This window comes from Lampetra fluviatilis, chromosome 78 (assembly GCF_964198595.1).
Source record: "Lampetra fluviatilis chromosome 78, kcLamFluv1.1, whole genome shotgun sequence".
NCBI lineage: Eukaryota > Metazoa > Chordata > Hyperoartia > Petromyzontiformes > Petromyzontidae > Lampetra > Lampetra fluviatilis.
Window position 1 is genome coordinate 2,234,239 of NC_136352.1, and position 134,127 is coordinate 2,368,365.

At 46.3% G+C, this 134,127-nt stretch overlaps 3 protein-coding genes and 1 pseudogene across 5 annotated transcripts; 2 read left to right on the forward strand and 2 right to left on the reverse strand.

Moving 5' to 3' along the window:
• Positions 1-4,274: 4,274 nt before the first annotated feature.
• LOC144953584 (uncharacterized) lies at positions 4,275-10,336 on the reverse strand. The gene is given in 4 exon segments (XM_078884159.1): positions 4,275-6,832; positions 6,835-7,193; positions 9,930-10,022; positions 10,179-10,336. Coding segments are annotated over 4 exon segments (2,739 nt in total). The 3' UTR covers positions 4,275-4,703.
• Positions 10,337-19,079: 8,743 nt separating this feature from the next.
• Positions 19,080-30,888, forward strand: LOC144953559 (uncharacterized). Its single transcript, XM_078884128.1, has 3 exons — positions 19,080-19,126; positions 20,807-20,976; positions 27,545-30,888. The coding sequence occupies exon 3, from the start codon at positions 27,573-27,575 to the stop codon at positions 28,818-28,820; it is 1,248 nt and encodes a 415-aa protein (XP_078740254.1). The 5' UTR covers positions 19,080-19,126; positions 20,807-20,976; positions 27,545-27,572; the 3' UTR covers positions 28,821-30,888.
• Positions 30,889-59,276: 28,388 nt separating this feature from the next.
• Positions 59,277-98,314, forward strand: LOC144953585 (uncharacterized; annotated as a pseudogene). Its single transcript, XR_013640842.1, has 4 exons — positions 59,277-59,348; positions 74,408-75,511; positions 77,449-77,538; positions 95,220-98,314. The product of XR_013640842.1 is annotated as an uncharacterized LOC144953585 (transcript).
• On the reverse strand, positions 70,716-121,434 carry LOC144953561 (uncharacterized). 2 transcript variants are annotated; one of them, XR_013640830.1, is made up of 2 exons: positions 121,385-121,434; positions 70,716-70,984 (listed from the first exon to the last, which is right to left on the reverse strand). XR_013640830.1 is itself a non-coding variant. In XM_078884141.1 (2 exons), the coding sequence occupies exon 2, from the start codon at positions 110,476-110,478 to the stop codon at positions 109,237-109,239; it is 1,242 nt and encodes a 413-aa protein (XP_078740267.1). In that variant the 5' UTR covers positions 110,479-110,518; positions 121,385-121,433; the 3' UTR covers positions 105,860-109,236. The 2 variants fall into 2 exon arrangements, 1 of the variants encoding a protein (XP_078740267.1); XM_078884141.1 differs by lacking the exon at positions 70,716-70,984 and adding an exon at positions 105,860-110,518 and having other exon boundaries at positions 121,385-121,433.
• Between the last annotated feature and the right edge of the window lie 12,693 nt (positions 121,435-134,127).

The following is a 134,127-nucleotide window of genomic DNA, read 5'->3' on the forward strand; positions in this document are numbered from 1 at the left end:
TTGCCGCGTGGGCAATGGCGGCGGCAGGACAGGCAACGTGGCGGCCCGCGGAGCACCAACTGCGTCCTCCATCGTCCCTGGCGCGACGAGATGGCATAGATGCGCCAGGACGTCCTTAAGTGCCTCCAGTTGTACCGCCATCGCTTGCCATCGTTGATCCGCGTCTGATGATGTCGACGGACCCGCCACCGCGCCAACATCCTCCACTCCCGTTCCCGTGGTCGCCTCAGCCGGGCTCTCCTCCACCACCCCAACAGGATCCGTGGTTGGAGGGAGTTCGTCGTCGTCGGACGAAGAAGCCGATGCAGGCGCCGGATTAACTTTCTTCCTCACTTGTTTCGACATGCCGTTGCACTTCCGACACCAGTGTAATAAACGACTGGACCACGATGTCTGGCTCAGTGTCCTTTATTCGGTTCGTGCTGTACTCCCACACGGCTGTCTCTACTCTGTAGCTTCTCCACGGTGCTGACTCCGATGTCGGCCCGATCCACAACAGCAGCCCCGCTGCTGTTTCTCTCACACAGCCCCCCTTGGCTGTACTCGCTGCAACTCCTCTCTCTCTCCGCAGCTCTGACAGCCTCGTGCTGTCTCCCTCTCTCCCTCCGCAGCTCTGACAGCCTCGTGCTGTCTCTCTCTCTCTCTCCGCAGCTCCACCTGGCAGCCACACCGCTGCCTCTAACACGCAGCCCTTCTGGCTGTCTCCTCTGCAGCTGCACACCACTCCGCAGCTTCCTCTTGTCTTCGGGGTTGGCTCCCGATGGCCGTCGGTGCCCCCCCTCTTCTCACTCGCCCGCGTGGCCTCACTCTTTTCCGCTCACACCCCGACTGACTTCCCCTTCCGGTTTACCCGCTTAAGGACCCGAACCTTCCACCCACGTCACATGACTCCACCCCCCGTGACGTCACATCCGGAAGGTCGCTTACGCCCGCATTACAACAGCACTCGCGTCGTGGTTTTGAATTCTTGGGTGGTATTTCATATATTAGGGGGAGGCACCCCCCTGCATACATAATTTACTGCTACCATGTGCTATTAGCTACTGGAAGACGAAGGTTGTTGGTGAGGCTCTGATTCCGTGGAATACATATTATCTTGGTCGTGTGTGATTGACATATTTCGCATTGTATATCTTATGAATGACCCTCGGTCTAATACTTCAATAATTATTATTTGGTTCATGCTTAACCGAGATTTGTGGTATACCATAGTTGTTACCAAAGATATTCCGAGGGTTTTATTAAACTTTGTTCCCCGTCTGTATTACCAGAGATCCGTGCTTCTTATTCACAAGTTATATTTTGATATCCTGAGGTTGAAGATACAGCTAAGGTTCAAACTTTACTGCTGTATCTTAAAAACCCATCAGTTCATAATGATTAACTGCCCTTGGGTGGATTTTGCTGTCCAAGGGAGGTTCGTGACCCCTGCTGTTTCCGTCTTATGTTTGTTTTATTGTTGGTTGTTTCCTTTATGGTAGCCTTCTCTTGAAGTCAACTGGGGATTTCCTGCAGAATCTCATTAGCCCCCCCTTGGGTTTGCAGTTTTTTTTATATTATATTGTATGACTTCCCAAACAGACTTGTGAGTACTTATCTTCTAGCTTTCTTTTGTGTGGCAAGGCAGGAGGCAGCGGGGGGGGGGGGGGGGGACTCACCCTTACCATGCTCCAGCGCTAAATCCCGATCAAAATTATTACAAAATAAATAGGCAGAATCACTTTTAATATAATTTTTAGGAAAAGGCATATATGCAACATGCTCTTAGAGTGAGAATAGGTTTTCTCCTTTTTAAATCCTTTATATTAAGTTCGCTTGCTTGCTTGCGTGCTTGCTTGCTTGCGTGCTTGCTTGCTTGCGTGCTTGCTTGCTTACGACCGTGCAAATCTTTCGGTCGTTTTTTAACCCACTTCCCGTGATCCAATGGAGCTGACATTTTCCACACAGACTCGTTGTGCGAGACAATTAATGTTCGAGAAAAATAATTCCCAAAATTTTACACTTTTTAGGCAAAAAAAATATATTTTACATATATTAAAATAGAACTCATTCATGGCTTTGGCTGAACGTCACAGTATAAGAGCCCAGAGCGTAACCCCTCCACAGGCCGTGGCGGAGTAGCGCAGTTGGTAGCGCCCTCGCTTCCCATGCCAAAGGTCGCGGGATCGATCCCCGCGTCCTCCACAGGCGAATATATTTTTAAATCCTTTATATTAAGTTCGCTGCCACGCATATAAAGGATTTATAGTGAAAAACTTTGTTTTTACGGGTTATACTTATTTAAAATCATTTATATTAAGTTCACTTGCTTGCTTACGACCGTGCAAATCTTTCGGTCGTTTTTTAACCCACTTCCCGTGATCCAATCGAGCTGACATTTTCCACACAGACTCGTTGTGCGTGACAATTAATGTTCGTGAAATGTTTTTTCAAAAATTTTACACTTTTTAGGACAAAAATATTATATTTAATTACCAATGGCTTAATGGTGCCATGCAATCATCTGACCCATAGGTGGCAGCCATCTCAAGCCAGAGGACGAGAGGACTCGAGCCGCCACGCATATAAAGGATTTATAGTGAAAAACTTTGTTTTTACGGGTTATACTTGTTTCTTGACTTGGACCTGGTTGAGGCTCACCAAGATTGAGTTTTACTAAAAACCTGTCAATTGAAGTTTGTTTTTGCCTTCTTCTAAGAATGTTCCTGAAGTCATTCCAGACAATACTGTTACGAGCGGCGCTTTGTTTCAGTCGTGAACGGGGAAAACGCGGGTACGCGGTGACTCATGCCGACCCATACAAGTTCTAGCAAGACGTCGTATTCCAAGCAAGACGTCGTATCCCAAGACATTTTTTTCTCGTCAAAACACGTATACCAAATTCGACGTATTCAAAAGCGGTCGTATACCGAGGAATGACTGTCCATGCAAATACCATCTCTAGCCCTGCCCACTTACCCTTAGGGGCCGTCCATAAATAACGTTACGCGAATTTGGACGATTTTTTATCCCCCCCCCCCCCCCTTGTCACATGGCGTAACAAAAAGTCAAACCCCCCTCAAATATGACGTGACAAAGCTCTGCCCCCCCCCAAAACCATATTTCCATTTTGAAAATAAATCATGCTTCAAATCGCTTTAAGCTATTGTCATTGTAGTGCGTATTTAATGTGGGGCTGCACTCTGATTTTGTAGGAGTGTTGTTTTCACAAGTAGTGTTGTAATAACAATTCTATATTTATTTAAAATTGCGCATTTTGATGTGACGTCACATTTCTCACCCCCCCCCCCCTCGTCACACATTGTCACAAATGTCTGACCCCCCCCCCTAGGTGCGTGACGTCATTTATGGACGGCCCCTTGGGCTGCACCCATCTCAGGCCTATATAACGTCCTGCTTCAGAAGCTCTCTCGCTGTATTTTAAATCCTTTATATTAAGTTCGCTTGCTTGCTTGCTTAAGACCGTGTAAATCTTGCGGTCGTTTTTTTAACACACTTCCCGTGATCCAATCGCGCTGACATTTTCCACACAGACTCGTTGTGCGTGACAATTAATGTTCGTGAAATTTTTTTTCCAAAATTGTACACTTTTTAGGACAAAAATATTATATTTAATTACCAATTGCTTAATGGTGCAATGCAATCATCTGACCCATAGGTGGCAGCCATCTCAAGCCAGAGGACGAGAGGACTCTAGCTGCCACGCATATAAAGGATTTATAGTGAAAAACTTTGTTTTTACGGGTTATACTTGTTAAATCCTTTATATTAAGTTCACTTGCTTGCTTGCACGCTTACGACCGTGCAAATCTTTCAGTCGTTTTTAACCCACTTCCCGTGATACAATCGAGCTGACATTTTGCACACAGACTCGTTGTGCGTGACAATTTTTTTCCAAAATTTTACACTTTTTAGGTAATTTTTATTTTATTTTAATTACCAATTGCTTAATGGTGGCAGGCAATCATCTGACCCATAGGTGGCAGCCATCTCAAGCCAGTGGACGAGAGGACTCTAGCCGCCCGTTTCAAAGACCAATGTGGGCTGGGTTGTGGCACATTGAACACGAATATAAAGGATTTATAGTGAAAAACTTTGTTTTTATGGGTTAATTTTTTATGGAAACATGTGTCGAGATGTTAAAACACCAAACTGAAACCTTTTACAAAGAATTAAGTCTGCATTAACCACAATACTTGTGGTCAGAATGCAAACCAAAAACATACTCTGATAAGAAATGCGTTGTCTTTGGAACTGATTGGTTCACACCAGAGACAGCTTTCTTTCGAGCCTAGTCTCAAACAGTGTTAGACCAGAGGACGCCAAAAGGCGTGCTCTTCGAGTGTTTGTGATGAGATATGATACAAAACTCCGAGTTGCTGAGGTGATTAATCAAGCACCATAAAAATGCTAATATTATTATAACATAGTGAATGCTTGGGGGCTTATTGGCTCTCACTCCTAGTTAGAGATCTACCCAACCCACAGGTCCACAAATACTGACCGCTCTTACTCTGCAGGTTGAACCTAGGAATTGAGTGTTTAACTTAGCGTTATTTTCGTTAAAGGCCTGTAACAAAGGTGCATCTATTGGAGCTTCATTGTCTCAAGCTTAAACATCTACAGGGTCTCCATTTGATTTCGTATTCTCTAAGAAGTCGACCCACACCTCCACTTCCACAAACTGCTGGGAGTTGCCTCGCTCAGTCAGAATTCTCCTCCTGCTTCACGTTGCATCCATTGATGTTAAGGTCCGATTTTGGAGTTAAATCTTCATCTTCACATTTTACCTTCACTTCTTCGCTCTTCACTGTCACCTCTTCACATTTCACCTTGATACATTTCATAGTGTCAGGGCTGGAATGTACTTCTGGTTCTTTTTTCAGGAAGGATGGGCTCATTGCAGCACTTTGACTTTCACAAGTCGATTTCAGATTACACTTCTTGGGGATCTTCTGATGCCTGTGTGTTCTCTGGTGTCTATGAAGATCTGATGACCGTGCAAATGCCTTCCCACACAGAGTGCACTTGAAGGGTTTCTCTCCTGCGTGCCTTCTCTGGTGTATTTTCAGATGTGATGACCGTGTAAACGCCTTCCCGCACAAAGTGCACTTGAAGGGTTTCTCTCCTGTGTGTGTTCTCTGGTGGATCTGAAGACCTGATGACCATGCAAATGCCTTCTCACAGACAGTGCACTTGAAGGGTTTCTCTCCTGTGTGTGTTCTCTGGTGGATCTGAAGATCTGATGACCATGCAAATGCCTTCTCACAGACAGTGCACTTGAAGGGTTTCTCTCCTGTGTGCGTTTTCTGGTGTTTTTTAAGATTTGATGACCGTGAAAATGCCTTCTCACACACCCTGCACTTGAAGGGTTTCTCTCCTGTGTGTGTTCTTTGGTGGATCTGAAGAACTGATGACTCTGCAAATGCCTTCTCACACACAGTGCACTTTAAATGTTTCTCTCCCATGTGTGCTCTCTGGTGGATCTTAAGATCAGATGAACTTGAAAATTCCTTCCCACACACACTGTTCTTGAAAGGTTTCTCTCCTGTGTGTATTTTCTGATGTCTTTTAAGAGTATATGAATCTGAAAATGCCTTCTCACACACAGTGCACTTGAAATGTTTCTCTCCCGTGTGTGTTCTCTGGTGGATCTTAAGATCAGATGAACTTGAAAATTCCTTCCCACACACACTGCTCTGGAAAGGTTTCTCTCCTGTGTGTATTTTCTGAAGTCTTTTAAGAGTATATAAATCTGAAAATGCCTTCTCACACACAGTGCACTTGACATGTTTCTCTCCTGTGTGTCTTCTCTGGTGTATTTTAAGTTGTGATGACACTGCAAAGGGCTTCCCGCACAGAGCGCACCTGAAGGGTTTCTCTCCCGTGTGTGTTCTCTGGTGTATTTTAGGATGTGATGAATATGCAAACGCCTTCCTGCAAAGGGTGCACCTGAAGGCTTTCTCTCCTGTGTGTATTCTCTGAAGTCTTTTAAGAGTATATAAATCTGAAAATGCCTTCTCACACACAGTGCACTTGAAATGTTTCTCTCCTGTGTGTCTTCTCTGGTGTTGTTTAAGATGTGATGACACTGCAAAGGGCTTCCCGCACAGAGCGCACCTGAAGGGTTTCTCTCCCGTGTGTGTTCTCTGGTGTATTTTAAGATGTGATGAATATGCAAACGCCTTCCTGCAAAGGGTGCACCTGAAGGCTTTCTCTCCTGTGTGTATTCTCTGGTGTCTTTTAAGGGAATATGAATCTGAAAATGCCTTCCCGCACAGAGTGCACTTGAAGGGTTTCTCTCCTATGTGCCTTCTCTGGTGTTGTTTAAGATGTGATGACCATGTAAACGCCTTCCCGCACACAGTGCACTTGAAGGGTTTCTCTCCTGTGTGCGTTCTCTGGTGTTTTTTCAGATTTGATGACTGTGAAAATGCCTTCTCACACACACTGCACTTGAAGGGTTTCTCTCCTGTGTGTGTTCTCTGGTGGATCTGAAGAACTGATGACTCTGCAAATGCCTTCTCACACACAGTGCACTTTAAATGTTTCTCTCCCGTGTGTGTTCTCTGGTGGATCTTACGATCAGATGAACTTGAAAATTCCTTCCCACACACACTGCTCTTGAAAGGTTTCTCTCCTGTGTGTGTTCTCTGGTTTACTTTAAGTTGTGATGACACTGCAAAGGGCTTCCCGCACAGAGCGCACCTGAAGGGGTTCTCTCCCGTGTGTGTTCTCTGGTGTATTTTAAGATGTGATGAATATTCAAACGCCTTCCTGCAAAGGGTGCACATGAGGGCTTTCTCTCCTGTGTGTATTCTCTGGTGTCTTTTAAGGCATATGAATCTGAAAATGCCTTCTCACACACAGTGCACTTGAAGGGTTTCTCTCCTATGTGTGTTCTCTGGTGTATTGCAAGATATGATGACTGTGGAAATGCCTTCTCGCACACAGTGCACTTGAAGCGTTTCTCTCCTCTGTGCGTTCTCTGGTGTATTTTCAGATGTGATGACTGTGTAAACGCCTTCCCGCACAAAGTGCACTTGAAGGGTTTCTCTCCTGTGTGTGTTCTCTGGTGGATCTGAAGACCTGATGACCATGCAAATGCATTCTCACAGACAGTGCACTTGAAGGGTTTCTCTCCTGTGTGCGTTCTCTGGTGTTTTTTTAAGATTTGATGACCGTGAAAATGCCTTCTCACACACAGTGCACTTTAAATGTTTCTCTCCCGTGTGTGTTCTCTGGTGGATCTTAAGATCAGATGAACTTGAAAATTCCTTCCCACACACACTGCTCTGGAAAGGTTTCTCTCCTGTGTGTGTTTTCTGATGTCTTTTAAGAGTATATGAATCTGAAAATGCCTTCTCACACACAGTGCACTTGAAATGTTTCTCTCACGTGTGTGTTTTCTGGTGGATCTTAAGATCAGATGAACTTGAAAATTCCTTCCCACACACACTGCTCTGGAAAGGTTTCTCTCCTGTGTGTATTTTCTGATGTCTTTTAAGAGTATATGAATCTAAAAATGCCTTCTCACACACAGTGCACTTGAAGGGTTTCTCTCCTGTGTAAGTTTTCGGGTGCTGTGTCAAATTTCCAGGACAATCCATGATGTATGCACACTGGTCCTATTCTTTTTGTACCGAGCTGCGCTGAGTGACTTGCTCCATCAGACCAATTCTGCAGAGGAAGCATCAGAACAAGCGTCAGCTGCAGACAGAAAAACATATGCACACCATCTATGTCAGTATAGAGACAGAGGAATGAATATCTTAAACAACTACGCTGGTTTGGTCGTCTGCGTGCGTATCTGGACGTTAATTTATTTACGGACCCGCCCAAACAGCTAGCTGTGATTCGTCGATAACAATTAATAAAACAGCCGGCAAAAAGCCACAGCTCACTTTCATTCGACAAATATAAATAAATAAACCTGCCGCACAACAGCGTCTCTTCGGTCAACAATTGCACCTACTTTCACGCAACACCATATTCACAGTGATGGTCGCAACGCAAAATCTACTGTAGGTACAGTGTTGCTGTTGCACCCGCCGAACACTGCGTCCTGGTGGCAATATCTCCCCAACGAAGAACGTCCGCGGCTGCAACCAAGAACCCTCCACTAATCAGATAGCCACATACATTTTCAATTCCAGAACTTTCAATAAAATCTGTTCATTATTGGTGGGGTTCGGTTCGACGGCCCAGTGGACAAAACTGACCACTCTTTCGTACGCAGCTCCATCAATATTGCGCCCATTCCCTTGAAACCACTGTGCTTAATCTTTCATTGAGCCGAAACAAGTGTGTGCAAAGTGGCCCTGCACAGTTCCCCGCCCTACATATCAAACCAGCGCTCGAGAAATTCTGTAGGTGTTGCCTACAATCTCATTGGACTAATTAATTATCCTTTACATTTCATTGCCTCAAAGTGGCCTGCGTGCTTTGTGGCGGCAGCACGCGTCAGTCAGTCAGTCGTCCATTTCCAAACAAGCAGAAGCACACAGAAGGTAAGCGCTGTGTGATAGCATAGGTCTGCTAAGGTCTGCGCCGCAGTGGTGCAGTGCACTGTGGGCGCACATCCTGCGCTGTGTGAGTGTGGTGTGTATGCAAGTGTGCGAATGGTAGTTACGGTAATATTACGTATATTTACGTAACAAAATGGGTGCTGCGTGCTGCCATTAATGGAGTCCCCAAACAACTTTACCTTACGAGTAGGCAGGGGTCGCTATACAGTGAGTCTTAGCGGACTGAGCTGGCAGCTTCACCTGCCGGGACCACGGCCAGTTGCGTAGCGCCCCCTACAGTTTCGGGAGTTCCGCCCATGGGTCAATACCCCCATGGGGCAACCGAGCTGACTGTTTGATGGGTACAATGGTTACTTTTCGCTTCATCCGGCTTATTACCATTTGGATGTATTGACGTTGATCACGTCTCCATGGACGGCATAACACCGACAAATAACATTTTCGAAATAAAAAAAACAGCTGGCCCCATAGCGGATCTGTGTGTGTACATACAGACGGAGGATGCAGGGGCCAACCTGTGTGCGACCGGAACGGTGCCATTGCTGACCAATGTCACTGTGGCTGGCGCACACCCTCACGCACACCGGAGCTGTGTCTTTGCAATGCAAGGGCATGGTGGATGGTGGAGCGCATATCGATGCTGCGTTACAAATTACATCAAAAATAACAAACCGCTGCATCTGTAAGTGTGCCAGTGTGCGCTTATGGTGGATAGTGGTGCGTGCGGAAGTGAGGCTCATGTTTGGGTAAAAAAAACACTCTGAACGCGCAAGAACATAGCTGGCGGTCGCCTAAAGACTTGGTAGCGAACAGGGTAGAGGCACTGCGTGTATTATATCTGTCGTCACAACGTTTGTGCGTCAGTCGGGGAGACTTTATCTGCCAGTACCCGTGCGCAACAGTACAGCGAGATATATATTCTACAGTGCTTCAGATGTCACAGACTGAGAGGCAACGCGGTTTACATAGGCTTTCTGTATAACGCGTCACGTTTGTGTACGCAGACTTCCAGATATCTGACGACAGCCAACACAATGACTACAAGCCCTGGTCGTGGAACACGGAAAGGGTGCGTAAGCTGCTCAACTATTTCATAGTCAACGTCACCTATTATAATTACTCATCCCTATCCCTATAGCAAGCGAAAGAGAGAGACACGAGAGGAGCTCGAGGACGCTTTGCACAAAAACGAAATCGTAAAAGCAACTCCTGCCACGGCCGAGCCGAAGGAGGTCAAAGATCGTCGCCGCAATCGCCGCCGAGTGGAGCGATTTCGGTTGAATAAGGCCATGCGAGAGCTTCACTTGGGGAATGTTATCGATGAAGGGCGCATAGAAACCAACGCTGGCAACGACGCAATGGATCAACCAAGTGATATGCAGGATGTCCTCATGGACGTACACGATCATGTCATTTCTCCCGGCGACTTCCACGTGGATCTTGAGGAAGGTAAGCAAGAACAAGACGACCCTGCCTTTGTCATTGCTCGAGCCGCTGCGCGGGAGGATCCACAACTCACACTAGGCCTTCAGGAGTTGCGTCGCCTAAAGCGACGTGCTGAGCAATCTCCGTTTCAACAAGATGCTGAGCGAGCGCATCGCGCTGTGCTGGAGGCCCAGCGTCGTTCGAGAATGACTGCCGAGCGACTACTGGATGAACGATATCGTCGCATTAACTCGGAAGCTGAGCGGCGCCGAAGGTTGACGGAAGAGCAGCAAGACAAAGAACGACGTCGCCACAGTGTGCTGGAAGCAGAGCGCCGCGGGAGGTTGACGGAAGAACAGCAGGAGGAAGCGCGTCGACGCCATGCTGAGCTGGAAGCTGAACGTCTCGCCAGGATGACGGAAGAACTAGAGGAGATGCGACAGCGCCAGTCCCAACGGAAAATGGAGAGGACAGAAAACGAAGTCGAGGAGACGCTGGAACAGCGACGCGTTCAACGGCGAACCAAGCGCTACAAGGACGCCCTCGCCAACCAAGACGAGTTTGAAGTCTCGAGAGTTTCGGGGAAGAATGTCATCGCAGGAAGACACAAACTACCAGAGCCAACTTCGGTTTGCTCGAAGTGTCGAGCATGGAAGTGGCCAGGCGAGTCTTCCATCACATGCTGCATTGGCGGCAAGGTCGCTCTTCCGCCACTCCAGCCTGCACCGGCCATTCTACGCAAGTGGTACCAAGATGAAGAGTTTCGGAAGCAGATACGCATGTACAATCAAGTGTTTGCATTTACGTCGCTTGGTGCATCTTTCAGCAATCGCCGCTTCGACCCAGTAGCAGAAGATCAAAGTGTTCGAGGGCAGAGAGGCGTGTATACATACCGTATCCAAGGAGCGATGGGCCATTTCTTGGGATCTTTGTTACCATATATGGATCAGGCCGGTTAGACAACGAAGCCCAAGTTTGCGCAGATTTACGTGTACGATCCAGATATCGAAGCACGAGTGGCTCGCCGACAGGGTATTTTTTGTGGCCTGAACAGAGTCGCACTGTTGGACTTGGAGCACATGATGGAGACGAGCAACCCGTTTGCGCGCGAGTTCCTTACGATGGGTCAGCGGATGAGAAGCATGATCGAAGCCGGCGAGAACCCCGTCAACGTTGTGTTTCGCCTGCGTGCCAACAACTATGCGGGACCTCGCACGCACAATCTCCCCACGGCCACGGAGGTTGCTGCTGTGTTGGTTGATGACGGCAACGCGGCGAACAACTGAGACTTGCTTCTCTTCCCACGGTCAGGTGGGCTTTTGCGACTGTTCAAAACCCATTCCATATACGATTCACTTCAATGTCCTCTCTTGCTCCCTCTCGGGGAACTGGGTTGGATGTACACGGATGAGTACACGAACGGCGCTACGTATCGGAACAAGACGCGAATGGCGCTTCGCGAACATGTTGCGTACCGACTCTACCAGAAGGAAAACGAACAGTCGGTTCTCCACCAAGGCAGGCGACTGTTCCAGCAGTGGGTGGTCGACCAACGTGCCAAGTGTGAACATGAGAATCTGCGCTGGGTCGCGGCAAACCAGAAGACACTTCGAGCGGATATTTACAAGGGAGTTCTGGATGCGTACCTGCATGAGGGCGTGGTTGCATTAGGCGAAAACCAAGGCTTAGTGTCGGAATACGATCGTCACACAGGCATGTTAGTGCATCCAGAGCCAAGCCGCCGCCGTCACTTCCTTGATCGAGTCGGACAAAGCGTCGTACTTCCAGCGTCGTTCACGGGTGGTGAGAGATACATGTACTCGCAGTATCAGGACTCCATGGCGATGGTGCGCGAGTTTGGCAAGCCGGATTTGTTCATGACTGTGACGTGCAACCCTCAATGGGATGAAATCACAAAGACAATAGACAGAAACGGACCACACCGAACTGCTCAAGATATGCCAGATATTGTCACATGTGTGTGGCAACAAAAGCTCAACGCAGCGTTGAAGGATCTCGATGATGGGGTGTTTGGGCAGCAAATCGCGCTAATCTATGTGGTCGAGTTTCAGAAGCGTGGACTGCCGCACGCTCACATACTCATTCTTCTCGCCCATGAAGACAAACCCAGGACTCGCCAGGACTTTGACAAGTTTGTGTCCGCGGAACTTCCAGATGCCATGAAGAACAGTGATCTGTACAACACGGTTTTGACCAGCATGATGCACGGCCCGTGTGGAGCCCTAAACCCCAGCTCTCCGTGTATAAAGGACGGTGAGTGCACCAAGGGTTTCCCGAAGGCACTGTCCGAGGTGACACAAACCAACCAGAATGGCTTTCCTGTCTACAGAAGATGCCTGCGAACGGACGGCGTGCTCAAGTTCAAGGCCAATAAATATGACAATGCGACATTCAATCAATGGGTTGTTGTGTACAATGCATTCTTCTCTCACAAATACGATTGCCACATCAACGTTGAGGTGTGCTCGAGCATCACGGCGATCAAGTACCTGTACAAGTACGTCTACAAAGGCGCTGATATGACGGAAATCAGTGCGCGGGCATTTGGAGATGACGTGAGGGAGTCTGAACACCCTCGATTGAGCGTCTCATAAAAATACATATAACCTCACAAAAATAAACATAAAACAATCACCAAAACATGTATATTGTGTCCAGCCCCTTTCAACTCCCCACCAACCAAGTATATACACACCGCCCGCGAAGCGGGCGGCGACTGCTAGTATATACAGTCACACATGACTTACACGTCTATATTTATTTATATATTCAAGATATTCCCCAATTCATCACACGGACTGTGAAGGCACACAATGAGAGGGCAAATGTTTATAAATGCCTGGAGGCACTAGTAGCTTCAAAATAAAAATGGCTGCAAAAGGAATATTTATAAAAGCAAAATTGAGCTAACATAGCAAAGGCTGTTGAAAATAACATGATTTGTCTTATGTAGAAATGAATAAATAAATTTTCAATCGCAACTTATAGGTGTGAAGCCTGTCTTAGATTTTCTTGAATGCTTGGATGAACAGATCTAACTTGAGCTGCATATATGCTGTGTTAAATTCCTGTTTCCATTCTTACAAAAAGTTCCAGAGGAAAACTAAAATAAACTTCTTCTTCTTCTTCCTAGCGTTGTTCCCGCTGTGGCGCAGGGTCCGCTTTTCGGCATTGTCTTCTCCATTTGGCTCGGTCCAGGGCATCTTCAGGGGATGCGTTGACCGTCTTCATGTCTTCCTTTATTCGGTCCATCCATCGCTTCTTCGGACGCCCGCGTGGACGGCGGCCCTCTGGCTCAATACGCAAGGCAGTCTTGGCCACTGATGACTCTTCACTTCGCATCACGTGGCCGTACCACCGAAGCCTTGCCTCAAGCATCTTGTCCGCAATGGGGGCCACACCAAGTCGCTTCCGAACGTCTTCGTTCCTGACACGATCCCATCGAGTGAGCCCGAGGCTCCATCTGAGCATCCTCATCTCCATGGTGTGGAGAGCTTGTTCGTGTACAGTTGTGGCTGGCCAGCACTCGGATCCATAGAGTGCCACCGGTCGGACGATGGTCTTGTATATTTTTCCCTTCAGCCTATCCGGAATTTTACGATCACAGAGGACTCCGGTGACTTGCCTCCATTTCATCCACGCCGCATTGACTCGTGACCTCACATCAGTCGTGATGCTACCATCTGAGCTGATGGTGGAGCCCAGGTACTTAAAGTCCGTCACTTTCTTCAGATCTTCTCCGTCAACACTGATGGTGCCGTCGGTTTGGGGGCCACACTCCATATACTCCGTCTTTTTGATGTTGAACCTCATCCCGTTTTCGTCCAAACGTTCCTTCCACAGGCGCGTTTGTCTTTCCACTTATCCTCTCTCTTCATCTGAGAGGAGGACGTCATCCGCGTAGAGAATTGACCATGGAAGGGGCGTGTGCAGGTCGGCAGTGATCGTGTCCATGCACAGGATAAACAGGAGTGGTGACAGGGCCGATCCTTGGTGCACTCCAACGCTGATGGGAAATGGCGGTGAAATGCCCACTGCACACCTGACTGCACTGGTGACGTTCTTGTATAGGAGTTGCACCCAATGCACGTAGGTTTCAGGGACTCCATGGGATCGAAGCGAGTGCCAGATGAGGTCGTGGGGGACCCTGTCAAATGCCTTTTCAAGGTCGAGGAACGACACGTGCACAGCTTGGTTCTTCTCTCTGTGCCTCTCCAGCAGGAGCCTCGCCGCGAATATGGCGTCCGTAGTGCCACATCCTTTGACGAAGCCGCATTGGTTGGGTGATAGGGTGATGATGTTTCTAATCCTCGTGTCCAAAACTCGCTCAAAGATCTTCATCGCATGACACAGGAGCCGGATTGGCCTGTAATTCGAGCATTCTGCCACGTCCCCTTTACCCTTCCAAATTGGAACCGTCGTGCTGGTCGACCAGGCTTCTGGGACCTCACTGGTGCTCGTGATGGTGTTGAAGAGCTGGGTAAGGAGGGCAGCACCCTGCCTGCCAAGGATCTTCCAGGCCTCAGCAGGGATATCGTCCGGGCCAGTCGCTTTCCCATTCTTCATTCTCCTGATAGCTTGTTCCACTTCGGTGATGGTGATAGGTGAAACCGGACCGAGGACGTGTTCAGCGCTAATAATCGGTGGGTGGGGAAATTCCTGGTTGCAGATTCCAGAGAAGTAGTCGCTCCAGCGTTGAAGGATGGCGGGCGGGTCTCTGAGAGCGCTGTGATTCTCATCCTTTATGCATTTGACCTGACCAATATCCTGAGTCGAACGATGGCGTGCCTCTGCCAGTCGATAGATCTTATTGGCACCTTCTGGGATGTCCAGTTCGACATACAGTTGGTCGTATTGAGCTAATTTCACCGCTGCAACTACTCGCTTCGCTGCCGATTTGCAGTTTCTGTATTGTTGGTAATCCAGATCTGCGAGCGTTTGGCGCCACTTCTTGAAAGCTAGCTTCTTCTCTTTCACTGCTAGCTGAACTTCTTCGTTCCACCACCATATTTGCTTGTCAATGAAGTGTTTTCCCGGCTTAGTTAGCCCCAGTGCTTCCATTGCTGCTGTGCACAGTTGGCCGGCGAGATCTTCCCAAATTGCATTCGCTGGTCGGTTGGTGTTCACGTCAATCTGATTAAAGGCGACTCTCAGCTGATCCTTGCATTCCTTCATCCACCACCACTTAATTCGCTGCTGTCCAGTTGTTGGTGGGCGATGTCGCTGGCCAATGTCCATTTTTATGTCCATGACCAGGATGCGATGTTGTGGGGCGATGTTGTCCGATGGTATGACTTTAGTGTTTGTCACCGTTTTCAGCTTATCCCGCTTGACAAGCCAGTAATCAATTTGAGTTGATCTCCCACCACTGGCGTACGTAATGAGATGGGACGGTCTCTTCTTGAAGAAGGTGTTGGCGAGGACAAGATCATGGGCTTCCGCAAAGTCCAGGGCTCGGTTTCCCTCATCGTTCCGGGTACCATATCCTTGGCCACCATGGTTTCGAGGGTATCCATCCCGGGCGCTTCCAACGTGTCCATTTAGGTCTCCACCAATTACTAACTGCTCTTCTCCATTTATCGATTGCATGTGTCCATCAAATTGTTCCCAAAATTCCTCCTTGGTATCTGCTGGGCAGCCGGGCTGCGGCGCATAACAAGATACCACCCGGAGGCGTAGGTCGTTTGAGTCGATTTCGATGGACATGAGGCGGTCGGAAACACGGTGGACGGCCACGACGCTGTCTCGTAGATTTTGGCTGACTGCGATTCCAACGCCGTTCTTGGTGTTTCTTTCACCGTTGTAGAACAGTTTGTATCCTTCTCCAATCTCCCTGGCCTTTGCTCCACTCCACTTCGTTTCTTGGATGCATACGATGTCGATACGATGGGCCTTTAGGGCAGCTGACAATTCTCGACTTCTCCCTGTCAATGTTCCGATGTTGAGTGTTCCCAGCCGTAGTCGGACTAACTTCTTTAGCCTGCCCCATCCATGAGTAGGTAGCCCTCGTCCACTTCTCGCGTCGTTTGGGCGAGGACGGCGCGCGTTTCCCCCGAGGGGTGCCCTAGCTTGTTCCAAGTTGATTTGACGTTGCCATAGATGCGACACAGAAATACTTTGGCCGGTGGGTCGCTCCATCTGACGCCAAAGACCCTCACCGTTGGTTGGAATCCAGCCGGCACCGCGTGGAGGTGGTGATGGGATTTTGCCGGCCGAAAACTAAAATAAACTATTGTTTTGATTTAACCTCCATGTTCAATAGTTAATATACTTTACTACAAATACAAACTTGACACTGTTACACACTGGTATGGTAAAAAGGTGGTGGCGTGTCCAGAACCATGCCTGGCCACCTTCATCTGCTCAGTATTAATGCTTCCTCACTTCACCATGTAATTAATTTAAGATCAATCAACATAGCAGAGGCCCACAATACGTTCAGCTTTCACTTATCAATTATGTTTGCTGTCAGCGATAATCAAACTAATTGTTGAGTTCATAATGCAGTGAAATAACTGCACCACAGCTCCCCATAAAGACAAACTCTTAAATACACATGCATTTAACATAGATCATTAACATATTATATAAATAAAACATCCACCATTCATGACAAAATGCAAGTAACCTTATCCCAGTGCTAATGCCATGATAGGTGCAATTTTAGGCCATGTAAGTGTGGATTCCTTGTCAGCAGATAATGGGAATGATCCAGGTGTCAAAAGATGACTGATAGATGAACCAGCTGTGCTCCCCACTGTCTTGCTGGGTTTTAGGAACCCAGCGTTCCACCCATTAATGTGGGCATCGCTCTTCCAACCTCATCGTTGTCACAGAGCAAATATCTCTTAACTGCCCTGCAGCATACCTCACAGGCCTCCTCCACAGAGGCCGATCTTCACTCCTGGCACAAGTCATCGGCAGGTCCGATCACCTCCACATCCTCCAATCTCTTCTCTAGCCAATGCCATGCCTGTTCAGCCCCTAATATCTGGACAAACAAAAGCTGCTTGAGCATGCAGTGTCTGGTAATGCAGGATTCATGACCGAACCAATGCAGCCTCGCCTGCCAAAGATATTGGCAGGCGAGGCTGCATTGTAAGCTTCGAATAGAATATAGTCTGGTTGAATAGAGGATGAATCAAAATTCCTTGCAAAAGGTTTCAGTTTGATGTTTTAACATCTTAAGACCTGTTTTGTTGCCAAGAAAAGGGGAAAACCTCTTCTTATATTTTGATACTGGCAAAGGAGGTTCCATGAAGTAGTGAGCCAGATGAAGACAAATTAAACTTAAGCAGAGAATTAAAGCAAATGCATTAAGGCGAGGGCAGGAGGAAAGGCCCCGCATGGCTAGGCCCAGCGTTGTAATGTTCCAACCGGGTCATCGATTCCATACTCGGTGCTACTAATTTGATATTCCTATGAGAGAGAGACGGAACGAGGCTCTACCTGGGTAAACAACAACAACCACCACGACAACAACCACGATGTGAACTTAATTCTAGATTTGAAGCTTTCGTGACTGCAAGGATTCATATTCTTAGGTTTTTTCGCTAAAGTCACGTAGGTAAAACATCAAAATTAATAAAAATAAAATAAAATAAAAAATCACGACGTTTCGGAGGCAACACAAGTCTCCGTCATCAGGTGGGACCGTCACAGCCGGATTAGCTGCACAAGTGAGGCAATGATTCAAGATGTAATCCCTTAAAAGCAAGTTGAGGGGGGGAGGAGCAGCAGAAACCGCGTCCAAGCCGCCGTCCATCCTTTTGGCCCCGCCCCCCTCCCCCTCCGGAGGCGTTGTACGTGGCACTCAGTGCCGTCTTTGAGCCCCGCCCCCCTCCCTCCCGATACGTTCCATTCACTGGCTACCACATTCTGATGAGCTCCCCCCCCCCCTCAACTTGCTTTTAAGGGATTACATCTTGAATCATTGCCGCACTTGATGCAGCTAATCCGGCTGTGACGGTCCCACCTGATGACGGAGACTTGTGTTGCCTCCGAAACGTCGCGATTTATTTATTTATTTTTATTAAGTTTGATGTTTTACCTACGTGACTTTACCGAAAAAACCTAATAATACGATGTGAACTTCTCACCTCGGATCTCAGTGAGAGCGCGCGCGGTGCAGCAGCTTCCTGGTATATCGTGACGTCACGCGGCAGCAGGAGGTGACATGACGTCACTTGCGGGGTTCAACACAATCTCCTTCCCGAACGAGCGGCGGTGTAACTGAATAAAATATGTTAATGAGACGGGCTCATGTCCAGTGATGAGGCGTGGATGCTAAACCCGTCGCAATGAACTCGCGACGGTATTTGTGAATAAATTATGTTAATGACCCGCAAGTGACTGGGCGTAGCTGTGCCCAAATAAAGATTTTTACTGGAACGGAAATCGACAGTGACCAACCAGACGTGACGTCACGCTCAAAAGCGAGGTGGAGGGGGGGTTTGGGGGAGGGGGTGAATATCTTGGCGACATGACGTCACTAGCGAGGTACACCGCCCCCAGGCGTCTCACATCGATGAGGTAATGCGGAGCTGTGACGTCAGAGAGCGGGGGGTTTGAATTTATTTAGATTCCTTTTCCATTGCTCTTGAACAGAGACCCATTGGGTGCGTGAACTCAACAACCACATGAACACTATTGTGTGTGTGTCTACACATGGCATTCTATGGGTCTTTCGGTAAAGCCAAGCAGATACAAAAATAATTTTAAAAATAAATTATAAAAATATCACGACGTTTCGATGGCAACACAAGCGATCGTCTTCAGATGTAAAAAATACAGCGAGTGAACTTCTGAAGTAGGACGTGAAATAGGCCTGAGATGGGTGTAGCCCAAGGGTAAGTGGGCGGGGCTAGAGACGGTATTTGCATGTAAATGTAAGATCGGAGGGCGCCCTGAGGCCGTGGCTTTACCGAAAGACCCATAGAATGTATTCCTGCAGTCACGACAGCTTTAAGTCAAGATTTATATAAACTCTAACCTCGCTCTCTGACGTCACCACTGCATTGCGTCATCGGCGTGAAACGCGAGGGGGAGGTGTGGCCCGCCAGTGACGTCATGTCACCTCCGGCTGCCGCGTGACGTCACGAGACACCAGGAAGCTGCCGATCCGCGCACGCGCGCGCTCACTGAGATCTGAGGTGAGAAGTTCACATCGTGGTGGTTGGTGTTGTTGTTGTGGTGGTTGTTGTTGTTTACCCAGGAAGAGCCCCGCTCCTTCTCTCTCGTAGAGATATCAATTGAGTAGCAGCGAGTATGGAATCGATGTCCAGGTTGGAACATTACAACGCGGGGCCTAGCCACGCGGGACCTTGCCTCCTGCCCTCGCCTGATTGCATTTGGTTTAATTCTCTGCTTAAGTTTAATTTGTCTTCATCTGGCTCACTACTTTGAAACTTTGCTTCTTTTAAATATTACTACAGTTTTTAATCTTACCAAGGGCAAGCCCACTTCAGCTGCTATACCGCTCTTTTTCAGAAGCGACCTGCCCACAACAAAGTGGCTTATCAACGTGTGGAAATGTCTGTCGGTCAAATACTCTAAACGCGTGGTGATGTTGACTCTAAATGTGGAGGGGAAAACCCTGAGGATCCGGAGGAAAATCCACGCGACCACGGGGAGAGAGAGAGACACGCAAACTCCAAATATACAGGAGGGGTCGGGATCGAACCCACCACCTCCTGTAATTCAGGAGAGATAGTTAACATCTCCCAGCCACCATGGTGCACACTCGAGTACATTACCACAATGAGTCTCAGCACTCTAATTCAGGAGCGTTCTGCCGAGTTGGTTTTGCTGATGCACCCTTTAGACCGATGAGCAACTATTTTTATATTACCAACCAAGGCTCACAGAGCTGTTAGATATTTTTCAGAAGCCACCTGGCCATAGATGATAGCTCAACGAAATGGCTTTAAACGTGGAAGATTATAGCAGCCAAATAATCTAAATGCATGTTTCTAAATGTGGAGGGAAAAATCGAAGGACCCGGAGAAAAAATACTCTGAGTGAGTCAGTGTACTCCTTTGTGTGAGTGCACTCTGCGTGTGTGAGTATACTGCGTGTGTGAGTATACTGCGTCTGTGAGTATACTCCGTGAGTGTGATTATACTCCGTGAGTGTACTCCGTGACGGTACTCTGCGTGTGTGTGTGTCATCTACGTGTGCGAGTGTCATCTGCGTGTGTGAGTATACTCCATGTGTGTGCGAGTATTCCGTATGTGTAATGTGGGGAGCGATCGTGTCGCGTGGTGACGTCACCCTCAGAGTCGGCGCCTCCCCCTGTCTGGCGGGTGACGTCACCAAGAGCAGACCGGAGAGAGGAGTTGGGGACAGCAGCGAGAGGTGCGCTTTTGGCGAGTGCTTGCGAGTGAGTCACGCGTGCAGAGTGTACAGAGAGAGGGAGTGAATGTGTTCATTGTAATGTGTGTGTGTGATATATTGTGCTGTCACATGGTATGCAGAATGTCGTGGGTTCGATTCCAACCCTGACGCATTTATAATTGGAGTTTACATTTTTTTTTCTTCTCTCTCTCCCCGTAGTGGCATTGATTTTTCTCCACATTTAGAAACATGCATTTTGAGAATTTGGCTGCAATACATTTCCATATTATAAGCCACTCAGTTGAGCTATCATTTGTGTCCAGGTCGATTCTGAAAAAAGAACTATGCAGCTCAGTGGGCCTCACCTGGTAAAATAAAAATAGTGTACTGTGTTTGAGGGTTTTCCAATTTAATTTGTTATTTAACAATAAAGATTATTTTTCAGGAGGGTCCTGCATTGGACTGTTTGACCACCACCAAATATATTTTGAGTTTAGGTTTGGGAGAAAAACGGAAACCCATTGGAACACCAATACCGACGGTGACGGCCGACGCCAGGATAGCGGCCACGGGCTCTTCTCTCAAGAAAGGAATCCGCTCCCCGCTGCCCATCCACGGTGGCGCATCGCTGGCGGGGCTGCACGCCGAGCCCCAAATTTTCCAGGAGGTCGGTACCTGCAATACATTTGTGACATAACACGCTCGACACGTATAACTCCTGGTTACACACCTGGTGTCCGAGGCGACCCTTAAGGGTGACCCTCCCCAGCAGTCCCATCTCACTTCCACTTGCAGTGTGCAGCACACGATCCGGGGCCTGTAGGCAGCCCACGTCAACCCCGACCACGCTGCAGTGTGTTGCACTCACGAGTGACGTTACCGCCCCCGTGTCCAGCAGAATCCGGGTACGCCGCCTGTTCACCTGCCTTTCCATGAGCGACATGGACCCCATTATTCCTGCCACCAGCTCCCGCAGCCAGTCACCCGCAGTCGCCGCATTCTGGGGTGTTGTTGTCGGCATCTGCGTGGGGGTCACTCGCTCACCATTATCATGACAGTTTATTTGTGTTGGGGCCACGTCAATTGCACCCCTCCGTGGTCCCCTCTTTAGGGAGGTCTTGGTGTTTAACCCTGATGCTTCTCTCGCGTGGGCGATCTGGCGACTGTCTCTCACGAGATGCCCCCATTGGTCGCATAGATAGCATGCACGGGGAAGGGCGGTGGCTCCATAAGAGGCCCCTTGCCCACTCCCCCTTCCCCTCCCAGTGCGCATTTGTTCCAGTTCTGCCTCTTATTGAGACACTCGCCCGGTTAGCCCCCCGACCATGGAGTATAGCCCTCTCAACTCGGACTGGACCATCTCCGCTGTGGACTGCAGCTTGGTCACATTCCCGTTTACTTGGGTCACCTTCCCGCATACTTGGGTTACCTCCTCACGTACTTGGGTCACATGGTCTGTGATATCTCCTATGCCGGTCTGTATCCCTGCCACCCATCCTTGGGTTGTCTCACGGGGTCCCGGAGGCTCCTTTGTCCCCCATCCCTCACCGTCCTGGCGAGCTTTTCCTCCTCTGGAAGAAGACTTGCGATGGTGTGCTCCTGTCCCAGCCGTTGGAACTGCGCACTCTCGCGAGCAAATCTCTCACACGCACGCGCGCGCGCTCGACAAGGGTTTTAAATGGGGGATATGGGCAGTTCGCATCTGGCTGCCACCACGTTGTGCTTGTCAGATACTGTTGAACTTTCTCGGCGGCGAGGTCATCGATGATCTCGGCAGTGTATCTCAGGCATGCGCTCTGCATTAGCCAGAATGATTTATTTTAGTGCGCACTCACTGAGATCCGAAGTGAGAAGTTCACATCGTGGTGGTTGTTGTTGTGGTGGTAGTTGTTTACCCAGGTAAAGCCTCGCTCCTTCTCTCTCTCGTAGGGATATCAATTGAGTAGCAGCGAGTATGGAATCGATGTCCAGGTTGGAACATTACAATGCGGGGCCTAGCCATGCGGGGCCTTGCCTCCTGCCCTCGCCTCATTGCATTTGGTTTAATTCTCTGCTTAACTTTAATTTGTCTTCACCTGGCTCACTACTTTGAAACTTTTTTTCTTTTAAATATTTTTACAGTTTTTTTATTTTACCAGGCCAAGCACACATGATGCCTTGTAAAAGGTTTCAGTTTGGTGTTTGAACATCTTAACACCTGTTTTGTTGCCAGGAAAAAAGGGGAAAACCTATTCTCAATTTTGTACTGGCAAAGGAGGTCCTATGATGTCGCTGCTCACCCCGAGCTCTCATTACTCTGATGGTGCTTGTCTTTGTGCTGTACGCCTTTTGGCGTCCTCTGGTCGAACACCGTTTGAGACTATGCTTGAACGAAAAATATCTCTGGTGTGAACCAATCAGTTAAGAAGACAATGCATATTTATTTGTATTCTTTTATATAAAAGTCTCCACGCGCTCGCGCTTGTGGGGGATTTGGCTTTCGGACGGTGGGTTTAAGATGGAAATAATTTGCCAGCCGGCACACCCTGGTGGGAAAAGGCTATTGCGTTTTCACGTCCGTAAATTTTTAAGTCGTTTAATTAACAAATTAGTGGCATTCTTATTTTAATTATTTACTTATTGCGCCAGATCGACCGTACCAACTCACGCCAATTGTTCTTCTTGGTTTTTTCGGTAAAGTCACGTAGAAGGGAAGTAATAAAATAATAAAAATAAAACATAATAAAATGAAACAATTCTCACGACGTTTCGGCCACAACGCAAGCAGCCGTCCTCAGGTGAAGAATGAGACAATCCAAGCTAGGAGCTTACATATAAGCTGGGTTGGGGGTGGGAGAAGAGCGCCTTAACAAAAAGAATGTGCATATCAAGAGTAATTTAGCATATACATGGGAAATGCGCGGGGGCGGGGGGGCTTCAAAGTCATACCATGCCCACGCACTATGCAGGATCAAGAGCACCAAGGGGGGTGCAGGGATTAGCATTAACAAAGGAAAGGAATGCCAATGATATGTAGCTGCAGTTACTAAACAACACCGTAGAAAACGAAAGTATAAACTACATACAAAAAACTAAAATATAAACTGCATAGCACCATCAGTATACTTACTATACTCTACAATAAGCTGAGTTACTAACAGCAAGTAATACATTACAATTCTACGTCGTAAAAGTTATATAATATGCTTCCATCTAAACTTTATTCTCTTACATCAACCGAGCATATACCGTACTATATACTGCCATAGATAAACCCAACATTAAATTATATACTGTATTGCAATAAACCACATTTCAACATAACACTATGTATTATTCTACCTACCCTAATGTGTATCAAAATGGTTTATTACGTCCTTCCAATGATTGCTAAGCCAGAATCCATCTTCTCGATTAAAATTGTCTCTGTGTTTGTATATGTGGATCGCCTCATGAACGAATGTCTCATGATAGCCAGGTGGCTTGCAGAGAACCTCTGTCTTGGAGAAGTCAATGTCATGTGAGCCCACTGAGTTGTAACAGTGATCTGCCACGGCTGAGGTGTTTGTCCTACCGTGTTTCAGGTCAGCTTTATGTTCACGGATGCGGTCCGAGACATGTCGTTTGGTTTGTCCAATGTAACTGCTACCACAGAGGCAACTTAGTTTGTAGACACCAGGGTGCTGTATGTCTGGAACCACATCTTTTACAGACGGTACCAGATCACGGATTTTATGTACTGTGTTGAATCGGACCTGGATCTTGTGTTTAATCAGGATTTTGGAGATCTTTTTTGTGACCCCAGCAATGTAGGGTAAGGTGATGGTCTTGAAAGGCTCCTCAACAGGATCCTTCTTGATGGTTGGAGAGATGGCTTTGCGGATTGTGTAGTCGGAGTAACCATTAGCCTTAAGAGCTTGGCGTACGTGTTTGAGTTCACTGGAAATGTGTTCATGGTCGGATATGCATTGGGCTCTATGATATAAAGTTTAGATGGAAGCATATTATATAACTTTTACGACGTAGAATTGTAATGTATTACTTGCTGTTAGTAACTCAGCTTATTGTAGAGTATAGTAAGTATGCAGTTTATATTTTAGTTTTTTGTATGTAGTTTATACTTTAGTTTTCTACGGTGTTGTTTAGTAACTGCAGCTACATATCATTGGCATTCCTTTCCTTTGTTAATGCTAATCCCTGCACCCCCCCTTGGTGCTCTTGATCCTGCATAGTGCGTGGGCATGGTATGACTTTGAAGCCCCCCCGCCCCCTGCGCATTTCCCATGTATATGCTAAATTCCTCTTGATATGCACATTCTTTTTGTTAAGGCGCTCTTCTCCCACCCCCAACCCAGCTTATATGCAAGCTCCTAGCTTGGATTGTCTCATTCTTCACCTGAGGACGGCTGCTTGCGTTGTGGCCGAAACGTCCTGAGAATTGTTTCATTTTATTATGTTTTATTTTTATTATTTTATTACTTCCCTTCTACGTGACTTTACCGAAAAAACCAAGAAGATGAATCCCTGCAGTCACGAAAGCTTTAAATCGAAAAATCACGCCAATTGCCTGAGGGGGGCAGACCCTGCCGAGTGATGCGCGTTCGCTCCAGCTCACGGGGGACATTTTATTTTACGCATTTCACATGGAATAAATATACACATCACGTTGGCGATTTCTCTTTACAGTGTGATGTCCTCTACCCCCCACCCCAATGCGTGCAGTTACTGCTATAAAGTCCTTAGATATTAATTAAATATTATTCAAGCGCTTACATAGTATTATTCTGCCTCGGGCGGGGGGATGGTGGGGGGGGGGGGGTAGCGGCCCAACCCGCAGCCTGGCAACGTCTCACCTCCTCCGGCTTGCCAATCTAGGCAAGGCCACAGGCTCTGCACGGGACGAGGCGTTACCACGCCAATGTAAAGTACAATTTTATTGCATCTTTCGCTAACAACTGAGGTTTATTGTTTACTATTATTAAACAAATAAGTTTACAAATATTGCAATGATAATGTTTGTGTGCACATAACAACTCTGCTTCATTGTTTACTATTATGAAACTAATAAGTTGCCTAATATTACAATTATAATGTTCGTGTGCAGAAACTATATGTGTGTCCCTAATGTCGATGTCTGTGTGTGTGAGTCCATATGTGTTTGTATGCGTGTAAGTCGATGGGTTTCTATGTGTGTGGGTCCATGTCTCTGTGTAAGTCCATGTGTGTGTGTCTTTTTTAAACGAACACATAACTTTACCGAAAAACCCAAAGAACACCTCCCTGGGAATTTAATACCATACAACACTGCACCTGCTCCGCTCCCCATGAATAATCAGGTAGTTCTACACATGGTTGAGGAGCTCCTATACCTGGTTAATGTGTTCACGACCAGCTCTGGTTTCACTTCAAATTAGTCTAGCAGCATTCTTTAATTATGCTCTGTAACACTATGTGGAAGCTGCCTGGACTTTTTCTCCATACAAAGCTGTGAGTGTCCATTGCCAAGGTCTCGTCCATTACCAAGGTCTAGTAAAAAAAAACAGGCATTCAAGCTAATCTGAGCCTGGCTTCACACCTCTAAGCTGCAAATGAACATTAATTTATATATTTCTGCATAATACAAATAGTATTATTTGCAACAGCCTTTGCTATGTTAGCTAATTTTTCTTAAATAAATATTCTTGTCGTAGCTAGACAACCGAAATTGTGTGCTTGGAGTTTTTGGTAAACATTCATTTTGAAGACACTAGGGCAGGGGTCTGCAACCTTTAAGACATAAAGAGCCACTTGGACCCGTTTCCGAAGGAAAAAATAAACTGGGAGCCGCAAAACCATTGCAACATTTAAAACAAATATAACACTGCATATATTGTTTCTTACCTTATTGCTATATACAGGATCGTGCAGTCAGCTGTCAATCTGAATAAAAAAAGGACTTTTTCACTTAACAATGTAAAATATATTTTTGCAAATTAATAGCTAAATTACCTGGTTAATGGGATTTTTGCTCCTGAACCTCAGTGCACAGTGTCTGCACATCAGGGCTGTAAGACGTCACCTTCATTTTCACACAGGCTTGCAAGCTGTCATCTGTGAGGCGTGATCGATGTTTGTTTTTAATATAGTTCATGTTGGAGAAGACCTGCTCACATACATATGTGGAGCCGAAGATCGACAGGACTCCAAATGCATACTTTTTCATGTTTATATAAGTGTTGGGGATGGCATTCCATGTTTCGAATACAAGTTTGTCCTGTTTGGGAAGGTTTTCAATATCACTCCATTTATGATTCTGAGCCAGAATGGCCTTCTGACGGGCAACATCCTCAAGAGTAGCGGTCAAGCATTTGAACTTGGACACCCATATATCTTTGTCGGCTATATCGGCCAGTTCCATCTCAAGATCAGGTTGACTTACACCTGCAAATGCAGTCATATTCAATAGGGATGGATCGATCGCCAGGGGAGTGACAGGGAAGGATAATGTCGTTTTTTCCTCTCTGAACTCACAGAATCGTTTCCCAAACGAACTTTGCATTGTGGTGATTGCAGACTTGAAATATTCCAAATTTATCGTATCATGACTTTGTTTGAACTCTCTCAAAGAGGGAAAGTGAGACAGTGTACCTCTCTGTAAATCTTTGACAAACACTGTCAACTTGCGCTCGAATGCCAAAACCTCCTCCAGCATGTGCAGGGCTGTGCCTCCTTTCCCCTGAAGGGTTGTATTTAGCGTGTTTAGATGTGCTGTCATGTCTACCATAAAATGTAATTTTTCCAGCCACTCTGGCTGTTCCAGCTCAGCAAAGGTGAGCTCTTTGCTGCCCAGGAAGGTTTTTACTTCTTCCAAACATGTGACAAAGCAACGGCAACGTTATTGCCTGTCACCGGGCGGGCAGTGTGGAGCGGAGCGGCGACCTGTCAGCAGCGGCAACGCCAGAGCAGGTGTCACAGTGCGCCTCCTCCCCTCGCTAGCATCCGCCCCGGAGCCGCGGTCAAGGTTCAAAAGAGCCGCATGCGGCTCCGGAGCCGCAGGTTGCCGACCCCTGCACTAGGGTGTCCAGGCATGTTTATGACCATTTGGCCTTTCATTGTGTGCCTTAACAGCCCATGTGATGAATTGGGGAATCTCTTTCACTATATCATGAAAATATGAATATGTATAGACGTGTAAGTCATGTGTGACTGTGTATATATGCATTCCTCTTTGCCTCAATACTCACATAGATGGTGTGGATATGTTTTTCTGTCTGCAGCTGACGCTTGTTCTGTAGAATTGGCCTGATGGAGCAAAGGCACTCAGTGCAGCTCGGTACAAGAAGGAAACAATGCGTCCAGAATGCAAACAGCACGGATCGTACTGGAAACTTGACACTGCACCAGAGAACACACACAGGAGAGAAACCTTTCAAGTGCACTGTGTGTGGGAAGGCGTTTGCACAGTCATCAACTCTTCAGACCCACCAGAGAACACACACAGGATATAAACCCTTCATTTGCAGTGTGTGTGGGAAGGCATTTTCAGATTCATCTACTCTTAAAAATCACCAGAGAATACACACAGGAGAGAAACCTTTTAAGTGCACTCTGTGTGGGAAGGCGTTTGCACAGTCATCAAATCTTCAGACCCACCAGAGAACACACACAGGAGAGAAACCTTTCAAGTGCACTGTGTGTGGAAAGGCATTTGCACAGTCACCACATCTTCAAAGACACCAGAGAACACACACGGGAGAGAAACCCTTCAAGTGCAGTTTGTGTGGTAAGGCATTTCCAGGTTCATCTACTCTTAAACATCACCATAGAACACACACAGGAGAGAAACCCTTCAAGTGTAGTGTGTGTGGGAAGGCATTTTCAGGTTCATCTACTCTTACACAACACCAGAGAACACACACAGGAGAGAAACCCTTCAAGTGCATTCAGTGCGGGAAGGCGTTTGCACAGTCATCAATTCTTCACACCCACCAGAGAACACACACAGGAAAGAAACCCTTCAAGTGCACTCTGTGTAGGAGGGTGTTTTTAGATTCATCTACTCTTAAAACACACCAGAGAATACACACAGGAGAGAAACCCTTCAAGTGCAGTGTTTGTGGGAAAGCGTTTGCACAGTCATCAAATCTTAATACACACCAGAGAACACACAAGCATCAGAAAATCCACAAGAAGTGTAATCTGAAATCAGCTTGTGAAAGTCAAAGTGCTGCAATGACCCCATTGTTCATGAAACAAGAACCAGAAGAAAATTCCAGCTTGGACACTTTGAAAGGTATCAAGATGAAATATGAAGAGGCGAAGGTGAAATGTGAAGAAGTAACAGTGAAGAGCGTGGACGTGAAGGTAAAATTTGAGGATGAGTCAACTACAAAATCGGACCTTAACATAGATGGGTGCAACGTGAAGCAGGAAGAGAATTCTGACTGTGAGGCAGAGCGAGGCAACTCCCAGCAGTTTGTGGAAGTGGAGGTGTGGGTCGACTTCTTAGACAATACGAAATCAAATGGAGACCAGGTAGATGTGCAAGCTTGATACAATTACGCTCCTATGGATGCACCTTTGTCACAGGCCTTTCTAATGAAAGAATGTGAAGTTGAACACTCAATTTCTAGGTTCAAACTGCAGTGTTTTCCTACTTTAAGTTTTACCACACATATTTGGCAAATCTAGAATTAATCCCAGCAACGTAGCAAAAGTGATGTTTCATCTACATAACAAAGGCTCAGTCCCATTGACAGCAGGACGAACCTTTATATCAGCTGCACCTTAACTCTTAGAACCTCCCAGTTCAACCAGTCTACACAACAAAGATTAATTCCTGGCAGCGGTTTCAGCCTCACCACCTCTACATAACAAAAGGCTCAGTCCCATTTACACGCACCTTTACATCAGCCTCACCTTAACAACTCTTTTCAACCAGTCTACTCATTCCTAACAGCGTGCTTCAGCCTCACAATAATAATATCCAGGGCCTACCTTGGCTCCTCCCACCCTCAACCAGTATATATGTAATATCTTCAATAATGGCGGGAGACGAGTTAACGGGGCAGCACTCTTTATTCACAACGGTTGCACACGTAACAGTCCCAACCGAGATAACACCTATGTCACACGTGCCTGACTCGGCCACGCACTCCGTCTTCCCCCGTGGGGTACGCGCACCTAACTCTGCCTCGACTCAGGCTCTCCGGCTACGCTCTCCCCACGGGGAGCTATCAGACCCCTACGCGCACTCGGCTCGGGCCGCACTCAGTCTCTCCCGTAGGGTACGCGTGCCTATCTCTGCCTCGACTCAGGCTCTCCGGCTACGGTCTCCCCACGGGGAGCTATCAGACCCCTCTTGTCAGACCACGGGTCTCGACCACTGGGCTACACAGCCCGAGCCCTTACAAGGGCGTCGGATCGTGAATCCCAAGGCCTCGCCTCTGAGCCTCTCAGAACCCCGGCCCTTACAAGGGCAGCGGGGCTAGGGGTCCCAGGGCCTATCTATTCCTCCGGCTTCTGTCTTTACCGGTTACCAACTCCCCGAGTGCCCGCGCACATCGCCTTACATAGCCCTCCGCTCCCGAGGGGGCGGAGCCTATGCGGACCGCGATGTGAGCACCCACTCGATGTAACCAATCACCACGCGCTGCCTCACGATCCCTCCTGCCAGCGCGTATCACCACTACATATATACAAGGACTGTTTTCTTGGAATTTCTCTTACTTGATACAGCTATCGTGCTGTGACGGTTCCACCTGAAGACAGGCTTGTGTTGCCTCCGAAACGTGATTTTTATTTTTTATTTTTATTTTTTACCTACGTGACTTTACCGAAAAACCTAAGAATATGAATCTTTGCAGTCACAAAAGCTTCAAATCTAGAATTAAAAGTGTAAGAGTGGCCAGTATTTGTGGGCCTGTGGGTTGGGTCGATCTCTAACCAGGAGCGACTCAAGTGTTTTGTATCATATCATCTTAAACACTCGAAGGGTGCCCATAATGGGCATCTGCCCCTGTGTGCCACGAGGTGAGCGTTCACTGGCCTGCATGTGTATATGAGTTTGTAAGTCGGGGGCAATGATTGATATGCCAGTCGAATTTGAACCTTGAACCTCTGCAACAAATAGAGAATGTACTCCTACTTGGCTTCCATTTAATGAGAGTGCTGTACGTATATGCCTCATCGAGTCAGAGATCAATTTGTAAATACGTAACGTGATGCAGTACATTTCAGTATAGTAATAAAATGTTGTCAATGTGCCTTTCGATTATTTTGAATCATCATTGAAAGAATACTTGTCTGATTCTGACCGTACATGCAACATTTTGTGTATTAATGTCAAACATGGAATATGTGATGTCAGGACAAAGTATCTGTTTTGGTGGTAACCTGTACGTATAACTCACATGAGAGCGGTTGTTTTTGTGATACGGGTCCAAGGGTATTTTTGTGAATCAGGATGCATCTGACTCCGAGGCAACTCATTGTCTTTGAAATTGGGAGCATATTCGGATCATTCATCAGTTATAAGGCATGCCACTTAAAAGTTATGTATAGGAGATACATTCTCCACAAGAACACAAATTATAATTTTGTATTACATATGTACATTTTGTCGAACTGCGACTTGAAATGGACCTTGCTGATGAACAGCAGTTGAAGCAAGCCCGACTGTTGAGACATTGTACACCTGTAACGGGTTCCGGAGACACTTGTAGAGGTAACTTCTTTATTACAATACAACACTCAAACAGTCCTGATACTCTGTTACAGCCTAGGTACACAGCCTAGATACTCTACTCTGGCTACGCTCTGGAACTCGCCCTCACAAGGTCGTAGAGTCGGGAGTTCCAGAGTCCCACCACTCGCTCTCACAACATCCCAGGGTCTTCAGATGGCTGGTCGTGGGTCTTGGGTCTTGAGTTACAACTGGCCCCGATCGTCTAGGGAGGCTCCCCTTTTTATGCCTAGTCCAACGAGGGGTGGGGCCGTGTGCGCCACCAGACATCCGACAGAGCACACAGCCCCCCCCCCCCCCCGTTGGCGGTGCCAAAAGGCTTAAGCGCCTGGGAACCCAACGCCTGGCGCCCAGAGGCTTAAGCGTCTGGACCCCCTGGGAACCCAGAGCCCCCAGCAGCCCCTCCCTTCTTATGTCACTACACACCTGTCGTGAGTTCTTGGAGACACTCGTAGAGGCCACGTGTTTTTATTTTTATATATATCGGAAAGACAGCGTCTGACAGCCCTGTTCTTCACCTGAGGACGGCTGCTTGCGTTGTGGCCGAAACGCCGTGAGAATTGTATTTTATTATGTTTTATTATTTTATTATTTCCCTTCTACGTGACTTTACCAAAAGAACCAAGAAGATGAATCCCTGCAGTCACGAAAGCTTTAAATCGAAATGTTGCGTAATACAATTATAATATTCGTGTGCAGAAACTATATGTGTGTCCCTAAAGTCGATGTCTGTGTGTGTGAGTCCATATGTGTTTGTGTGCGTGTAAGTCGATGGGTTTCTATGTGTGTGGGTCCATGTCTGTGTGTAAGTCCATGCGTGTGTCTTTTTCAAACAGACAACGCCCCATGTGTGTGTACGTACAAGTGTTTGTGTGTGTGTCAGTCCATTTGTGTGCGTATCAGTCGCTGTGTGTGTGTGTTAGTCCACGTGTGTGTAAGTCCATACGTGTGTGTTTCACTCGATGTGTGTGTGTGTCTAAGTGAATGCGTGTGTGTGAGTCGATGTGTGTGCATGGCTCCATCTGAGTATAGGTCAATGTGCGTTTGTGTGTCTGTGTGTCAGTCGATGTGTGTGTGAGTCGCTGTATGTGTGTACGTCGATATATGTGTGTGTAACTCCATGTGTGTGTATCTAAAGTGCATGTCTATGCGTGTGTGAGTCCATATGTGTGTGTGTGTAAGTTCATGTGTTTGTGTGAGTCGATATGTCTGTGTTTGTCGGTCCATGGGCGTCTGTGTTAGTCACTTTGTGTGCATGGCTCCATGTCAGTCAGTGTAAGTCCATTTCTTTGCGTGTCTGTAGGTCCATGTGTGCGTGTGAGTGAATGTATGTGCTTTATTGACCTGCTCAAGGCCTATGATACCATCAGTAGGCCTGGCCTCTGGGTTGTGTTGTATTTAAGCCCCTTTTTCCAAAAATGTATATTAAGAATAATTAGGCAAATATATATTTTTTGTTAAATTAAATAATGAAAACAACCGCTACTCACAGGCCACGCCAGGCATTTGGAAAAACGTGGAATGCCATTAAAAACTGCAAACGTCAGGACCTTTTTAGCCACCTTTGTCTTCCAATGGTTCGGCACAAACACATGCCAGCCATAAAATCCGGAGAGGGGTCTGGCCTCGGGATGACCCACGCAGGGGGAGCAAGGGAGTTAGAGGGTCGCGAGAAGGGTTCTGAGGCCTGGCATTCCAAGGGCGTCTGTGTTTTTTCTGTTGGTTTTCTCTCACAAGAGACACGCAGAGGGGGAGGGGGTTTTCACGTTTTGGGTTTTTAAAACACAAACCCACGTCACGCAGTCTAGTCTGGTTCGAGTCGCGCTCAGTCCTGTGACTCGGCTTGCGACGTAGCGTTGCGAGGGAGTCTCGCAAGGGAGTTGGCGCGGTTCGTGCCTCGAGGAGAGATGGGACGAGGAGGGGTCGTTAGAGTCGCAGAAGTCTGAGTTCAGTCTGGGTCGAGGCTGGGTTTCAGCCGTACTCCGGCTGGCGGTGCCATCGCGAAGGAGCAAACATCTATGGCCAGTGTTGCTTCTCGCAGAACAAAGTGACGAGGTGTGGTTAAGTGCGAGTGAAGCTTGCGAAATTCCAGCTATCACTTTCGTGAAAGAGCCCGAGCCAACGCAAGGGCGGGTGTTCGTGTGAAGCTGGCAGCTGCACGAGCAAGGAGAGAGCATGGAGAAAATGAGAGAGAGAGTGACAAGCAACAAGCAATCAACCTGGAGAAAAGGGCGGAAATCGCCAAGCATCGACCAAGCGAGCATCAAAGAGGACCAGCAGCAGCGGATGAGCGATGAGAGCCATCGTGCATCGCCAGAGAGAACCAAGCAGTGGAAAGAGCCTGATCGGCCGCCCATGAGAAAGAGGAGCGCGCTAACGAATGCGCCGTGTGTTTAATACACACACACATCGACCAGCACCCGCTGAGAACAGACTCGTCATCCAGCAGTGGAGGAGCTACGCGCTATCCGACGACGGAATCATCGCGCACCACGACGGCGAGCGTCGTGCCGACTCGTCATCCAGCAGCGGAGGAGCTGCGTGCTATCCGACGACGGAATCATCGCGCACCACGACGGCGAGCGTCGTGCCGATGCCACTCATCTAGCAGTGGAGAGAGAAAGTGCACGAGCAGCACCACCCGGGCACCACCGAGCATCAAGCGACCGAGCCTCTTCAAGGACCGCATCATGCCGACGCCACTCATCTAGCAGTAGAGAGAGAGAGTGCACGAGCAGCACCAAGCCCCGGGCGCCATCAAGTGCCAAGCGACCGAGCCTCTTCAAGGACCGCATCGTGCCAACGCCGCTCAATCTAGCTGCAGAGAGAGAAAGCCGGCTACGGGATCGCGGCTGCCACGCCCGAGCGAGAGGGAACCTCTCTGAAGCGCTGGTTGTATACCCCTCCCCGACCCCACAAGCTCCGACACAGCACCCTGCCTCTGCTTAAAACAATAATTATCAAGGGAACAATACAACGCACACACAACACGCACACGAATAAGACTATTTCAAAAAGTTATCTTTGTGTTTTGAAAAGGGTTGCCATTTCAAGGTGGCACGTTCAATATCAACTGATCGTGCAAAGCACTTGCTGCCGTCGAGTTACATGAATAAGAAGTGTTTTAGTCATTTGTTTTCGTTAATTGCATAATCTTGCTGATGAATCTATTGACGTTTACTTTTGCCTTTGCATATTAGAGTGTCATTTTTGTTTAGAATAAAAATTGCCTAACATAGAAGTGTTTGAGTGTTTCTTTCCAAGTCCATGCAAAACTCTTATTTATAAGAACTGTATCCTGCGTTCAGAGATGAATTTGGAGACCTAACATAACATAAACACACTAAGATAATCAATAAATGTTTACTCAAAGATAATCGTTTTATCCCGATTGATAAATACGACACTAGGCAGCGAAGCTAAGCCTAACTATCATAACTGCCCACATTAACATAATCGCAAGCATTCGCATAAAATAATACGATTATATCCATGATTATCATAATTTATGCATACAATTACATACATTAGCATAATTTCCACGATTTGCGCATTTTCCAATTTTTTGTAATTTTATTATTTTTATAAAAAATTCATAACCCGACATATACAACAGTTCTGTTTTGCACACGATCCTTAAGGACCTTCATGTTGGTGAGCGGCCCCGCGTCAAACTACGTGGCCGTCAGTCAGAGCCATTCCCTCTACACCTTGGGGTGTGACAGGAATGTCCTCTGGCTCCACATTATTTAACATATCTTTTGACCACGTAGTTCGTGAAGACTTCAATGGCTGTACCCGAGGAATGTACTATATGTTACAGATACAATGGGAGGTTGATCGATGCCCGGGTGCGGTCAAGGAATGCCTCCCTATTGTTCAACCATGTTATGTATGCCGATGCTCTGGTGATTACTGCTCACTGCTGCTGAACCTGGAGTTTGCCACTAAGAGGTGGGGCCTTACCATCAGCCCCACCAAAACTAAGCACCTGCCTGGGTATTTTGTACCATCGAACAATCCACCCCCACAACTTACAATTGGTGACGCGGCAGTTGTAGAGAGATTGTCGAGATTCCCATACCTGGCCAGTGTGCTCATGACCGGCTCCGGTTTAACAGCAGAGGTCTCACTCCAAATCAGTCGAGCGCCATTATCTTTTCATCGGCTGCGTTATGCTGTGGAAAGCTACCTCGTCTCTCGCTCCGCATGAAGCTCCAGGTCTTCTCGGCCACGGTAATTCCCTCCCTTCTCTACGCTTGCGATACGTGCACCCCCCTAATGGAACATCTTCGCCGGTTAGAAACATTTAGGCTGGACTGCTAACGTTCTATCCTGGGTTTAACCATATATGTGTGTGTGCGTCTAAGTCGATGTGTTTCTATGTGTGTGGGTCAATGTCTGTGTGTAAGTTCATGTGTGTGTCTGCCTTTTTCGCCCGAGCAACGCCGGGTACTTACCGCTGGTAGAGTATAAATGTTAACTGTTGAACATTGCTATTAGTGGCCGTCAGGTGTGGCCGTTCCTTTCTGTATGCTCCCCAGGTGTTTTGATCCGTTTTTTAACACACATTATTTTTAAAAAGTAATTTAATACTTATATTAGGTTTTATAAACTTTGACATTTTCATAATTAAAAAACATGTAAAATGTCGGGCGTGACTGTAGCACTTGTTTGTTTTTAGTTCCTTTGCGTGATATAATTTGTCTTACCCTGACATTACTTGATTAACTTTACATGATGATGATAATGGCAGGTTTCTCTGCAAGCCCACTGTCCATCCCAGCTGCTGGCTGTAGAGTAGTGTTTTTGATTGATCGTGCAGTGTATTTCGCCTGCATAGATTAGGCCCCACATTTGATGTGAAGTAATCAGACAAAGACAAACTACACGATAATCAAATACTATAACAGCAGTAAGTGTTGCAAGCCAGTCCTGCATGGCTGGACGCCACTTTGTAATATTTTAATGTTACAACCTGGACATGGATTCCACTGCTTAGCTGGATTATCAGGAGCAAGTGAAGGTTTATTGAGATTCCAAGTGAGCGGCCATCTTTAGTTTATTTGGGATATGTTGAAAATAAATGTATTATGATTAGGTCCATAGAACCAGTGTAGTTGAGCAAGGTACAATACATGAGGATGACAGAGGATCTGTTCGGGAAGTATTTTTTCAGGTAATTGTCAGTGCTCTCCCTTTGAAGGGGTTCAAGATTCAAATGGGGCCGGCAGCTTTGGTTATTACTGCGACTGCAGTAACATGAAAAAATGAGCACCATCTGCTTCACATTGGATGTTAAAATGCCTCGGATGTCATTCAAAATAAATAAGCCATTCCTTGCGAATGTAATTAACATTTACCAAATTTTAACAGGTATCCAAAAGCTACCCACCTGAGATCAATCATCGCCCCCTACTGGCAAACGAACGCCCACTTAGACCGTTGCCGAGTCAACTCATGTGGCACAGGGACAGTTACACCACGGGAGTGGCCGTCGACTCCTTAAGATGAGATTTGATACAAGATACTTTGAGTTGCTGAGGCAATTAAGCGCCATATAAATACAAATATTGTATTAGTATCCCAAGGTGCATGCTATTGAGCTTCCATGTCTCAGCCTCCTGATTACAGGATCTACCCAACACGTATGGTCAAATATACTGGCTGCTCCTACTCTACATTATTAAAAAAAATTCCACCCAAACCTACACATCGACAATCGGCTGGGATTTGTCCCGAGTTCCCTCAGTCCAACCTCTCCTTCTGCTTTCAGCTGCCTTCATTGACGACATAGAGCTCAAACCCTTGAGTATTCATGTCACCTTTCTTCCTGGCCATATATCCAAGCTAGAATTTTCTAATGGTCCTTGTGCTACAAGCTATGGGCTTCTTGTGACACTTGGAATTTCACACTTCGAATGCCGACTCTGCTCCTTATTGATCTCCTTACGCGTGTTTCAGTTTCAAAACACTTCAAAAGCCTTCAAACATTGTACTTGACGGGGTTTTTAATGTGTCCCCTGGCGGTTGTGAAGATTTGATGACCGTGCAAACGTCTTACCACACAAAGTGCACCTGATGGGCTCCTCTTCTGTGCGTGTTCTCTGTTGTCGGTCAAGATTTGATGACCGTGCAAATTAATTCCAAGACTCAATGCACAGTCGTCACGTCCCGTGGACAAGGAGAGTTCTGTTCTTGGTGAGGTTACAAACCAGATAGGGAGGCGCTGACATCACTCACTCGTGACTTTGAGGTGATGTCTCCAGAGGAAGCTTTTACATACTTAAGTAAAGATGTGGTAAGCAGCAGGATATCGATGGACACGGTTATTTAATTTATATTTAAACAGATTATAATCCAATAAAACCTAGGCTAGAATACAAATCTGTAACAAAAATCCATGATGCATTTCAAATGTGCTCTTAAAATTACCTCCTTGCAATGAAACAGATCAGTAGACACGACATCTCTTTCATTTATCGGTCTCTCCACGAAGCAAATAAATGTTTTACACAAACTATACATAGCACAGCCTTCTGGGAGTGCAACATTGATTCAGTGCAATCCCCCTGTGGGCCGGTATTGGTGTACAATGTCTGAACAACAATCAGGCTGGCTTCAACCGATGGTTACGCACATCCAGATGTTAATCAGCAAGGAGCATTTTTAGTCCTAGTTCGACAAAATAAAAAAACACGTAATACAAAATTTTAATTCGTGTGGTGGAGAATGTATCCGCTATACGTAACTTTTAAGTGGTACGCCTTGTAACTGATGAATTATGTGAATGTTCCTTATTTCAAAGACAATGACTTGTTCCAGAGGCAGATGTTTCCTGAATCACGAAAAATACCAGTTGACCCGTATCACAAGAACAACAGCTCTCACGTTAGTTATCTGTACAGGTTACTTCCAAAACACACACTTTTTCTCGTAACAACCACGTATTCCATGTTTGACCTTTATCGACAAAATGTTACATGTGTAGTGCCATAAGAGGGGAGGGGCTGCTGGGGGCTCTGAGACCCTAGACAGATAAGCCCTCGGTGCCAGGCGCTAGGATCCCAGGCACCCCAGACAGTTAAGCCCCTTGGCGCCACCAACGGGGGGGGGGCTGTGTGTGCTCTGTGGGATATCTGGGGGCGCACACAACCCCACCCCTCGTTGGGGACGAGGCATAAAAGGGCAGCTCCCTGGCCGATCGGGGCCAGTCGCAGCTCAAGACCCAAGACCCGCCAGCCAGCCAGCTTAGGACCCTGGACCCCCTCGTCCCGCTTGTCCTTGTAAGGGCCGGGACGCTGTGAGGGCCAGTGGTGGGACTCTGGGACTCCCGGCTCTACGTCCTTGTAAGGGCGAGTTCCGAGGAAGCCAGAGTCCAGACCCGCACCTTGGCTGGGTCGGGTCAGGTAGCCTCCCCTAGGGTAATTGTAGCTGGAGGACCCCAGAGCGTAGCCAGAGTAGTGTATCTAGGCTGTGTACCTAGGCTGTAACAGAGTATCAGGACTGTTGGAGTGTTGTATTGTAATAAAGAAGTTACCTCTACAAGTGTCTCCGGAACCCATTACACATGTATGCACAAAATCAGACAAGTATTCATAAAATTATCATTCTAAATTATCGATATTGACAAAATGTAATTACTGCACTGAAATGTACTTCATCATGTTATATCGTATTGACAAGAAGTTGATCTCTGTCGGATGAGGCCTACACCTGCAGCACTCAGATTGAGGGAAGCCAAGTGGTGGTGCACTCTTTTTGTGGCAGTTTCAAGGTTAAAATCCGACAGGCATCCCTGGTTAGTCCAGGAACATGAATTACAAATATGCAGTCTTCTTAACAGCTGATTCTAAAACAAACAATTGTCATTCAAAACGTGTATGCGAATGCATGCTGGCGTTGTGGTTAAAATTTGGCAAATTCGAAACATTATCCACAAATTACGCAACTGAGATTACACATCAATCATCGCCCCCTACTAACAGACTCATACCCACATGCAGGCTGGTGCAGGTCCACCTTATGCCACACAGGGGCAGCAGTGCTTGTTGCATATAGTCTTTAAAAAAAAGACATTTAATTTCTTTATGCTTATTTAAATTAGGCTCGGCTTAGTTATCTAGGGGTGTATTACCAATCGTGATAATACAATGCAAAATGTCATTTTATGAAATTCTGAAAATGTATGCAATTATACCAATTAGACACTATGAGATCTCTTTTACCAGTGGCAAAATATAATGGTAGGTTTTTACCCTTTTAACTGGTACAAAACTGACACCTTTATTTAAGGCATCATGTTTGCAATGACCACAACACAAGTAGTCAATAAAGCAAACAAAAAGAAGGTGTACGCCTTCTGGTGTCATCTGGCCCTACACCAATGGGGACTAGGCTCTAAAGAAAGCCGTCTCGGGTGTGGGCCAATCAACTTCAAGGACAGTGCACATTATTATCCTTATCAGAGTTGCTTCTTTTTGTTTGCTTTATTGACTACTTGTGTTGTGGTCATTGCAAACATGATGCCTTAAATAAAGGTGTCAGTTTTGTACCAGTTAAAAGGGTAAAAACCTACCATTATACCAATTAGGCTCAGCTTCGTTGTCATGGGTGTATTACCAATCGTGATAATACAATGATTCTCGCTTTAACTTTTACTGATTATGTTTTTAGTGTAATTCTATCAGGTCTCAGAATTCAGATATCTTATAATTAAGATGATCATGTATGAACGTAATAAAGAAACCACTCAGACTCTTCTATGTTATCTATGTTAAGAAACTTTAATATCTAAAAACACTCGAATATGTGAACACACGTGTGATCGGAATTGTCAACACCGTACTCCTGAAGATGTCCTACTCATTGATCCGTACAATTAACCGTCAATGGTTATGTTTGTTAAACTGAGTAACAGAACAATCGGCTAACTCCTAACTCCCCCAAGGAGCGCGACCATACACGGCGATAAAAAAAAGTCCGTTAAAAAATTACAATATTCATACAAAACATGCTAAAGAAACATGTGCTCCATGGCAAAAGTAGACATCAATAAATTCATTGGTAAGATTATGCAATTAACGAAATGTCCTGAAAAAATTGTGTGAGTGCTAGTGTGCCTGTTTGGCTAACAGATGCTTATAAATTGGCTAATGGGACATCTATGCATTCGCAGGAAAGATTGTGATTAAAAATAATCTCAACACAATAGTATTCCTGTGTGTAGATTTGTAACATAGATGCTGACAGATGTTTGATGTGTCAATGAATTCATTGGTAAGGTTATGCAATTAATGAAAAATGACAAATACTTCTAAATGACCGTATTCATGTAACTCAAGGGACAGAAGAATGCTTTTCATGATCAACTAATAGTTAACGCACCACCTTGGGATGGCAACCCTTTTCGAAACACAAAGATAACTTTTTGGAACAATCTTATTAGTACAAATATGCGCGTTGTGTGTGTGGGTGTGTGTTGTCTTCTTGCCTTGGCTGGCAACATCTCAATGACGCAAAAAAAACACTATCCGTGATGCGTGGCATGCAGAACTCCCTATCGATTTTCCAGTCGCGAGGACAATCCCTGGAGCCTGCCACTCGCAGTACTTCTTTTTCTTTCATATGGCATTCTGAAAAGCAACAGTGAAACTTTTAATGATCGTCATAAATGAATGCAAAAGTTCGAGTCCAAAAATGTGGTTGACACAGTGTGGATTTCAGCGATACCACCAGGATATGCATGGATGGAGCATTCATCGGTGATGTGCTTGATGGTTCGGACTTCTTACAGTTACAGTTTGGCAATTCTTTGAGCAGTACTGATTTATGTTCTTGCAATCTTGTTTATATCTGCATTTTTCCACCTCAGGCACTTTCTTCACACAAAGGGGCAGCTGTTTTCCTTTTGAAGTCACTTGGGCTGTTTGTTGTCCAGATGTCTTTATTACCGCCATGTTTTTGTTCACGTTTTGGGCAGCGTTCCCCATCATGGGTTGGAAGTGTTACTTTTTTCGCATCAGACTTGCAATCTCTCTCAAAAAGGGGCGCTGTGGCCTTTGAAGTCGTGACCTATTGTGCAAGGGTGTGCTTGCTGTCACCATGTATTCCATCCTCTCATCACAGGTTGGAAGTAAAAAAAATATATTTTTACACCTCTTCTTGCTTGGTACCGTACCACTTTCCACAGTTTTGACTCTGCAAGTGACTCGAAGTACGTTTTGAGCAGCGTTCGCAGATGTCACGTCACGGTTTGGAATTCTTGCGTGGTATTTTATATATTAGGGGGAGACGCCCCCCTGCATACATAATTTACTACTCTTATGTGCCGTTAGCTACTGGAAGACAGAGGTGGTTGGTGAGGCTCTGATCCCGTGGAATACATATTATCTTGAGCTTGTGATTGACATAATTCGCATTGTATATCTTCTGAATGACTCTAGGTCTAATACTTTCATAATTATTATTTGGTTCGTGCTTGTTACCAAGGATATTCCGAGGGTTTTATCAAACTTTGTTCCCCGTCTGTATCGCTAGGGATCCGTGCTTCTTATTCTCAAGTAATATTTTGATATCCTGAGGTTGAAGATATAGCTAAGCATAGAACTTTAATGTTTTAATTTAAAAACCCCAGTCAACTCATAATGATTAACTGCCCTTGGGTGGATTTTGCTGTCCAAGGGAGGTTCGTGACCCCTGCTGTTTCTGGCTTATGTCTGTTTTATTGTAGGTTGTTTCCTTTATGGCGGCCTTCTCTTGCAGTCAACTGGGGATTTACCGTAGAATCTCATTAGACCCCCCATGGGTTGGCAGTTTTTTTTACATTTCATAACTTCTCAAACAGGCTTGTGAGTAATTATCCTCCAGCTGTCTTTTGCGTGGCAAGGCAGGAGGCAGGGGTGGACTCACACCCTTTCCATGCCCCAGCGCTACATCCCGATCACAATTATTACCAAAAAAATAGGCAAAATCACTCCTAATATACATTTTTGGCAAAGGCATATATACAACATGCTCTTCGAGTGAGAAGAGGTTCTCCTTTTTTCTGGAAACAGGTGTTGAGATGTTAAAACACCAAACTGAAACCTTTTACAAAGTATAACGTCTGCATTAACCACAATACTTGTGGTCAGAATGCAAAAAAAAACATTCTGAGAATATATCAAAAGTCAAAAGTCACTTTATTGTCAAGTGTGTTACATGCATAACATACAACACAGATGAAATTACAGTCCTCTCTCATGGTCCCACGGTGCAACCAAGCAATTAAAAAATGAATCACAATTAACAGACATAAATAAACAATAAACAATCGGCGATCAACACAAGATAAATAATCAAAAATGTAATAGACTTAAAATAAACAACAGTCAAGAATTATAAAATGTAAAATATTATTTAAATAAAGTATTTAAAGAAATAAGATATTTAAACCGGTGTGGTAGTGCGATGTAGTGCAATGTGCAGTCCAGAGATCAGGATGTACGAGTGAATGTGTGTGTGGGGGTTGGGGTCAGGGGGCAAAGGGGGGAGGGTGGGCAGAGGGGGGGAGTGATGGTAGAGCAGGGAGGGAGTTGAGTCTCCTGACAGCCTGGTGAAAGAAACTGTCTTTGAGCCTGCTGGTCTTGGCCCGAAGACTCCGCAATCTCCTCCCTGACGGCAGCAGGCTGAAGAGGCTGTGAGATGGGTGGATGGGATCACCTGCAATCTTGATTGCTTTGCTGGTGATGCGGGTGTTATAAATGTCCAGAAGAGGGGGGAGAGAGACACCAATGATCCTCTCAGCTGCTCTCACTATGCGCTGTAGAGTCTTGCGGCAGGACACGGTGCAGGTGCCGTACCACACGGTGATGCAGCTCGTCAAGATGCTCTCAACGGTGCCTCTGTAGAAGGTGTGCATGATGGGGGGCGGGGCTCCTGCTCTTCTCAGTTTGCGGAGAAAGTACAGGCGCTGTTGGGCTTTTTTGGCCAGTGATGCAGTGTTGTGACTCCACGACAGGTCTTCAGAGATGTGCACACCCAGAAACTTGGTGCATCTCACCCTCTCCACTGCAGCACCGTTGATGGTTAGCGGAGTATGCTGGGTGTGCACTCTCCTGAAGTCCACAACAATCTCCTTCGTCTTCTCAACATTCAGGTGGAGATTGTTGTCCTTGCACCACGTGGCCAGCCTGCTCACCTCACTCCTGTAGTTTGTCTCATCCCCGTTTTTGATGGCACCCACCACAGTTGTGTCATCCGCAAACTTAATGAAGAGGCTGGAGGTGAATGATGGTGTGCAGTCGTGTGTCAGCAAAGTGAAGAGGAGGGGGCTCAGCACACATCCTTGGGGGACCCCTGTGTTCAGTGTGATGGTGCTGGAGGTGTTGCTGCCAACTCGAACTGCCTGTGGTCTCCCTGTCAGGAAGTCCAACAGCCAGTTGCACAGGGAGGTGTTGAGCCCCAGGTGGTCTAGTTTGTGGATGAGCTGCTGGGGGATGATTGTGTTGAATGCTGAGCTAAAGTCGATGAACAGCATTCTGACGTAGGAGTCTTTAGTCTCCAGATGGGTGAGAGCTGAGTGGAGGGTAGCGGAGATGGCGTCATCGGTCGAGCGGTTAGACCGATACGCAAACTGGAAAGGGTCCAGGGCGGGGGGAAGGACATACTTGATGTGTTGTAGGACTAGCCGCTCGAAGCACTTCATAAGGATTGGAGTGAGTGCGACCGGGCGGTAGTCATTGTTGCAGGAGGGTGATGACTTCTTCGGGACCGGGATGATGGTGGTAGCTTTGAGGCACGTAGGTACAACAGCCTGTCTCAACGAGGTGTTAAAGATGTCGGTGAAGACATCTGTGAGCTCCTCCGCACAGTCTCTCAGGACACGACCCGGAATGTTGTCAGGGCCCTGGGCTTTCCTTGAGTTCGTCCTTCTGAGGGATCTCCTCACGATATCTGGGGATAGCGTCAGCACCTGGTCGCCGGGAGGTGGTGGAGTCTTCTGTGCTGGGGTGCTGTTGTCTGCCTCAAAGCGAGCCAAGAAATCCTTCAGCTGGTTCAGCAGAGAGGTGGAGCTGTCACAGGTCTGCGGAGAGGGTTTATAGTCCGTGATGGTCTGCATCCCTCGCCACAGGTTCCGGGTGTCTCTGCTGTCATTGAAGCGGTCGGCGATCCTCCTGGAGTACTGCCTCTTGGCCAATCTGATGCCTCGCGACAGGTTGGCCCTGGCTGTGCATTGTCTTTGAAACCGATTGGTCTACACAAGAGACAGCTTTCTTTCGAGCCTAGTCTCAGTGTTAGACCAGAGGACGCCAAAAGGCATGCTCTTCGAGTGTTTGCGATGAGATATGATACACAACTCCGAGTTGCTGAGGCGATTAAGCAAGTGTAGGACTCGTACTGACGCGACAGCTTCTTTGTCTTTCTCGTCTCTTTTATTAACGCATATAATTTACATCTCCTCCGTCGTCATCACTCCATGTCTCTCCGTTCTCTCCAATGCACAACTCCCCATCAACATCACTCCATGTCTCTCCATTCACTCGCTCCGCTGGCTCCGCTCGCTCTCTCTCCAGCTCGATCGCTCTTTATCTCCCTGCCGTCTCACTCCGCCGTAGCTTCTCTATCCAGGTCCCTTACTCTGCTGCTATCCGATACTGTTCTCTTTATCTGCTGCTACCATACTCTATCTTCTCTTGTCTACTCCTATCATATCTATCTGCTACCGTATCTATACTCCCTGTTGCTCCGTCTCTGTCCCAGGCACCAACTCCAACTCCGACTCCAACACCAACTCACGTATCTCCGCCATGCTCTCTGCCTTTATCCCCGAACCAATTTGCCCCAATTAATTATGTCATCCCCCGCCAGCCTCACGTGATGTTGTTGTGGTAGACACCCCGGCGCCTGTCTCAACCACTCACCCTCTCGACCAATCACCGGTATGCGTCCTCAGTTACCCTTAACACCTGTGGCGTCTCTTAATTACCTTACCCCTTAATTGGCACAACAACAACTTTATGGCGCGCCCCACTGTTCGTGTCCCCGGTTGCCCCTACTGTCCGCTGCATGTTCGTATCACAACCAAACGCGTGGAGCGTGTTATCTCAAGTCCTACACAAGCACCATATAAGTGCTAATATTCTTATTATTATAACATAGTGAATGCTTGGGAGTTTATTGGCTCTCGATCCTAGTTAGAGATCTACCCAACCCACGGGTCCGCAAAAACTGACTGCTCTTACTCTGCAGGTTGAACCTAGGAAATGAGTGTTCAACTTTAAGTTATTTTCTTTAAAGGCCTGTGACAAAGGTGAATCTATTGGAGCTTCATTGTCTCAAGCTTATACATCTACAGGGTCTCCATTTTACTTTGTATTGTCTAAGAAGTCCACCCACACCTCCACTTCCACAAACTGCTGGGAATTGCCTTGCTCTGCCTCACAGTCAGAATGTTCCTCCTTCACGTTGCCTCCATGGAAGTGAAGGTCCGATTTTGGAGTTGAATCTTCATCTTCACATTTCACCTTCACTTCTTTGCTCTTCACTGTCGCCTCTTCAAATTTCATCTTGATACATTTCATAGTGTCCAAACTGGAATTCACTTCTGGTTCTTTTTTTAGGAGGGATGGGCTCATTGCAGCACTTTGACTTTCACAAGTCGATTTCAGACTACACTCCTTGGGAATCTTATGATGCCTGTATGTTATCTGGTGTCGATGAAGCTGTGGTGACTGTGCAAACGCCTTTCCGCACAGAGTGCACTTGAAGAGTTTATCTCCTGTGTGTATTCTCTGGTGTATTTTAAAATTTGATGACTGTGAAAATTCCTTTTCACACACACTGCACTTGAAGGGGTTATCTCCTGTGTGTATTCTCTGGTGTATTTTTAAATAAAATGAACTTGAAAATGCCTTCCCACACATACTGCACTTGAAGGGTTTCTCTCCTGTGTGCGTTCTCTGGTGCATTTTAAGATTTGATGACTGTGAAAATAACATCTCACACACACTGCACTTGAAGGGTTTATCTCCTGTGTGTGTTCTCTGGTGGATCTGAAGACCTGATGACCATACAAATGCCTTCTCACAGACAGTGCATTTGAAAGGTTTATCTCCTGTGTGTGTTCTCTGGTGTTCTTTAAGATGAGATGACAGTGCAAAGGGCTTCCCGCACAGAGTGCACCTGAAGGGTTTCTCTCCCGTGTGTGTTCTCTGGTGTCTTTTAAGGGCAGATGGATCGGAAAATGCCTTCCCACACACACTACACCTGAAGGGTTTCTCTCCCGTGTGTGTTCTCTGGTGTATTTTAAGATGTGATGAATCTGCAAACGCCTTCCCGCAAAAGGGGCACCTGAAGGGTTTCTCTCCTGTTTGAGTTCTCTGGTGCTGTGTCAAATTTCCAGTAGAATCCATTCCGTTTGCATACTGGTCTCATTGTTGTCTTTTTGTACCGTGCTGCGCTGAGAGCCTTTGCTCCATCAAACCAATTCTGCAGAGGAAGCGTCAGAAGAAGTGTCAGCTGCAGACAGAAAAACATATCCACACCATCTACGTCAGTATCGAGGCACGGAGGAATGAATATATGCACAGTCACACATGACTTACACGTCTAGATTTATTCATATATTCAAGATATTCCAAAATTCATCACATGGGCTGTGAAGGCACACAATGAGAGGGCAAATGGTTATAAATATGCCTGCAAGCCCTAGTATCTTCAAAATAAAGGTTAACTCAAAACACCAAGAACACAATTTCGGCTGTCTGGCAACAAAAGGAATATTTATGAAAGCAAAATTCGGCTAACATACCAAAGGCTGTTGAAAATAATATTATTTGTATTATGCAGAAATGCATACATTAATGTTCAATCAGAACTTAGTAGTAGTAACTACTGAGCCTAGTAGTATCTACTGGCCCTACAGTAGTATCTACCGACTCAATGGTAGTAACCAACTCGATAGTAGTATCCGCTGACTCTACAGTAGTATCCATTGACTATAGTAGTAACTACTAACTCTATAGTAGTATCTTCTGACTCTATACCAGTAGCTACTGACCGTAGTAGTCGTATTTACTGACTGTATAGTAGTATGTACTGACTGTAGCCCATATTTAATGACTATAGTGGTATATACTGACTGTTTTAGTATCTACTAACTGTATATAGCAGTATCTACCAACTCCATAGCAGTATCTACTAAAACTACAGCAGAGTATACCGACTGTGGTGGTACCAGCTATCACGACAGCAGTGCATAGTAACTGTGGTCATACCTGCTATGATTACAGCAGTGCATACAGACTGTGGTGCTACCTGCTATGATTACAGCCGTGCAAACGGTGGTGGTACCTGTTATTATTACAGCAGTGCATACTGACTGTGGTGGTATCTGCTATGATTATAGGAGTGCATGCTGACTGTGGTACGTGCTATGATTACAGCAGTGGATACTGTGGTGATACCTGCTTTCACTACAGCAGTGGATACTGACTGTGGTGGAACCTATGATTACAGCAGTGCATACTGTGGTGGTAACTGCTATGATAACAGCAGTGCATACTGACTGTGGTTGGTACCTGCGATGATTACAGCAGTGCATACTGACTGTGGTAATACCTGCTATGATTACAACAGTGCATACCGACTGTGGTGGTAACTGCTATGATTACAGCAGTGCATACTGTGGTGGTGGGACCTGCTATGATTACAGCAGTGCATACTGTGGTGGTGGGACCTGCTATGATTACAGCAGTGCATACATACTGTGGTGGCACCTGCTATGATAGCAGCAGTGCATACTGACTGTGGTGGTACCTGCTATGATTATAGCAGTGCATACTGACTGTGGTGGTACATGCTATGATTACAGCAGTGCATACTGACTGTGCTGGTAACTGCCATGATAACAGCAGTGCATACAGACTGTGGTGGTACCTGGTATGATAATAGCACTGCATACTGTGGTGGTACCTGCTTTGACTACAGCAGTGCATACTGGCTGTGGTGGTGCCTGCTATCACTACAGCAATGCATACCAACTTTGGTGGTAACCTGCTTTCACTACAGCGGTGCATACTGACTGTCGTGCTTTCACTACAGCAGTGGATACTGACTGTGGTGGTACCTGCTATAATTACAGCAGTGCATACTGACTGTGGTGGCACCTGCAATGATTACAGCAGTGCATACTGACTGTGGTAGTACCTGCTATGATTACAACAGTGCATACCGACTGTGGTGGTAACTACTATGATTACAGCAGTGCATACTGACTGTGGTGGTACCTACTATCACTACAGTAGTACATGCTGATCGCTATAGCAATATACAGATAGTCCCCGAGTTACGATGGTCCGACTTACGATATTTCGATCTTACGATAGCGATACAACATTGTTAAATATTTTACATTTTCGCGCGGCAGGCAAACGCAGCAGCGTACGAATCTTGGTGAGTACAGTACAATATCACACGTTACGATACGTTCAATGCATGTATGATACCTAGCTTTCGCGATTTCATTTTAGGGTTACCACGATACGATACGTTCAATGCATGTTAAAAGTTTATAGCAGACTAGCTTTACTACCCGGCTTCGCCCGGGACTTGGATTCACCACGCCCGGCCGCCTTTGTCTCCCCAGTGGCGATGTTCACACACCACACCAGTTAATTGTTTAAGGCTGAGTCGACCTAGGTGTTGTATATGTTGGATTATGAAATTTTGATAAAAATAATAAAAATTAATAATTTTCCAAAAAATGCACAAATTGCATTAATTATGTTAATGTGTATAATTATATGCATAAATTATGATAATCACGGAGATAATCGTAGTAATTTATGCAGAAGCTTGCGATTATGTTAATGTGTGCAGTTATGATAAGGGACGAGGTGGAGCGGCTGACAGCATACTGCAGGGGCAACAACCTGCTCCTTAACACCGCAAAGACCAAGGAGCTCATAATAGACTACAGGAGAAAGAAAACGGACCCTCCACCACTAATCATCAGCGGGGACTGTGTGGAGAGGGTGGCAGACTTCTGCTTCCTGGGAGTCCACATTGGGGAGGGCCTGACCTGGAGCGCCAACAGCACTGAGCTTCTGAAAAAGGCCCAGCAGAGACTTTACTTCCTGAGAATCCTCAGGAATAATAACATCACACAGAAACTGCTGGTGTCCTTCTACCGAGCCTCCATCGAGAGCATTCTCACATACTGCATCTGTGTATGGTACACCAGCTGCACAGTGGCTCAGAGGAAAGCGCTCCAGAGGGTCATCAACACAGCCCAAAAGATCGCCGGCTGCCATCTCCCCACACTGGAAGAACTACACAGTTCACGTTGCATCAAAAAAGCACAGAACATTATAAAGGACTCTTCTCACCCTGGACACTCACTGTTTGAGCTGTTGCCATCAGGCAGACGATTCAGATCAGTCAAAACAAGGACAAACAGATTCAAACAGAGCTTTTATCCTACAGCGATCACCACACTCAATAATGCTAATTAATTATTAAGTAATAGTATTTTTCAATTGACTGTGAAATAGAGATGTGCAATGACAAAATGTAACCTTATGTGGGTATGTGGGTATACTTGGGCTGTTTTTATATATAGTATAAATTGATTATCTTTCATTTAATTTTATTTTTATTTTCTTGTTTTATTTAATTTAAATTTATGAATGATGCCCTGACTGGTGAGCATTTTCAATTTCGTTGTACTGGTGACAATGACAATAAACGATCTATCTATCTATCTAGACTTAGTTTCGTTTATCCAGAGTTATATCAATCGGAATAACACGATTATCATTGATTAAACATGTACCGATTATCTTAGTGTGTTTTATGTTATTTTAGGTCTCCAGTTTCAGATCTCATCACGGTGTAATGCGGGCGTAAATGGGCGGGTCGGATGTGACGATCCGAGAGGGAGGAGTCAGGGTCACGTGGGGGGAGATATTATAGCGGGGAGACAGGAAGACATCTGGGTCAGTCAGGGGAGTGAAGAGTGGAGAACACGTTGGGTGGTCGCCGTGCCTCAGCCTGGTGGCTGAGGGGCTCATGACGGCGCCAGCCAGCGGGGTGGAAGAGAGAGTTGGGGATAGAGACAGGGAGTGGCGAGATCGCCACAGAGGCCACGCAGGGCGGAGGTTGGAGAGTGGCGAGATCGCCACAGAGGCCACGCAGGGCTGAGGTTTGGGAGTGGCGAGATCGCCACACACGGTAAGACTCGGCACCGCCAGCCAGCGGTGACCGAGCACGGAGGAACGGGGAGCAGCGGTGGAGCTGCAGAGGGGAGCAGCCGGAGGGCTGCACTAGGGACCTGCAGCGGAGCTGCAGGAGCGCGGAAGGCTACGGGAGCGAAGGCAGAGGTCGAGCTGCCAAGCGGGGGAGACTCTGAGCGAGGGCCGTGTGGGACAAGTGTGTAAGAACCCAAATAAAGGACAACGGAGACAGACCCAGGATAGAGTCCTTTATTACAACAGGATACAGTTCTCAAGAATAAGACAGTTTTGCATGGACTCGGAAGGAACACTCGATATGCTTCTGTGATAACAATTTTATTCTAAACAACATGTGACATTCTAACATGCAGGTCAAACATGCGTCAATAAATTCATGAGCAAGATTATGCAATTAACGAAAATGGATAACTAAAAATACTTCTCAATTTGCGAGATTATGCATTTAACTAAATTGAATAACTAAAACTCTTATGCATTTGCGAGATTATGCATTCAACTAAAATGAATAACTAAAACTCTTATGCATTTGCGAGATTATGCATTTAACTAATATGAATGAATAAACACTTATGCATTTGCGAGATTATGCATTTAACGAACTGAATGACTAAAAACCCTCCTAACAATCGTAACCTCTACCTTTCCACCAGGCATCTCATTAGTTCCCCCATGTATCGATCACAATCGGCAACTGGCCGAGTTTGAAAACAAGCATGACACACTTCATATGGCGGTAATAAAAGCACTTATTGTATCCCAGAGGCGAAAGTATATGTCAATAGATTCATCGGCAAGTATAAAATCCTTTTAACGGAATGTTTGAGATCATGGTGGGTGAGGGCGTGTTTGGTGGTGTGAGAGCGAATCTGGCTCTGTTTTAATTAATGCTTCGGCGAGACTCTATGACAAAGGAAACTGGTTTGACAAGATATTCTCTCTCTGTGTACGGGTCGATTCGTAATGAGGATTTCGAGAGTTTGAGTTTGCCTCGACGAGTCTATTGATCGCCTATGTGATGAGCGGAACAAGGGAAAGGCATGGAAAACAACCTCACTCTTATAACCGACGGGCTCTTAATCACTCGATGGGCCACGATTCCTCATGGCCAGCTGATGGTTCATGTAATTGATAATCAGTCTTCCGATAATTGTGTAGGGTTGATATGATGGTAAGGACGAAATAGATAGTCTCACAGGGGGGTGGGCGTCGACGTGAGCGCGTGTGAGCCTATGTGAGGGAAGTTGTGGGTACGAACGACTTTCGGAGAAGGGCCCTCTGGCTGGCGCGGCTGCGGTGATCGGCTGCTTCCGACTCCTCCCTCGGCTGAGCCCGTACGAAGATTGACGGCGCGGCCGCGCTCGTTTGCGTGGTCAGGCGAGCACCTCGGCGTGGTGGCGGCAAGGGAGCTGGCTCGTTCACTCGTGTGCGGCAGGCGAGCACCTCGGCGATGCACGTCAAGGCGATGCACGTCGCCACCCCACGAGTCTCGTCCTTCTGGATGACGAGAGCTTCTTCGTTGGCGGCGACGAGGAGAGATGGCTGTAGCCCTGGAGATCTCTGGTGGGGGCCTTAGCCCGGAGACGAGATGAGATGTAGGCCGGAGCTCGTGAAGATCTGTGGTGGAGCCGGAGCCCTTGACGATCTGGTGGGGGCTGAAGCCCCGGAGACGAGATGGTGGGGGCTGAAGCCCCGGAGACGAGATGGTGGGGGCTGAAGCCCCGGAGACGAGATGTGGGGGCTGAAGCCCCGGAGACGAGATGGTGAATGGATTTTGCCTTTGCTTATATCGGGAAAATCCACTAGTTTTTCCGAGTTTGTTCAAAGGCTGTGTCATATAACTTTTCTCTTTGTTCGTGTGCGTTGTGGGCGTGTTCGTCCGTTCGTTTATTAGCTTTGAAGACACAGCTGTGTAATTATTCTGGAAGGAGGGGTGGGGGCCTCGCGACGGCGCCACCTAAGTTATCCATTAGCCAGACCGACGATTCGCGTCGAGTTATAAAAAAAAATATTCTAATCCATGTTTTTGTTTCTGAATAATATTTGTCGCGAAAACCTATGCGTTAAGCGAGCTTAATGATTCCCTCCCTTGCTCGGGGATCATATCTTTTGTCTCGCACAGCTCAAGTTGTTTTGGTTTGGAAGTTGAAGTGCGACTTATTTGCTGCTTGGATCCATTGCGAGTTGATTGCAAGCGACCCGAGTTATGCCGTAACCGTGTTCACGGTATTTCATCGTGACCCGATCTCCCATGGAAATGTTATTTGCTCGCGTGTGCAAATCCTGCTGTCCGTGTTGGAACGCCCTGCACGTGTTTTATTTATTAATTTCCTTTCTCGAGTCGTTGCCCGCGCGCTACGATCTTTATGGGGCCATTTCCTGGCTTTGTGCCTGCGTGTGGAGATCCTCTCGGAAAGACAAAGACGGCCGTGTTGCTCGCTTCTCATGGGGTGTTGCGTTTGGTTAATTATGAGAGACTTCTCCGCCCTTAGCTCCTCTAGGAGATCCACTTTAATTCCGTACTTATTATTTGACTTCTTGTGATTATTTAATTTGGTATCCCGGCTAGGAATTTTGTTTTGGAGTGACCCAAGCCATAATTATTCTTTGATGCTACGGCCCGGCCGTGTCGAACTACCAAGTGTACATAATGTCCGTATGGAATTAACAATGGTGGGTCGCGACCCTGGTGCCTTCTGTAGTCTGGTTTCCAATTGGAGTGAGGATAGATATTGTTTGCTTAATCTTCATGGCTAAGTTGGTAACTTTGTTTATCTAACATGGTTCAAAACCCGTCTGTGCTTTTTGTCGTCAATGTTGTTTCCTTTGTTATGAATATAATTATATATTTCGTGGCCTGGTTTTGTCTTTATCAAAGGGTTTTTTTGGAAGGCTTTTTAACGAAATTGTCATCCTAACCCCCTTCACCTGCAATTCCCCCCTCCCTTGTTCCTCTTGTGTGAAATTAGAGGAGTTTTTATGACCTTTATTGCCCTCTTTCATGCCCTCTAGCCCTTTGAGGTGAGGTATGCGCGCATCTGTGGAAGTGTGGGGGCGTGTTCGTTCCACGTTGCCCCGTGTCTATTAAAAAAAAAAATTATATATGTTGGCAGAATAATTCTTAAAAAAAAAAATAATATTAAATAAAATAAAAAGGGGGTATATACACAACATAGGGCAGGCCCAGGACCGGTTCAAATAATCGTCACCGGTGGTGGCCGTGAGCGGGAATCGGACTCGGGTCGTCGGGTTCGTAGCGCAACGCGCTAACCACTACACTACAGTGCGCTACGCTTCCACATGTGTGGGTCACATGGCAGATGTGACGTCACAGCTCACTTGCCGTGCAAAAATACATGCATTATTGAGCTCCCCCCCCCCAAAAAAGTGTATTTTTATAATTTTTGCATGGTGTACAGCCTGGAAAGTAAACACATGTCAAATTTAAAGTTTGTTGCATGTCGGGAAGTACGCTAAACATTTTGAACAGACACATAATCACAACTTTGCCTTTTATATATATGGAGATAGGATTGTTTCCTGAAAAAACTTTCTATTAAATTGCAGTTCATATAGGTAGACTAAGAATTGAACTTGTTTTTTACTTTACATTTTACTGTGCAAAACAGTATTGTAATTAATAAATACGTACAGTATATAGTTTATACAGTACGGTACTGTAAATTTCTCTGTTTTGATCAATTATCACCATTCTTTAAGCCTCCTGGGTAGGTTAGGCCATCTTCGACTTACGATATTTTTGACGTACAATGGGGTTGTCGTAACGCATCTCCATCGTAAGTATAGGACTACCTGTATATCGACTCTTTAGCAGAAAGTACTAACCTGACAGTGGCGTGGTGAGGCCTAGTCCCGTGCAGAGCCCCCGGCCATGCTAAGATTGCCTAGCCGGCCAAGGTGGCACCTTGGCAGGCTGGGGGCTGGGCCGCTATCCCCCCCATCCCCCCACCCGCGCTGCAACAAACGCTATATTAGTATCTACCGACCCTATAGTAGTAAATGCACACATTGGGGTGGGGGGGGGAGAAGAGGACATGACACTTTGATGAATTCACCTCAGGGTTGTGTGTATTTTTTTGGCAATTTGAACGCGAATGAGAAATCCCCCCCCCCTCCACCGATGACGCGTGTGCATTGCTAGGGGCAACCCCCGGGTAGCTTTAGCGATTCAAGGAATTAATTAAATAATGAAAATAGCACTACATTGTTAATTTAACTACTTTAAAGTTGACAGATGGGAAAACGGAATAGCGCTGGCTCACCACGGGGCTTAGGGCGTGGTACCCGGTTACTTTTTAAAAACGTAACCCCATGGTTTGCAAGGCAAATCCTTCCCAAGTGTGCGTCAACAGACAGACGGACAAACTGGCAGACAGACAAAAAATTACGTTTATAGGTAAGATTGGGAGCTTCTCAAACTACGTAGTTATTTCTTGATTTAAAGCTTTCGTGACTGCAGGAATTCATACTCTTTGGTTCTTTCGGTCAAGTCACGTATATAAAAATTAGATCACGACGTTTCGATCGCAACACAAGTAATCGTCTTCAGGTGAGAGAGAAAGCTGCTGAGACAAGGTCTTATATAGGCCGAGGATGGGTGCATCAAGGTAGGTGGGTGGAGCTAGAGATGGTCCAACCACAGAGGCTGGGGCAGTGGCCTTTGTATTGTGAGAGATTAGCCTTTCCTGAGATGGGTGCATCAAGGGAGGTGGGTGAAGCTAGAGATGGTCCAACCACAGAGGATGGGGCAGTGGACACCCAGCCTGTCAATACAAACACATTCCTGCGGAGGGAGCTGGTAGGAACGTTGGGTTGCTTGGTCAATGGCCAGTGTCAACAGCGGCGTGGTGTATTCCGCAAATATGGCCGACTGTGAGGGCGGGCACAAGCCGGCGTGAGTAGGTTAAACATTGAGTTTTATAAGGGCACCACGGGGTGACCAGCCCCTCCACACCCAGCCACACCCCTCCCACCCCCCACCCAGCCCCACCCTCCCCACCCAGCCCCTCCCCACCCAGCCCCTCCCCTCTCCACCCAGCCCCACCCCTCCCATTTTTGGATGCACAACGGACGGACAGATGGAAACAATAATCCCCTGTGGGCTGGTGTAACCAGGAGGTTCCTACCAGTAAAACATCCAACCGAGTAATGAAACTCAGAGAGTCAGTTAACATCGGTAGAAAGGATGGAAACATCATCGCAAGTTAAGACTTTACCTGGTTAATCACGTCCTTCCAATGATTGCTCAATTTGTACCCATCTTCTTGGTTGAAGTTGTGTCTATGTTTATATATTTGGATGGCTTCATGAACAAATCTTTGATGATAGCCAGTGGGTTTGCAGAGTACCGTCGTCTTGGAAAAATCAATATCGTGTGAGCCCACAGCATTAAAACAATGATCAGCCACGGCTGAGAAATTGGTCCTGCCATGTTTCAGATCCGCCTTGTGTTCACAAACACGGCCCGAGACATGTCGTTTAGTTTCCCCAATGTAACTACTGCCGCAGACACAACTTAGTTTGTAGACACCGGGGTATTGCATGTCAGGGATCACATCCTTGACAGATGGGATCAGATCAAGAATTTCTAGCTCCACCCACCTACCTTGACGCACCCATCTCAGGACAGGCTAGTCTCTCACAATACAAAGGCCACTGCCCCAGCCATTGACATGCTAATCTCTCACAATACAAAGGCCACTGCCCCAGCCTCTGTGGTTGGACCATCTATAGCTCCACCACCCTACCTTGATGCACCCATCTCAGGCCTATATAAGACCTTGTCTAAGCAGCTTTCTCCCTCACCAGAAGACGATTGCTTGTGTTGCGATCGAAACGTTGTGATCTATTATTTTCTATCTACGTGACTTGACCGAAAGACCAAAAGAGTACATAGTTATTGAAGATGCTATCTAATGTAATGCATGGGGCCAGAGTGAATTTCTGTCACAAACCAAGTTGAACATGAAATGGCTCCGACTCCTGGTCACGCAACTTTAGACCATCCTGCCCAAAATCATACAAATCCTCAAATAATGTGAGCAGAGGCATAGATTTGAAAACAAATTACAACCCATAGCCCCAATCCTCTTTATGGTACAATAGGCCTTAATTAAATCAAGAATGCAGAGATATAGTTTCTGTTGAAGATCCGTACACCTCTGCTGTCGTCAATAGACATAAAATACAGCAGCCCCTTGCATATCGCGGAGGTTACGTTCTTGGAAATTGCCGCGCGGAAGCTAAAAGCGCAATATGCAATACTTAAGTCATACCTAAGTAATGACGTTAGGTAAACGACAACTAAAATTCACATCACAATTGAAATAAGTACTATCATCTAGATTTGAAGCTTTCATGACTGCAGGAATCAATACTCTTTGGGTTCTTTCAGTAAAGTCACGTAGGCAGAAAAATAGATCACGACATTTCAATCGCAACAAGCGACGGTCTTCAGGTGAGAGAATCAGACTGCTGTGGACGAGGCATTGTTGACCCGAGAGGGGGGGGAGAGGGGGGGAGGGACGGGGGGGTTAACACATCGGGTAAGAGGGAGGGGCCAGCGATTGTGAGAGATGGACTGTAGGGCATATGCCCATGAGAGTGCAATCCAAAGGACATGTGAGCATGAGAGTGCAATCCACATGCACTCTCATGCTTGGAAATGTAATGCAACGCAGAGAGTCATCTAACACACAGTTAATGCATAGCCTGGTTTATTACGTTCTCCAGAGATTGCTAATTTAGAAGTTAAGTGTGAAATTTGACAGAGACACAGAGAGAGAGAAAACAAACTTACATCCTCCCCATAGAGATGGTTCAAACTTGATTTGAAGCTTTCGTGACTGCAGAAATTACTCTTTGGTTCTTTCGGTAAAGTCACGTAGAAAGAAAATTAATTGAATAATAGAATACGACGTTTCGATTGCAACACAAGCAATCGTCATCAGGTAGAACAACCAGGCTATGCGTTAACTGTGTTAGCCGACTCTCTGCGTTGCATTGCATTACATGTCCAAAAATTTGCTACGTTTGTTTTCTCAAACTGCCTATTTCTCTCTCTAGGTCCATTCACTCTTTCTCTCCCCCGGCTGCTTCGGGGTGGATTTCCACACAACTCTCTTTAAAATATACCAGACTTGCTGGGTCTTTCTCTCCCCCTGCAGCCGCAAGGTGGATTTCCACACAGCTCTCTCATTGACATGATAATTTCTCTACTCCAGCAGACCCACCTCTCTCTCTGTCCCCCCCCCCCTCTCTATTTCAGGCCACGACACAGAGGCATTGGGTCTCTGTGTGTCTATGTTGTGTGTCTCTCTCTGTGTGTCTGTGTTGTCTCTCTCTGCTTGTGTCTGTCTGTGTGTATCCGTGTCTGTGTTTTGTCTCTCTCTGAAATGTAGTTCTACCTGATGACGATTGCTTGTGTTGAAATCGTAACATCGTATTCTATTTAACACGTAGGCTTTCGCGACCAATATTATTCATAATCAACATTTTGGGGTTAGATCGCGTTATTTATAAATGTGTCGTAACCCTCCACCACCCGACACGGCCAATCAGCAAAAAGTGTCATGTTGACAAAAGACAAATAGTTCAATGCTTTAGCCCACCGGTATGTTGAAGCGTGAAACCACAACATTTACAATTTTTGAGTACGACGTTTCGCTGGTAATTGCATCCACCATTCTGGCGAATTGCCCGATGATGCCTTTTGGCGTCCTCTGGTCTAACATTGTTTAAGACTATGCTCGAAAGAAAGCTGTCTCTGGTGTGGACCAGTTTCACAGACAATGCATAATACTGTCAGAGCATGTTTTTAATGCAGACATGATTCCTTGCAAAATGTTTCAGTTTGGTGTTTTAACATCTTAACACCTGTTTTGTTGCCAAAAAAGGGGGAAATCTCTTCTTATATTTTGATACTGGCAAAGGAGGTCCCATGAAGCAGATGAAGACAAATTAAACTTAAGCAGAGAACTAAAGCAAATGCAATCAGGCGAGTGCAGGAGGCAAGGCACCACGTTGTAATGTTCCAACCTGAACATCGATTTCATACTCGCTTCTACTCAATTGATATCCCTACGAGAGAGGAGCGAGGCTCTACCTGGGTAAACAACAACAACAACCACCACGATGTGAACTTCTCACCTCGGATCTCAGTAAGAGCGCGCGCGGTGCAGCAGCTTTCTGGTGTCTCGTGACGTCACGCGGCAGCACGAGGTGACATGACGTCACTTGCGGGGTTGACACACAATCCCCTCCCCCAACGATCGGCAGTAAAACTGAATAAATTATGTTAATGAGACGGACTCACGTCAAGTGATGAGGCGTGGATGTTAAGCCCGTCGCAATGAACTCGCGACGGTATTTATGAATAAATTATGTTAATGAACCACCAGTGACTGGGCGTAGCTGTGCCCAAATAAGGATCTTTACTGGAATGGAAATCGGCAGTGACCAACCAGACGTGACGTCACGCTCAAAAGCGCGGTGGAGGGGGGGTTTGGGGGTGGGGGTGAATATCTTGGTGACGTGACGTCACTAGCGAGGTACACCTCCCCCAGGCGTCTCACACCGATGAGGTATTGCGAAGTTGTGACGTCAGAGATTGCTCCCTCTCTCTTGAAGAGACCCCTTGGGTGCGTGAGCCCAACAGCAACGTGGACACTATTGTGTGTGTCTACACGTAGTATTCTATGGGTCTCTTGGCAAAGCCAAGCAGATAGAAAAATAATAAAAATATCACGACGTTTCGAAGGCAACACAAGCGATCGTTTTCAGGTGTAAAAAATACAGCGAGAGAGCTTCTGTACCGTAAATGTAAGATCGGAGGGCGCCCTGAGGCTGTGGCTTTACCAAAAGACCCATAAAATGTATTCCTGCAGTCACGACAGCTTTAAGTCAAGATTTATATAAACTTAAAACTCTAAACCCGCTCTCTGACGTCACCACTGCATTACCTCATCGGCGGGAGGGGGAGATGTGTCCTGCTAGTGACGTCATGTCACCGGCTGCTGTCGCGTGACGTCACGATACACCAGAAAGCTGCCGCTCCGCGACGCGCGCTCACTGAGATCCGAGGTGAGAAGTTCACATCGTGGTGGTTGTTGTTGTTTACCCAGGTAGAGCCTCGCTCCTTCTCTCTCTCGTCGGGATATCAATTGAGTAGCAGCTAGTATGGAATCCATGTCCAGGTTGGAACATTACAACGCGGGGCCTTGCCATGCGGGGCCTTGCCTCCTGCCCTCGCCTGATTGCATTTGCTTTAATTCTCTGTTTAAGTTCAATTTGTCTTCACTTGGCTCACTACTTTGAAACTTTTTTCTTTTAAATATTAATACAGTTTTTGCTAACTTCACCAGGCATAGCCCACTTGAGCTATCCCGCTCTTTTTCAGAAGGAACCAGCCCACAATACAGTAGCCATAATCACCTTGCCAGAAAATCAGTCAACATTCAAGAGCATCGTAGGATCGGTGTTTCATTTATGTGTAGGGTATTGTTCCTCAGTTGCAAGGCGATTTAAGCGGTACCCATGTTGACCATGTGAAGTTTAGTCGCCATGAATGACAACTTTGTTCAGTGGTACCTCGGTATCCGTCGTTAATTCGTTCCAGAAGTTAGGACTTATACCGAAAATGACGTATTCCAAACGATTTTTTCCCATAAGAAATAAAGGGAAAGGAAATAATCCGTTCCAGAGTATAAGAAATGATATTTTATATGGCATATTATACATTAATGGGATTTATAAAATAATTTAGACACTACTTATTACTAAAATACATACATAAATTAAAATAAATGCATAAAGAAATTAAAATAAATGCATAAATAAATTGAAATAAAAATAAAATTTCACGACACTTTACCTTGCTGAGAGGAGTTGATAGCCTACGAGGATGGTGGTGAGGAAGGGGAGGAGGAGGAGATGTTATTTTTTGGAATTAGAGTCCCCTTCCATTAAAACTTCAGGAAGCTGAAATTCTGGGGTTTTTTCTCTTTTCTGTCTTTTTTCTTGACTTGGACCTGGTTGAGGCTCACCAGGTTTGAGTTTTACTAAAAAACTTGTTTTTGCCTTCTTCTAAGAATGTTCCTGAAATGTGACATTGTCTGGTCATTCCACACAATGCTGTTACGGCTCGTTGACTGAGGAGCGGTGCTTTGTTTCAGTCGTGAACGGGGATACGCGGGTACGCGGTGACTCATCCCGACCCATACAAGTTCTAGCAAGCGCATCGTATCCCAAGCAAGACGTCGTATCCCAAGACATGCTTTTCTCGTCAAAACACGACGTATACCAAATTCGACGTATTCCAAAGCGGTCGCATACCGAGGTATGACTGTCCTCTGAAGTAATCTTCTCCATGGCACACTTGAAACTGTTAACATAAGAGTGTGAACATCAGAGTGTTCCTTATGAAGCATGTTTTGCCACAGCAATAGGACTTGCATCTTAGTGTTGATGTATTTTTGCAATGCTGATGAGCCTGTCTAGAACTGTCAGACATGCAGGTAGATCTGTGGTAATGTAGGTTGGTCATTAGGTAGTGGCAGCAGACTGCCAATGCTATTATGTACCTGGCCCAGCACTTTAAATGTGGGAAGTAGCCAGATGTCGGGATGAGTTGGTTGGTGCCAAAACATATAATTTGGAAGCACGAGTTTTATCTTCTGTTGTTTCGGAATTGGCTTGCATAGGTTGTGTTGGCAGGTATCAATACATGAATAGGCTCGGAATGGTCATTAATTGTAGGCAGCTGAACCATGGTACAGTTGCAGCATAGCCCTGGAGAGTCTCCTTTCCATGTCATTGCATGGCAATAGCTGCAAGAAGTAGACATGGAACCAATAGCAACTAATGAATCAGAAGTGTAAATGAAGTGAGGAATGTGGAAAAGAAAGACTTTTCCTTTTGGCTGCAGGGAAGGCACCTGGTTGTAGCCATTGTCGTGCTGTGTTTGCAAGCTGCCTTGCTTGTTGGTGGACTGGAGTTTGATTAGCTGTGGCAGCAGCCATTTGTGCTGTTGGTTTTCTATGTAGCTCATTTGCTGTTGAGGAGTTGCATTCGCTGTACGTGCAGGCATAGCAGCACTGACAGCATGCCGTGCTACTTCTTGCTGTACTGGAGTTTCATAAGCTGAAGGTGCAGCCATCGCAGCACTGGCATCATGCCGTTCTGCTTTCTTTCCAGGAATTTGTTTAGCTGTAGGTGCAGCCATCGCAGCACTGGCAGCATGCCGTCTTGCGTCTTAGTGTTCAGGAGTGTCATTATCAATAGGTACAGCCATCGCAGCCCTGGCAACATGCTCTTCTTAGTGTTCAGTAGATTTATTAGCTGTAGGTGAAGCACAGGCAGCATGCTGTCTAACATTGTGTTCAGGAGTTTCATTAGCTTTAGGTGCAGCCATTGCAGCACTTATACAAATGGCACGTTTTCCGCGAGGAACATTATAGGTGGAGGGGATAATATTAATAAAAAAGAGTAAATAGTGAGTGTGAGTGAATGCTATATAGAGATTGTTATGTAAATGATAGTTGAATGTGTAATTGTTGTAATAATGTGAATAAATTGCCACATTTGAACGAAGTAATTGTTTGTAGTGCTTGAAGTGGGTATTAATAGTGTGTGTACATATATAATTATTTTAACGCGAGTGTGTGGATTTGCATGCTTTTTATTCCTTACCAGGCGATGTAGGCTTGATGTATTTAGTCGTAGCTATTGTATAGCATCTATGTTGTGTAGAAGGAGGTAGGTAGTGTTGGTACATAGCTCTAAATATTTTAGAATAGTAAAAAAAAATACTAGCGGGAAGTACCCGGCGTTGCCCGGGTCTTAAAAATATTTCAAAACTATTCTTAAAAATCTAATAGCAGTGCGAAGTAACTGTGGTGGTACCTGCTATGATTACAGCAGTGCATACTATGGTGGTACCTGCTTTCACTGCAGCAGTGCATACTCTGGTGGTACCTGCTATGATTACAGCAGTGCATACTGACTGTGGTGGTACCTGCTATGATTACAGCAGTGCATACCGACTGGTGGTATCTGCTATCACTACAGTAGTATATGAAGACTCTATATCAGTATTTATCGACTGTATAGCACAAAGTACTCACCTCCATCCCTTCTCTCGCGTTGCGAGGGGTTTCTTTGTCAAAATTACTTTGATCGATAACCATATTTTTTGTGTAGTCTTTTCCTGGACTACGTCCACATACCCAAGAATGAGGTGTACTGCTACCTTCATATTTGTTCTGTGAATTAACGTCTGTGAGTTTTGCTGGTGTCGCGAGCACCGATTCCTTCTCCCTTACGAGGGTGTGAGGACATTTTACCTCATCTATTAGAGATGGTTTCTCGCCCGTTTCCTTTCCGAATTTTTCCTCATTCCACAATCTCTGTCTGTCTGCGAGAAGGTATGAGTCCTGTCTTGCTATTTCTGTGATTTTTACATCGTTTTCACTTTTGTCACATTTTATCCAGTAGTTATATAGTTCCTCCCGATGTGTCTCAATGTCATCGATACAGCTCCCTACCCATGTGTCTCTCTGCCTTGTCTGTTCTGTAGCAGACCGGCCTGTACGTTTTAATACGAGTTCCCAGTATTCCGCAATTCATTCAAAAATTCCTCCTAATCCTAGCATCTCATGTGTGGCATAAGCTACTCTGGAATTCCACTTCAGAGCGCATATAAAAACAATTTGTATCACAGAATGTAGTCAGTTTGACTCGAGCTACTCTTGTATTTCGCCTCCGAGTGCGTATATAACTTTCTTGTCACAGAATGCAGTCACACCATTGGAACCTCATTTGTCAGTAAAAAATATGATAATTGTTTTTTTCCCTTTTATCTGGCAACAAAACTGACACCTTTTTACAAGGAGTCATGTTTGCATAGACCACACTACCTGCAGTCATAATGCAAAAAAAAACATAACTCTGAAAATGTATGCACTGTTCTTGAAGTTGATTGGTCCACACACCATGTGAGACTAGGCTCTAAGGAAAGCTGTCTCGGGTGTGGACCAATCAACTTCAAGGACAGTGCATACATTTTCAGAGTTATGTTTTTTGTTTGCATTATGACTGCAGGTATTGTGGTCTATGCAAGCATGACTCCTTGTAAAAAAAGGTGTCAGTTTTGTTGCCAGATAAAAGGGTAAAAAACCAATGATCAGAATGCAGTCAGTTCGACTCGAGAAATTATCTTAATCCAACTGTCTTTGTTCTAACCCTGCTACTCTGGAATTTCGCCTCAGAGTGCGTTTTTTTGTTGTTTTACACCCGTTTTTAATCACAAGGCAATGTTAGATCACAATACTCTGGTTAACACAACATTGATTTGTTCCTTCATTAATGCATAAACTGTCTGCGAGAGATCCCGGGCGAGGTCCCCATTATGTTGTATATGTCGGGTTTTAAAAAATTTATAAAAATAACATGCTAATTTATGTAATTATGTGCATAAATTATTGCCATATTTGATGTATGATGATTGTATTAATGTATGCACATGTATGCGATTATCCTAATGTTGGCAGTTATGATGATTAGCCTTAGCTTCGTTGCCCAGGGTCGTATCATCAATCGGGATAATGCAATTATTCTTGCTTAAACATTTTCTGATTATATCTTAGTGTGTTTATGTCAGGTCTCCAAATTCAAATCTCAACGCTGGATACAGTTCTTATAAATAAGATTATTATGCATGAACTCAGGAAGGAAGCAATCAGACACTTCTTTGTTAAGCAATTTTAATTCTAAACAAAAACATGACACTCTAATATGCAAACTCTCATGCTTGGAATTATCCACGGTACCATCGGGGAAATGTATTTCATTGAGCAGTACATTTAACCATCAATGATTGCGTTGTTTCACTTTGGCCACCGAACATATAATTAATTCCACCGCGTGACACGAGCGTAGAAGATGATAGGGAGAGTCCTTAAAACAGGCATGCAACGATATTCATACGAAAGGTAATAAGCAAATTATTATATCCCGAAGGCAAAAGTATACGTCAATAGATTCATCGGCAAGATTATATCATTAACGAAATATCTTGGAGCAATGGTGTGCGACGGTGTGCGGGAGATTCTTATCTTTGGCTAAGTTTTAATTAATTCGTGGACAAGATTCTATGATAAAAAAAAACAGGTTTAACACGATATTCTCTCTGAGCGTGTAGATTCGTAATGAAGGTTTCAAAAGTTTAGTTTGCATCGATTAATCTATTGGTAATTTATGCGATTAAAAATAAAATAAAATAAACGACTAATGTCACTTATAAACGACGTGTTTTTATCACTCGATGAGCCGCGATGCCTTCACGGCCAGCTCATGGTTCATACACTTTTATAATTAGTCTTATTATGATTGGTTAGGGTTGGTACCATTGTGTGGGTGTATTGGATTGTCTCCTTGGTACATTTTTGTGTGAGTCCGGGGATGTATATATATGCGTGTGTGATTTTGATTCCCTGGGTCAATTATTTGTATTAAGCAGACGCCGGGCGCGTCGTGGGTTTGTGAGTGTGGGGGAGGGCATACGAACGGCGACTTGCTCTCTCTCTCGCTCGGGCGTGTCTGACGTTAGCTGACGGTTCTCTCCGCCGCTGGATGAGCTGTGGGCACGATGCTGTCCTTGAAGAGGCTCGGTCGCTCGTCCGCTGGCAAGCTGTCACCTGTGCTCAGTGGCACTAGGCGGCGCGGCTGTGCGTGCTCTCCGGCTCCGGGTGCTCTGGCGATAAACGATGCTCTCGTTCGTTGATGGCAGGCACCAATGTCTGATGGAGCTGGTTCTCTGTGAAGCGGGCTTGGTCGATGTTTGGCGCTTTCTGCTATTTCACAAGAGTGATAGCTGGAATTCTCGTCAGCTTCACTCGCACTGCAGCGTCTCGGTGGAGCGATACTTCTTCTGTTGGTGCTGAACTCGCACTGAATAGCATGTCGCTACTCAGCGAGCCTCGCCATTCTTGATGAGTTGCGGAGTCTTCTTCTGCTGGCGAGCTTCTTCTGGATTCTTCTTCTGTGTCGGTGGTGTGTGTGGTCGAGCCCACGGCGCTGTTGCGGGCACTCACTCTCAAAATTTGTGAATTGTATTCGCACACCTCTTAAACAACTGTGAAAGCTTAGTACAATACCACTTGTCGCAATCCTTGACTTTGCGAGCGACTCAACACATCAGGGTAAATGTAGAATAAAATTTGCATCGATACTCTCTCAGTTCATGCCGAACTCAGCTCTTAACCACACATCGTCACTTCTCTCGGCGAGACATGACACCCATGGTTGGGGTCGGTGCCTGCTTCCTCGCAACGGCACCGCAAGACTGAGCAAGACTGACTATTTGTGAATCGTGTTCGTACTTAGAATTGTATAATCCCTCCCCTCTTTCTCTGCTCACAAAGGGCCCAACTTTACTTTGATGTCGCTTGCTGTGGGGAGGGGGAGTGGTATGTGTGTCCATGTGTGTGTGTGTTAAGTCACGTAGAAGGAAAGTAATAAAATAATAAAAATAAAACATAATAAAACAATTCTCACGACGTTTCGGCCACAACGCAAGTATCTGTCCTCAGGTGAAAACCAGGTCTGTTGAGGCGACAGCGTCTGAATGAAACAGCACACGTGCTTGGAGCATCTATATAAGCTGGGTTGGAAGGGGGCAAGAAAGGGGGAGCCTTGACAAAAGAATATGCATATCAAGAGGAATTTAGCATATTTATGGGAAATGCAGGTATGTGATTAGTACTACTTATGCCCGTGCATTATGCAGGATTAGCAGCATCAAAGGGAGGGGATATGGGACATGCAGGTATGTGATATGGGAAATGCAGGTATGTGAATAGTACTTCTTATGCCCGTGCATTATACAGGATTAGCAGCATCAAAGGGAGTGGATAGGGGTAGCATTAATGAAGGGAAGGAGTGTTAATAGTATGTAGCTGCAGTAACTAAAACCACCACGTAAACAACTAAAGTATAAACTAAATATTATCATCAGTATACTAAATATACTCTACAATAAGCTGAGTTACTAACAGTAAGTAATACATTACAATTCTACGTCGTAAAGAAATATATAATATGCTTCCATCTAAACTTTATTCTCTTACATCACACGAGTCTACACCGTACTATATACTGCCATAGACAAATCCAACATTAAATTATATACTGTATTGCTATAAACCACCCTATAACCTTATACATTGTAATATTACACTGTATTATTCTACCCACCCAAATGTATATCACACTGCTGTATATTCACTATACAATTACGATACTATATATTACTTTGTACATTGTGTTAAGCATATAAATGTTATACTATTTGTTATTATACACTGTACCATTGACCGTCGTGTGAAAGATACTAAGAGGAAGCAACGAAATATGTACAGTGTATAACAAATAGTATAACATTTATATGCTTAATACAATGTACAAAGTAATATATAGTATCGTAATTGTATAGTGAATATACAGCAGTGTGATATACATTAGGGTGGGTATAATAATACATAGTGTAATATTACAATGTATAAGGTGGTTTATAGCAATACAGTATATAATTTAATGTTGGGTTTGTCTATGGCAGTATATAGTACGGTGTAGACTCATGTGATGTAAGAGAATACAGTTTAGATGTAAGCATATTATATATATTTTTTTTACGACGTAGAATTGTAATGTATTACTTACTGTTAGTAACTCAGCTTATTGTAGAGTATATTTAGTATACTGATGATAATATGTAGTTTATACTTTAGTTGTTTACGTGGTGGTTTTAGTTACTGCAGCTACATACTATTAACACTCCTTCCCTTCATTAATGCTACCCCTAACCCCTCCCTTTGATGCTGCTAATCCTGCATAATGCACGGGCATAAGTAGTACTATTCACATACCGGCATTTCCCATATCACATACCTGCATTTCCCATATCCCCTCCCTTTGATGCTGCTAATCCTACATAATGCACGGGCATAAGTAGTACTAATCACATACCTGCATTTCCCATAAATATGCTAAATTCCTCTTGATATGCATATTATTTTGTCAAGGCTCCCCCTTTCTTCTCCCCTTCCAACCCAGCTTATATACATGCTTCAAGCACGTGTGCTGTTTCATTCAGACGCTGTCGCCTCGACAGACCTGGTTTTCACCTGAGGACGGATACTTGCGTTGTGTCCGAAACGTCGTGAGAATTGTTTTATGTTTTATTTTTATTATTTTATTACTTCCCTTCTACGTGACTTTACCGAAAGAACCAAGAAGATGAATCCCTGCAGTCACGAAAGCTTTAAATCAAAATTTAAATGTGTGTGTGTTGTTCCTATGAATTTACAATAAATATGTAACTAATAAGCTTGTGCCGGAGGCCCCGGGGGGACAGGCGTCTATGACATCTCCTGGCCAAACCCTAATTGGTGGAGTCAGGAGATTGATTCTTCACCCTCAGGGCTCCTCCAGAAACATCGAAAAGCCACTACGGATGGCCACGTGAAATGTTCGAACGCTCACTGCGGAGGAGAGGCTGCCACTCGTTTGTCGGGAGCTGGAACGGGTACCGCCTGGATCTCTGTGGTATTCAGGAGATCCGGTGGACTGGGTCTGGCTCCTGCCACCATGAGGGGTGGACAGTCCTCTACTCGGGGCAGGAGACTGCCAAACAACAGGGAGTGGCTCTTCTTTGAACAAAATAATGAAGGGGGCATGTGAGCATGGCGGTGAGGTGTGGGAAGCTGTAAGCCCCAGGCTACTTTGGGCTCGCCTTCCCATCAACCGAAGGCGAGGAATGGTGGTCCTGGTTACTTATGCCACCACCGAAGACGAACATCCATGGAGGGATGCAGGCAAAGCCGATGAGTCGGTTTCCTTCTATGACCTCCTGTCACAGGTGCTGGCTAAAGTGGCCACTCGGGACAGAGTCATCTTGTTGGGTGACTTCAATGCCCGAGTTGGTCATGATGCTGGCACCTGGTCTGGAGTGATTGGAAGACATGGGCCAGATCAGCTCAATAACAACGGTAGGAGGCTGCGAGATTTTTGTGCAGCCCATGGGCTTGTAATTACCAACACGCTCTTCCGGCATCGGCGCTTCCACACAACATCATGGATGCATGCCGGGTCAAAGCAAGAACATCTACTGGACTACATAGTGATGGACCAGCGGATGCGAGCCCATGTCCTTGACACCAGGACCTACCGTGGAGCTGATCTGCCCTCTGACCATCGACTAGTCATCTGTAAGATGCGCCTGCCATTCTTCCACTCTGGTGGTGGGTGTATACCCAGGACCCCATTCCAACCTAAAGTGGCCTGGTCTCAGCTGATGAAAGTTGCAAGCGAGAATTTCATCATCGCTTGCAGCTGGGGTTGGCAAGGCAGCTGCTCGAAAAGGGGTGGGGGGGGTTCGTTTGTTTGTGCTCCCAGTGAGTGGTTATATGAAGACGAAAGAATTATTCTTAATATTGATAATGGGAAAAGGCCCATATATCCAACACATAGTCCCGTGCAGAGCCTCCGGCCTCATCTAGATTGTCCAACTGGCCGAGGTGACACTTTCACAGGCTGGGGCTGGGCTGCTAACCCTGACCCCCCCGAGACACGATCTCCCAGGCCGCTCTGCAGTAATATCTATGGCCTATAGTGGTAGCAACTAGCGACTGTATAGTGGTAATAACTGCACGCATCGGGGTGCGGGGGACATCACACAGTGAAGAATTTACCTGAGCGTTTAGTGTATTTTTATAGCATTTTTAACGCGAAAGAAAATGTCCCCCTCACTCCCACCAAAGGCGCGTGAGTTGATATGGTCGTGCGTGCGTGATAAACAAAAGGTCTACTGCCTATAGTGCTAGCATCTAGCGACTATATATTAGTAACTGCACACATCGGGGTGGGGGGGACATGACACAGTGAAGAATTTACGTCAGCGTTTAGTGTATTTTTATAGCATGTTTAACGCGAACGAAAATGTCCCCCTCACTCCCACCGAAGGCATGCGACTTGGCATGGGCCGTTCCCCCCACCAAAGACGCATGAGTTTGTATGGTCGTGCATGCATCATAAATAAATAAAGTGGAAGCGCACAAAAATCGCACGAAATCGCTAATTAAACTTAATTTTAAGTTGATGGATGTGAAAAAGGAATAGCGCTTGCTGACTGTGGGCTTACGGCGTGGTACCTAGCTTTTTTTTACTTAAACCCCACCATTGGAGAGCCAAGCGTGCGACCACACACAAACCCACACACAAACCAGAAACCCCGCCACAATTTTTTACTTTTTTATATATATAGATATATTGCAGTGTGTTAGAGGTGAGCCGTGCACGTGCAGAGAGGATAGTAAGGAGCCGGAAGTGGATGAATTTGGCAGTAAAAACGCAGGGCTGATAATAGGGAAATATGAGAACAAATATAGCAGTGCGGTGGAGACACTTGTGTTATGGTGAGTGTAATTGTAGTATATGAAATGTCATAATGTGTTTGCATGTGTGGCAAACCGGAAGTAGCGAATGCCCCGGGCTTTAACACATGGCAAGAGAAAGAAAGAGAGGTGGGGAGGTGAGGAGCGGGGGGTTGCAGGTGGTACAGGTGTTGAAGGTGAGCAGGTAAGCTAAAAATTGTGCAAAAAACGAAAAACACACTCACTCATGAGTACGCATGGAAAGTTTGGGGGGTGTTGGCGCAATTTGGTTCACTAAAAAATCTACACAAGCGCAAAGTCTGCTTTATCTTTATAGATTAATACTTTTTTTGTCTTGGAATATTTTTAGTATACGGTTTCTGTTGATTTCAATTGTTTAGTTTATTTGGAATACAGTACAGTACTTTAATTGTGATGTTGTAAATTTTAGTGAACATTTACCTACCGCTTAAGTATTGAATATCGCAATTTGAGCTTTTGCATGGTAATTTCCAAGAACGTGTAGTGTACTAATTCACAGACAATAGTAGGAGGTTCTCTCTCTTTTATTCCAGCCTTCACAGCCATAGGGGATAACTACATACCGGGTCGGGACTGCCAACATGCTTCCAGACCCACAGCTTGAAGAGGGCGAAGATTACGACGACGGCAGCACGTCGAGTTCCACTCCAGATTGCAGCAGCCCTGACCTGTGAGTCGGAGCTCACCTTTTATCCTCCCCGGTGTGGCCAGGCTCCTCCCTCGGCCCCGCACCCTTCTGGATCCCCCAGAAGGCTCCGTGCCTTGCCCATAGGTCCAACTGGTAGAACGGGCTGCTACCCCAATCCCATTGTCTACAGTGACTCATTCAATGTCACTACATCACTTCCCCTTGAAAAAAAACAGCTGCCCCAGCTGACCTCCATACGTTGCGTAGCGGGATGACGAACACAACAATATCCACGCAACATTCGCAATGCATGGCAACAATCCAGCCCCCAAAATAACAGCAACCCAGCGACGGAGGAGCGGTCATCTGAACCGAACTCTCTTGGAATGAATGGGTCCTTGTCACCGGTCCCTCGTATAGGCCTGGCATGGGTCCCCCAGGGACCCCGGGGGTGACTCGCAGCTGGCCCAATGGGCGCGCTCCCCCCCGAGACGAAGATGGAGAGAAAGAAGCGGGTGGCGGTTGTACCGTCCACCCCGGTCCGCCTGTGGGCGGCACCACCGGCGGTTGGAGGAACAGAGTCTCCCAGAGGCGCAACCTCCGTAAACGTACGTCCGTCCCTGTCGGACACATCACATACCTGGCCATCAGATGGTGGAGATGAATTCCCCTCATCAGGTAGAAAATATGGTTTCAATCGTGATGGGTGCACATTCCAACGCCTGCGACCAACCTGGATCCGTACACACTGTGGCCTCCTCACCTAAATTACCTCCACCGGGCCCTGCCATGGCCGATGTAATTTAGGAAAGGTGCCCACAGGCACCTTGGGGTAATGCAGCCATGCCCTCTCCCCAGGTTTACATGATTTCCCCAATTCTTTAAGCCCAGCCAGTTTTTCATTTGCAGCCTGCCGTTTGGTCGAATTTTCACGGGACTCCTCCTGTGCTTCCGTCAACCGCTTTAAGGTGAGGCTTATCAGTCCCGACACAGCGCCTCTCTTCTTGCTTGGCTCAGTATTTAACTGGGCTTCCATGGGGGGGTCGCATTCTCTCACGTTCATGAAAAAAACGGGGAGAATCCGGTTGAGGCATGAGGGGCCAATCCCCTCAAGAACTCCCCGAACGTGTAGGTCCCAATTGGACTGCCTCGTTGACTTGTTGGCACAACATGAATGTAAGTGTCCCATGTAAATGCGCTAACATCCTGTCAGTCTGGGAATGGTAGGGCAAAGTTCGAATTTTCTTCATACCCAACAAATCACATACCTCTTGCAACAATTTTGAAGAAAAATTTTGGCCCTGGTCTGTAAGGAGATGTTCCGGGGCCTCCTTATCCAATACATAACCATGCAGGAACGCGTCCGTAATGGACTGATCCAGTATGGGCCATGCCACCGGCCACCGTGACAGGCACTCTACTCCTACCAGCAAGAATGTATTTCCCCTCGGAGTGGTAGGAAATGGCCCAAGGATGTCGAGAGCAACAAGCTCATTTACACGGGACACCCCAGTGGAATGCAGCGGTGGTCGGGTCAGTCTCAGTGGGGGCTTCCGGCAGGCACATTCTACACATCTCTTAAGCATGTTGTGAACGTCCTCCGCCATCCCAGGTCAAAAGAAGTCGCGCTTCAATGTAGACAACGTTTTCTGCATCCCTAGGTGCATCAATCGCACATGGTCAGCTCTCGTTAATCTACCCCGCAGAGCAGTTGGCACCACGATACAGTACCGCTGTACCTCCATATCCTAGCGCATAAGAGTGTGCTCCTAATCTCAGCTCGTTACCTGTATAAAAGACACCTGGGAGCCAGAAATCTTTCTGATTGAGAGAGGGTCAAATACTTATTTCCCTCATTAAAATGCGTTTTTCTGGATTTTGTTGTTATTCTGTCTCTCATTGTTCAAATAAATCTACCACTAAAGTTATAGACTGATCATTTCTTTGTCAGTGGACAAACGTACAAAATCAGCAGGGGATCAAATACTTTTTTCCCTCACTGTACGTGACTTTACCGAAAGAACCAAAGAATATGGATCCTTGCAGTCACGAAAAAATCTAATCTAGAAACTAGATCTCTGCATTCTTTATTTAATTAAGGCCTATAGTACCATAAAGAGGCTTGGGGCTTTGGGTTATTTGTTTTCAAATCTATGCCTCTGCTCACATTATTTTGAGGATTTGTATGATTTTGGGCAGGACGGTCTAAAGCTGCGTGGCCAGGAGTCGGAGCCATTTCCTGTTCTACTTGGCTTGTGACAGAAATTAACTTGGGCCTCCTGCATTACATTACATAGCATATTCAATAACTATGTAGTTTGAGAAGCTCCCAATCGTCATATAAAAACCATTGCATTCGTTACAGTTACAATGATACGCTAATCGATGCCTGGTTATAGTTAAACGATTGTTCCCTGCTGGTCAGCCATGTGAGATCTGCTGATTATTTGGTAATGGCGACTCAATTCCATCATGAAATGGGGCCTTGCAAATGTTCCACAAAAATATATCACCTGCTTGGGAATTTCATGTCATACAACACTGCACCTGCTCAACTCTCCATGAATGATCAGGCAGTTCTACAAGAGGTGGAGGAGCTCCCATACCTGGTTAATGTGTTCACGACCAGCTCTGATTTGGCAGCCAAAGTCTCACTTAAAATTAATCAAGCAGCATTCTTTCATTAGACTGTAACACTGTGTGGAAGCTGCCTGGACTTTTGCTCCATACAAAGCTGTGTGTACATCGCCAAGGTCTAGTCCATATGAGACCAATTTAAGGCCACATACATGGCCTTAAATTGCACCTATCATGGCATTAGCACTGTGATAAGGTTACTTACAATTCGTCATGATTGCTGTTTTTTTTGTTTATGTAATATGTTATTGATCAGTTTAACACGTAGGCTTTCGCGACCAATGTTATTCATAATCAACGTTTTTGGGTTTAGATCGCGTTATTTATAAATGTGTCGTAACCCTCCACCACCCGACACAGCCAATCAGTAAAAATGTGTCACGTTGACAAAAGACAAATAGTTCACTGCTTTAGCCCACCGGTGTGTTGAAGCCACAACATTTACAATTTGAGTACGACGTTTCGCTGGTAATTGCATCCAGCAACATCGGGCAATTCGCCAGAATGGTGAGGCTCTGCTGTGTCTCCCGTTCTTATATAGAGCAGCAGCAGGGTGACGTCATCATTATGTATGTGTATTAAAGAGTTTATTTTTGTGGGGAGCTGTGGTGCGGTTATTTCACTGCATTATGACCTCAACAATTAAAGTTTGATTATCGCCAACAGCAAACACGATTTATAAGTGAAAGCTGAACTTATTGTGGGCCTCTGCTATGTTGATTGATCTTAAATTAATTACATGGTGAAGTGAGGAAGCATTAATACTGAGCAGATGAATGTGGCCAGGCATGGTTCTGGACACACAACCACCTTTTTACCATGCCAGTGTGTGACAGTGTCAAGTTTGTATTTTCAGTAAAGTTTATTTACTCTATTGAACATGGAGGTTAAATCAAAACAATAGTTTATTTTAGTTTTCCTCTGGAACTTTTTTGTAACAATGGAAACAGTCAGGAAACTAGCACAACACATATGCAGCTGAAGTTACATATGTTCATCCCAGGATTCAAGCAAATCTGAGTCTGGCCTCACACCTCTAAGTTGCGATTGAACATTAATTTATGCATTTCTGCAGAATACAAATAGTATTATTTTCAACACCCTTCGCGATGTTCGCTGAATATTTCAAAAAAATTATTTTTGTAGTTAGACAGCCTAAATTGTGTCCTTGGAGTTTTGGGTAAACATTCATTTTGAAGATACTTGGGCTTCCGGGCATGTGTCTTACCACTTTCCCTCAAATTGTGTGCCTTAACACCCCGTGTGGTGAATTGGGGAATCTTTTTCACTATTTCATGAATATATGAATAAGTGTAGACGTGTAATTCATGTGTGACTGTGTATATCTTAATTCCTCTTGCCTTGATACTGACGTAGATGGTGTGGATATGTTTTTCTGTCTGCAGCTGACGCTTCCTCTGATGCTTCCTCTGCAGAATTGGTCTGATGGAGCAAAGGCGCTTGGCGCAGCTCGGTATGAAAAGGAAACATTGCGACCAGTATGCATCCAGCACGGATCGTACTGAAAATTTGACACAGCATCAGAGAACTCACACAAGAGAGAAACCAATCAAGTGCACTGTGTGTGAGAAGACATTTGCACGGCCATCAGTTTTTCAGAGCCACCAGAGAATACACACAGGAGAGAAACCCTTCAAGTGCACTGTGTGTGAGAAGGCATTTGCATGGTCATCAAATCTTAAAAAACACCAGAGAACACACACAGAGAAACCTTTCATGTGCACTGTGTGTGAGAAGGCATTTGCACAGTCATCAGATCTTCAACAACACCAAAGAACACACACAGGAGATAAACCTTTCCAGTGCAGTTTGTGTGAGAAGGCATTTTCAATTTCGTTTTATCTTAAAATACACCAGAGAACACACACAGGAGAGAAACCCTTCAGGTGCACTCTGTGCGGTAAGGCATTTGCACAGTCACCACACCTTCAGATCCACCAGAGAACACACACAGGAGAGAAACCCTTCAAGTGCACTCTGTGCGGGAAGGCGTTTGCACAGTCACCACACCTTCAGAGCCACCAGAGAACCCACACAGGAGAGAAATCCTTCAAGTGCACTGTGTGTGAGAAGGCATTTGCATGGTCATCAGGTCTTCATCGACACCAGAGAACACATCAGAAGATCCCCAAGGAGTGGAGTCTGACATCGACTTGTGAAAGTCGAAGTGCTGCAATGAGCCCATCCCTCCTAATAAAAGAACCAGAAGTAAATTCCAGCTTGGACACAATTAAATGTATCAGGGTGAAATTTGAAGAGGCGAAGGTGAAATGTGAAGAGGCAACAGTGAAGAGCGAAGAAGTTAAAGTAAAATGTGAAGATGAACATTCAACTCCAAAATCGGACCTTGACATCTATGGAGGCAACGTGAAGCAGGAGGATAATTCTGACTGTGAGGCAGAGCGTGGCAACTCCCAGGAGTTTGTGGAAGTGGAGGTTTGGGTGGACTTCTTAGACAATACAAAGTCAAATGGAGAACCTGTAGATGTGTAAGATTGAGACAATGAAGCCTCAATAGATTCACCTTTGTCACAGGCCTTTGATGAAAGAATGTGAAGTTGAACACTCAATTCCTAGGTTCAACCTGCAGAGTAAGAGCGGTCAGTATTTGTCGACCTGTGGGTTGAGTAGATCTCTAACCAGGTGCCATTGCCAATAAGCTCCCAAGCATTCGCTATGTTAATAATATTACCATTTATATGGTGCTTGCTTAATTGCCTGAGCAACTCAGTTTTGTATCATATCTCATCACAAACACTCAAACATGTTTTTTTCCAAAAAATTCTATTAAGAGTGATTTTGCCTATTTTTTTCATAATTTTGATAGGGATGTCGCACTGGGGCAAGGAAAGGGTGAGTCACACCCCCTGCCTCCCCCCTTGCCACACAAACCAGCTGGAGGATAATTGTTCACAAACCTGCTTGGGAAGTTGTAAAAACCCGGCAAACACAAGGGGGGGGGGGCTAATGAGATTCTGCGGGTAATCTCCAGTTGACTTAAAGAGAAGGCCGCCATAAAGGAAACAACCCACAATAAAACAAACATAAGATGGAAATAGCAGCGGTCACGAACCTCCCTTGGACAGCGAAAATCCACCCAAGGGCAATTAATCATTATGCACTGACTTGGGTTTTTAAAATACAAAAGTAAGGTTCGAATCTTAGCTATATCTTCAACCTCAGGATATAAAAATATGACTTGAGAATAAGAAGCACAGATCCCTGGCGATACAGACAGGGAACAAAGGTTAATAAACCCACGGAATATCCTTGGTAACAACTATGGTATACCATATCTTGGTTAAGCATGAACCAAATAATAATTATGAAAGTATAAGACCTAGGGTCGTTAAGAAGAGATACAATGCGAAATGTGTCAATCACACACAACCAAGATGATATGTATTCGACGGGATCAGAGCTTCACCAACCGCCTTTGTCTTCCAGTAGCTAACAGCACATGGTAGCAGTTAATTATGTATGCAGGGGGGTGGCTCCTAATATATCAAATACCATGCAAGAATTCCAAAACGCGACGTGAGTGCTGTGAATGCTGCTCCAAATGTACTTTTAGTCGCTTGCACAGTCAAAACTGCAGAAAGTGGTACGGTATCAAACTATAAGAGGTGTAAAATATATGTTTTACTTCCAACCCGTGATGAGCAGATGGAAAACATGGCGACAGCGAGCAAACCCATGCACAATAGGTCACGATTTCAAAGGCCACAGCGCCCCTTTTTGAGAGAGACTGCAAGTCTGATGCGAAAAAAATGTAACACTTCCAACCCGTGATGGAAGCGTGGGGAACGCTGCCCAAAACGTGAACAGAAACATGGTGGTAATAAAGACATCCAGACAACAAACAGCTCAAGCGACTTCAAAAAGAAAACAGCTGCCCATTTGTGAGAAGAAAGAGCCCGAGGTGGAAAATGTATATATAAGCAAGAACAACTGCGACTGTGGAGAAATCCAAACCATCAAACGCATCACCGATGAATGCTCCATCCATGCATTACTATTCCCGGTGGCGAGGTCGCTCTGTACAGCCAACACTTACGATCATAGAGGGACAATCGTTTCGAGAGCGCTCCGATCAAAGTCAACCCTTCGAGGGAAAACTGGTGCAACCACTATTCGTGAGAGTGTCCCTTTAAATCGCTACCCACAGGCGAAGTTTAGTTGAGGGTTGGATCAGAGACTGACATAGAATGATATAACTTGATCTATAGCATGTCCTATGTGCAGCACGAGTCATACAGACAATTGGAAGAGGACTCTCTTGAAGAGGCGGGGCGGGGGGGAGAAGACAGGCGCTGTCTCTCCAAGTCGCCCCACAGTCTACAAGGATCAGCAGTGTCTGGTGCCAAGGGGGGGGGGGGGACGCGCAGCAACCAGCGGACAAGCTGCGAGCGGTGTCTGGCGACAGGATGATCGCGCACATCAATGCAGATGGAGCCGGACCCATCATCCCTGCCAGCACGGGCACCGCCGACAGCGTGACCAGCGTGCTGACTCGGCAACCACCCCAGCGATGGAGAGAGACTGACGAAGCAGCCGAGACCACCGTGTGTTCGACACACACAGACCCAGCGCTCCTCCTGGGGACCTGAGGCGTTTTCGGTACAAGGAACGCTGCACCTCGGAAGCTGCTAACTCAACAGTTAGCACGAATACAACACATAGCCACACACATAACATGTATATTAGAACTAATAAGATTGTTCCAAAAAGTTATCTTCGTGTTTTTCGAAAAGGGTTGCCATCCCAAGGTGGTGCGTTAACTATTAGTTGATCGTGAAAAGCATTGTTCTGTCCCTTGAGTTACATTTTAGTCCTTTGTTTTCGTTAATTGCATAATCTTACTAATGAATTAATCGTCAACTTTTGCCATTGGGCACATGTTTCTTTAGCACGTTTCGTATGAATATTGTCATTTTTAAAGGACTTTAAAAGGGTAATACACCCTAGGCAACAAAGCCGACCATAATTTTCATAATTGCATAAATGTACATATTTCCATAAATTAGCGCACTTTAATAAAATGCATTTTTTTCAAGACTATACAACAAGCACCCCCAAGTGGCAGCTGCCCCTGTGTGGCATAAGGTGGCCCTGCACCAGCCTGCATGTGGGCATGAGTCTGTCAGTAGGGGGCAATGATTGATGTGTAATCTCACTTGTGTAATTTGTGGGTAATGTTTCGAATTTGCCAAATTTTTACCACAACGACAGCATGCAATCGCTTACGCGTTTTAATGACGCAATAGTATGATTTACAATCGATAAACTGTTTAGCAGACGGTGCATATTTGTAATTAATGTTCCTGGACTAACCAGGGATGCCTGTCGGATTTGAGCCTTGAACCTCCGAAACAAAAAGAGTGCACTACCACTTGGCTTCCCTCAATCTGAGTGCTGCAGGTGTAAGCCTCATCCGACAGAGATCAACTTCTTGTAAATATGATATAACATGATGAAGTACATTTCAGTGCAGTAATTACATTGTCAATATGCCTATCGATAATTTAGATTTATAATTTAATTATTACTTGTCTGATTTTGTGCGTACATTTAACATTTTGTCTATAAGGTCAAACATGGAATACGTGATTGTAGGAGAAGGTGTGTGTTTTGGAAGTAACCTATACAGATAACTCACGTGAGAGCTGTTGTTCTTGTGATATGGGTCAACTGGTATTTTTCGTGATTGAGGAAGCATCTGCCTCTGGAAAAAGTCATTGTCTTTGAAATAAGGAAAATTCGCACCATTCATCAGCATACAACTTAAGTTACGTTTCGGAGATACATTCTTCACAACACGAATTATACTGGTAGGAACGAAGTGAACCAGCCAACAATAGATTATATCGTCCGTCCGTCCGATGTCCGATTACGTGTAGCAACATCGCCCCCTACTGCAAACACTTGGCAGGACCCTACAAAAACCTTTAGACTCAGTGAGGCTTTCCTGGCTAACCAAGTGTAACATTCCCTTATAATTCCCTCAGATAGTTTTTTTATTCCCTGAGATAGTTTTTTATTAAAACATTTTAATTAAAAATTAACTCATTCCCTGAGATAGTTTTTAATTAAAACATTTAGATTAAAAATTAACTCACAGCGGCCTAAAGCCTAGAACTAGGCCTCAAACTCTCCCTTCGTATCGTACCCCCGCGTGTGTGAAAGGGAGTTAATGTTTAACAATGTTACATTCCTTGATGTTTTTAAATAGAAACATTTACATTTAAAGCTTTTACATTAATAATTAAAACATTTAAATTAAAAATTAACTCACAGCGGCCTAAAGCCTACAGCTAGGCCTAAAGCCTAGAACTCGGCCTCAAACTCTCCCTTTGTATCGTCCGATTAGGTGTAGCAACATCGCCCCCTACTGCAAACACTTGGCAGGACACTACAAAAACCTTTACACTCAGTGAGGCTTTCCTGGCTAAACAAGTGTAATAATACATGATGTTTATATTCTTTGGTTATTCGTTCCTACTAGCCCACCCCGCAGGGACCTGTTAATTTAGTATTACGTGTTTTTTAGATTTTGTCGAACTAGGACTAGGAATGCTCCTTGCTGATTAACATCTGGATGTTCATAACCATTGGTTGAAGCAAGCCTGACTGCTGTTCAGACATTTTACACCAATACCGGTCCACAGGTGGCTTGTGCTGAATCAATGATGCACTCCCAGAAGACTGCTATTTATAGTTTGTGTAAAACATTTATTTGTTTCGTGGAGAGACCGATAAATGAAAGAAACGTCGTGTCAGCTGATCTGTTTCATAGCAAGGAAGTAATTTTAAGAGCACATTTGAAATGCATAATGGATTTTTGTTACCGATTTGTGTTCTAGCCTAGGTTTTATTGAATTTGAATATCTAGACTTAAAGCTTTCATGACTGCAGGAATTCATACTCTTTGGGTCTTTCGCTAAAGTCACGAAATATATATATTTCTCTTGCCTCAGCAGTTTGCCTGCTGTATTTTTTCACCTGAAAACGATTGCTCATGTTGCGATCGAAACGTCAGGATTCTTTATTATTTTTCTATCTACGTGACTTTACCAAAAGACCCAAATAGTATTTTAATATCTGTTTTAAATGACTGTCCATCTATCCCACTGCTTACCACATGTTTACTTAAATATGTAAAAGCCTCCTGCTGAAGACGTCACCAAAGTCACGAGTGGGTGATGTCAGCACCTCCCTATCTGGTTTCTGACCTCACCAAGAGCAGAACTCCCCAAGAGCAGAACTCCCCTCATCCACGGGATGTGATGACTGTGCACTGAGTCTTGGAATTAATTTGCATGGTCATCAAATCTTGACCGACAACAGACAACACGCACAGGAGAGGAGCCCATCAGGTGCACTTTGTGTGGTAAAACGTTTGTACGGTCATCAAATCTTCACAACTGCCAGAGAACACATTAAGAAACCCTGTCAAGTACACTTTGAAGGCCTTTGAAGTGTTTTTGAAACCAAAGCATGCGTAAGGACATCCATAAGGAGCATAGTCTGCATTCGAGGTGTGAAAATCCCAGTGCCACAAGCCCATCGCTTGTAATGCTATAGCCATAAGGCATTTCTAGCTTTGATAAATGGCCAGGGGAAAAGGTGACATGAAGACTCCAGGGTTTGACCTCCAGGTCGTCGATAAAGGCAGCTGATAGCAGGAGGAGATGTTGGACTGTGAGGGAACCCGAGACAAATCCCAGCCGATTGTCAATGTGTAGGTTTGGGGGGAATTTTTAAATGTAGAGTAAGAGCAGTGCTGGTTTGTTTATAGTCCATTGTTTCTCCTCCGGCCACTATGGGCCGGAATTCCACACAATTCTCTCATCGTCCTTTTCCCCAATCCCTCACCCTCTCTCTGCCCCAACTCCTCCCCTCTCTATTTAAGGCCTCGACACAGTGGCACTGTCTTTCTGTTTGTCATTCTTTGGAGGAGCGTGGTGAGCCAGGTTGGGTGTTGGCTGTTGTGTTGGCCGGCTCTGTGTTGTGTTGCATTGTGTTTCTAAGTTTACTATGTTTGTTTTTTCTCATTCATTCTTACCTGATGATGGTTGCTTGTGTTGCAATGGAAACGTCGTATTCTATTATGATTTGATTTTCTACGTGACTTTACCGAAAGAACCAGAATAATTTCTACAGTCACGAAAGCTTCGAATCTAGTTTGGTTTATTTATTTTGAATGCCATCGGAGGAATTTTAACATCCACTGTGAAGCAGATGGTGCATATTTTTTCAGGTTACTGTAGCCGCAGTAATAACCAGAGCTGCCAGCCGCATTTGAATTTTGAACCCTTCAAAGGGAGAGAACTGACAATTACCTGAAAAAACACTTCCCGAATAGATCCTCTGTCATCCTCATGTATTGTACTTTGTTCAACAACACTGGTTCCATGGACCTAATCATAATACATTTCTTCTCAACCTGTCCCAAATAAACTAAAGATTGCCACTCACTAAGAATCTCAATAAACCTTCACTTGCTCTTGATAATCCAGGAAAGCAGTGGAGTCCATGTCCAGGTTGTAACATTCACATATTACAAGGCGTCCAGCCATGCAGGACTGGCCTGCAACACTGCTGTTATTGTATTTGATTCTCGTGTAGTTTATCTTGGTCTGATTAGGCCCCACATTTGATGTGAAGTAATCTATGCAGGCGAAATACTCTGCACTATAATAAAAAACACTACACTACGTATAATATACTCTTAGGTTTTTTCGGTAAAGTCACGTAGGTATTTTTTTGGTTTTGGAAGCCAACACCGGCCGTAATTCTTGCGGAGGTGCTTAACAGGTACTTTCCCCTTCTAGCCCCGCCCACCTCCCCCCCCTCCAAGTCCCTGACTGCCACATTTAGATAAGCCCCTCCCCCCTCCCCTTAATCAGTTATAAGATCTTGTCTCTTGGATTTCCCTTCACTTGATACAGTAATTTTGGCTGTGACGGTCCCACCTGAAGACGGAGACTTGTGTTGCCTCCGAAACGTCGTGATTTAATTTAGTTATTTTCATTTATTATTATATTTTACCTACGTGACTTTACCGAAAAAACCTAAGAGTATGAATCATTGCAGTCACGAAAGCTTCAAATCTAGTATGTGTAATATGTGTTCGTACAGCCAGCAGCTATGATGTACAGTCGGCTTGCAGAGAAACCTGACATCATCATCATCATGATGTTAAATTAATAAAGTAATGTCAGGCTAAGACCAATTATATTGCCCTCCAATGGACTAAAAACAAACAAGTGCAACAGTCACGCGCGACATTTAACATGTTTTAAATTATGAACATTTTAAAGTATATAAAACATAATAAATATTAGATTGCTTTAAAAAAATCAAGTGTGTATAAAAACACCTTGGGAGTGTATGGAAAGGCACGGCCACACCTGACGGACACTGTAATAGCAATGTCCAACAGTTAACATTTATACTCTTATCAATGCACATGTAACCATTAAAACACGATCCTAAATGTATATTTTTAAAAGGCACCAGAAAACTTTGCATTCCAACTATTTTAACGTCCGTGCTCAATTACGTCACATGTATAGCAAGCTCATCTCTGATTGGATGATGCCTACCCCCGGATGCATTCATGTAATCAGTCAAGCCTGTGAATAAGCTGAATGCTATGCAACCTCATTCTCACTCATGATTACAAATCTGTCTCGACTCCATTTCACATGTGCTGGCCCCTCTAGTTTTTTATATTCCCTCCACGGGATCAACTGGCCAATGGACACACGCCACAAGTATAACCAAAGCCACCTGCTCAGCTTTATAGAAAATGTCACCTAGTCAATTTTGTAATTGTGTTATTCTGATAAACATAGAAGTATAGTGGTGAATACTGAGGCACACACTTGACTTGGAGGCAACACGTTTATTACACGGCCCCAACAGGGCTTACTACATAAACGTACACACTAACTAGACCCTAACAGGGTAATAACTACTTTAACAGGGTAACTACATAACCGGGTCAGTCGGCAACATGCTGGAAGACCCACGTGGCCGAGCAAAGACCGAAGATCGAAGAGACGTAACGCCAAGGGTTGATTCCAAAGAACAGCCAAGAACACACTCGGGACTGCCCCTTTATGCTCCTGAGCGTGACCTTGCTTTGCCTTCGGCCACGCCCCCTTCGAGACCATTCCCGAAGGATCTTGACCGAGCATCACGTGTCCCTCAAACCCCCCTTGGGCCCCCCTCACTCCCCTGTCCTGGTCACGTGCCCTCTCAGGTTCACCCAGACTACCATGTCCCCACTTGCCCCCTCTCAGGGCATCACCAGGACTGCCCCCTAGGGCCTGCTTGCAAAGCCATACTTTGGTGCCCAAGAGAGGTTCCAGGCGCATCGTATCACTCTTATGACAGTGGGTGGTGCCAACACCATAATGACACCACCAACGTCACTACATCACCCCCCCCTTTCTAAAACAGCTGTCCCCGGCTGATAAAATACCCCTGTTAACAACATCAAAATAATGCCTCCCAAAATATTTTGTGCAACAATTACAAAAAACCTAACAAAGCAAGCGGCAATTAACAACCCTGAACGAGCAATAAATACAATATCTACAATATATACCGTCACGAAGAATGGGCAAGAGAGAGAGAATTTAATTTTTTAGAAATGTACAAGGGCCGGTCCAACCTCCAGACAAGCATACACCTACTCCAGGATCAGCCAATGACCCATCCGACTCGCGTGTGTGACCACCAACAACCGGTGTCAGGGTAATAATACGTAGAAGGGTTATTTAAAGCAGACAGTGTTTGAAAGGGTCCTTGTCCAGGCGAGATGGGCTTGGGCTCCCTAGAGGCCCCGGGGACAACTTGAAGATTGCCTAATGGGCGCGACCCCTCCAGAGGAGAAGAACCGACATGCGCCAGAGGGGTGGGCGATGGCAGCTCCACACTCCCAAGTCCACCCCGGGTCGATGCGACCTGTGACGTCGAGGGTGTCAGGTACTGGAAAACTAGGCAGACAACCCAAAAAGCCCTGAGACATGACCTCAGCGGACACGTGCCCCCAGCTCGTTGGACACATCAGCCACCTGGCCCTTGGGTAGCTGGAGATGAAGGGATCCCACCCGGTGGAAAAAAACTTTTCAATTGCGACTGAAGCAAACCCAACGCAGGTAGACAAAATCCGCATACACCCATCGACACAACCTGGACAACAGGGTTCCATGCCACCATGCAACCATCCCATCCATCAGGTGGTGATAGGGCGAAGTCTGAATCTTCAGGTGCCCATCAAATCACACACCTCTTAAGAATAATTTGGACGTCGTCCGACATCCCGTTTAATGAGATGATACTGAAAAAACGTCCTACCCCGTACCTTGAAACCGGACTCGCGGTGTCCCACGGACGCTTGGAGAGTCGGAGAGAGAAGGACGAGAAGACTTGCCCAATCACACGGATGCTGTGAGCGGTTTGAAGAGGCAGGATGGCAGGCAGAGAGTGGGTCGTGATGGCCCGGAGGTTGTAGACAACTCCCCCAATCGTCCCTGGGCTCCCACCTTTATAATCTAAACTTCAAAGGCCGTTGGGCGTCGCGTCACGCAACCAATCACGCGCCCACCTGGAGCATCCGTTATGCCCCCACCCATTGTCCCTTGCTCAGGGTTCCTTGCTCATCGTTCTCCCGTGCCCAGTAGTTTCTTCGGGTCTGCTCTTTATGCCTAATATTCCACCCTCCGTCCTCCCCCCCCCCCCCCCCCAATGTTGTGAGTAACTCGTTGCGGTTGGCCCAGGGAATCTTTTCTTTTTGCGCCCATACAATTTTAAGCTAATTTAGGGGCACCGCAAAGTAACCTGTCCTGTGGGGGTCGGCCAATCTCCTGGCACCGGGAAACCGTGGGACTCCCCTTAGGGGCCCTTCGAATTAAAACCCGATGTGCCAGGCAACCCCCTGCCAGGACATTGCGGGGGCCGGGAGGGGATCGCGGCGTTCGCGGAGTTGCTCCAAGGTCGTGACACCAGAAGTGTACATAGACACAGTGTACACAGACACAGTGTACCCACACCATGTACATACAGTGTACCCGCACAGTGTATACACATTCTGCACAGAGTGTATACACACATTCTGCACAGAGTGTATACACACAGTAACAAGAACAACAATCGCCATTCGCCACTAAGTGGCAGTGATGTCACCACGGCGCTTGTGCCAGGCTATGTGCACGTTAAGGCCACGTGAAGAGGAGTTCACGGGGCAGACCCAGCATGTGCCATGGGTCGACTGACTGAGATGACTGGTCGATGCACCACCTGTGCCCCCGACTGTGCCAACAGTTTACATAGACACTTGTATTTATGCCCCTTTTTCCAAAAAATTATATTAAGAATAATTAGGCCAATATCTATTTTTTTAATTAAATAATGAAAACAACCCGCTACTCCTCACATTCCACTCCGGGCATCTGGAGGGCGTGGAATGCCATTGAACGGCAGACCTCAGGACCTCCCCGGCCACCTTTGTCTTCCAACGGTTCGGCACAAACATGCCAGCAATAAATACGTATTGGGGGTCTGGCCTCGGGATGACCCACTCAGGGAGACTGGGGGGTCAAAAGGGTCGCGAGGGGGGGGTCTGGGGCCTAGCATTCCTGGGGCGTCTGTTTTTTCACATTTTGGGTTTTAAACACAAACGCACATCACGCAGTTCAGTCTGGTTCGAGTCGCGCTCAGTCTTGTGACTCGGCTGGCGACGCAGCGTTGCGAGGGAGGCTCGCAAGGGAGTTGGGGCGGAGGCTTGCCGAGGCATCGACACAAACCATGGATCGTGCCTCGAGGAGAGATGGAACGAGGAGGGGTCGTTAGAGTCGCAGAAGTCTGAGTTCAGTCTGGGTCGAGGCTGGGTTTCAGCCGTGCTCCGGCTGGCGGTGCCGTCGCGAGGGAGCAAACACCGATACCGATGGCCGGTGTCGCTTCTCGCAGAACGAAGTGACGAGGTGTGGTTAAGTGCGAGTGAAGCTTGCGAAATTCCAGCTATCACTCTCGTGAAAGAGCCTGAGCCAACGCAGCCCTGAAGTAAGGGCGGGTGTTCGTGTGAAGCTAGCAGCCGCACGATCAAGGAGAGAGCACGGAGAAAATGAGAGAGAGAGTGACAAGCAATCAACCTGGAGAAAGGGCGGAAATCGCCAAGCATCGACCAAGCGAGCATCGCAGAGGACCAGCAGACAGCGGATGAGTGACGAGAGCCATCGTGCATCGCCAGAGAGAATGGAGCAGTGGGAAGAGCCTGATCAGCCGCCCGTGAGGAAGAGGAGAGCGCCATCGAATGCGCCGTGTGTTTAATACACACACACATCGACCAGCACCTGCTGAGAACAGACAAGACATCCAGCAGTGGAGGAGCTGCGCGCTATCCGACGACGGAATCACTGCGCACCACGACGGTGAGCGTCGTGCCAACTCGTCATCCAGCTGTGGACAAAACAGCTGCAACGGCCATAGAGCACAAAGGTGCCAGCCACCAGCTGTTTCGCTCCGGATGATCGCTATAAAGTATGACCTGTGTTTTGATTTAGTGTGCTGATCTTAAAGGTGCATTGAAAAATTATAATACTCCGATTGATGCTCCTGCTGTTGTGGAGTGACTCATGCAGCCAGCTGTGGCCGCAGGGTTTTGGTAGTTCATGTTGTTTATGCCATTTATTGTGAAAATTCCGTCACAGTTCCTATGATCACTGTTTCATTGCTTTCATGGCTTTATCTTGGTGATTTCGAAAAGTATTGGTTTAGCCATGTTTGTTGTAGTACGGAGTTAGACTGATGGCCTTAATCTCAGTTGTCTTGTGGTTGTTGTTGGTTGTTTGACTTGCATCCCACTGGGATTTTTGCACACAGCGTTTGTGTACAATATTTTTTTCTGCAATATTTTGCTGTCTTTAATTGGATTTTATGTTTGCACTCAGTCACATATTCACTTTAAGATGTTTTTTTGTTCATGTTTTTGTTTGTTGCCGAATGGCTCAGGGCTATACAGTGATACCTCGGTTCACGAACTTAATTCGTGAACTGACTGGCCGCGAACCGAATTGGTCGTGAACCGAGGCACATTTTCCCATAGGGTTCAATGTAAATCCGGTTAATCCGTTCTGACCTTTTTTTTTGGTTTTTGAAGCACAAAAATATGAAACAAATTACAATACACATTAGTACTGTACAGTATAGTAATGTATAAAGAGAGAACACTAACCTTGCTTGAGATGACTTCAGTAAGCACTCAAACGGGTGAACTGTACAATACAGTAAGTACAGTATTGTACAGTACAGTAGTACAGTACAGTACTGTATGTGCTAAAAAGCACACCAAAAAGCAAAAAGTCACTGAAAGTGTCTTCACAGTACTCACAGTACTTCTTTCTGTGTCTCTTCTTCTCTCCACGATCTTCCTACAGGAAGTCACGACCATGTGACAGCCTGGAAATAGCATTAAAATGGCCGCGGCTCCTGTTCGTGAACCAAAGTGGAGTTCGTGAACCGGAGCATATTTCTATGAACTTTTCTGTTCGTGAACCGAGTTGTTCGTGAACAGAAGCGTTCGTGAACCGAGGTATCACTGTACCTAATACATTAACTTGAACTTGAACCAGCACAAGCGAACGAGCGCAGCCAGCCGCCAGCGCACGAGTGCACGAGCAGCACCACCCGGGCGCCACCAAGCGTCAAGCGACCGAGCCTCTTCAAGGACCGCACCGTGCCGACGCCACTCATCTAGCAGTGGAGAGTGAGCCAAAGGCTGCAGACACGCCCGCGCGAGGGAGCAGGGCGGGAAGCTGCTGGTGGCAACGGCCGATCATTGCTACAACTCGGTGGGCTCTCATGAAATTGTCTTTTCCGAGACCAAGGTTCTCTGCAAACCTCCTGGCTACCATCAAAGGTTTGTACACGAAGCTATACAAATATACAAACACAGACATAATTTCAACCGTGATGATGGTTACAAACTGAGTAATCATTGGAAAGATGTGATTAACTATGCAAAAAAGATTTAACTACACTTATTTGACCAATCTTATTTATTATTTGACAGACAACTTACAGGTGTACCATGTTTACCATGTTCACCATGTTTAGTTGTCACAAACCATAACAAAGGCTCACCCTCTATAGCCTCACCCTACCATATGAATAAAACGTGTGCTGTACTTGGCTCTTCCCCCCTCTCCAACCATTATATAAACGGAGTGGTAGCTCCTGCAATCTCTCATTTACTTGATACAGCTGTCGTGGCTGTGACGGTTCCACCTGAAGACGGAAGCTTGTGTTGCCTCCGAAACGTCGTGTTTTTTATTTTATTTTTATTAATTTTAATGTTTTTACCTACGTGACTTTACCGAAAAAACCTAAGAATATGAATCCTTGCAGTCACGAAAGCTTCAAATCTAGAATGGCTCATAATTTATTCAGTAACAAGCTCGTTGGGGGAAGGGGATTGTGTGCTGCACTCCGCACGGAACTTCATGTCACCTGCTGCCGCGTGACGTCACGAGATACCAGGAAGCTGCTGCACTGCGCGCGCTCACAGATCTGAGGTGAGAAGTTCACATCGTGGTTGTTGTTGTCGTGGTTATTGTTGTTGTTTACCCAGGTAGAGCCTCGCTCCTCTCTCGTAGGGATATCAATTGAGTAGCAGCGAGTATGAAATCGATGTCCAGGTTGGAACATTACAACGCGGGGCCTTGCCTCCTGCCCTCGCCTGATTGCATTTTCTTTAATTCTCTGCTTAATCTGGCTCACTACTTTAAAAAAAAACAATTTATGTATTTAGTTTTTTTTATCTTACCAGGCCAAGCCCGCTTGAGCTATACCGCTCTTTTCTATAAGCCACCTGCCCACAACAAAGTGGCTTATCAACGTGTGGAAATGTATATCAGTCAAATACTCTAAACGCGTGGTGATGTTGACTCTAAATGGAGGGGGAAACCGGAGGATCCTGAGTAAAATCCACGCGACCACGGGGAGAGAGACACGCAAACTCCAACTATACATCCATAATACAGGTTTGTTTGGGTTAGATCGTCTAAATATATCAAGGTGTCGTTAAACCCGCCACCACCCGACACAGCCAACTAGTAGGGGTTGTCACGTAAACAGAACGTGGCCAATTCGTCACTAGTACAGCACACCAGTGTGTTGGAGAGCCAAGCCACAACATTTACAATCTGAGTACGACGTTTCGCCAGTAATTACAACCAGCTTCATCAGGCGACACCCAAATGTTGTGGCTTGGCTCTGGGAATATAAATCGGCTCGCTGGGATTATATCTCAGCACGCTAACTGTTGCACTACCGCTCCCCACTTACGCACAAACATTATCATCGACAGTATAGTATTTATTCAGTATTGGCTAAGTTACCCGGCTTCGCACAGGTCTCAGTAATCAAACATTATGAGTAATGTCTTGCCATGCTGGCTTTGTTAGAATAATTGATTTCTGACAAGGAAGTCGGTAAATGTGCATTTTTTGTAACGGTTTTTCGGTTGTGTTATACAATCGCAGGGCTTGTTTATTTCATGAGGTCAGCTTTTAAATCCGTTGCTCTTGGAGAGCTTCAGGATAGACAATGTTGGATGTTTTTCCATCTGATGGGTTTAATCGAATGAAGCTAACATTTTTGGCATACATGTCGACAGCAATTTAGTGGAAGAGCTCTATTGCATCACAAGAAGAGATTGAAGCTGCCGTTTCGCACCATGATCCTGAAGGTAAAGAAGTCCATGGTGGAATTATTTTTTTGTGTTGGCAAGCCTGTTGCTGTATCAGTTTGGCGAAGTAGTCAATTGTAGCCATCATCTTGCCAGAAAATCTGTAAAGATTGAAGAGCATCATAGGATCGCTGTTTCATTTCTGTGTAGAGTATTGTTCCTCAGTTGCAAGACGATGCCTCGAGTGAAATGTTGTTCAGTGCATTTAAGCGGCACTCATGTTGACCTCGTGGAGTTCAGTCAGCATGAATGACAACATTGTTCTCTGAAGTCATCTTCTCCGTGGCACACTTGAAACTGTGAACATAAAGAGTTTTGCTTATGTAGCATGTCTTGCCACAGCAATAGGACTTGCATCTTGGTGTTGATGACATTTTTGCTATGCTGGTGAGCCTGTCGAGTCTTGTCAGACATGCAAGTAGATCTGTGAGAACAAATATAGCAGTGCAGTGGAGACACTGCTTTTATGGTGAGTGCGTGGAATAGTAGTAGATGAAATGTCAAAATGTGTTTGCATGTGTGGCAAACCGGAAGTAGTGATAATGCCCCAGGCTTTAACACATGGCAATAGAAAGCGAGGGGGGGAGGTGAGGAGCGGGGAGGTTGTAGTGTGCAGGTGGTGGTATAGGTGTTGAAGGTGAGAAGGTAAGCTAAAAATAGTGCGAAAAATACACTAACTCACCCGTGAGTGTGCGTGGAAAGTTTGGGGTGTGTTGGCTCAATTTGCTTCACAAAAAAAGCTACACAAGCGCAAAGTCTGCTTTATCTTTATAGATTTATACTATTTTTGTCTTGGAATATTTTTTGTATATGGTTTCTCCGTGTTTATTTTAATTGTTTAGTTTATTTGGAATACAGTACAGTACTTAATTCAATTTTGATGTAAATTTTAGTTGACGTTTACCTAACACCATTACTTAGGTAAGATTTAAGTATTGAATATCGCGCTTTTAGCTTTCGTGCGACAATTTCAAAGAACGTAACCTCCGCGATATGCAAGGCGCTGCTGTATTTTCTCGCTATTTACTACAACAGAAACTAGATCTCTGCATTCTTGATTTAATTAAGTCCTACAGTACCATAAAGTACCATAAAGAGGCTTGGGGCTTTGGGTTATTTGTTTTCACATCTATGCCTCTGCTCACATGATTTGGGGATTTGTATGATTTTGGGCAGGACGGTCTAACGATGCGTGACCAGGAGTCCGAGCCATTTCCTGTTCAACATGGCTTGTGACAGAAATTCACTCTGGCCCCATGCATTACATTACATAGCATCTTCAATAACTATGTAGTTTGAGAAGGTCATATAAAAAACATTGCATTCGTTACGGTTACAATGATGTGTTAATCGATGCCTGGTTATAGTTAAAGGATCGTTCCCTGCTGGCCAACCATGTTACATCTGCTGATGATTTGGTAATGGCTACTCAGTGAGATGGAATTAGGGAATCTTGTTCTGTGCCTTGATAATTCCATCATGAAATGGGGCCTTGCAAATGTTCCACAAAAATAAATGACCTGCCTGGGAAATTCATGTCATACAACACTGCACCTGCTCAACTCTGCATGAATAATCAGGCAGTTCTACAAATACCGACTGTGGTGGTTCCTGCTATCACTACGGCAGTTTATACTTACTGTGGTGGTACCTGCTATTACTACAGCAGATCATTCCGACTGTGGTGGTACCTGCTATCACTACAGCAGTGCATAACGACTGTGGTGGTAACCTGCTATCACTACAGTAGTAAATGCTGACTCTAGCAGTATATATCGTCTCTATAGCACGAACTTGACAGAGTGCCGTCGTGAGGCCTAGTCCCGTGCAGAGCCCCCGGCCTCGCCTAGATTGCCCAGCCGGCCGAGGTGGCACATTGGCAGGCTGGTGACTGGGCCGCTACCCCCTCCACCATCCCCCTGCCTGCTCTACAAAAATAGTATCTAAGCGCTATAATATTAATATCTACTGACCCTATATTAGTAAGTGCACACATTGGGGTGGGGGGGAAGAAGATGTGACACTTTGAATAATTTACCTCGGCGTTGTGTGTATTATTTTGCATTTTTTACGCGAAAAATAATTCCCCCCCCCCACTCCCAACGAATGCGTATGCATTGCTCGGGGCAACCCCCAGTCAACTTTATCGCGCATGCGCAAATGCGTGCTTTGGCGCGCGCTGAGAGGCGTAAGGAAATAATAACTAGCACTAAATTGTTAATTTAACTACTTTAAAGTTGACGGATGTGAAAATGGAATAGCACTGGCTCAATACAGGGCTTATGGCGTGGTACCTGGGTTCTTTTTTTTTAAACGTCAACCCCACGGTTTGCGAGCCAAATTCTTTGCAAGTTTTGTACACAGACAGACACAGACAGAAATAATGACGTTTATAGGTCAGATGTTAATGATCCATGTGAAATTCATGTGTATTTAAGAGTTTATCTTTGTGGGGAGCTGTAGCGCAGTTATTTCACAGCATTATGAACTCAATAATTAGTTTGATTATTATCGCCGACAGTAAACATGATTGATAACACTGTGTAACAAAAAAAATGTCCCTGCGTAGTAAGTGTTATTTTCTAATTGCTTATGCCTTAAAAGTACAGAAAATGGCTATTATTCCCCACAAACTTTGCTTTTGTGACCAGGACACAAAAACAAAGTTAATAATCCACTCCATTAATAACACTGTGTAGGACATTTTTGTTCCTGGTTAGTAAGTGTTATTTCCTAATTGCTTATGCCTCAAAAGTACAGAAAATGGTTATTATTCCCCACAAACTTTGCTTTTGTGACCAGGACAGTGAAATTTTGAAATTTACCTATTTTCAATGAGAAAACGTGTGCATTTGTGTCATTCCTTCACGTAAAGTCCTGGTCACAAAAGGAAAGTTTTTGGGGAATAATATCCATTTTCTATACTTTTTAGGCATAACCAATAAAAAAAATAACACGAGCCATCCAGGGACAAAAATCGTGTTACATAGTGTAAGTGAAAGTCACGTAGAAGGGAAGTAATAAAATAATAAAAATAAAACATAATAAAATAATTCTCACGACGTTTCGGCCACAACACAAGCAGCCATCCTCAGGTGAAGACCAGTTCTGTCGAGGCGACAGCGTCTAAATGAAACACCACCACGCTTGGAGCGTCTATTTAAGCTGGGTTGGAGGGGGGGGGGAATGCGCCTTGACAAAATAATCTGCATATCAAGAGGAATTTAGCATATTTATGGGAAATGCTGGAATGTGAATAGTGCTAATTTGTGAAATGCGTAGGTGGGCGGGGGGTTTTCAAAGTCATATTATGCCTATGCATTATGCAGGATTAGCAGCATCAAAGGGAGGGGGTAGGGGTAGCATTAATAAAGGGAAGGAATGTTAATAGTATGTAGCTGCAGTAACTAAACAACCACGTAAAAAGCTAAAGTATAAACTACATAGTATCATCAGTATGCTAAATATACTCTCAATAAGCTGAGCTACCAACCGTAAGCAATACATTACAATTATAGTGTATAATAATAAATAGTATTAAAGTGTAATGTTTAATACAATGTATAAAGTAGTATATAGTATCATAATTGTATAGTGAATATACAGCAGTGTGGTATACAGTTGGGTGGGTAGAATAATACATAGTGTAATATTACACTGTATTATTCTAAGACATAGGATAGTGTATAGTAATACAGTATACAATTTAATGTTGGGGTTGTCTATGGCAACATATAGTACGGGATAGACCCGTGTGATGTAAGGAAAAAGTTTAAAAAGTTTGGCTGGAAGCACATTATATTTTTTGCGACCTAGAATTGTAATGTATTGCTTACGGTTGGTAGCTCAGCTTATTGAGAGTATATTTAGCATACTGATGATACTATGTAGTTTATACTTTAGCTTTTTACGTGGTTGTTTAGTTACTGCAGCTACATACTATTAACATTCCTTCCCTTTATTAATGCTACCCCTACCCCCTCCCTTTGATGCTGCTAATCCTGCATAATGCATAGGCATAATATGACTTTGAAAACCCCCCGCCCACCTCCTACGCATTTCACAAATTAGCACTATTCGCATTCCTGCATTTCCCATAAATATGCAAAATTCCTCTTGATATGCAGATTATTTTGTCAAGGCACATTTCCCCCCCCCCCCCCTTCCAACCCAGCTTAAATAGACGCTCCAAGCATGGTGGTGTTTCATTTAGACGCTGTCGCCTCCACAGAACTGGTCTTCACCTGAGGACGGCTGCTTGTGTTGTGGCCGAAACGTCGTGATAATTATTTTATTATGTTTTCTTTTTATTATTTTATTACTTCCCTTCTACGTGACTTTACCGAAAGAACCAAGAAGATAAATCCCTGCAGTCACGAAAGCTTTAAATCGAAATGTAAGTGAAAGCATAACTTATTTTTGGCCTCTGCTATGTTGATTGATCTTAAATTAATTACATGGTGAAGTGAGGAAGCATTAATAATGAGCAGATGAAGGTGGCCAGGCATGGTTCTGGACACACAACCACTTTTTTACCATGCCAGTGTGTGACAATGTCAAGTTTGTATTTGTAGTAATGTATATGAACCATTGAACGTGGAGGTTAAATCAAAACAATAGTTTATTTAAATTTTCCTCTGGGACTTTTTGTAAAAATGGAAACAGTCAGGAAAACACATTCCTGCGGAGGGAGCTGGTAGAAAGGTTGGGTTGCTCGGTCAATGGCCAGGGTCAACGGCGGCGTGGTGTATTCCGCAAATATGCCCAACTGTGAGGGCGGGCACAAGCCGGTGTGAGTAGGTTAAACGTTCAGTTTTATAAGGGCACCACGGGGTGACCAGCCCCTCCTCACCCAGCCCCACCCTCCCCACCCAGCCCCTCCCCACCCAGCCCCTCCCTGCACGATGGACGCATTCATCCCCTGTGGGCTGGTGTAACCAGTTGGTTCCTACCAGTAATATCTCAGCACATATGCAGCTGAAGTTAGATCTGTTCATCCGAGCATTCAAGCAAATCTGAGCCTGGCTTCACACCTCAAAGTTTTGATTGAACATTCATTTATGCATTTCTGTATAATACAAATAGTATTATTTTCAACACACTTTGCTATTATAGCCGAATTTTTCTTAAATGTTCTTTTCACAGCTTGACAGCCAAAATTGTGTGCTTGGAGTTTTGGGTAAACATTCATTTTAAAGATACTAGGGCATCCAGGCATGTTTATAACCTTTGTCCCTCTCATTGTGTGCCTTAACAGCCCACGTGATGAATTGGGGAATTATTTTCACTATATAATGAATATATGATTAAGTATAGACGTGTAAGTCATGTGTGACTGTGTATATATGTGCATTTCTCTGTGCCTTGATACTGACATAGATGGTGTGGATATGTTTTTCTGACTGCAGCGGACACTTCCTCTGACGCTTTCTCTGCAGAATTGGTCTGATGGAGCAAAGGGACTCAGCGCAGCTCGGTATAAGAAGGAAACAATGCGACCAGTATGCAAACAGCACGGATCGTACTGGAAGTTTGACACAGCACCAGAGAACTCGCACAGGAGAGAAACCATTCAAGTGCAATGTGTGTGGGAATGAATTTTCAGGTTCATCACATCTTAAAAGACACCAGAGAACACACACAGGAGAGAAACCCTTCAAGTGCACTGTATGCGGGAAGGTGTTTACACGGTCATCAGATCTTAAAAAACACCAGAGAATGCACACAGGAGCTAAACCTTTCAAGTGTACTGTGTGTGGGAGTGCATTTGCTCAGTCATCAAATCTTAAAAAACACCACAGAACACACACAGAAGAGAAACCCTTCAAGTGCACTGTGTGTGAGAAGGCATTTGCACAGTCATCAAATTTTCACAGCCACCAGAGAACACACACAGGAGAAAAACCTTTCAAGTGCACTCTGTGAGGGAGCGCATTTGCACGGTCATCAATTCTTCACGACCACGAAAGAACACACACAGGAGAGAAACCCTTCAAGTGCAGTGTGTGTGAGAAGGCATTTGCACAATCATCAAATCTTCAGAGCCACCAGAGAACACACACGGGAGCTAAACCCTTCAAGTGCACTCTGTGCGGGAAGGCGTTTGCACTGTCATCACATCTTCAAAGACACCAGAGAATACACAGGCATCAGAAGATCCCCAAGGAGCGGAGTCTGAAATCAGCTTGTGAAAGTCCAAGTGCTGCAATGAGCCCATCCCTGCTGAAAAAAGAACAAGAATGTAATTCCAGCTTGGACGCAATGAAATGTATCAAGGTGAATTTTGAAGAGGCGAGGGTGCAATGTGAAGAAGTGATGAAGAGTGAAGAAGTGATGGTAAAATGTGAAGATGAAGATTCAACTGCAAAATTGGACCTTCACATAGATGGAGGCAACGTGAAGCAGGAGGAGAATTCTTCCTGTGAGGCAGAGCGAGGCAACTCCCAGCAGTTTGTGGAAGTGGAGGTATGGGTGGACTTCTTAGACAATTCAAAGTCAAATGGAGACCCAGTAGATGTGTAAGCTTGAGACAATGAAGCTCCAATAGATGCACCTTTGTCACAGGCCTTTAATTAAAATAACATGAAGTTGAACACTCAATTCCTAGGTTCAACCTGCAGAGTAAGAGCGGCCAGTATTTGCGGACCTGTGGGTTGGGTAGACCTCTAACCAGGAGTGAGAGCGAATAAGCTCCCAAGCATTCACTATGTTATTATAATATTTACATTTATGTGGTGCTTAATTGCCCATGATAGAGGTTTTTTTGGGTTAGATCGTGTTAATTTCAAAGTTTGGTGAAACCCGCCACTTCGCGATTTGTTCTCCAACACACCGGTGTGCTGTACTAGTGTAGTGTAATAACGCTGACTGTTGTCCAGCAACGGCAACTGCAGTGAACAAACAGTACACACACCAGTGAGCATACACATGGGTGTGTCGGCAGGGCAGAGGAACTGGGGCAAGGGTCACGGAAGACCCCATCTGAAAGCCCCTGGAACCTGCTAGTGGGTTCAAGAAGGATGGCGTGGCCTGGGCGGAGCCAGGCCGCGCTGGGTAGCATAAAAGCAGCTGAGAGTGGGAGCTCAGGGCTGTCGGTTTTGGGAGGGGGTTCGTCTCGTCATTGCTGTCATCTTCGCTGCCTTCATTAATGCCGTCTTCGCTAGATATTGCGCGGCTGTATAGTTGTTGGCTGTCTCAGTTAGCGCCATCGGTGTTACATGGTCAGGGTTGTATTTATGCTAGGTTAGACGACTAGGGAGTGCAATGGTGAACCTGTGAAGGTGTTGTAGAAACCTTGTCTCCCACTATGATGATACTACAACCGGTCTTAGGAGTGGGGTGAAGAAAGAACCCACCTGTCGTGTCATCAGAGGATGGGAATGGTGAAACATTCATCCCTCCGGCAGCCCCGGGACCCCGCTTACAAAGCCCATTGGCGGAGAGAGAGCAGCTGCGGATCGGCGGGAGAGCGGCGGCGATTTGGCGAGAGACGAGCCCGATCCTCTGGGGTCATGCGCCGAGCATGCGGCATGGCCAAGGAACACTGTGCTGAGGGGAGCGCGGGGGAGCGTGGAACGGCGCGGGAAGCGCGCCACAGCCAGCGGCGCGGAAAGGAGTCACGAGGGGACCCTGGCGGTGGTCCCCGTCGGTGCGGGAGAGTGGAGGAGCTTGGGCCGGTGACCGTATATGTGGTGGGCACCATTTTGCCCGTGGAGGGCTTGGCATGGCTGGCAGGTGCTATTTTGCGGAGAGCGCGGGATATCGCTGGAGGGGCGGCGGAGTCAATGGCGCTGCAAGGGGCAATTTTTGGCCTACCGTGCGACGCCCGCATGAAATTTCTCCAGCGGAAGCGAAGGAAGGCTAAAATGCCCTTCACCTTCTGGGAGGCTCTGTTGGTGCTGGGGCAGAAGGCGTACCCCCAGATGGTTGAGACGGCGCTCGACTCCTTGGCGGCGGAAAGGCTGCTGACGCGGGAGTCGGGGATTGTCCTACCCATCGCCGAACGCATGGGGTTCACATCCTTGAAAGTGGCCCAGGAATTCAGGGCCATGAGGCCTGTCAGTATTGGCCCAAAGTGGAGGCTTGGCTGTGGCAGGAGGAGGACATGGTGGCTGTGGTGTGCGGCCTGGGGACGTACGGGAGAAGGCCCGCGTGGGTGGGTTGGCAACCGGGGAAGCCCCCTCCACCCTGGGGTCCCACGGCCGAGTGTTTCAAGTGTGGTCAGCCAGGCCACATCGCTATAGCAGCAGGGTGCCGGCAGCGCCACTGACGCACTCCGACCTGCCGGCAACATCTTCCCAAGCTCCACCGGATCCGAGTCTCTGATGCTTTCCGTGACTGCCGTGTGCGAAGTGTCAGGGGCTGGATCCGATTAGATGCTACTGCGAAATTCAGGGAGGGGCCGTGCCCTTTAGGCCATTGTTTTTTTGTTCCCATTCCTCAGAATCTCAAGGAATGCAAGACCCTGCCAAAGCAGGGGTGACCAGTGTCAAGGACCGGCTTACGTGAGCTATGTTCTGCTAAAGGCGGACTCTCCCTTGTCAGGTGGGATGCGGGGGGGGGGGGAGGGTTTTGGGTTGCATTATCGGTTCTCGGGGGGAGGGGGGGGGCGTCGCAGTTGTGCGTTCCCTGATGGGGTTCTTGCACATGTCGCGGTTGCGCTGCATGTTGGCGGTTCGCGGCGGGGGGGGTGGGCGCCGCGGGTTGTCCTTTTCGTTGGCGGTCCGCCTGGGCGCCGGGGTTGCGCTATGTGGTTATGGTTCGCGGGAGATGCTGCGGTTGCACTGTATGGTTGCGGGAAGTGTTACAACCAAGGCTTTTTTTTTTTTTTTCGTGTTGGTGGTGTTCCTCGGGGTTGGGGTTTCTCTGCCTGACCACCGGTTGCAGTTGCTGGATGTCAGCCGACTTGTCCAGCAACGGCAACTGTGGTGGACAAACAGTACACACGCCAGTGTGCATATACACAGGTGTGTCGGCAGGGTGTAGGAACTGGGGCAAGGATCATGTAAGACCCTATCTGGAAGCCCTGGAACCTGAAGACAGGCACGGAGCCAGGCCATGCTGGGTACCATAAAAGCAGCTGAGAGCGGGAGCTCAGGGCTGCCGGTTCTGGAGTGGGCTCGTATCGTCGTCGCTGTCATCTTCGCCACCTTTGTTGCAGCCGTCTTCGCTAGATATTGCGCGGCTGGATAGATGTTGGCTTTCTCGGTCCACGCCATCGGTGTTACACAGTCAGGCTTGTGTCGTGGCTAGGCTAGACGACTAGAGAGAGCGCATTAATATTTACGCGATCTAACCCAAAAAAACGTATAAATTAGATTGGTCACGAAAGCCTACGCATTAAACTTGCTTAATTGCCTCAGCAATTCGGAGTTTTATATCATAACTCATCACAAACACTCGAAGAGCACCCCCAAGTGGCAGCTGCCTCTGTGTGGCATAATGTGGCCCAGCACCAGCCTGCATGTGGGCATGAGTCTGTCAGTAGGGGGCAATAATTGATGTCTAATCTCAGTTGTGTAATTTTTGGATATTTGGAATTACCCAAATTTTGACAATGACACCCACATGCAATGACCTATGTGTTTTAATGACACTGTTTTGCATCCACTGTTAAGCAGACGGTGCATATTTTGGTTAATGTTACTAGAGTAGCCAGGGGTGCCCGTCGGATTTGTACCTTGAACCTCTGCAATAAATAATGTGCTACCACTTGGCTTCCCTCAATCTGAGTGTTTCTAACCGGCGCAGATGTTCCATTTAGAGGGGTCCACGTTTCACATGCCTAGAGAAGGGAGGGCATGACTGGCCGAGAAGAACCGAAGCTTCATGCTTAGTGACAGTCCAGGTAGCTTCCAAACAGCGTTGCGCAGCTGATGAAAAGATAATGCCGTCCGACTGATTCGGACCACCCACATACTGTGTGCACACATGCAGTGTAGACGTATTGTGTACACACAATGTACACACATCATACACACAGAGCGTACACACACAGTCTGCACATACACAGAGTGTATACACAAACACTTTAACAAGAACGACCGCTATTTGCTACTAAGTGAAGGTGACGTCACCACGGCGCTTGTGCCAGACTGTGCACGTTAAGGCCACGTGAAGTGTCGAAAGCCCGCCGGCAGGAGGTCACAGGGCAGACTCAGGTGCCATGGGTCGACTGAGATGACTGGCCGATGCACCACCTGTATCCCCTACTGTGCCAACAGTGTACAGACACAGTGGACACACTGTATACACACAGTTTGTGCACACACTCTACAAACTGTGTACACAAAATAATGTTCACGTTGTTGTTGAGCTCACGCACCCAAGGGGTCTCTGTTCAAAAGAGGCAGCAATGAAAAAGGAATATAAATACTGTAAACTTAAACTCAAACCCCGATTTCTCGCTCTGACGTCACCACTCTGCATTGCCTCCTCGGTGTGAGACGCCTGAAGGTGTACCTCGCTAGTGACGTCATGTCACCAAGGTATTCTCCCCCAACACCCCTCCACCGCGTTTTTGAGCGTGATGTCACGTCTGGTTGGTCACTGCCGATTTCCGTTCCAGTAAAAATCCTGATTTGACTTAAAGCTTTCGTGACTGCAGGAATTCATATTCTTTGGGTCTTTCTGTAAAGTCACGTAGATAGAAAAAAATAATCAAAATAATATAACAATATCACGACGTTTCGATCGCAACACAAGCAATCGTCTTCAGGTGAAAAAAGAAGACGATTGCTTGTGTTGCGATCGAAACGTGATATTGTTATTATTGAGAATAGGTTTTACCTTTTTTTCTGGCAACAAAACAGGTGTTAAGATGTTAAAACACCAAACTGAAACCTTTTACAAGGAATCATGTCTGCATTAACCACAATGCTTGTGGTCAGAATGCAAACAAAAAACGTACTTAATTTTGGAGCTTTCGTGACTGCAGGAATTATTCTTTGGTTCTTTCGGTAAAGTCACGTATAAAGATAAAATAATAGCTATTATTTTATTTCATATTTTAACAGCTATTATTTTATTTATTATTTTATCTTTATACGTGACTTTACCGAAAGAACCAAAAAGAAAAAAACGTACTCTTATAATATATGCATTGTCTTTGAAACTGATTGGTCCACACCAGAGACAGCTTTCTTTTGAGCCTAGTCTCAAGAGAAAGCTGTCTCTGATGTGGACCAATCAGTTTCAAAGACAATGCATATGTAGTGGGTACAGAGGGAGAGCGAGGCTTCTTGGAGGCAACACGTTTTATAACATATTTCAAAACTTCTCTTAAAAACCTTACATATACATACACAGATACAGTAGTAAGGTATTGTCAAAGCTTGGTGGTTATAATAATACTAGCGGTAAGTACCCGGCGTTGCTCGGGCGAAAAAGGCAGACACACACATGGACTTAGACACAGACATCGACCCACACACATAGAAACACATCGACTTAGACGCACACACACATGATTAAACCCAGGATAGATCGTTAGCAGGCCAGCCTAAATGTTTGTAACCGGCAAAGTTGTTCCATTAGGGGGGTGCACGCTTCGCAAGCGTAGAGAAGGGAGGGAATGACCGTGGCCGAGAAGACCTGGAACTTCATGCGCAGCGAGAGAGCAGGTAGCTTCCACACAGCGTAACGCAGCCGATGAAAAGAGAATAGCGCTCGACTGATTTGGAGTGAGACCTCTGCTGTTAAACCGGAGCCGGTCATGAGCACACTGGCCAGGTATGGAAATCTCTCCGATCTCTCCACAACTGCCGCATCACCAATTGTGAGTTGTGGGGGTGGATTGTCCGATGGTACAAAATACCCAGGCAGGTTGTTTGGGCTGATGGTAAGGCCCCACCTCTTAGTGGCAAGCTCCAGGTTCAGCAGCAGTGAGTAGCAATCACCAGAGCATGGGCATACATAACATGGTTGAGCAATAGGGAGGCATCCCTTGAGCGCACACGGGCATCGATCAGCCTCCCATTGTATCTGTACCTTATGGTAATTCCTCGGGTACGGCCATTGAAGGCTTCACGAACTACGTGGTCAAAAGATATGTTAAATAATGTGTAGCCAGAGGACATCCCTGTCACACTCCAAGGTGTAGAGGGAATGGTTCTGACTGACGGCCACGTAGTTTGACGCGGGGCCGCTCACCATCATGAAGGTCTTTAAGGATCGTGAGCTAAGTTTGAGGGACTCCGAAAGCATGAAGACCAACCCAGAGGCCAGGCCTACTGATGGTATCATAGGCCTTGAGCAGGTCAATAAAGCACATGCATTCACTCACACGCACACGTGGACCTACAGACACGCAAAGAAATGGACTTACACTGACTGACATGGAGCCATGCACACAAAGCGACTAACACAGACGCCCATGGACTGACACACACACACACACATATGGACTCACACGCATAGACATGCACTTTAGATACACACACATGGAGTTACACACACATATCGACGTACACACATACAGCGATTCACACACACACACATCGACTCACACAGACATACGTGGACTCACACACACATTGACGTAAACACACATGTACTTACACACATCCATATCAACTAAGACACACACACATGGACTTACACACACATATATAGACTTACACACATATATAGACTTGCACACACGTTGCCCTACACACATATGGACTGTGACACACAGACATCTACTTTAGATGCAGACACATGGATTAACACACATGGACTCACACACACGCATTGACTTACACACACATCGAGTGACACACACATGTATGGACTTACACATGTGGACTAACACACACGTATGGACTGACAAATACATACACATCGACGTACACATACACATCGACTGACACACATAGACACACAAACCCACATTGACTTACACACTCAGATGGAGCCATGCACACACATGGACTCACACACACAGCGACTGATACGCACACAAATGGACTGACACACACACACTTCGACGTACACACACACATCGGGCGTTGTCCGTTCGAAAAAGGCAGACACACACATGGACTTAAACACACGTATGGACCTACACACACACACACATATGGACTCAAACACACACACATCGACTCACACACATCGACGTGCACAACAATCCCCGATGATGGCATAGCTATCAGTATGGCAGTACTACATATGAGTAAATAGCGTGACGTGAGCAATCGAAACAATAGAAATGCATTGAAGAAATAAGCAGAAATAAGTGTAAATTAAAGAGCAGCAGTACGCACAGGTAAGTTGAGAAGCAGGCTACCGTCTAGATTATAGACTGCCAGTACCCCGACTCAATGACATAAGCATTGATACAGTCGGCATAAAAAGCTGGCAATACGGGCAGCAGCTGAAAAAGCAGAATACAGTCGACATGAAAGGCTGGCAGTACACTGAGTGAGGTAAAGAAGCAGGCAACAGATTATAGACTGGCATACACTCATAATGGTTAAAAGGAAAATGAGCAGTGTAGATAATAGAGTGGCAGTGCACTGACGTTAATTAATTAGCAGGCAGCAGGCCACATCACATACTGGCATAAAAGCACAGCAAAAAAAGCGAATACTTAGCAACCTAATAATGAAAAATTAGTTTTGTGCACACAAACATAATTATCATAACATCCGTGAACTTGATAATTGGTTTTTAACCCTTCTATCTGGCAACAAAACTGACACCTTTTTACAAGGAGTCATGTTTGCATAGACCACAATACCTGCAGTCATAATACAAACAAGACATAACTGATAATGTGCACTGTCCTTGAAGTTGATTGGTCCACACCCGAGACAGCTTTCCTTAGAGCCTGGTCTCATGGGTTGGACCAGATGACGCCAAAAGGCGCACAGATAGAAGGGTAAAAAACCAATTATAATTTTACTGGCAAATGAGGTTCCCATAGTGTATCTGTGAACTTGTTTCATAATGGTAAACAATGAACCTGAGTTATCTGCACACAAACATAATTATTGTAATATCTGGTAACGTATTTGTTTAATCATAATAAGCAATGAACGTGATTAATTTTCTGCACACAAACATTATTGTAATGTTTGTCAACTAATGTGTTTAACAATAGTAAACAATGGACTTGAGTTGTTAGCATAAGCAGCAAGGAACTTTGTACTTACCATAGCCATGTTGAGGCCTTGTGCCATGCGTAGCCCCCGTGCTGGCCTACATTGGCGAGGCGGCGGAGTTGGCACTTTGCCAGGCTAGGGGCTGGGCCGCTATCCCCCCCCCAGCATTCCCCGGGCATGCAAGAATAATGCTACGTAAGCACTAAAAAAATATTATCTACAGAGTCTGTAGTATAAACTGGACGCATCGTGTTTGGGGGGGGGGGGCAAGAGGACATCACACTGTGAAGAAATATCCGCAGCGTCATTGTGTGTATTGGCTGTTAAACGCGTAAAATGAAATGTCCCCCGTGAGCTGGAGTGAACGCGCATCACTTAGTAGGGTCCGCCCCCCCCCCCACGCAATTGTTGTCAGTTGGTACGGTCGATGGCACGCAATAAGTAAATAATTAATAATAGAAACGGCACAAAAGTGTTAATGAAACTACTTTAAAGTTTATGGATGGGAAAACGGAATAGCCTATTCCCACCGCGGGGCTTGGGGCGTGCCGCCCTTCGCGATGTGCGACTATCTCGAGCTAGGTCTAACGGGCGAACTGGGTTGAATCGACCAACTGAACGATCACTCACCTCGCAGACACACTCACGGCGTCGCACGGACACGGTGGTAGTTGGGGAGGACACTGGACAGAGAAGACTCTGCCTGGGCGATGGTTCGCAGCTACACCCAGCAGGCATCAGGCGGACATTGAGGGCGGCTGGGATTCACCACGGATCGCAGGAGAACTCTGAACTCAATTCGCTCTCTCCTTCCCCTATCCTCTCAGAGCCCATTAATTCCCGGGTGACATGATGTCATCCTGCGCAGCCAATCGTGCACTTTGCCTGCCGAATTTTTAACACTCTGGCCGTTACGGGGGGCATCACATCCCCCCCTCTTCCCCCCCCTCTCCATTGTCCCCGTATCTGCGTCCCTCATCTCTGATTCACCGGTAATTCCCCATGTCTTTCTCTTAAATCGTCCTCCTAGGGCGCCCAGGGATTTTCCCCCCACCCCACTGTTTGCACTGCCTGTAGAGTGTTTGCCTTCGAGGCCCCACCGCCCATGTTGTGTATGCTTCATCGCGGCCAGCAAGTAAAGCTCTTTGCGCCCCTATGACTTTTTAAGTTGACTTTAGGGTGACCGCCATGTAATCCGACCTGGGGAGCGGTCGGCCAATCTCCTGACAATGGGAAACCGGGGGACATCCCTGCTAGGGGCCCTTCAGATGAAAACCCGTGGGCCAGGCACCCCCATTCTAGACCCTACGTGGGTGCGTGTGTGTTTCGTGGGGGTGTGCGTGCGTTCGTGTGGAGGGGTGCAAGGAGATGGCGACGCCGGCGGAGTTTCTCCGTTGCTGTGGCATCACATGTACACGGTGTGTGTACACTGTTGGCACAATCGGGGCACAAGTGGTACATCGGTCAGTCATCTCAGTCAGTCGACCCATGGCACCTGAGTCTGCCCCGTGAACTTCTGCCGGCGGGCGTTCGACACTTAACGTGGCCTTAACATGCACATAACCTGGCACAAGCGCCATGGTGACGTCACCGTCACTTAGTGGCTGATGGCGGTCGTTCTTGTTACTGTTTGTGTAAACACTCTGTGTATGTGCAGACTGTGTGAGTATGCTTTGCGTGTACATTGTGTGTACATAATACGTCTACACTGCATGTGTGTAGACAGTGTGTGGGTGGTCCGAATCAGTCAGGCGACATCTTTTCATCAGCTGCACAATGCTGTTTGGAAGCTACCTGGTCTGTCGCTCTGCGTGAAGCTTCGGGTCTTCTCGACCAGTCAAGCCCTCCCTTCTTTAGACGTGAAATGTACGTAGGCCCCTCTAAATGGAACATCTGCATTCACGCTTGCATGCCAACACTCAGATTGAGGGAAGCCAAGTGGTCGCACATTATTTATTGCAGAGGTTTAAGGTACAAATCCAACAGCCACACCTGGCGACTCCAGTAATATTAACTAAAATATGCACCGTCTGTTTAACAGTGGATGTAAAACATACTATTGTGTTATTCAAAACACGTAGGTCATTGCATGTTGGTGTCATTGTCAAAATTTGGTTAAATCCAAATATCCAGAAATTACACAACGGAGATTACACCAATTATTGCCCCCTACTGACAGACGCATGTCCACATGCAGCTGGTGCTGGGCCACCTTATGCCACACAGAGGCAGCTCCCACTTGGGGGTGCTCTTCGAGTGTTCGTGATGAGATATGATACAAAACTCCAAATTGCCGAGGCAATTAAGCAAGTTTAACACGTAGGCTTTCGCGACCAATATCATCCAATAGGTTTTTTGGCTTAGATCGCATAAATATTAATGCACTATCTCTAGTCATCTAGCCTAGCCTAAACACAACCCTGACCGTGTAACACCGATGGCGTTGACCGAGACAGCCAACAACTATCCGGTCGCGCAATATCTAGCAAAGACGGCAGCGACGAAGGCAGCGAAGGTGACAGCGAGGACGAGACGAGCCCACTCCCAGAACCGGCAGCGCTGAGCTCCCGCTCTCAGCTGCTTTTATGCTACCCAGCGTGGCCTGGCTCCACCCTGGTCACACCTTTCTTCTCGAACTCACTAGCAGGTTCCAGGGACTTCCAGATAGGGTCTTCCATGACCCTTGCCCCAGTTCCTCCGCCCTGCCGACACACTCGTGTATATGCTCACCGGCGTGTGTACTGTTTGTCCACCGCAGTTACCGTTGCTGGACAACAGTTGGCTGACATCCAGCATCTGCAACCGGTGGACAGGAAGAGCAACCCCCAACTCCGAGGAACACCACCAACACGAAAAAAAATTCACCACAAAAAAAACCTTGGTTGCAACACTTCCCGCGACCATACAATACAACCGCCCCAGCACGAGCAGCGCCTCCCACAAAGGGAAGGGGTCTCGGCTTCCCCTCGCTTCCGCTGGAGAAATTTCGCACGGGCGTCGCACGATAGGCCAGAAATTGCCCCTTGCAGTGCCATCGACTTTAGCGCTGTCCTGTGCTCTAAGCAAAATAGCACCCGCCGACCTTGCCAAGCCCTCCACGGGCAAAATGGCACCCACCACATGCGCGGTTTCCGGCCCAGGCTCCTCCACTCTCCCGCACTGATGAGGACCGCCGCCAGGGTCCCCTCGTGACTCCTTTCCGCGTCGCTGACCGTGGCGCGCCTCCTGCGCCATCCCACGCTCCCCTCAACACGGCGGTGCTCGGCCATGCCGCGTGCTCGGCACACGTGACCACGGAGGAACGGGGTCCTCCCTCGTCGATTAGCCGCCGCTCTCCCGCAGATTTCTCTCTCCGCCAACAGGCTTCGTAACCGTGGTCCCGGGGCTGCAGGAGGGATTAATGTTTCGCCATTACCATCCTCCGACGACACTATAGGTGGGTTATTTCTTCACCCCACTCCTAACACCAGTTGTAGTGTCATCGTAGAGGGAGACAAGGTTTATAAGGGGGCACCTTCTTTATTGACACCTTCACAGGTTCACAGGTTCACCATCAAACTCTCCCTAGTCATCTAACCTCGCGTAAACACAACCCTGACCATGTAACACCGATAGCGCTGACCGAGACGGCCAACAACTATCCGGCCGCGCAATATCTAGCAAAGACGGCAGCGATGAAGGCTGCGAAGATGATAGTGGCGACGCGACGAGCCAACTCCTAAAACCGACAGCCCTGAGCTCCCACTCTCAGCTGCTTTTATGCTACCCAGCGCGGCCTGGCTCTGCCCTGGCCGCACCTCCCTTCTCGAACCCACGAGCAGGCTCCAGGGGCTTCCGGATGGGGTCTTCCGTAACCCTTATCCCAGTTCCTTTGCCCTGCCGACACCCCCATGTATATGCTCACTGGTGTGTGTACTATTTGTCCACCGCAGTTGCCTTTGCTGGACAACAGTCGGCGTTATTACACACTAGTACAGCACACCGGTGTTGGAGAACAAATCGCGCAGTGTCGGGTTTCACAAAACATTTATATTTACGCGATCTAACCCAAAAAAAACGCTAATATGGAGAATTAAGCACCATATGAATGCAAATATTATTATCATAACATAGTGAATGCTTGGGAGCTTGTTGGCTCTCGCTTCTGTTTAGACATCTACCCAACCCACGGGTCCACATACTGGCCGCTCTTACTCTGCAGGTTGAATCTACGAATTAAGTGTTCAACTTCACTTAATTTTCATTAAAGGCCTGTGACAAAAGTGAATCTATTGGAGCTTCATTGTCTCAAGCTTACACATCTGTAGTGTACGACTGGAGACAATAAACTGTAGAGGCACCTTTTTATTTATTTATCATAACTCACAGTTTTACTTGCTAGCACATAGCACAACACTGACCGCCTAGCAACCATGGCACTGATTAACTAGATAGCTGGTTAACTACCTAGCAGTGGCAACGTCGAGCGATGACAAAGATGGCAGTGATGACAAAGACAGCAGCAACGACAAGACGACCCTGACTCCCACGGACAGCCTCGAGCTCCCTCTCTCGCCCCCTTTTATCCTTCCAGGATCCGCCCTGGCCACGCCCCCCTTCTGGAACCATCTAGCTAGTTCTGTGAGCCACAAGATGGATAATTTCCCTTTGGGTGGGTACACCCAAAATTGCTAACCCCTGGTCACCACTCGGCGCTGCTACACTCCACATCTACTGGGTCTCCTTTTGACTTTGTATTATCTAAGAAGTCCACCCACACCTCCACTTCCACAAACTGCTGGGAGTTGCCTCGCTCTGCCTCACAGTCAGAATTCTCCTCCTGCTTCACGTTGCCTCCATTGATGTGAAGGTCTAATTTTGGAGTTGAATATTCATCTTCACATTTCACCTTCACTTCTTCGCTCTTCACTGTCACTTCACATTTCACCTTCGCCTCTTCATATTTCACCTTGATACCTTTTAAAGTGTCCAAGCTGAGATTTTCTTGTGGTTATTTTTTCATGAAGGATGGGCACATTGCAGCACTTTGACTTTCACAAGCTGATTTCAGACTCGGCTTCTTGGGGATTTTTTTATGCCTGCCTGTTCTCTGGTGTCTTTGAAGTTGTGATGACAGTACAAACGCCTTCCCGCACAAAGTGCACTTGAAGGGTTTAGCTCCTGTGTGTGTTTTCTGGTGATATTTAAAAGCAGATAAACCTGAAAATGCCTTCTCACACACACTGCACATGAAGGGTTTCTCCGTGTGTTCTCTGGTGAATCTGAAGAACTGATGACCGTGCAAATGTCTTTTCACAGACAGTACTTTCTTTGGTGTTCTTTTAGTCTGTGACAAAAGTGCATTTATTGGAGCTTCATTGTCTCAAGCTTACACATCTACCGGGTCTGCATTTGACTTTGTATTGTCTAAGAAGTCCACCCACACCTCCACTTCCACAAACTGCTGGGAGTTGCCTCGCTCTGCCTCACAGTCAGAATTCTCCTCCTGCTTCACGTTGCCTCCATCGATGTGAAGGTCTAATTTTGGAGTTGAATATTCATCTTCACATTTCACCTTCACTTCTTCGCTCTTCACTGTCACTTCACATTTCACCTTCGCCTCTTCATATTTCACCTTGATACCTTTTAAAGTGTCCAAGCTGAGATTTTCTTGTGGTTCTTTTTTCATGAAGGATGGGCACATTGCAGCACTTTGACTTTCACAAGCTGATTTCAGACTCGGCTTCTTGGGGATCTTCTGATGCCTGCCTGTACTCTGGTGTCTTTGAAGTTGTGATGACAGTACAAACGCCTTCCCGCACAAAGTGCACTTGAAGGGTTTAGCTCCTGTGTGTGTTTTCTGGTGATATTTAAAAGCAGATAAACCTGAAAATGCCTTCTCACACACACTGCACTTGAAGGGTTTCTCTCCTGTGTGTGTTCTCTGGTGGCTCTGAAGAACTGATGACTGTGCAAATGCCTTCTCACACACAGTGCACTTGAAGGGTTTCTCTCCTGTGTGTGTTCTTTGGTGTGTTTTAAGAGCAAATGCTTTTGAAAATGCCTTCCCACAGACACTGCACTTGAAAGTTTTCTCTCTCGTGTGTGTTCTCTTGTGTGTTTTAAGATTTGATGACACTGCAAACAGCATCCCGCACAGAGTGCACCTGAAGGATTTCTCTCCTGTGTGTGTTCTCTGGTGTTGTTTAAGACTAGATGAAGTTGAAAATGCCTTCCCACACACACTGCACTTGAAGGGTTTCTCTCCTGTATGTGTTCTCTGGTGGATCTGAAGACCTGATGACCATGCAAATGCCTTTTCACAGAAAGTGCACTTGAAAGGTTTCTCTCCTGTGTGTGTTCTCTGGTGTCTTTGAAGATGTGATGACACTGCAAACGGCTTCCCGCACAAAGTGCACCTGAAGGGTTTCTCTCCTGTGTGTATTCTCTGGTGTCTCTGAAGAACTGATGACTTTGCAAATGCCTTCTCACACACGGTGCACTTGAAGGGTTTCTCTCCTGTTTGAGTTCTCTGGTCCTGTGTCAAATTTCCAGTACGATCCGTGCTGTTTGCATACTGGTCGCATTGTTCTCTTTTTGTACCGAGCTGCGCTGAGTGCCTTTGCTCCATCAGACCAATTCTGAAGAGGAAGCGTCAAAAGAAGCTTCAGCTGCAGACAGAAAAAAATAGATACCATCTACATCAGTATCGAGGCACAGATGAATTAATATATACAGTCACACATGACTTACATGTCTATACTTATTCATATAATCAAGATATTCCCCAATTCATCACACGGGCTGTTAAGGCACACAATGAGAGGGCAAATGGTTATAAATATGCCTGGAAGCCCTAGTTTCTGCAAAATAAAAGTTAACCCAAAACACCAACCAAACTATTTTGGCTGCCTGGCTACAAAAGGAATATTTATAAAAGCAGAAATTCAGCTAACATAGCAAAGGCTGTTGAAAATAATACTATTTGTATTATGCAGAAATGCATAAATGAATGTTCAATCGCAACTTAGAGGTGTGAAGCCAGGCTCAGATTTGCTTGAATGCTCGGATGATCAAACCTAACATCAACTGCACATATGCCGTGTTAATTTCCTGACTGTTTCCATTCTTACAAAAAGTTCTAGGAAAACTAAAAAATAAACTATTGTTTTTATTTAACCTCCATGTTCAATAGTTAATATACTTTACAGCAAATACAAACTTGACACTGTCACATACTGGCATGGTAGAAAGGTGGTGGTGTGTCCAGAACCATGCCAGGCCACTTTCATCTGCTCAGTATTGATGCTTTTCTCACTTCACTATGTAATTAATTTAAGATCAATCAACATAGCAGAGGCCCACAAGCAGTTCAGTTTTCACTTATCAATCATGTTTGCTGTCGGTGATAATCAAACTAATTGTTGAGTTCATAATGCAGTGAAATAACTGCGCCACAACTCCCCGCAAAAAAACCTCTTAAATTCACATACATTTCACATGGATCATGAACATCTATATATATAAAAAAGGGAAATTTGTGAATATGTGTGTCTGTTTGAAATGTTTAGTATACTTCCCGACATGCAACAAACTTTATTTATTTTTTATTTTAAGTTTAATTCATGAGGTAATGATCAAAGTTTTATTTCCATTTGTATATGTTATGTTTTTAAGTTGAGAAGTTTTTAAATATATTTTTCCCCTGGGCAACGCCGGGTACTTCACGCTAGTATTATATAAACAAGACATTCACCATTCATGACGAATTGGAAGTAACCTTATCACAGTGCTAATGCCATGATAGGTGCAATTTGAGGCCATTAAAGTGTGGATTCCTTGTCAGCAGGTAATTGGAATCATCCAGATGTCAAGGGATGACTGACAGATGAACCAGCTGTGCTCCCCACTGTCTTGCTGGGTGTTAGGAACCCAGCATTCCACCCAATAATGTGGGCGTCGCTCTTACGACCTCATCGTTGTTGCAGAGCAAATATCTATTAACTGCCCTGCAGCATATCTCACGGGCCTCCTCCAGAGAGGTCGACCTTCACTCCTGGCACCAGTCATCAGCAGGTCCGATCACCTCCATATCCTCCAATCTCTTCTCTAGCCAATGCCATGCCTGTTCAGCCCCTAATATCTGAACAAACAAAAGCTGCTTGAGCATGCAGTGTCTGGGAATGTGGGATTCATGACCGAACCAATGCAGCCTCGCCTGCCAAAGAGACTCAAGATTATACTCTATATTGATATCTTAAGGATCTGTAAGCTTCTAATACAATATAGTCTGGTTGAATAGAAGATAAATCATAGGCAGGCAAGCCTTCATTGTATAAAGCAGCACAAATCATTTAAATACGTACATATTTTGCATCCACAGAGTAATATCTGTGGCCAAGAAGAATCACAGCTTTGTTCGTTAGTATCTAAAAACGCTTGTCCTGGTGAGGGTCGCGATGGCAGCATGCTGAGTAGCACGGTCCAGGTCTCTCTTTCCCTGGCGACAGACTCTAGCTCATCCTGGGGAATTCCCAAGCGTTCCCAGGCCAGCCGAGCGACATAGTCTTGGGCCAGCCCCGGGGTCTTCGCCCAGTGGGACGTGTCTGGTAGAGTTCCAGGGGGAGGCTATTGGGGGCATCCTATTCTATATTGATTTCACCCCTAGAGCCAGGCCCTGGGGTTGTGTTCGCCAACAAGCGCCTCGTGGCCGCGTGGCCCACGTAACTCAGTCGGGCCAGCTCAAAATGGCTAAGTGGTGCCATCCTGTGCGTCGAACATCCGCAGGATTAAGGGTGAGGGGCGGGAGCGATGCCAGTATGGCAGGGAGAGGGATGGTCTCAGACGGACTTGACCTTGGCGATGGACACTCAAAGCTTTGTATGGAGCAAACGTCCAGGCACCTTCCACAGTGTTACACGGTCTAATGAAAGAATGCTGCTCGACTAAATTTAAATGAGACATTGGCTTCCAAACCAGAGCTGGACGTGAACACATTAACCAGGTATGGGAGCTCTTCCAACATTTGTAGAGCTGCCTGATTATTTATGGAGAGTTGGGCAGGTGGAGTGTTATATGACATGACATTCCCAGGCAGGTGATTTATTTTTGTGGAACATTTGCAAGGCCTCATTTCATGATGGAATTATCAAGGCACAGAACAACATCCCCTAATGCAATCTCATTGAGTAGCCATTGCCAAACCATCAGCAGATGTAACATGGTTGACCAGCAGGGAGCAATCCTTTAACTTTAACAAAGCATCGATTAGCGTATCATTGTAATCGTAACGAATGCACTGTTTTTATATGACCATTGGGAGCTTCTCAAACTACATAGTTATTGAAGATGCTACGTAATGTAATGCATGGGGCCAACATAGATGCTATACAACAGCTACGACTAAATACATCAAATCTACATCGCCTGGTAAGGGAAAAAAAGCATGCAAATAGACGCACTAGTGTTAAAATAATTATATATGTACACACACCACCACACACAAACTATGAATACCCACATCAAACACTACAAACAATTACTTCGTTGCTTTGCGGCTATGTCTTCACATTCCTACAACGATTACACATTCAACTATCACTTCCTCAACAATCGCTAAATAGCATTCACTCACACACTATTTACTTTTTTATGCTTATTAACTTTGACCTCCACCTATGTTCCTCGCGGGAAACGTGCACTTCTCTTCACCAAAGTCGATTACAATAATTGATGCCATTCGTACAAGTTCTGCAATGACTGCACCGAGAGCTAATGAAACTCTTTAACACAAAGTTAGACAGCATGCTGCCTGTGCTGCACCTACAGCTAATGCATATCCTGAACACTGAGAAGCAAGAGCATGTTGCCAGGGCTGCGATAGCTGCACCTATTGATAATGACACTCCTGAACACTAAGAAGCAAGATGGCATGCTGCCAGTGCTGCGATGGCTGCACCTACAGAAAAATAATTTCCTGCTATTGGTTCCATGTCTCCTTCTTGCAGCTACTGCCATGCATGCCATGGAAAGGAGACTCTCCAGGGCTATGCTGCAAATGTACCATGGTTCAGCTGCCTACAATTAATGACCATCCCAAGCCTATTCATGTATTTATACCTGCCAACACTACCTATGCAAGCCAATTCCGAAACAATAGAAGATATAACTCATGCTTCAAAATTACATGTTTTGGCACCAACTAACTCATCCTGACATCTGGCTACATGCCCACATTTAAAGTGCAGGGCCAGTTACATAATCGCATTGGTAGTCTGCTGCCACTACCTAATGACCTACCTACATTACCACAGATCTACTTGCATGTCTGAAAATACTAGACAGGCTCACCAGCATAGCAAAAATATCAACACCAAGATGCAAGTCCTATTGCTATGGAAAGACATGCTCCATAAGCAAAACTCTTTATGTTCACAGTTTCAAGTGTGCCACGGAGAAGATGACTTCCGAGTACAATGTTGTCATTCATGCTGACTAAACTCCACATGGTCAACATGAGTGCCACTTAAATGCACTTACAACATCTGAAGTTGCTGTCATTCTGACTGCTGAACAACATTTCACTCGAGGCATCGTCTTGCAACTGAGGAACAATACCCTACACGGAAATGGAATACCGATCCTATGATGCTCTTCAATGTCTACGGATTTGCTGGCAAGGTGATGATGGCTACAATTTCCTACTTTGCCAAACTGACCCAGCAACAGGCTTGCAAACACAAAAAAAGATTTTTGCCATGGACTTCTTTGCCTTCAGGATCATGGTGCGAAAACGGCAGCTTAAATCTATTTAATTGCAAAGAGCTCTTCCACCAATTGGTTGTCATGTATGCCAAACTTGAAGCTTCAGTCGATTAAACCAGGGGTGGGGAACCTTTTTTCTGCCAAGGGCTATTTGGATACTTATAACATCATTCGCAGGCCATAAAATTATCAAATTAAAAATTAGCCTGTTATATTTGGTCAAACATTTAATTAACTCACCCCTAATGTGATGGCTGGAACTGCTTCTCTTTGGCGAGGCGTGTGATGTTAGCTGGTATTGATGATTTTGCAACTCGCAACTGCTTTTCCAGGTTTGCTCCTAGATTTATTTAATTTCGAGTCCCACCTGCGGTTGCCTTGGCAGGGCCAGATTAAATGATTTTGCGGGCATTATACGGCCCACGGGCCGGACGTTCCCACCCCTGGATTAAACATATGCCAAAACATCCAACATCCAACATTGTCTATCATGAAGCTCTCCAAGGGCAACAAATTTAAAAGCTGTCCTCATTATGAACAAACAAGCCCTGTGATTGTATATCACAACCAAAAAACCGTAACAATATACTGTACACACATTTACGGACTTCATTGGCAGAATGCAATAATTCTAATAAAGCCAGTACCAAATGTTTGATTACCGAGACTTGTGCGAAGCCGGGTAACTGAGTTACTACTGAATAAATACTATACTTCCGATGATGTTTGTGCATGAGTGGGGAGTGGAAGTGCAATGGTTAGCGTGCTGTGCTATAAACCCAGCGACCTGATTTATATTCCCACAGAGGAAAGCCACAACATTTGGCTGTCGCCTGATGATGCTGGTTGTAATTACTGGCGAACGTCGTACTCAGATTGTAAATGTTGTGGCTTGGCTCTCCAACGCACAACCGATGTGCTGTACTAGTGACGAATTGGCCGCGTTCCGTGCATGTGACAACCCTTATTAGTTGTACACTCTGGTTCCCTTAATAGTTGGCTGTGTCGGGAGGGTGGCGGGTTTAACGACACCTTTATATATTTACGCGATCTAACCCAAATAAACCTGTATTATGGATGTATAGTTGGAGTTTTCGTGTTTCTCTCTCCCCGTGGTCGCGTGATTTTCCTCCGGATCCTGCGGTTTTGATTACATGCTTTTTATTAACTTACTGTCTGTTGTTGTTGTATCCTCAAATCTTGTAACTCAATATTAACCAACTTCCCAATGTGGTATCGACTGCAAACTTGGTATACTTATGTCATACTGATGACAATACTATATTCTATCATAATTTATATGTTATGTTTCGGCTTGGGTCTAATTGTCCACGCTCAACTAACGTTGGCTGTAAATGACCACGGCCCCTTACGTTATGGCAAGCTTCAGGGCTATTTCCTAGAGTCGTGGAGTCCTGCCATTACGAGTACATTTCATGAAAGCGTGTTTTAAAAATTTTTTTTTTTAAATATTACTTATTCCCTCCACATTTAGAGTCAACATCACCACGCGTTTAGAGTATTTTACCGATATACATTTCCACACGTTAATAAGCTTGACCTGGTGAGATAAAAAAAAACTGTAGAAATATTTAAAAGAAATAAAGTTTCAAAGTCGTGAGCCAGATGAAGACAAATTAAACTTAATCTTAAACAACTACGCTGGTTTGGTCGTCTGCATGCGTATCTGGACGTTAATTTATTTACGGACCCGCCCAAACAGCTAGCTCTGATAAGTAGATAACAATTAATAAAACAGCCGGCAAAAAGCCACAGCTCACTTTCATTCGACAAATATAAATAAATAAACCTGCCGCACAACAGCGTCTCTTCGGTCAACAATTGCACCTACTTTCACGCAACACCATATTCACAGTGATGGTCGCAACGCAAAATCTACTGTAGGTACAGTGTTGCTGTTGCACCCGCCGAACACTGCGTCCTGGTGGCAATATCTCCCCAACGAAGAACGTCCGCGGCTGCAACCAAGAACCCTCCACTAATCAGATAGCCACGTACATTTTCAATTCCAGAACTTTCAATAAAATCTGTTCATTATTGGTGGGGTTCGGTTCGACGGCCCAGTGGACAAAACTGACCACTCTTTCGTACGCAGCTCCATCAATATTGCGCCCATTCCCTTGAAACCACTGTGCTTAATCTTTCATTGGGCCGAAACAAGTGTGTGCAAAGTGGCCCTGCACAGTTCCCCGCCCTACATATCAAACCAGCGCTCGAGAAATTCTGTAGGTGTTGCCTTCAATCTCATTGGACTAATTAATTATCCCTTACATTTCATTGCCTCAAAGTGGCCTGCGTGCTTTGTGGCGGCAGCACGCGTCAGTCAGTCAGTCGTCCATTTCCAAACAAGCAGAAGCACACAGAAGGTAAGCGCTGTGTGATAGCATAGGTCTGCCAAGGTCTGCGCCGCAGTGGTGCAGTGCACTGTGGGCGCACATCCTGCGCTGTGTGAGTGTGGTGTGTATGCAAGTGTGCGAATGGTAGTTACGGTAATATAACGTATATTTACGTAACAAAATGGGTGCTGCGTGCTGCCATTAGTGGAGTCCCCAAACAACTTTACCTTACGAGTAGGCAGGGGTCGCTATACAGTGAGTCTTAGCGGACTGAGCTGGCAGCTTCACCTGCCGGGACCACGACCAGTTGCGTAGCGCCCCCTACAGTTTCGGGAGTTCCGCCCATGGGTCAATACCCCCATGGGGCAACCGAGCTGACTGTTTGATGGGTACAATGGTTACTTTTCGCTTCATCCGGCTTATTACCATTTGGATGTATTGACGTTGATCACGTCTCCATGGACGGCATAACACCGACAAATAACATTTTCGAAATAAAAAAACAGCTGGCCCCATAGCGGATCTATGTGTGTACATACAGACGGAGGATGCAGGGGCCAACCTGTGTGCGACCGGAACGGTGCCATTGCTGACCAATGTCACTGTGGCTGGCGCACACCCTCACGCACACCGGAGCTGTGTCTTTGCAATGCAAGGGCATGGTGGATGGTGGAGCGCATATCGATGCTGCGTTACAAATTAAATAAAAAATAACAAACCGCTGCATCTGTAAGTGTGCCAGTGTGCGCTTATGGTGGATAGTGGTGCGTGCGGAAGTGAGGCTCATGTTTGGGTAAAAAAAACACTCTGAACGCGCAAGAACATAGCTGGCGGTCGCCTAGGGACTTGGTAGCGAGCAGGGTAGAGGCACTGCGTGTATTATATCTGTCGTCACAACGTTTGTGCGTCAGTCGGGGGGACTTTATCTGCCAGTACCCGTGCGCAACAGTACAGCGAGATATATATTCTACAGTGCTTCAGATGTCACAGACTGAGAGGCAACGCGGTTTACATAGGCTTTCTGTATAACGCGTCACGTTTGTGTACGCAGACTTCCAGATATCTGACGACAGCCACCACAATGACTACAAGCCCTGGTCGTGGAACACGGAAAGGGTGCGTAAGCTGCTCAACTATTTCATAGTCAATGTCACCTATTATAATTACTCATCCCTATCCCTATAGCAAGCGAAAGAGAGAGACACGAGAGGAGCTCGAGGACGCTTTGCACAAAAACGAAATCGTAAAAGCAACTCCTGCCGCGGCCGAGCCGAAGGAGGTCAAAGATCGTCGCCGCAATTGCCGCCGAGTGGAGCGATTTCGGTTGAATAAGGCCATGCGAGAGCTTGACTTGGGGAATGTTATCGATGAAGGGCGCATAGAAACCAACGCTGGCAACGACGCAATGGATCAACCAAGTGATATGCAGGATGTCCTCATGGACGTACACGATCATGTCATTTCTCCCGGCGACTTCCACGTGGATCTTGAGGAAGGTAAGCAAGAACAAGACGACCCTGCCTTTGTCATTGCTCGAGCCGCTGCGCGGGAGGATCCACAACTCACACTAGGCCTTCAGGAGTTGCGTCGCCTAAAGCGACGTGCTGAGCAATCTCCGTTTCAACAAGATGCTGAGCGAGCGCATCGCGCTGCGCTGGAGGCCCAGCGTCATTCGAGAATGACTGCCGAGCGACTACTGGATGAACGATATCGTCGCATTAACTCGGAAGCTGAGCGGCGCCGAAGGTTGACGGAAGAGCAGCAAGACAAAGAACGACGTCGCCACAGTGTGCTGGAAGCAGAGCGCCGCGGGAGGTTGACAGAAGAACTGCAGGAGGAAGCGCGTCGACGCCATGCTGAGCTGGAAGCTGAACGTCTCGCCAGGATGACGGAAGAACAACTAGAGGAGATGCGACAGCGCCAGTCCCAACGGAAAATGGAGAGGACAGAAAACGAAGTCGAGGAGACGCTGGAACAGCGACGCGTTCAACGGCGAACCAAGCGCTACAAGGACGCCCTCGCCAACCAAGACGAGTTTGAAGTCTCGAGAGTTTCGGGGAAGAATGTCATCGCAGGAAGACACAAACTACCAGAGCCAACTTCGGTTTTCTCGAAGTGTCGAGCATGGAAGTGGCCAGGCGATGCTTCCATCACATGCTGCATTGGCGGCAAGGTCGCTCTTCCGCCACTCCAGCCTGCACCGGCCATTCTACGCAAGTGGTACCAAGATGAAGAGTTCCGGAAGCAGATACGCATGTACAATCAAGTGTTTGCATTTACGTCGCTTGGTGCGTCTTTCAGCAATCGCCGCTTCGACCCAGTAGCAGAAGATCAAAGTGTTCGAGGGCAGAGAGGCGTGTATACATACCGTATCCAAGGAGCGATGGGCCATTTCTTGGGATCTTTGTTACCATATATGGATCAGGCCGGTTAGACAACGAAGCCCAAGTTTGCGCAGATTTACGTGTACGATCCAGATATCGAAGCACGAGTGGCTCGCCGACAGGGTATTTTTTGTGGCCTGAACAGAGTCGCACTGTTGGACTTGGAGCACATGATGGAGACGAGCAACCCGTTTGCGCGCGAGTTCCTTACGATGGGTCAGCGGATGAGAAGCATGATCGAAGCCGGCGAGAACCCCGTCAACGTTGTGTTTCGCCTGCGTGCCAACAACTATGCGGGACCTCGCACGCACAATCTCCCCACGGCCACGGAGGTTGCTGCTGTGTTGGTTGATGACGGCAACGCGGCGAACAACTGAGACTTGCTTCTCTTCCCACGGTCAGGTGGGCTTTTGCGACTGTTCGAAACCCATTCCATATACGATTCACTTCAATGTCCTCTCTTGCTCCCTCTCGGGGAACTGGGTTGGACGTACACGGATGAGTACACGAACGGCGCTACGTATCGGAACAAGACGCGAATGGCGCTTCGCGAACATGTTGCGTACCGACTCTACCAGAAGGAAAACGACCAGTCGGTTCTCCACCAAGGCGGGCGACTGTTCCAGCAGTGGGTGGTCGACCAACGTGCCAAGTGTGAACATGAGAATCTGCGCTGGGTCGCAGCAAACCAGAAGACACTTCGAGCGGATATTTACATGGGAGTTCTGGATGCGTACCTGCATGAGGGCGTTGTTGCATTAGGCGAAAACCAAGGCTTAGTGTCGGAATACGATCGTCACACAGGCATGTTAGTGCATCCAGAGCCAAGCCGCCGCCGTCACTTCCTTGATCGAGTCGGACAAAGCGTCGTACTTCCAGCGTCGTTCACGGGTGGTGAGAGATACATGTACTCGCAGTATCAGGACTCCATGGCGATGGTGCGCGAGTTTGGCAAGCCGGATTTGTTCATGACTGTGACGTGCAACCCTCAATGGGATGAAATCACAAAGACGATAGACAGAAACGGACCACACCGAACTGCTCAAGATATGCCAGATATTGTCGCACGTGTGTGGCAACAAAAGTTCAACGCTGCGTTAAAGGATCTCGATGATGGGGTGTTTGGGCAGCAAATCGCGCGAATCTATGTGGTCGAGTTTCAGAAGCGTGGACTGCCGCACGCTCACATACTCATTCTTCTCGCCCATGAAGACAAACCTAGGACTCGCCAGGACTTTGACAATTTTGTGTCCGCGGAACTTCCAGATGACGTGAAGAACAGTGATCTGTACAACACGGTTTTGACCAGCATGATGCACGGCCCGTGTGGAGCCCTAAACCCCAGCTCTCCGTGTATAAAGGACGGCGAGTGCACCAAGGGTTTCCCGAAGGCACTGTCCGAGGTGACACAAACCAACCAGAATGGCTTTCCTGTCTACAGAAGACGCCTGCGAACGGACGGCGTGCTCAAGTTCAAGGCCAATAAATATGACAATGCGACATTCAATCAATGGGTTGTTGTGTACAATGCATTCTTCTCTCACAAATACGATTGCCACATCAACGTTGAGGTGTGCTCGAGCATCACGGCGATCAAGTACCTGTACAAGTACGTCTACAAAGGCGCTGATATGACGGAAATCAGTGCGCGGGCATTTGGAGATGACGTGAGGGAGTCTGAACACCCTCGATTGAGCGTCTCATAAAAATACATATAACCTCACAAAAATAAACATAAAACAATCACCAAAACATGTATATTGTGTCCAGCCCCTTTCAACTCCCCACCAACCAAGTATATACACCGCGGGCGGCGACTGCTAGTCAGAGAATTAAAGCAAATACAATCAGGTGAGGGCAGGAGGCAAGTCCCTGCATGGCAAGGCCCCGCGTTGTAATGTTCCAACCTGGACATCGATTCCATACTCGTTGCTACTCAATTGATATCCTTCCAAGAGAAAGAAGATGCGAGGCTCTACCTGGGTAAACAACAACAACCACGACAACAACCACCACGATGTGAACTTCTCACCTCGGATCTCAGTGAAAGCGCGCGCAGTGCAGCAGCTTCCTGATGTCTCGTGACGTCATGCGGCAGCAGGCGGTGACATGACGTCACTTGCGGGGATCAACACAATCCCCTCCCCCAACGAGCGGCGGTGTAACTGAATAAATTATGTTAATGAGCCGCCAGTAACTGTGCGTGGCTTTGCCCAAATAAGGATAGAAAAAATAAATTAACATCACGACGTTTCGATCGAAACACAAGCAATCGTAATTTTTTCACCTGAGGACGATTGCTTGTTGCGATCGAAACGTAATGTTGTTATTTTTTTTATATCTATGTGGCTTTACAGAAAGACCCAAAGGATATTAATTCCTGCAGTCACGAAAGCATTAAGTCAAATTACATTGCTTTTATGGCTTTATTTTGGTGATTTTTGAAAAGTTTTTCGGTTTCGCCATGTTTGTTGTAGGCCAGAGTTAGACTGATGGCCTTAATCTAAGTTGTCTTGTGGTTGTTGTTGTTTAACTTGCATCCCACTGGGATTTTTGCACACAGTGTTGGTGTACGGTGCTTTTTCTGCAATATTTTGCTGTCTTTTCTTGGATTTTCTGTTTGCACATAGTCACTTTAAGATGTTTTCTTGTTCATGTTTTTGTTTTTTTGTTTGTTGCGGTTGCACCCGATTCAAGAGCCGAATGGCTCACAGGGCTATACCTAATCAATTAAACTTTAAATTAGGATTTTTACTGGAACGGAAATCGGCAGTGACCAACCAGACGTGACGTCACGCTCAAAAGTGCGGTGGAGGGGGGGGGGTTGGGAGTGAATACTTTGGTGACATGATGTCACTAGCAGGGTCCATTTCCCCAGGCGTCTCACGCCGATGAGGTAATGCGAAGTTGCGACGTCAGAGAGCGGGGTTAGAGTTTTCGTTCATTTAAATTAATTTTCCATTGCTCCCTCTCTTGAACAGAGACCCTTTGGGTGCGTGAGCTCAACAACAACGTGAACACTATTGTGTGTGTACACATGGTGAGTGCGTGTACACTGTGTGCGTGTACACTGTGCGCGTGTGTAATCTGTCTTTGCACAGTAGGGGGCACAGGTGGTGCATCAGCCAGTCATCTCAGTCAGTCGACCCGTGTCACCTGCTGGGTCTGCCCCGTGACCTCCTGCCGGCGGGCGTTGGACACTTCACGTGGTCTTAACGTGCACATAGCCTGGCACAAGCGCCGTGGTGACATCACCGCCACTTAGTGGCGAATGGCGGTTGTTGTTACTGTGTGTGTATATACTGTGTATGTGCAGACTGTGTGTACTGTGTGTGGATTGTGTGTACACAATACATGTCTACACTGCGTATGTGTGGACACTCTGGGTGGTCCGAATCAGTCGGGCGGCATTATCTTTTCATCAGCTACGCAATGCTGTGTTGAAGCTACCTGGTCTGTCGCTCCGCACGGAGCTTCGGGTCTTCTAGGCGCCGGTTAGAAACATTCAGACTGACAGGCCAACACTCAGATTGAGGGAAGCCAAGTGGTTTCACATTCTCTATTGCAGAGGTTCAAGGTTCAAATACGACAGGCACCCCTGGCTATTCCAGTAACATTAACAAAAAAATATGCACCGTCTGCTTAACAGTGGATGTAAAATGTACTATTGTGTCATTAAAAACGCATAGGTCATTGCATGTTGGTGTCATTGTCAAAAGAGGGAGCGCGATGGCGAGAAGTGGGAAGCAGAGACTGCTGCGAGCACCTTTGAAGGTGGGCACGGTGCACAAAGGGATGGCCATCGCGTTACAAATATAGCACGCATAGGCACACAATACAAACTCAACACGGCTCGATTATTGAAACTCACTACTCTACAGACGTCTGCTAAAAAAAACATTACAATCTGCGGTGTGTACAAAATTCCTAGGCACGTCATGACGGGTACTGCATTTGCTTCCAGTGGCTAAACGCGAACATTTTAAGGACGCACTCATTACACAAAGTGCTTGCCATAACATGGGACCTCCTTTGCCAGTACCAAAATATGATAATGGATTTTTCCCCTTTTTTCTGGAAACAAAACAGGTGTTAAGATGTTAAAACACCAAACTGAAACCTTTTACAAGAAATCATGTCTGCATTAACCACAATGTATGTTTTTTTATTGCATTCTGACCACACACAGTGGACACACACACTACACATACACACAGTAGACATACACAGTGTACACACAGTAGACACACAAGTGCACACACAGTGTACACACGGTAGACATACACAGTGTACACACAGTAGACATACACAGTGTACACACAATAGAAATACATAGTGTACACACAGTAGACATACATAGTGTACACACAGTAGTCATACACACAGTATACACACCGTAGACATACACTGTACACACAGTAGACATACATAGTGTACACACGGTAGTCATACACAGTGTACACACGGTAGACATACACAGTGTACACACAGTAGTCATACACACAGTGCACACACAGTAAACATACACACAGTGCACAGACAGTGTACACACAGTAGACATACACACAGTGCACACACAGTAGACATACACGGCGTACACACAGTAGACATATGTAGTGACGTCGCAGGATGTCAACGTGCAGTGCCGGCCCTAGAGAGGCACGGCGTGCTGTGTAACAACATCGCGGACACCACAAGGGTGTGGGTGTAGTACCGGCCCTAGAGGCGCCCGGTGAGCGCTGATTGATAGTGCTAGATGGCACCACGCTTGGCGTGCAGTGCCAACCTCACAGGACAGGGTGTGTGAGTGCTGGCGGAAGGCTGAGGTACTAAAGGCCATGGCACTCTGGTTGACCCGGGAGGACACGTGACCAGTTAAGTCTACAAAGGGGCCCCAAGTGGGGGCTAGGGGTGGTCACGTGGTTGGGATCCAGATCCTCCTGAGGATTCTGGAAGGTGGTGGTGGCCAAGGGCGGAGCCAGCCACGCAGCAGAGAATATTTCAATATTCCAAGACGACGACAACGATTCCCACACCAACATCCCGCATTACACTTTGCCGCCATTGGGTCCCGTGCTTTTCCTCATGTGATCCTGTCAACGCTTGTCCCATCAATCATCATGAGCACGTCCATTAGTAACCATGGTCCAGGGGAACCATACTGTCCCTCTATCGCTCCGTATTGTCTTTACATCACCCCCCCCCTCTCTTAAAAAATAGCCATCCCCGGCTAACACATTTTTAACCCAACTTATCTTAGGCCAAATCAAACATTTAAGGCAATGCATAACCATTGTTCTAGGACCGAAAAGGAACAACTTACTCGTTAGAAGATACAATGCGGACAACCACAACCAAGCCAACAATAATGCCAAATCCAAACAACGCACGCAACGCAACCCCCACGATCATTACTTCGAGCCTCGGACATTTTTATCATACGGTCACCCAACAACACACAACGCAAAACACAAGTTTACGGTGACCTATCAACGGAATGTCCAGTTCTTGACATCGGTCGTTCTCCTTGGGCGGATTTGTGGCTGTCAATGGCCAAGAGGGCTTGCACTCAAACCTGGCGGGTGGGGGGGGGTTTGAGGTCTTTGGGCACTCCTGATGCCAGGGATTCGCAACTGGGGGTGTAACAAGTATAACCCGTAAAAACAAAGTTTTTCACTATAAATCCTTTATATGCGTGGCGGCTAGAGTCCTCTCGTCCTCTGGCTTGAGATGGCTGCCACCTATGGGTCAGATGATTGCATGCCACCATTAAGCAATTGGTAATTAAATATAATATTTTTGTCCTAAAAAGTGTAAAATTTAGGAAAAAAAATTTCACGAACATTAATTGTCACGCACAACGAGTCTGTGCAAAATGTCAGCTCGATTGGATCACGGGAAGTGGTTTAAAAAACGACCGAAAGATTTGCACGGTCGTAAGCGCGCAAGCAAGCAAGTGAACTTAATATAAAGGATTTAAAAATACATATCCCTTGGCGTCCGATTACTCCGGCCTGCCGGCCCGGCCCGTCCGACACCCCAGACCCCGAATTATTCAAGTCTAAGATGAACATACGGCTCCAAGCGCAACTTATGGACAACTCAGCGGCGACATCTCACTTGTCCTTGTCGACACCGCGGCCGTCGAATTCCAATAACCTCCACCAGCCATTTTCCTGGCCAGTGCAATTTCGGGGACGAAATCAATGGCACTCCACAACCAACTCAGCCATGCTTTATCCCATACTACACCTCCTCTAACTCACATACTTCCGATATATCATTCAGCCTGACCCACAGGTTTTACTGGCAATGAAGATTTGTCCATTCCTGAGGTCAGACCCCATCCAACATCCCTAGGGGTGAACTTCCCTGGCCAACCTTCACTCAACAGGCATTGTACGCACCACATGCGCTCTGGACACTTAGGTTCCACTACACGTAACTCACCCTTCCACACTTCACAAGTACTCCCACGCCGCTGTCCCAGCGGTTGGCCCAAACCCGTTGCTTCTTGCTAACATCGCATATGCAATATTCTCTTCACCTGAACCCCTGAAATGTACATATCCCTGAATAGGACATGCAGGAATGGTTCTAAATTTCCACATAACAGCATTAGCACCCAGAGTAGTGTGAGTCCACGGCCCTTCCACTCTAGACGGGCCAAGAAGGACCCCCGTCGCCTGCCGCCAGGTCAAACCATTCGCAACAACGCAAAGGGACCACGATCCCCGAGCAATGTGAGCCCCCAGCCCACTGCTCCGGAAATGCCACAGAAGGCCTCGACCTCCGGGCCGTCAGGTCAATCCGTTTGCCGCAACACGACGGGACCACTACTCTTGTGTCAGGTGGATCTCTAGAGATTCCTTGAATATAACCTGACCCGGCTAATGGTCGCCAATGGGAAAAATCCATGTAACATTCGTGGCCCCATGGCATCCGAAACACCCTGGTCTTCCAACACTTGCAGGGGCATCCTGCTCAGGATCCGTGCCCCAGAGATAGGCCACAGCCAGCATCCCAAAATCAATACTGACACCATATCTAAACCTCCCCTCACTCTGATGCAGGCTACAACACCCCAAATTCCCCCGTTCGCCGCTACACACCCAATCACCACAGTGAACCATAACAATCTCTCAATTTAAAGGGCTTCATGACAAAACGACTCTAGAATTACAAGTCCAAGGCACTCATCCCTAAACACACAATTTCACACCATACACACCATCTATTATTCCCGATGAACCAGCCGCCCCTACTACTACTCGGCCCTCTAGCTTCCGTGTGCCTGAGTTTGGCCTCTACGAATCCCCGATGACCCCGATGCATGAGGTTATTTTTAGCGGTCGGGTGTCTGGTGCATCATGACTCACCTGGGCCAGCCTGTAGCTGTCGAGGAGGCGGTGGATGCAAGGGGCTCCATGATGTTCCCATGATGCTTGGCATCCCCGCACAAAGTGTCGAAGCTGGCCGCAGCGGAGCAGGCGAGCCTGGGCACCCACGGCAAAGGCGCTGAATCAGTCCAAGATTGCCACTCCCGGAGCCGTACCGGCATTCCCCCTCGCCACCGGTCCCCTCCATGATCCACTGCTGTCACTCCCCCCGTAGACTGTTTCTTTCTGCGATGGCTCCACGACAATCTTATATGGTCGGCCGGCCCATTCGTCTCCAAGCCGAGATTTTCTGATCAATGCAGCCACCCCTGTCCGTCTTCTCAAGGTTTTGCACGCTTGCAGGCCCGACGGTGGGTCATATACTGCAGACATCTCCTTGTAGGCATGCTGAAGCATAGCCCTCTTCTCCTCAGGGATGGCCCAGAACACTGTGAGGCCGTCATCATCAAGAGCCGTAGGTAAAGCTCTCAACGACTCCTCCGTCCAGCCAACAGACCAGTACGCTGCTCCAAACCGCCGGGTGAAGGCACTCCAGTCCTCCCCCGCCACCGTAAATTCTCTGGTCAAAGGCAAGCTTCGTGGTTGCTCGGTGGCTCCTCGCCCCGCCACCCAAGATGACACCGCCTCTGCTGCCTCCCGCGCAGGCTTCAAAATGGCGGCCGTTCGTTGTTTCGCCTCCCGAAAAATGGCGGCCCCCGACCGCATGGTCTCCAACGCGGGAATCCCGACCGCAGGCGGCCGCTCCACCATCACTGCGCGACTTTGCAGCTCATCCCCGGCTGCACCGGCTCTCGAAGTCGCTGCTCTCTACTTCACCACCAACTCAGCAACGGTCGAACGGAGATGATCTGCCTCCGCCACCAGGTATTGCCACTCTTCCGTCGCAGGTGCCGCTTTCTCTGCACCCCTCGGGCTTTGTCACCGGGCTCCCGGCTCCCGGGGCTGCTGGGGGGACTCCTTGGTCGTCTCCCTTTTCGTCTCTGAAGATGCTACAGGTGGGTTCTTACTATTTCTTTTCTTGAACATTTTACAATAGCCACTTCTGACACCACTGTAATGTAGCTCTCAGAGACACCATCTTGTCTTTATGTATATTTATTATGAATAAAGTCCACTGACAACTTAACGAGTAACCGCGTGTGACTATATACACTTGGGTAGTTATATGACTCTATTCTGAGACAACATAGCTCTAGCCTCAAGACAACTCAAAGACAACTCGAAGACCCGTTCCAAGGCGACGACAACGATGGCGATTCCCCACACCAACAGCCTCCAGGTCCGGATCACGCCGGCTCTTATCCCTTGCACGACCCGGCCACGCCTCTATTCCCAAATTTTCGCTCACCGCATCTTGCCCTGTCAATCTCCGCCCTTATTTCACTTTGCCTCCGTTGGGACCCGTGCTTCCCCTCACGCTTGTCCCATCAATCATCATTAGCACGTCTATTATTGACCACTAGCGGTAAGTACCCGGCGTTGCCCGGGCAAAAAAGGCAGACACACACATGTAGTTACACACACAAATCGATTCACACACACACACATAGAGTTACACACACATATGGACTCACACATACATACATAGACTGAACAACAACAACCACCATTCGCTAGAAAGTGGCGGTGACGTCACCACAACGCTTGTGCCAGGCTATGTGCACCTTGAGGCCACGTGAAGTGTCGAACGCCCGCTGGCAGGAGGACACGGGGCAGACCCAGATGGCACAGGTCGACTGAGACGACTGGCTGATGCAGCACCTGTGCCCCCTACTGTGGCAACTTGTTGTGCTTTAGCCACCCGGCGCTCCGCTCGTTGTTGTGAGCATCGCTCCTCCGCCCTCCGTTGTTGTTGGAGGGCGACTGCCTCTAACTCCCCAGTAGCGTCCTTCAGGAGCCTCCTCCACAGAGGGCGATCTTGACATGGCTGGTACCAGTCATCGGCAAGTCGACTCAGCTCCACGTCCTCCTGTACCACATCACTCCATGTCATCTCTAGCCCATGCCGCGCCCGTTTAGCCCCCTCGATCCGGCCGAACAAAAGCTGTTTAGGCATGCGGTGGCTGGCCATGCGGGCTACATGACTCAGGCAACACATCCTTGCCTGCCGGAGGAGCTCACCGATGGGACTTTGTCCACATCTTTCAAGGATTTGTGAGCTCCTCACACAATGCAGCCTGGTTAAACCCAGGATGGATCGTAGGTAGGCCATCCCAAATGTTTCTAACTGGCGAAGATGTTCCATTAGGAGGGTCCAAGTTTCGCAAGCATAGAGAAGGGAGGGAATGACCGTGGCCGAGAAGACCTGAAGCTTCGTGCATAGTGATAGAGCAGGTAGCTTCCACACAGCGTTACACAACCAATGAAAATATAATGCGGCTCGACTGATTCGGAGTGAGACCTCTGCTGTTAAACCGGAGCTGGTCATTAGCACACTGGCAAGGTATGGGAAACTCTCCACTGTCTCCACAATTGCCCCATCACCAATTGGGAGTTGTGGGGGTGGAGTGTCCGGTGGTACAAAATACCCAGGCAGGTGCTTAGTTTTGGTGGGGCTGATGGTAAGGCCCCACCTCTTGGTGGCAAGCTCCAGGTTCAGCAGAGTCACCTCGAACTCCTCCGAGTGAGCAGCAATTAGCAGATCATGGGCATACATACCGTGGTTGAGCAATAGGGAGCCATCCCTTGACCGAACCTGGGCATCGATCAGCCTCCCATTGTATCTGTACCAGATGAGAAATCTTCCGGCACAGCCATTGAAGGCTTCACAAACGACGTGGTCAAAATATATGTAAAATAATGTGGGAGCCAGAGGACATCCTTGTTGCACCCAAGGTGTACAGGAAATGGCTCTGACTCACAGCCACGTAGTTTGACGCGGGGCCGCTCACCATCATGAAGGTCCTTAAGGATGGGCAGTGGGTGAGGGACTCGGAAAGCACGAAGAACAACCCTGAGGCCAGGCCTACTGATGGTATGATAGGCCTTAATCAGGTCAATAAAGCACACACATGGACTAAGACACACACATGGACCTACAGACATGCAAAGAAATGGACTTACACTGAATAACATGGAGGCATGCACACACAGCGACTAACACACAAGCACATGGACTGATACACACACACATATCGACTCACAAACACATCGACTTACACACACACACATATGGACTCGCACACACGTAGACATTCACTTGAGATGCACACACATGGATTTGCACACACATATCGACGTACACACATACAGCGACTCGCACACCGACTCACACAGACATACGTGGACTCACACACACATTGACGTAAACACACATATGTACTTACACACACACATGGACTAAGACACACACACGGACTTAGACACACATACATCGACTGACACACATAGCCCTACACACACATATGGGCTGTGACACACAGACGTCTACTTTAGATACACAGACATGGATTAGCACACACATATCGACTCACACACACGCATTGACTTACACACAGAGTGACACACACATGTATAGACTTATACACACATGTGGACTAACACACACATATGGACTGACACACATATGGACTGACACACACATACACATCGACGTACACGTACACATAGACAAACAAACGCACATTGACTTACACTCAGATGAAGCCATGCACACACATGGACTAACACACACACATGGACTAACACACACACAGTGACTGATACGCAGACAAATGGACTGACACGCACACTTGGACTGACACACACACATGGGGCGTTGTCTGTTCAAAAAAGACAGACACACACATGGACTTAAAGACACGCATGGCTCTACACGCACACACATATGGACTTAAAGACACACACATCGACTCACGCACACACATCAATGGGCACAGCAATCCCCGATGATGGCACAGCTATCAGTATCGCAGTACTACGTATGAGTAAATAGCGTGACGTGAGCGATGGAAACAATAGAAATGTATTGAAGAAATAAGCAGAAATAAGCGTAAATGAAAGAGCAGCGGTACGCACAAGTAAGTTGAGAAGCAGGCTACAGTCGAGATTATAGACTGCCAGTACGCCGACTCAATGACATAAGCATTGCTACAGTCGACATGAAAGGCTGGCAGTACACCGAGTGAGGTGAAGCAGGCAATAGATTATAGACTGACATACACTGTAAATGGTGAAAATGAAAATTAGCAGTGTAGATGATAGGTTGGCAATGCACTGATACCTGAGTTGTTATCTGTACAAACATAATTATTGTAATATCGGCAAACTTACTTGTTTCATAATAGTAAGCAATGAACGCGAGTTAGTATGTGGACACAAACATTATAATAGTAAGATTTGCCAACTGATTACTTTAATAATAGTAAACAATGAAGCAGAGTTGGTATGTGCAGACAAAGATAAATATTGTAATGTCTGGCAACGTATGTTTCATAATAGTAAGCAATGAAGCATATTTTTTTATCAGCACACAAACATTATGATTGTAATGTTTGTCAACTAATGTGTTTAACAATAGTAAACAATGGACTTGAGTTGTTAGCGTAAGAAGCTAGGAAATTTGTACTTACCATAGGCGTGTTGAGGCCTTGTGCCATGCGTAGCCCCCGTCCTGGACTACATTGGCGAGGCGGCGGAGTTGGCACGTTGCCAGGCTAAGGGCTGGGCCGCGACCCCCACACCCCCCCCAGCATCCCTCGGCCGTGCAAGAAGAATGCTATGTAAGCAGTAAAATATTATTAGCTACGAAGTCTGTAGTATAAACTGGACACATCGTGTTGGGAAGGGGGGTGAAGAGGACATCACACTGAAGAAATATCCGCAGCGTGATGTATGTGTTGGCTGTAAAACGCGTAAAAGAAAATGTCCCCAGTGAGCTGGAGTGAACGCGCATGACTTGGCAGGGTCCGCCCCCCCCCACGCAATTGTCGTGAGTTGGTACGGTCGATGTCTCGCAATAAGTAAATAATGAATAATAGAAATGGCACAAATGCGTTAATTAAACTACTTTAAAGTTTACGGATGGGAAAACGGAATAGCCTATTCCCACCGCGGGGCTTAGGGTGTGCTGCCTGTCAAAAAAATTTCTACCTAAAGCCCACCGTCCGAGAGCCAAATCCCCCGCAAGCGCGAGCGCGCTGAGACTTTTATATATAAGACTAGCGGTAAGCACCCGGCGTTGCTCGGGCGAAAAAGGAATATACACACATGGACTTACACACATACATTGACCCACACACGTAGAAACACATCAACTTAGACGCACACACACACATATATGGTTAAATCCAGGAAAGGATCGTTAGCAGGCCAGCCTAAATGTTTCTAACTGGCGAAGATGTTCCATTAGGGGGGTGCATGTTTCGCAAGCGTAGAGAAGGGAGGGAATTACCGTGGCCGAGAAGACCTGGAGCTTCATGCGGAGCGAAAGACCAGGTAGCTTCCACACAGCATTATGCAACTGATGAAAAGATAATGCCGCTCCACTGATTTGGAGTGAGACCTCTGCTGTTAAACCGGAGCCGGTCATGAGCACACTGGGCAGGTATTGGAATCTCGGCAATCTCTCCACAACTGCCGCATCACCAATTGTGAGTTGTGGGGGTGGATTGTTCGATGGTACAAAATACCCAGGCAGGTGCTTAGTTTTGGTGGGACTAATGGTAAGGCCCCACCTCTTAGTGGCAAGCTCCAGGTTCAGCCGCAGTGAGCAGCAATCACCAGATGATCGGCATACGTAACATGGTTGAGCAATAGGGAGGCATCCTTGACCGCACCCGGGCATCGATCAACCTCCCATTGTATCTGTACCATATGGTAATTCCTCGGGAACAGCCATTGAAGTCTTCACGAACTACGTGGTAAAAAGATATGTTAAATAATGTGGAGCCAGAGGACATTCCTGTCACACCCCAAGGTGTAGAGGGAATGGCTCTGACTGACGGCCACGTAGTTTGATGCGGGGCCGCTCACCAACGTGAAGGTCCTTAAGGATCGTGAGCAAAGTTTGAGGGACTCCGAAAGCATGAAGAACAACCCAGAGGCCAGACCTACTGATGGTATCATAGGCCTTGAGCAGGTAAATAAAGTACATACATTCACTCACATACACACATGGACCTACAGACACGCAAATAAATGGACTTACACTGACTGACATGGAGCCATGCACACAAAGCGACTAACACAGACGGCCATGGACTGACACACACAGACATAGACTGACACACATACAACGACTCACACACACACATCGACTCACACACAGACATACGTGGACTCACACACACATTGACGTAAACACACATGTACTTACACAGACAGATATCGACTAAGACACACACACATGGACTTACACACACATACATAGACTGACACACACATTGCCCTACACACACATAGACATATGTACTGTGACACACATACATCTACTTTAGATACACACATGTATATTAACACACACACATCGACCGACACACATAGACACACAAACGCACATTGACTTACACACTCAGATGGAGCCATAAACACATATCGACTCACAAACACACGCATTCACTTAGACACACACACATCGAGTGAAACACACACGTATGGACTTACACACACATGTGGACTAACACACACACAGCGACTAATATGCACACAAATGGACTGACACACACACACAAACACTTGTACATACACACACACACATGGGGCGTTGTCCGTTTGAAAAAGACAGACACACACATGGACTCACACACAGACATGGAGCCACACACATTGAAACCCATCGACTTACACGCACACAAATACATATGGACTCACACACACAGACATCGACTTTAGGGACACACATGTAGTTTCTGCACACAAACATTATCATCGTAATATTTGTAAAGTTATTTGTTTAATAATAGTAAACAATAAACCTCAGTTCTTAGCGAAAGATGCAAGAAAAGTGTACTTTACATTGGCGTGGTGACGCGTCGTCCCGTGCAGAGCCTGCGGCCTCGCCTAGATTGGCAAGCCGGAGGAGGTGAGACGTTGCCAGGCAGAATAATACGATGTAAGCATTGTCATAATATTCAATTAATATGTGAGGGCTTTATAGCAGTAACTGCACATATTGTGGTGGGGGGGAAGACATCACACTGTGAAGAGAAATCGGCAGCGTGATGTGTATATTTATTCCTTGTTAAACGCGTAAAAGAAAATGTCTCCAGTGAGCTGGAGTGAACGCGCATGACTTGGCAGGGTCCGCCCCCCCCCCCCCCACGCAATTGTCGTGAGTTGGTATGATCGATGTCTCGCAATAAGTAAATAATGAATAATAGAAATGGCACAAATGCGTTAATTAAACTACTTTAAAGTTTACGGCTGGGAAAACGGA

Bases quoted from the DNA above. Each gene is read 5' to 3' on its own strand.
- LOC144953561 (XM_078884141.1), bottom strand. From the start codon at position 110,478: ATGGAGCAAAGGCACTCAGCGCAGCTCGGTACAAAAAGAGAACAATGC.
- LOC144953559 (XM_078884128.1), top strand. From the start codon at position 27,573: ATGGAGCAAAGGCACTCAGTGCAGCTCGGTACAAGAAGGAAACAATGC.